Source organism: Heptranchias perlo, chromosome 20 (genome assembly GCF_035084215.1).
Source record: "Heptranchias perlo isolate sHepPer1 chromosome 20, sHepPer1.hap1, whole genome shotgun sequence".
Lineage (NCBI taxonomy): Eukaryota > Metazoa > Chordata > Chondrichthyes > Hexanchiformes > Hexanchidae > Heptranchias > Heptranchias perlo.
Window position 1 is genome coordinate 26,398,270 of NC_090344.1, and position 142,597 is coordinate 26,540,866.

At 44.5% G+C, this 142,597-nt stretch overlaps 1 protein-coding gene and 35 non-coding genes across 36 annotated transcripts; 24 read left to right on the forward strand and 12 right to left on the reverse strand.

Annotated features, from left to right (window-relative positions):
- Positions 1-3,491: 3,491 nt before the first annotated feature.
- trnat-ugu (transfer RNA threonine (anticodon UGU)) lies at positions 3,492-3,565 on the forward strand. Its single transcript has one exon. It is a non-coding gene; the product is annotated as a tRNA-Thr (tRNA).
- A 3,363-nt stretch (positions 3,566-6,928) lies between these two features.
- Positions 6,929-7,010, forward strand: trnas-gcu (transfer RNA serine (anticodon GCU)). The gene has a single exon. It is a non-coding gene; the product is annotated as a tRNA-Ser (tRNA).
- Positions 7,011-12,016: 5,006 nt separating this feature from the next.
- trnap-agg (transfer RNA proline (anticodon AGG)) lies at positions 12,017-12,105 on the reverse strand. Its single transcript is given in 2 exon segments — positions 12,017-12,052; positions 12,070-12,105. It is a non-coding gene; the product is annotated as a tRNA-Pro (tRNA).
- Positions 12,106-17,215: 5,110 nt separating this feature from the next.
- Positions 17,216-17,289, forward strand: trnat-agu (transfer RNA threonine (anticodon AGU)). The gene has a single exon. It is a non-coding gene; the product is annotated as a tRNA-Thr (tRNA).
- Positions 17,290-23,125: 5,836 nt separating this feature from the next.
- Positions 23,126-23,198, forward strand: trnav-aac (transfer RNA valine (anticodon AAC)). Its single transcript has one exon. It is a non-coding gene; the product is annotated as a tRNA-Val (tRNA).
- A 5,540-nt stretch (positions 23,199-28,738) lies between these two features.
- trnat-ugu (transfer RNA threonine (anticodon UGU)) lies at positions 28,739-28,812 on the forward strand. The gene has a single exon. It is a non-coding gene; the product is annotated as a tRNA-Thr (tRNA).
- Positions 28,813-32,305: 3,493 nt separating this feature from the next.
- On the forward strand, positions 32,306-32,387 carry trnas-gcu (transfer RNA serine (anticodon GCU)). Its single transcript has one exon. It is a non-coding gene; the product is annotated as a tRNA-Ser (tRNA).
- Positions 32,388-41,885: 9,498 nt separating this feature from the next.
- trnat-agu (transfer RNA threonine (anticodon AGU)) lies at positions 41,886-41,959 on the forward strand. Its single transcript has one exon. It is a non-coding gene; the product is annotated as a tRNA-Thr (tRNA).
- A 13,809-nt stretch (positions 41,960-55,768) lies between these two features.
- On the reverse strand, positions 55,769-55,841 carry trnak-cuu (transfer RNA lysine (anticodon CUU)). Its single transcript has one exon. It is a non-coding gene; the product is annotated as a tRNA-Lys (tRNA).
- A 756-nt stretch (positions 55,842-56,597) lies between these two features.
- Positions 56,598-56,671, reverse strand: trnam-cau (transfer RNA methionine (anticodon CAU)). Its single transcript has one exon. It is a non-coding gene; the product is annotated as a tRNA-Met (tRNA).
- A 2,508-nt stretch (positions 56,672-59,179) lies between these two features.
- Positions 59,180-59,253, reverse strand: trnai-aau (transfer RNA isoleucine (anticodon AAU)). The gene has a single exon. It is a non-coding gene; the product is annotated as a tRNA-Ile (tRNA).
- Positions 59,254-62,766: 3,513 nt separating this feature from the next.
- Positions 62,767-62,840, forward strand: trnai-aau (transfer RNA isoleucine (anticodon AAU)). The gene has a single exon. It is a non-coding gene; the product is annotated as a tRNA-Ile (tRNA).
- A 2,507-nt stretch (positions 62,841-65,347) lies between these two features.
- Positions 65,348-65,421, forward strand: trnai-aau (transfer RNA isoleucine (anticodon AAU)). Its single transcript has one exon. It is a non-coding gene; the product is annotated as a tRNA-Ile (tRNA).
- A 95-nt stretch (positions 65,422-65,516) lies between these two features.
- On the forward strand, positions 65,517-65,590 carry trnai-aau (transfer RNA isoleucine (anticodon AAU)). Its single transcript has one exon. It is a non-coding gene; the product is annotated as a tRNA-Ile (tRNA).
- A 95-nt stretch (positions 65,591-65,685) lies between these two features.
- Positions 65,686-65,759, forward strand: trnai-aau (transfer RNA isoleucine (anticodon AAU)). Its single transcript has one exon. It is a non-coding gene; the product is annotated as a tRNA-Ile (tRNA).
- Positions 65,760-65,854: 95 nt separating this feature from the next.
- Positions 65,855-65,928, forward strand: trnai-aau (transfer RNA isoleucine (anticodon AAU)). The gene has a single exon. It is a non-coding gene; the product is annotated as a tRNA-Ile (tRNA).
- A 525-nt stretch (positions 65,929-66,453) lies between these two features.
- trnap-ugg (transfer RNA proline (anticodon UGG)) lies at positions 66,454-66,543 on the reverse strand. Its single transcript is given in 2 exon segments — positions 66,454-66,489; positions 66,508-66,543. It is a non-coding gene; the product is annotated as a tRNA-Pro (tRNA).
- Positions 66,544-68,435: 1,892 nt separating this feature from the next.
- Positions 68,436-68,509, forward strand: trnai-aau (transfer RNA isoleucine (anticodon AAU)). Its single transcript has one exon. It is a non-coding gene; the product is annotated as a tRNA-Ile (tRNA).
- A 95-nt stretch (positions 68,510-68,604) lies between these two features.
- On the forward strand, positions 68,605-68,678 carry trnai-aau (transfer RNA isoleucine (anticodon AAU)). Its single transcript has one exon. It is a non-coding gene; the product is annotated as a tRNA-Ile (tRNA).
- A 95-nt stretch (positions 68,679-68,773) lies between these two features.
- trnai-aau (transfer RNA isoleucine (anticodon AAU)) lies at positions 68,774-68,847 on the forward strand. The gene has a single exon. It is a non-coding gene; the product is annotated as a tRNA-Ile (tRNA).
- A 525-nt stretch (positions 68,848-69,372) lies between these two features.
- trnap-ugg (transfer RNA proline (anticodon UGG)) lies at positions 69,373-69,462 on the reverse strand. The gene is given in 2 exon segments: positions 69,373-69,408; positions 69,427-69,462. It is a non-coding gene; the product is annotated as a tRNA-Pro (tRNA).
- A 1,892-nt stretch (positions 69,463-71,354) lies between these two features.
- Positions 71,355-71,428, forward strand: trnai-aau (transfer RNA isoleucine (anticodon AAU)). Its single transcript has one exon. It is a non-coding gene; the product is annotated as a tRNA-Ile (tRNA).
- Positions 71,429-71,523: 95 nt separating this feature from the next.
- On the forward strand, positions 71,524-71,597 carry trnai-aau (transfer RNA isoleucine (anticodon AAU)). The gene has a single exon. It is a non-coding gene; the product is annotated as a tRNA-Ile (tRNA).
- A 95-nt stretch (positions 71,598-71,692) lies between these two features.
- Positions 71,693-71,766, forward strand: trnai-aau (transfer RNA isoleucine (anticodon AAU)). Its single transcript has one exon. It is a non-coding gene; the product is annotated as a tRNA-Ile (tRNA).
- A 525-nt stretch (positions 71,767-72,291) lies between these two features.
- trnap-ugg (transfer RNA proline (anticodon UGG)) lies at positions 72,292-72,381 on the reverse strand. Its single transcript is given in 2 exon segments — positions 72,292-72,327; positions 72,346-72,381. It is a non-coding gene; the product is annotated as a tRNA-Pro (tRNA).
- A 1,892-nt stretch (positions 72,382-74,273) lies between these two features.
- trnai-aau (transfer RNA isoleucine (anticodon AAU)) lies at positions 74,274-74,347 on the forward strand. Its single transcript has one exon. It is a non-coding gene; the product is annotated as a tRNA-Ile (tRNA).
- Positions 74,348-74,862: 515 nt separating this feature from the next.
- On the reverse strand, positions 74,863-74,952 carry trnap-ugg (transfer RNA proline (anticodon UGG)). The gene is given in 2 exon segments: positions 74,863-74,898; positions 74,917-74,952. It is a non-coding gene; the product is annotated as a tRNA-Pro (tRNA).
- A 1,812-nt stretch (positions 74,953-76,764) lies between these two features.
- trnai-aau (transfer RNA isoleucine (anticodon AAU)) lies at positions 76,765-76,838 on the forward strand. Its single transcript has one exon. It is a non-coding gene; the product is annotated as a tRNA-Ile (tRNA).
- Positions 76,839-77,364: 526 nt separating this feature from the next.
- trnap-ugg (transfer RNA proline (anticodon UGG)) lies at positions 77,365-77,454 on the reverse strand. Its single transcript is given in 2 exon segments — positions 77,365-77,400; positions 77,419-77,454. It is a non-coding gene; the product is annotated as a tRNA-Pro (tRNA).
- Positions 77,455-82,673: 5,219 nt separating this feature from the next.
- Positions 82,674-82,747, forward strand: trnai-aau (transfer RNA isoleucine (anticodon AAU)). The gene has a single exon. It is a non-coding gene; the product is annotated as a tRNA-Ile (tRNA).
- Positions 82,748-83,273: 526 nt separating this feature from the next.
- Positions 83,274-83,363, reverse strand: trnap-ugg (transfer RNA proline (anticodon UGG)). The gene is given in 2 exon segments: positions 83,274-83,309; positions 83,328-83,363. It is a non-coding gene; the product is annotated as a tRNA-Pro (tRNA).
- Positions 83,364-85,254: 1,891 nt separating this feature from the next.
- Positions 85,255-85,328, forward strand: trnai-aau (transfer RNA isoleucine (anticodon AAU)). The gene has a single exon. It is a non-coding gene; the product is annotated as a tRNA-Ile (tRNA).
- Positions 85,329-94,072: 8,744 nt separating this feature from the next.
- On the forward strand, positions 94,073-94,166 carry trnay-gua (transfer RNA tyrosine (anticodon GUA)). The gene is made up of 2 exons: positions 94,073-94,109; positions 94,131-94,166. It is a non-coding gene; the product is annotated as a tRNA-Tyr (tRNA).
- An 18,665-nt stretch (positions 94,167-112,831) lies between these two features.
- LOC137336093 (zinc finger protein 436-like) lies at positions 112,832-114,118 on the reverse strand (the record flags this gene model as incomplete). Its single annotated transcript, XM_068001582.1, has 1 exon — positions 112,832-114,118. A coding segment is annotated over one exon (945 nt), but the record flags the coding sequence as incomplete, so codon positions are not given.
- A 10,248-nt stretch (positions 114,119-124,366) lies between these two features.
- On the reverse strand, positions 124,367-124,452 carry trnak-uuu (transfer RNA lysine (anticodon UUU)). Its single transcript is given in 2 exon segments — positions 124,367-124,402; positions 124,416-124,452. It is a non-coding gene; the product is annotated as a tRNA-Lys (tRNA).
- Positions 124,453-130,772: 6,320 nt separating this feature from the next.
- Positions 130,773-130,844, forward strand: trnaw-cca (transfer RNA tryptophan (anticodon CCA)). Its single transcript has one exon. It is a non-coding gene; the product is annotated as a tRNA-Trp (tRNA).
- The last annotated feature ends 11,753 nt before the right edge of the window (positions 130,845-142,597 follow it).

The following is a 142,597-nucleotide window of genomic DNA, read 5'->3' on the forward strand; positions in this document are numbered from 1 at the left end:
GACACAGAGGAATTCATCAGGAGAATGAGGCTCCGGGAATTCTACCACAAACCCCAAGATTTCAGCAGCGAACCCAATGAGACAATCGACGATCCGGAACAGCAGACAGAGGGATCCGCGGTACAGCAACCGAAGAGGAAAGAGTCAAACTGGACTCCTCCGGAGGGTCGCTGCCCTCAGCTGGACATGTATGCTCAAGCTGTCAGGAAATGCGTCAATGCCAGATTCATCAGCCGCACTCAGAAGACAGTCCAGAATGTCACCCGAGCACAACGCAACGCCATCAACGCTCTCAAGACCAACCGCAACATCGTCATCAAACCAGCGGACAAAGGAGGAGCCATAGTCGTACAGAACAGAACGGACTATTGCAAAGAAGCATACCGACAACTGGACAACCAGGAACACTACAGACGGTTACCCGCAGATCCGACCAAAGAACACACCCACCAGCTCAACAAACTGATCAAGACCTTCGATCCAGACCTTCAAAGCATCCTACGCATTCTCATCCCACGTAATCCCCGCGTGGGAGACTTCTACTGCCTCCCAAAGATACACAAAGCCAACACACCCGGACGTCCCATCGTATCAGGCAACGGAACCCTGTGTGAGAACCTCTCTGGATACATCGAGGGCATCCTGAAACCCATCGTACAGGGAACCCCCAGCTTCTGTCGTGACACTACAGACTTCCTACAAAAACTCAGTACCCACGGACCAGTTGAACCAGGAACACTTCTCACCACGATGGACGTCTCGGCACTATACACCAGTATCCCCCACGATGACGGCATCGCTGCGACAGCATCAATACTCAACACCAACAACAGCCAATCTCCGGAAGCCATCCTACAACTCATCCGCTTCATCCTGGATCACAATGTCTTCACCTTCGATAACCAGTTCTTAACCCAAACACACGGAACAGCCATGGGGACCAAATTCGCACCCCAATACGCCAACATTTTCATGCACAAGTTCGAGCAGGACTTCTTCACTGCACAAGACCTCCAACCAACACTATACACCAGATACATCGACGACATTTTCTTTCTATGGACCCACGGCAAGGAATCACTAAAGAGACTACACGATAACATCAACAAGTTCCATCCCACCATCAAGCTCACCATGGACTACTCCTCAGAATCAGTTTCTTTCTTGGACACACGAATCTCCATCAAAGACGGGCACCTCAGCACCTCACTCTACCGCAAGCCCACGGACAACCTCACGATGCTCCACTTTTCCAGCTTCCACCCTAACCACGTCAAAGAGGCCATCCCCTATGGACAGGCCCTGCGAATACACAGGGTCTGCTCAGACGAGGAGGAACGCGATGGACACCTACAGACGCTGAAAGACGCCATAGTAAGAACGGGATATGACGCTCGACTCATCGATCGACAGTTCCGACGGGCCACAGCAAAAAATCGCATAGACCTCCTCAGGAGACTAACACGGGACGCAACCAACAGAGTACCCTTTGTCGTCCAGTACTTCCCCGGAGCGGAGAAACTACGCCATGTTCTCCGCAGCCTTCAACATGTCATCAATGAGGACAAACACCTCGCTATGGCCATCCCCACACCTCCACTACTCGCCTTTAAACAGCCACCCAACCTCAAACAGACCATCGTTCGCAGCAAACTACCTAGCTTTCAAGAGAACAGCGTCCACGACGCCACACAACCCTGCCACGGTAACCTCTGCAAGACATGCCAGATCATCGACACAGATACCACCATCACACGAGATGACACCACCCACCAGGTGCATGGTTCATACTCCTGTGACTCAGCCAACGTTGTCTACCTCATACGTTGCAGGAAAGGATGCCCCAGAGCATGGTACATTGGCGAGACCATGCAGACGCTGCGACAACGGATGAACGGACACCGCGCAACAATCGCCAAACAGGAGGGTTCCCTCCCAGTCGGGGAACACTTCAGCAGTCATGGACATTCATCCACCGACCTTCGGGTAAGCGTACTCCAAGGCGGCCTTCGAGACACACGACAACGCAAAATCGTCGAGCAGAAATTGATAGCCAAGTTCCGCACCCATGAGGACGGCCTCAACCGGGATCTTGGGTTCATGTCACGCTACACGTTACCCCACCAGCGAACAAATGTTATCTGTTTTTAATATAATGGGTCATTTGCTGGCTCTCTCTGCCTTCCGGATGTTTCTGCCTCTCTCTGTGTTTTTTTTTCTCTGTTTTTTTTCCCTGTTTGTTTTTTTGTTGAATGTGTATTCGGGGGTTCTGCAGGTAACACCTCTCTGTCTGAACACGGTGATTGCCTTGGCAACGGGCAGTTGCAGGGGCAGTCTGTAAACACCATGTATTGTTCAATATGTATAAATGCGTAGGCTTCAAGGAGATCTTGAAACATTTGCCTGAGGAAGGAGAAAATCTCCGAAAGCTTGTGAATTTAAAATAAAATTGCTGGACTATAACTTGGTGTTGTAAAATTGTTTACAACTGAATATATGTGTCAGAGTCCCCGCAATCTCCTCCTTTGCCTCACACAGTAGCCTGGGATACATTTCGTCCGGGCCTGGGGATTTATCCATTTTTAGGCCTGCTAAAACCGCCAATACCTCCTCCCGCTCGATGTTAATATGTTCGAGTATATCACAGTCCCCCTGCCGTATTTCTATGTCAACATCGTCCTTCTCCATAGTGAAAACAGATGCAAAACATTCATTTAGAACCCCTCCTACATCTGCCGGCTCCACACACAGATTACCATTTTTGTCCCTAATGGGCCCTATTTTTTCCCTAGTCATCCTCTTACCCTTAATATACTTATAAAACATCTTAGGATTTTCCTTTATTTTGCCTGGAGATTTGTCTATCTTTGATCTAATTATTTTCTCCATTGCCATTATTTTACTTATACTGAAACCCCTTGATTTATTTACAGTTTTCCTCATATCTCTGATATGTTAGGCTCATTTATTTCTGTGAAGAACGAAGCAAAGTAAATATTTAGCAACTCTACATTTCATGATTTTCAATTACAATATCACCTCCATCTGTCTTTAAGCGGCCCACATTACTCTAAGCCTCCCTTCTTTCACTTAATATACTGGTAAAAATCTTGACTGTTGTCCTCATTTTGCCTAAAAGGTTTTTCTCCTTTTCCCTGTTTGGACATCTTACGGTTTTTTATTTTCAGCACCAAAATGAACAATACTTTGCTGTAAAGTTCGTCTCAATAGTTCTTCACTTTCAGAGCGAGAATTGTCTAAACCGGTAATTTATTTAATATAACAAACATAAGTACACATAATCATCGGTGTATCAACGCATTGATGGACACACAAAGATAAACACAACGAGATATGCAGGCAGCATCGGGATGCACAGGTGAACGGACAAGCGAAACAGACAAAGATGAAACGGTCTGAAACCCAAACAGACAGTGACGGATCGCTGATAGACATTAGTGAGAGGAGGTGGGACTGAGTTATCATGAATGGGCGCTGTGGCTTAGTTGGTTAAAGCATCTGTCTTGTAAACAGGAGATCCTGGGTTCAACTCCCAGCAGTGCCTTGCGTAGCTAACTATTTTTACCTAATTTGTGGAATTAAGCGACAAAATGACACTTTGGAATTGGTGTTTGTTCAGGTTTGAGGAGGAAACGGATATCAGACTGACTCTTCTGAAACGCCCTTTCATTGTACAGACAGACTTCTCAGAGAATGTGTCAGCAACGGGTTAACTTAAAGATACGTTCTTGTTTCTGGGCTCGTTGGGGTCAGTGTATAATTCGCGATTTGAGGTTCAAACCCGGAAGTAGTCCTAATTTGGACTTCGGCTTGTGATCTTGACCTGCGGTGAAAATCTTTGCAAAGAGGAAAATGAAGACCCCAGATCACTCCACCTGAATTTCCAGACCCCGATGAAATATATCCCAGGCTGTTAACAGAAGCAAGGAAGGAAATAACGGAGGCTCTGACCATAATTTTCCAATCCTCCCTGGTTACAGGTGATATGCCGAAGGATTGGAGGACGGCTGAAGTTGTACTGTTGTATAAAAAGGGAGAAAAGGATAGATAAAGTAATTACAGGCCAGTCAGCCTAACCTCGGTCAGGCTGATGGTATTCTATTAAATCTACTCTGCACTTCCTCCACTGCCAATACAGGGAGGAGGGGACTCTTGACTGACAAGCCTCAGCTCTATCAGGAGAGGGAGACTGACCCACGCTCTCTCTTGCTTCTGGGATGTGCCACTTTTGAAAAACAAAAAGGTGAATTTCTCTATAACTTTTGAACGCTCTGTCTCACTGCACATGATTTAAAGTGTATTGTGGGACGCTGTGAGTGTCTCTGTACCTGTAAACTCTGTGACTCACTGCACGGATGTTTAATGTGCACTGTAGGATAGTATGTAAGTATCTCCGTATCTTTAAACTCTCTGTCTCTCTGCACAGGTATTGAAAGTGTATTGTAGGATGGTGTGTTTGTCTTTATGCCTTTAAACTCTCTGTTTCACTGCACAACATTGACAGTGTATTGTAGGACGGTGTGAATGGGATGAGGGTCTGTGGGGCGAAGTGTAGCCGATTGGGAGCAGCGCCCGTTTGCGGGGTGAGTATTGCACGCTTGACTTTCTCTCTCCCTTCTATCTTTCTTTCTCTCTTTCTTTCTTTCACCTCCCTCTCTCCCATTCTTTCTTACACTCCCTTTTCATTCCTCTTATTTCGTGCTTTGTCTTTCTGCCCCAGCACCTTTGTCTGTATCCTGTTTTTGTTCTCTCATGTGTCTCTGTTGGATGATCCAAAATTCAGACCCGCCGCTTCTTCCAGCTTTTCCTTCCTTCCACAATCATGGTCCATTTCATTGAGACTTTCCTGCGGCCTTGCCGACTCTAACATTCACTTTCACATTCTTACGCCTTTAAGTTTGCTCTCCATCGACCGCTGTTTCTCGGGGGCACATGTCCCGCTCGCACCAATGATCATTTGTGCCTTGAAACCAGTCGATACATTTCGATCTGCTCCAGAGACAAGCTCAAAGAAAGCAGGGCTGGCATTCGGTAGGACAGCGCATACTTTTCCAGGAAATTTCCATGGGGTATCTTGTGACACGGGGGATGTTAACTGAAGAACTGGGTTTTGTTTCCATGGTCGTTGGCGCTTTTCCCCGAGCAGTTGATGTGCGGGAGAGACGGACGGCGCGACATCGCTGCGAAAGACGACTGAAATGTGCATTTTTGGCAATCTGGGCGGTGCAGGAAAGTCGGAAATGTTCCGCTTGATCTTAATAGGTCTGTGGAAATGTCCGATTGAAAAGGAATGAGGAGAAATGAGAAGAGCGGCAATGGTGAAAAGGTGTCGATTACAGGAGTTTGGCCGTGAGCGAAAGGTCCTTTGAAAGCTCGGCGCGGAGGAGATTTAGTTCGGAAACGGCAGACTTTAAGCGCGTGGGGAAAGTGAAGTGGGAGCTTTGTCCTTGGGTCAAATTTGGTGTTTTCAGGAAAACAGCCATTGTGAAATCACAAAAATGAAAACAGAAAATGCTGAAAACGCTGAGCAGGTCAGGCAGCGCCTGTGGAGAAAGAACCAGAGGGAACGTTTCAGCTCTATGACCTGAATCATCAGAACTGAAGGATTTGCCATGTGCGTGAGTAACTTCGCTGTCTAAGATGCTGGCTTCCATCTCTGAATTATGTGAGCTTGAATCTTACTGCTGCCATAATTTGTAGAGTTTTTCATTTTGGCCGCCTCACCAAAAACACTTCTTTAATAAGAAGTGCTTTTCCGCATTGCTGATTTACACCTGTTTGCACAATTCAGCTAAGTCTGGATTGCCACCCAACTGTTTCTTGGACGGAGGTGTTGGGACTGTAAGATGTGATCTCGGCGAAGTATCAATCAATGTGCACAATGGCGCCCTGGTGAACCGAGTACCTCTTATAGTCAGTATAATATAAAAGATATGCACCATAATTATGAATTTCTTCTTTGCATCACACAAGGATTTATTATCAGGGAATGTACATGAGCAGGTCGATTTACGTCACGCTCCGGTCGCTTCGCATCGCCTCCCACAAATAGAATAGAATCAGAGAAAGGTCACAGCACGAAAAGAGGCCATTCGGCACATCGAGTCCGTGCCGGCTCTCTGCAAGTGCAATCCAGACAGAACCACTCCCCCACCCTTTCCCTGTAGACCTGTATTCTCTTTCGTTTCAAATACTTATCCAGTTCTTTATTGAACACCATGATTGAATCTGCCTCCATCACCCCCTAGGGCGCTGTATTCCAGATCCTAAACACTCGCTGTGTCGAAAAGTTTTTCCTCATGTCACATTTGGTTCTTTTGCCAAACACCTTAAATCTATGTTCTCTGGTCCTTGAACCTTCCGCCAATTGGAACAGTTTCTCTCTATCTCCTCTGTCCAGATCCTTCATGATTTTGAATACCTCTATCAAATCTCCTCGTAACCGTCTCTGTTCCAAGCAGAACAACCCCAGCTTCTCCAATCTATTCATGAAACTTATACCCCTCATCCCTAGAATCATTACAGTAAATCTCTTCTGTGGGGATTCGTTAGTAACATCGCCGAATCCCCCACCATCTACATACTAGTGGTCATCATTAACCAGAAATTTAACTGGACCAGCTACATCAATATTGTGGCGACAAGAGCAGGTCAGAGGCTGGATATTCTGCGCCAAGTGACTCACCTTCTAACTCCCTAAAGCCGTTCAACCATTTACAAGGCGCAAGTTGAGTGAGTTGGAATACTCATGTGATGGTCTTGGACCTGAAACGTTAACTCTGTTTCTGTGTCGAAAGATTCTGCCTGACCTGCTGAGGATATGCACATTTCCAGTTTTTATTTCAGATTGGCAACATAGCCAGAATTTTAATTTTGAATAAAGGGGGTTTCGGATATTTTTGCATGCGACGAGGTGGCCGAGAGGTTAAGGCGATGGACTGCTAATCCATTGTGCTCTGCACGCGTGGGTTCGAATCCCATCCTCGTCGTTATTGTGTTTAAGTTTTGTTTCTCCCATTCACTCCACCCAGAAGGTCTGGTGAAAGTCCCATCCTTCTCGAAACGGCAGACGGAGGGTTTTGCATTGTTTGCTGAAATCAGCAACAGTTCCTTCCAGGAAGGTGTTGAGATTGTGAGATTGTGAGATCGCGAAATATCAGAGTGTACATTGGTGTCATTGTAAAATGAGTAAATCTTATGGTCAACGTAAGAGAAACTTACGTCCCATAATTATGATTTATGTCCGGATCATTTCGTGTCTGTGTCTGTTTCAAAGGGATGTGCTGTCAGTCCCGGATCATTCTGTGTGCGTTTCACGCGATTTTTTTGATACCTTTTTCCTTCTGAACTGAAATGACGATCCTCTCTCGAGAAAAAGGTTCACCGCCTGCTTCGGGCAACTGGTCGGAAAAATAACAAAAACTGATGAGACCAAGTTCATTCTGCTGGGCTTCCATTCCAAGCTCCGCACTCTATCCCCCATTCAGACCCACCCCCGCCTGGACAGTATAATCTGCGATATTCATAAGGGAATGGAGAAGCAGAATGTCACGGTTATAATTTTCTTCGTTGCTCAACACTGAATAGCTTCAATTGTAATGATTCAGAAGGTGATCATAGGATCATAGAATCTTACATCACAGAAGGAGGCCATTCGGCCGTCGTGCCAGTGCCAGCTTTTTCGAAGACCTTTCCAAATTAGGCCCACACCCCAGATTTTTCCCAATAATCATGCAAATTAGTCCTCTTCAATTATGTCCAATTGCCTTTTAAATGATCCCATGGAATCTGCTTCCACCACCCTTTCAGGAAGTGCGTTCCTGATCTTAACAACCCTCTGTGTGAAAAAAATTCTCCTCAATTCCCCTCTAGTTCTTTTCCCAATTATTTTAAATCTATGATCTCTGGTTACCAACCCACATGCCAGAGGAAACAGTTTCTCCCTACTTGCTCTTTCAAAACCCCTCATTATTTTGAGTACCTCTATTAGGTCTCCCGTTAACCATCTCTGCTGCAAGGAGAACAATCCCAGCTTCTCCAATCTCTCCAAATAACTGAAGTCCCTCATTCCTGGTATCATCCAGGTCAACCTGCTCTGAATCCTCTTCAATCCCTTTTCATCCTAAAGTGTGGTGCCCAGATCTGTACAATATACTCCAGATGAGACCAAAACACTGATTTGTAAGGATTAGTATGATTTCCATTTTTTGTATTCAATGCCCCTATTTACAAAGCGAAGTATCCCATATGCTTTCTTAACCGCCTTATCAACTTGCCCTGTTTTCTGAATATGAACCCCCAGGTTCGTCTGCTCTTGGAACCCCCCATAAATTGTTCCATTTCGATTATACTGCCTCTCCATGTTCTTCTTCGAAAAGTGCATCACTTCACACTGATCGGCGTTAAATCTGTCACGTGACCGCCCATTTCACCAGTCTGTCCATGTCCTCCTGAAGTCTGCTATTGTCATGCTCACTATTTACTACGTTGCCAAGTTCTGTATCATCCGCAAACTTCGAAATTGTATTCCCTATTCCCACATCCAAGATATTTATATATAACAAGAAAAGCAATAGTCCTCATACCGACCCCTGGGGGATTCCACTGCATATTTCTCCCCAGTCAGAAAAACATCCGTTCACCATTCCTCTCTGCCTCCTATCCCCCAGCCTATTACTTGCCCACGTTACCACCGGCCCTTTAATCCCACGTGCTTCTAGTTTTCGAATAAGTCTGAATTTCTAAAATGTGTCCTGAAAATAACTGTAACCCCGTAATTTTATTGTTAAACAATGATAATACAGATATTAGGACCGGATGATAGATCGGGTTCATTCCCATTATCCGCAGGTGACGGGACCCGAGGAGGGGAAATCCCATTTCGGTTTATATTTTCCGAAAACGGAGACGGAAAATAGCAAAACTCAACCCGTCGAAATCCAACAATTGGACGAAGAACCGACAGCGTTTTCCCATCCCGGGTTTGCAGACCTGGCTGTTGAAGGAAGCCTGATAAGTCCATTAGGGATCAACAGCGAAAGTGAAGAAACGCAGACAGAGATAGATAGATGCATGCAAAGAAAAATAGTATAAATCTCCAATTCTGTGGTTGAGCAGAATTTAGGTGGCAGCTTAAAGGAAATTCGTCGCATGCCGTGAAATCTTAGACGTGCACAAAGAGCTGGATTCTTACATTATTTCTGAAAAAAGTAAACGCTGCCTGGTAACGCCAGCTCTTATTTATTTGACCATTTTAGAGTGGCGGTTTGAAGTGATTTCGAATCTCAGTGAATTTCAAGACCATGCTTGACCCACTCGTTTGGTCACCCACAGGTAGCACGCGGTTGTAGACTGCGCAGGCTTATCACAGGAACTCTGCCAGACTGCATGTTCCAGACTTGTATCCAACGCTACACGTGCAGCCTGCAGCCGTGTGTGGATTGGTGGTTGAGTGCAGAACCCTCGCCTGGCGACGGGAAACCAGGGGTTTGGTTCCAGGCCAAAGCAGCTTCCTTTACCTTTTGTATCTGTACCCATGAAATCGCCTGAATTGGGATAAATTCATGTGCCGGCTTCAATCTGTACAACTTCTTGAAAGATTATCTTCATTTCGTCTACGTTTCTTTCGTGGACAAACCCTTTGCATTCTGTCCTCTGGTGTTCAAACATGCTCGGCTGGAGATAAGTCAAACCTGCCTTCTGCACTTACTTCAAAGATGTGAGAAGCCAATTGGTGGTTTTTGACGAAAAATGGGGACGCAAGGGGGCTCATACTGGGATTTGAACCAGTGAAACTCCCTGAGCGAGAATCAGATCCAAAGTCCAACTGGTAACAGAGCCGTGCAGCCACTGTAAAATTTCGCTGCCACGCAGCCGATCCGCCATCCTTTCAGAACACCATGGCCATCCAAACTCGCTTTCTTGTACGATATACGATGTCGAGCAATATCAGGTTCTAAACTAATTATTTCATATCAACAATATTAGACTCTCTTTATCAAATTTGTTTTGAATGTACGACTTGTATTATCAAGTAACACTTTACAGAATGAATTACTCTGAAACGACATTGTCGTCTGTCTCGGCATCGTCATAGTTTACACTCCACCATAAGTACACTTTACTCAAATTGCTGCTTTCATTCACTATGAGAGCGAAGATCCATGAATGTGGAAACATTAGCTCCGAATTTATCAGTTGGGTTGCACCTTTCCTTTTCCTACTTCCTCAGTCTTTTTTTTCTTTACCCTTCTCTGCTATTTTTGCAGGTTAGATCAGCCATCGCCGTTCAAGGAAGCCTGAGAAGTCCATTGGGGACAACACAGAGAGACAAGAGACGGAGACGTGGAGAGATGGAGAGATGCAGGCAAAGAAAATAAAGAGTACAAATGTCAGGTTTTGCAATCCAGCAGAATTTAAGTTACAGATTGGGAGAGATACCTTCTTGGGTCTTGAAATCTTGCAAGAGAAGATTGGACACAAGTTAAAAGCACCGGCCTCGCTGGAGAATCTCTCATTCTGGGAGAGAGATAAATGCGGTCAATTAACTCCAATTAATCTATTTCAGCACTGAAGCGATCTTTAAACAGTAGCTCTGCGAGCAGAATTCAAACCTGGGCAGGAAAACCTCAATTGAATTTTGAGTCCAACGCTTTAAACACTCGGCCACCGCAGCTGTAAACGGCATGTTCGTTCAGATCGGATTCCAAATGGACACATGCTGCTGTTACAAACGCGCGCATTGATGGTGCTTGGGGTCGAATTCTTACCTGTTACGCTGGAGACCTTGGTTCGATTCCCAATACAATGCAGGATCATTCTGTAACAATGAGGAGCTGAAGAACAAAAGTATACTATTTCGCCCCTCGAGCCTTATGCGCAATTCAGTGAGATCCTGGTTGACATGTAACATAACTGCATATTATCGCCTTCGCCCATGTCCCTTAACGCCTTTGGTTAACAAAAATCTATCAATTTCAGTTTTAAAATTAACAATTGAGCTCGCATCAACTGCCGTTTGTGGAAGAGAATTCCAAACTTCTACCTCCCTTTGCTTGCAGAGGTGTTTCCCAACTTCACTCCTGAAAGTCCTGACACTAATTTTTAGGCTGTGACCCCGAGTCCTCGACACGCTAACGGGCGGAAATCTTTTTTTTTTCTATTTACCCCATCAGTTCCCTTTAATATTTTGAAATCTTCGATCAAATCAGCACTTAATCGACTGAATTCGAGGCAAACCCGAGTTTATGTAATCTCTCCGCGTAATTTAAAATGTGGAGTCCAGGCAACATTCTAGTAAATAGACGCTGCACTCCCTTCATAGCCAATATATCCTTCCTAAGGTGCGTTGCCCAGAACTGAAGGCAATACTCCAGGTCTGGTCCAACCAGAGCTTTGTATAACTGTATCATAATGCCTATCCCCTTGAATCTAGTCCTCTGGATATAAAGACCAACATTCCATTTACCTTTTTGATTATTTTTTGTACCTGTTCATGATATTTTAATGATGTATCTTCATGGACCCCGAAGTCTTTTTGGACCTCCACTGTTTCGAGCTTTTCACCATTTAGAAAGTACTCTGATTTATCCTTTTAGGTCCAAAGTGGATGACCTCACACTTGACGAAATTCATATCGATTTGCCACAATTTTGCACATTCATTTATCATATTAATGCCTCTCTGTAATTTTATGCTTTCATCTGCACTGCTTACAATGCTGCCCATCTTGGTGTCATCGGCAAACTTGGATATGTGGCTTTCTATCCCGTCATCTAATATCCGCCTGAATTGGGAAAAATCCAAATTCAGTTTCAATCTCCTCATCATCTTGAGACATTTTATTTGCTTCATGTGTATTGCGTCGACGAAACTTCGGCATTCAGTCCACGAGAGCTCAAACATCCTCCGGATATATTTCAGTTCCACCAACGGCAAAACTGAAAAGATGTGAGAAGACAATTGGTGACTTTTCATTAAAAGGAGAAACACATGCGGGCTCGTCCGGGACTTGAACCCGGGACCTCTCGCATATCACTCAATGAAACTCCCTAAGCGAGAATCATACCCCTAGACCAACGAGCCGTTGTTACTTTAGTTGTGCAGCCAGTGTAAAAGTTGGTTGCGTCTCACAGCCGATCGACCATCCTTTCAGACCACTTCGATCCATTCAATCTCGTTTTCTGTTCGGGTGGACAGCAATATCAAGTTGTACACCAACTATTTCCATTCACCAATATTAGTCTCCCTTTACCAAATTGCTTTCAAGTGCACGACTTGAGTTATCAAGTAAGACGTTTCAGAATTAGTTGCTCTTAAAATACATTGCTTGTGAGGATACTCAGAGTCGTATCGATTTCTGGCACGCTCTGTTCCCTTTGCATTGCAACCTACACATAGAATTGAATCATAGAAAGCTTACAGCACGGAATGAGGCCATTTGCGCCATCGAGTCCGTGCGAGATCTCTGCAAGAGCAATCCAGCTAGAACCACTCCCCTGCCTTTCCCCGAAGCCCTGCATTTTGTTTCCTTTCAAGTAATTATCGAGCTCCCCTTTGAAGGCCATGATTGAATCTGCCTCTGACGATCCGGATTCTTTCCCCTCAGTCTGGTTCAGTAATAACTGAAGTCGAATACATTTTAAAGTTCAGCACAACTTTAAAAGCAGGGTTCTTAGTCTGCAGCATTGATTTGGACACCTGATAGAGTCCCTCTATGCTGGCAGAGCAAGAACAAAAACATACAGAAATCCACACGTTTTTATACAATTCAATAGGGTTGGAACATACTTAACGAGGGTCAACACCAATCATAAGCCGGGCATAGGTTGCCATGCGAGGTTACATTATTTCCGGTCAATCATAAATCGTCCATGTGCTGATCATGCTGCTGTTAGACATCAAAGGGGATACTTCCTCACTTTCCAACTTGGAATGTTCTTCCCTGTCCCTTCTGTTCCTTATCTCCCAACCTGAAATGTCTTTCAACTTTGGCTAAGCTCGTGACCTATATTGATCTGCCATAAACATGGAGACATTCAGACCAGTCCTTGACTCACATCAAAGACCTATCATTGACAAGACAATGCAGGCCTGCTGACGACACAAACATATGGCCCAGCAGGAGGCCAGGCCACCTGCACCAATCTCAGTTACTAACTAATTAACCCTTTCTAACCATTTTGCATTCTGCTTCTTTGCCACGTCGGCATCTTAATATTTTACCGAAAACTGACCACGTAGGGATTCTCACCTCCATCACACCCTCGGGCAGTGCATTCGAGATCCGAACCTCTCGCTGTGTAAAAAAGTTTTTCCTCATGTCACCTTTGGTTATTTTTCCAATCACTTTAAATCCATGTCCTCTGGTTCTTGACCCTTCCGCCAATGGGAACAGTTTCTCTCCATCTTCCATGCCTCGATCCTTCATGATTTTGAATACCTCTATCAGATCTCGACAAAACCGTCTCTGTTCCAAGGAGAACAACCTCAGATTCTCCGGTCTATCCACGTAAGTAAAGTCCCTTATCCCTGGAATTATGATAGTATTTTTTTTCTGCACCCCCTCGAAGGCCTTCACATCTTTCCTGAAGTGCGGTGTCCCGAACCCCACACAAAATTTCAGTTGTGTTCGAACCAGTGTGTTATAAAGTTTCATCCTGACTTCTGTACTTTTATACTTTTGTACTCTATGCATCTATTTCTAAAGCCCAAGATGCCGTATGCTTTTTAACCGCTTTCTCAACCTGCCCTGCCACATTCAACGATTTGTACACATAAACCCCTCTTTGTTCCTCTACCGGTTTTACATTTGTGCCCTGGAGTTTATTTTGCCTCTCCTCGTTTTTCCGACCGAAATGTATCACTTCGCATTTTTTTGCGTTAAATTTCATCTGCCCCGTCTCCGCCCATGCCACCAGCCTGTCTATATCCTTTGAAGTCTTTCACTATCCTTATCACTGTTTACTACCCTTCCAAGTTTTGTTTCATCTGCAAATTTTAAATTGTGCTCTGTGCACTCAAGTCCAAGTCATTAATATATATCAAGAAAAGCAGTGGTCCCAGCACTGATCCCTGGGGAACGCCACTGTACAACTCTCGCCAGTTCGAAAAACAACAGTTCACCAGTAATCTGTTTCCTTCTGTTCGTCAATTCTGCATTTATGTTGTTTCTGCCCCGTTTATTCCATGGGCCGCAATCTTGATGAGAAGCCCACCATGCGGCACTTCAGCAAACACCTTTTGAAAGTCCTTATACACCACATCAACTAAATTGCCCTCATCTATCCTCTCTGTTACCTCATCAAAAAACTCTAACAGGTCAGTTAACCGCGATTTGCCTTTAACAAATCCGTGCTGCCTTTCCCTAATCAATCCACCCTCGTCCAAGTGGCTGTTAATTCTGTCCCGGGTTATCGTTTCTGAACGTTTCCCCACCACTGAGGTTAAACTGACTGGCCTATAATTGCTGGGTTTAGCCGTACAACCTTTTTTGGACAAGGGTGTAACCTTTGCAATTTTCCAGTCCTCTGGCACCACCCACATATCTAAGGATGTTGGTAGATTATGACCAGTACCTCCGCAATTTCCACCCTTACTTCCCTCAGCAACTGAGCATGCATCCCATCCGGACCGGGAGGCTTATCTACTTTAAGTACAGCCAGCCGTTCAAGTGCCTCTTCCTTATCAATTTTTAGACCATCCAGTATCTCAACGATAACTTCCTTTGCTGAGACTCTGGCAGCAGCTTCTTGGTAAAGACAGATGCAAAGTACTCATTTGGTACCCAGGCCATCCCCTCTGCCTCCATGAGTGGACCTCCTTTTTCGTGCCGAATCGGCCTCACCCCTCCTCTGACTACCCGTTTACTGTTTGCTTGCCTGTCGAAGTCTTTTGGATTCCCTTTTATGTTGGCCGTCAGTCTATAGTCATATTTCTCTTTGCCTCTCATTTCCTTTTTCACTTCTCCTCTGAACTCCCTAAATTCGGCCTGGTGAATTAACGCATAAAAAAAGTCAGCATTTCTTTCAGCCGGAAACAGAAAGTAACTGGTTGATCAATGGCGATTTGAACAAGTATTCGTCTTTTTTACAGAGTTGAATGAGTTTTGCGAAATTAATACAGTGAACTAATACAGTAAAGTTGAATTCCTGATCGGGAACCGACTCAGACGGCGCATTACTGCCCATCCCTGGGAAACAAGATACTATCGAAACTTTGACAACACATCTCAGGTCCCCCTACAAAGTCACAGCTTGCCAGCTGTTCCGAAATTTGGAGCCTGGACAGGGAGTTAAACGCTGGACCTTGAGCTCACTGCCCACTTTAAAAGTCTGATACTCTACCGACTGAGCTACCCAGGCTCGATACTACATAAGCTCCCATCGTACATATTCATGGGAGATCTCTGAATTATCCCTGCAGTTGTCGAACGAGGGTGAGGTCCGTTTGATAAAATTCTCAGTAACGTGTTGAGGAGAATCCTTGTTTCTGTTGAACAAGATGTAAGAAACATGGACAGTGAACTCGTGAGTTTACAATTCTTCTTGTTTGTGCCAAATGTCGTGTCATTCGTTAGGAGCAATTAAAATAGCACTTTACCCAGCGGCTCAAAAGCTGAACTTGTCCCACACGGGAGTTGGAAAAGGCCTCTCGATCTTTCAGCGTATTAACATCTGTGAGCTGAATAATTTCACCCGTGAAACAGTGAAACCAGGCAGCATATTTCTCTTCCAAATTTTCCCAACACGAAACTTCCAACCGATGAATATCGGTTTAAAGAAAAGAAGAATTGTGTGTTTGGTTCTTTAGATTGAAAGATCTTGTACCGGCCCCTTTGCCATATGAGCTGCCGCTAAAAGCCCCCTCTCCCCCTGTGAACAAGTAAACTGGCACTTGCTATTGAAAGACGGTAGGCCAGAGGAACCCAAATTCCCACATGGGAAAACTAAGAAGTCGATTGTTGACCTCCATACGTTTGTTCCACAAGAGCGTATTGTAAAAACGACTGGTTGTTAACAAGTTGCGTTATGGAAGATACCATTTCTACCTTGAACTCCGATCAAAATGTTCGGAGTAAAAGGTTTGGTTGTTTTAGAAGACGCTCGAACTCACAACCTGGTCATTTCTGGAGCCCATACTGCTATAAATAAGTAACGCACGCTTAACAATTGTGCAACACGAGAGCAGCGAACAACCGACAGCATCAGCGCTCCTGCCAAACAGCTTTATTTTCGGTCTCTCAATTATTATGATGTGGAGATGCCGGTGATGGACTGGGGTTGACAATTGTAAACAATTTTACAACACCAAGTTATAGTCCAACAAATTTATTTTAAATTCCAAATTTAAAATAAATTTGTTGGACTATAACTTGGTGTTGTAAAATTGTTCTCAATTATCACTTCGAGATCTTTCTCAAACACAAGCCTCCAATCAGGATGCGCTTCGTTAAATAACAATTCCTAAATCAAGAGAGTTTTGATCGATCATGACTAAAGTATGTACAATTTCCTCACCTGTTCCATTTCATCCCCTGGGGTGGAAACCATCAGCTCCTGGAGATTTGTCTATCTTTCGCCTCCTCATTTTCTCCATTGCCATCATTTTACTTTTACTGAATCCCCTTGATTTATTAACAGTTTTCCTCGTGTCTCTGGTATGTTAGCGTCATCCATTTCTGTGACGACCGATGCAAAGTAAAAATTTAGCAACTCTGCCATTTCCTGATTTCCAATTACAATATCACCTCTATCTGTCTTTCAGCAGCCCACATTACTCTCAGCCTCCCTTCTTTCTCTTAATATACTCGTAAAAACCTTGAGAGTTGTCCTCATTTCCCCTCATAAGTTTGTCTCCTTTTCCCTTTTTGCTCCTCTTACGATTTTTTTAGTTTCAGCACCACAATAAACAACACTCCGCTGTAAAGTTCGGCTCAATAGTTCTCCAATGTCAGAGCGAGAATTGTCTGAAGCCCTGATTTATTAAATGTCACAAATACAATCACACATAATCATCCATGTATCAACGCACTGAAGGATACACAAAGATAAACTCAGCGAGCAATGCAGTCAGTGTCGGGATGCACAGGTGAACGGACAAGCGAAATGGACAGAGACAAAACGGCCTGAACCCCCAACATTGAAGTGTCGCTGATAGATATTAGTGAGGAGGTGGTGGCACCATGTCATGAATTGGTGCTATGGCTTAGTTGGTTAAAGCATCTGTCTAGTAAACAGGAGATCCTGGGTTCAACTCCCAGCAGTGCCTTGTGCAGCTCGTTATTTTACCTAATTTATGGAATAAAGCGACAAAATAACAATGTGGTGTTCGGATTTGTTCAGGTTTCAGGAGGAAACGGATAACAGAATGACTGTTCAAAAACGCCCTTTCATTCCACAGACAGACCTCTCAGAGAATGTGTCTGTTGCACGTTAATTTCAGGACACGTTCTTGTTTCTAGGCTCGTTGGGATCGGGGTATAATTCACGATTTGAGGTTGAAAGCCGGAAGACATCCTAATTTGGACCAAGACTTGTGATCTTGACCTGCGGGACAAACGTTTGCAAAGAGGAAAAACAAGTCCTCAAATCGCTCGACCTGAATCTGCAGACCCAGATGAAATATATCCCAGGATGTTAACAGAAGCAAGGAATGAAATAGCGGAGGCTCTGACCATCATTTTCCAATCCACCCTGGCAAAAGGTGTCGTGCAGGAGGATTTGATGATTGCTAACGTTGTACCATTGTTGAAAAAGGGAGAAAGTGATAGATCGAGTAAATACAGGCCAGTCAGCCTGAACTCGAGCTGAAGTATGAATCGTCATTTAGAAAGGCACGGATTAATCAAGGACAGTCAGCGTGGATTTGTTGAGGGATGGTCGTTTGAATTGAATTATTTGAGGAGGTATCAAGGAGGATCGATGAGGGTAGCGCGATTGATGTAGTCAACATGGATTTTAACGAGGCTTTTGACAAAATCCGACAGGGCAGATTTGTCAAAAATGTAAAAGCCCATTGGATCCAAAGGACATTGGCAAGTTGAATCCAAAATTGGCTGAGTAGCAGGAAGCAAGCGGTTGTGCAGCAGAGCTACCCGTGGTGCCAGGAAGTTGGCTGCTGCTGCCTTCCCCTGATAAGTCATCCCCCACAACAGCATCCAAAGTGGCATATCTGTTTGAGAGGGGGATGGCCACAGGGGACCCCTGCACTACCTGCCTGCACCTCTTACTCTTCCTGGTGGTCACTCATTCACTTCCTGCCTGTATACCCTTTACCTGCGGTGTGACCAACTCGCTAAACGTGCTATCCACGAGTTTCTCTGCATCGCGGATGCTCCACAGTGAGTCCACCCGCAGCTCCAGCTCCGAGATACGATCGGTCAGTAGCTGCAGGTGGACACACTTCCCGCACACATGGTCGGCAGGGACACTGGTAGTGTCCATGACTTCCCACATCTTGCAGGAGGAGCATATCACGGGTGCGAGGTCTGCTGCCATGACTTGCCTCAGCTGAGTTACCCCTTTTAAATTACGTTGAAATTAGAAAATGTTAACTATACTAGGGACCTAGGTTCACGAAAAAAAAACACTATCTGCTATAAAACCTGCAGATCTTCCCTTTCTTATTACTTTACTTACAGTAAAATGGTAGAAATACTCACCTGAACCTACTCACCAATCAGCTGCCTCCCCTGTGCCGCGTCACTTTCTGACTGGTGACGTCACCCCGAACTGCCGCTGGTCTCAGAGTCTCGCTCTCAGAGTAAGCTCTGGTCTCACTCTCTCCGCACTGTTTATATCCCCGCTCTGGTCTCACTCTCTCCGTGCTGTTTATATCTCCGCTCTGGTCTCACTCTCTCCGCGCTGTTTATATCCCCGCTCTGGTCTCACTCTCTCCGCGCTGTTTATATCTCCGCTCTGGTCTCGCTCTCTCCCGCCGCTCACCGACTGGACTCTCGCTCTCTCCGCGCTGTTTTTATCCCCGCTCTGGTCTCACTCTCTCCGCACTGTGTATATCCCCGCTCTGGTCTCGCTCTCTCCGCGCTGTGTATATCCCCGCTCTGGTCTCGCTCTCTCCACGCTGTTTATATCCCCGCTCTGGTCTCGCTCTCTCCGCGCTGTGTATATCCCCGCTCTGGTCTCGTTCTCTCCGCGCTGTGTATATCCCCGCTCTGGTCTCGCTCTCTCCGCGCTGTTTATATCCCCGCTCTGGTCTCGCTCTCTCCGCGCTGTGTATATCCCCGCTCTGGTCTCACTCTCTCCGCGCTGTTTATATCCCCGCTCTGGTCTCGCTCTCTCCGCGCTGTTTATATCCCCGCTCTGGTCTCGCTCTCTCCGCGCTGTTTATATCTCCGCTCTGGTCTCGCTCTCTCCCGCCGCTCACCGACTGGTCTCTCGCTCTCTCCGCGCTGTTTATATCTCCGCTCTGGTCTCGCTCTCTCCGCGCTGTTTATATCCCCGCTCTGGTCTCGCTCTCTCCCGCCGCTCACCGACTGGACTCTCGCTCTCTCCGCGCTGTTTATATCTCCGCTCTGGTCTCGCTCTCTCCGCGCTGTTTATATCCCCGCTCTGGTCTCACTCTCTCCGCCCTGTTTATATCTCCGCTCTGGTCTCGCTCTCTCCCGCCGCTCACCGACTGGACTCTCGCTCTCTCCGCGCTGTTTTTATCCCCGCTCTGGTCTCGCTCTCTCCCGCCGCTCACCGACTGAACTCTCGCTCTCTCCGCGCTGTTTTTATCCCCGCTCTGGTCTCGCTCTTTGCCGTCGCTCACCGACTGGACTCTCGCTCTCTCCGCGCTGTTTTTATCCCCGCTCTGGTCTCGCACTCTCCCGCCGCTCACCGACTGAACTCTCCCTCTCTCCGCGCTGTTTTTATCCCCGCTCTGGTCTCGCTCTCTCCAGCCGCTCACCGACTGAACTCTCGCTCTCTCCGCGCTGTTTATATCCCCGCTCTGGTCTCGCTCTCTCCCGCCGCTCACCGACTGAACTCCCGCTCTCTCCGCGCTGTTTCTATCCCCGTTCTGCTATCGCTCTCTCCCGCCGCTCACCGACTGAACTCCCGCTCTCTCCGCACTGTTTTTATCCCCGCTCTGGTCTCGCTCTCTCCCGCCATTCACCATCTACAAGGCACAAGTCAGGAGTGTGATGGAATACTCTCCACTTGCCTGGATGAGTGCAGCTCCAACAACACTCAAGAAGCTCGACACCATCCAGGACAAAGCAGCCCGCTTGAATGGCACTCCATTCACTACCTTAAACATTCACTCCCTCCACGACCAGCGCACCGTGGCTGCAGTGTGTACCATCTATAAGATGCAATGTAGCAGTGCTATTCGATAAGGCTTCTTCGACAGCACCACCCAAACCCGCGACCTCTACCACGTAGAAGGACAAGAGCAGCAGGCACATGGGAACAACACAACCTGAACATTCCCCTCCAAGTCACACATCATCCTCACTTGGAAATATATCGCCGTTCCTTCATCATCACTTGGTCGCAATCCTGGAACTCCCTATCAAACAGCACTGTTGGAGAACCTTCAGCACACGGACTTCAGCGGTTCAGGAAGGTGGCTCACCACCACCTTCTCAAGGGCAATTAAGGATGGGCAATAAATGCCGGCATTGTCAGCGACACCTCCATCCGATGAAATCATAGATTTCGGAGAAAGGTTGCAGCACGGAAGGAGACCCTTCGGCTCAATGCAACAGCAATCCAGCTGGTCCCACTTTCCCATCCGATCGCCGTCGCCCGGCAATTCTTTTCCTTTGAAGAAATTATCCAGTTCCCTTTTGAAGGCCAAGATTGAATTTGCCCCCACCACCCCCTCGGGCAGTGCATTCCAGGTTCGAACCATTCGCTGTTTGAAAAAGTTTTTCCTCATGTCACCTTTGGCTCTTTTGCCAATCACCTGAAATCGATATCCTCTGGTTCTTGACACTTCAGCCAATGGGAAAAGTTTCTCCCCATCTATTCTGTCTGGACCCATCATGATCTTGAATACCTCGCAACCGTCTCTGTTCCAAGGAGAACAATCCCAGCTTCTCCAGTCTATCTACGTAACTAAAGTTGGTCATCCCTTCAATAATTTTAGTAAATCTCTTCTACACCCTCTCTAAGGCCTTCACATCTTCACTAAATTGCGGTGCCCAGAACTGGACACAATATTCCGGTTGTGGCCGAACCAGTGTTTTATTAAGTTTCATAATGTCTTCCATACTTTTGTACTCTATGCCTCTATTGAAAAGCCCAGGATCCCGTATGCTTTTTAATGGCTTTCTCAACCTGCTCTGCCACCTTCAACGAGTTGTGCACATAAACCCCCATATCTATCTGTTCCTGTACCTCTTTTAGAGTTGTGCCCTTTAGTTTATATTGCCTCTACTCGTTCTTCCGACCGAAATGGATCAGTACGCAATTTTCTGCGTTAAATTTAATCTGCCACTTGTCCGCTATGCCACCAGCCTGTCTATAACCTCTTGCAGATTATTACTCTCCTCCACACTGTTTACTACTCTTCCAAATTTTGTGTCATCTGCAAATTTTGAAGTTGTGCCCTGTACACGCAAGTCCAAATCATTAAAAAATATCAAGAAAAGCAGTGGTCCCAGCATTGACCCCTGGGGAACACCACTGTACAACTCCCTCCATTCCACAAAACATCCGCTCTCCACTACTGTCTGTTTCCTGTCCCTGAGCTAATTCTGTATCCATGTTTCTACTGCCCCCTTTAATCCATGGGCCACAAACTTACTGATAAGTCTAAAGTGCGGCACTTTATCAAACGCCTTTTGAAAGTCCATATACACTGCATCAACTGCATTGCTTTCATCTACCCTCTATGTTAACTCATCAAAATATTCCATCAGGTCAGTTAAACACGATTGGCCTTTAACAAAGACGTGCTGGCTTTTCCTAATCAATCCACACTCGTCCAAGTGACTGTTAATTCTGTCCCGGATTATAGTTTCTGAACGTTTCCCCACCACTGAGTTTACCTGACTGGCCTCTTGTTGCTGGGTTCACCCTTGCACTCTTTTTTGAAGAAGGGTGTAACATTTTCAATTCTCCAGTCCTCTGCACCACCCCGGTATCTTTGGATGTTTGGAAGATTATGACCAGCACCTCCACAATTTCCCCTCTTACTTCCCTCAGCAACCGAGGATGCATCCCATCCAGATCGGGTGACTGATCGACTTCAAGTGCAGCTGGCCTTTCAAGCACCCGTTCTTTATCAATGTTTAACCCATTCAGTATCTCAACTATATCTTCCTATACTGAGACTCTGGCAGCAACTTCACTCTTGGTAAAGACAGATGCAAAGTATTCTCTTTGCCCCTCTTATTTCCCCTTTCAGTTCTCCTCTCAACTTTCTGTATTCTGCCTGGTGAATGAATAAAAAAAAAAGTTATGATTTCCGTCAGCCTGAAACAGAAAGTTATTAGTTGATTAATGGCGATTTGAACAACTATTCGTCTTTTTGCAGAGTTTAATCAGCATTGCGAAATTAATACAGTAAACTATTTTGTAGAAGTTAATTCCCTGAAAGGGAAAGGGACCCGTCTCCCACACTGAGAGCATTTGCAGACGGCAGCTATCTTCTGAGGGTTTCCAAAAACAACGTATGCGGCAGAGTTTCTGTAGTGTCGTGGTTATCACGTTCACCGAACACGCGAAAAATCTCCGGTTCAAAACCGGGCAGAAACATTTTTGTGCTGCCTCCATGAATCGATCTCCTTTGTGGTCCCGAATCAGAGTCGGGTTCTTACTACCAGTTTAATATTTACATGCCTGTGGAAGACTTTTGGATTGCCTTTTATGTTGGCCGCCAGTCTATTCTCATACCCTCACTTTGCCCCTCTTATTTCCACTTTCAGTTCCCCTCTGAACTTTCTGTATTCTGCCTGGTGAATAAATAAAAAAAGTTAGGATTTCCGTCAGCTTGAAACAGAAAGTTATTAGTTGACTTAATTGCGAAATTAATACAGTAAACTATTTTGTCGAAGTTAATTCCCTGAACGGGAAAGGGACCCATCTCCCACATGAGAGCATTTGCGGTCGGCAGCTATCTTCTGAGGGTTTCGTATAGTAACGTGTACAACAGAGTTTCTGTAGTGTAGTGGTTATCACGTTCGCCTAACACGCGAAAGGTCTCCGGTTCGAAACCGGACAGAAACATTTTGAAAAAGTTACCCACTAAAAATCAATCCGTCTGAAAAAAGCAAGAATTCGGTCTGTGGTTAATTGTGAATAAAATACCACACCTCACAGAACTGATATATTTTCCATTCTCTGTATAGTTCAATACACATTCAAACACTACACATATACAGACAGTGTCTCGCCCTCATTCACGTTTCATGCCCCGACTGTGCAGGAAGCCCCTCTCAAAGCTGCACATTGCGATTGTATTCAGTTGATTTGTGAGAGGTCATTAAAGGATCCTGCAGCGCTGCCTCGGTTTATAAATGCAGTTATAAACAGCATTGCAGCCGCGGCAACAAACAGATCAGTTTTTCGATGTTCGATGTTCCCCAGCTCCCGCATTGAGTGAGGCCACGAGAGCAACAACATTCAGGCCGCCTGTCAGGCCCCGCTCTCTCCAATCACACGTTGCTGGCGGGAAGCTGCAATTGCCGCTTCAGGCAGCGCATTACTGCCCATCCCTGGGAAACAAGATAACACCGAAGCTTTGACAACACATCGCAGGCATCGTCTGTCCCGTAGTTGTTGCTCCGCTGCGAAGACAGAACTTGCCAGCTGTTTCAAAATTTACAACCAGAACACTGGATCCTCAGATCACTACCCGTTTTAAAAGTCTGTTGCTCTACCTGTTGAGCTATGCAGGCTCGCAATTTGTTAAGTTCCTATCGTACTTATTCATTGTAGGACTCTGAATTATCCATCGTAGACGTCGAAATTGGGTGAGGGTCCCTGTTATAAAATTGTCAGCAACGTGTTGAGGAGACTCCTTGTTTCTTTTCAGCATGATGTAAGAAACATGGACAGTGAACTCGTGAGTTTACAATTCTCGTGTTTGTGCCAAATAAGAACATAAGAACATAAGAAATAGGAGCAGGAGTAGGCCAATCGGCCCCTCGAGCCTGCTCCGCCATTCAATAAGATCATGGCTGATCTGATCCGAACCTCAAATCTAAATTCATGTCCAATTTCCTGCCCGCTCCCCGTAACCCCGAATTCCCTTTACTTCTAGGAAACTATCTATTTCTGTTTTACATTTATTTCATGATGTAGCTATTATTTAACAAATGTCTTGTCATTCGTTAGCAGCAATTAAAATAATACTCTACCCAGTGGCTCAAAAGCTAAACTTGTCCCACACGGGAGCTGGAAAAGGCCTCGCGACCTTTCAGCGTATTAACATCTGTGAGCTGAATAATTTCACCCGTTACACAGTGACACCAGGGAGAATATTTCCCTTCCAGATTTTCCCCACACGAAACTTCCAACTGATGAATATCCGCTAAACGAAAAGAAGAATTGTATGTTCAGTTCTTTAGATTGAAAGATCTCGTACCGGCCCCTTTGCCATATCAGCTGTCGCTAATCGCCCCCTCTCCCCCGAAAAACAAGTAAATTCACACCTACTATTGCAAGACGGTAGGCCAGAGGAACCCAAGTGCTCACATGGGAACACTAAGAAGTAGATGCGTTATGGAACATACCATTTGTACCTTGAACTCAAAATGTTCGATTGTTCCAGATGAGGCTCAAACTCACAACCTGGGCATTTCTGGAGTTCATAAAAGTACCGCACGCTGAGCGCTTGCGCCACAAGAGCAGCGCACAATCGGTTTTATCAGTGCTCCCGTCAAACAGCTTCATTTTCCGTCTCTGAATTATCGCTTTGTGATCTTTCTCCGATTTCTCCAAGAAGCCTCCAATCAAGATGCGCTTCGATAAATATCCGCAGTGAAATTTAAAAGCCCTGGAATCTGAAACAAAACCCCAGAAGATCAGAACTTTTATTGATCTTATTTTTAACTAAAGGACAACTTTTGATGGTGCTTTAAAGAGGATTTGGATAAAGTGTGAAATGAAACGAAGAAACTCTCTCTGAGCTGTCGTTGATTGAAGAGATGGGCGTTATTTCATTTGAAAAACGAGGCTCGGAACTTTCTGATGGAGAAGTGTGACAGAAGATTGTGGTTAGTGGCAGTTGCCGGGGAGATCTGGAGCAGAGGGAGAAAAGTCAAAGTCACAGCTGTGACAGCTCAAGTGCACTGCTTATCTATAATATTTTAAAAAGTAATGTACAGTACAGGGCAAACCGATTTGGTATCGGTTATCAAAAATACTAAAGGATACAGGTTCAAAGGCGGATTTGTGAAGAGGGAACGGATTTAACCGCCAGACCGTAATCATTCCACATGAATCTGAAGCGTCTTGAGGAAAATGGCAGCGCGAACTGTTATGTTCGTGTCATGACTTGAAAGACCCTCCAATTACCGACAGTATCTTTGAACGAGTTGTGCAGCAAAACCGTGAGTGAAGCCGCTTTGCATTTGTCAAACGTGTAGGTGACGATATTGGCGTTAATAAGGGTCGATTTCAATTATTTGAAATCTCACCATAACTCTTGACCCGAAAATCGATGATAAAATCGGGCTTTTCCTGTAGGTCGTGAATTGAAGGGAAAGCCGCATCAAATAGATCTGAGAAATGAAGAGCAGAAAATGTGGATGAAATTTGCACGAGTGAAAATCCCTGTTTTTCGGAAGACTCAGTCCCCAATGGTGGAGAGGATTGATATTTCGAGCTGTTATTCACCAGCCTCAACTTCAGTAATTTCCTGTTTGCTGACAACGAGATGAGACGAAATGAACAGGTCTAACGAGCCGGTCTGGAACACAGGACAATGATTCAGTGCAGCTCGTTACCCAGTCACTGGGCTCCGTTATAGCCGCTCCTGTCAGTCACACACGAAGATAAATTGTAAATCGGAAACAGAAAGAGTTAATGTAAAACACTTAATATCAACCACCAGTATTTCCCTCTTTCCGGCTTTTAAAACAATCTGTTTCACAGTTTGTCAAACCCAAAACAGCCTCTGGTATTTGCTGATCGAGAATTTCAGTGGAAATTGGGACCGTCACTTAGTATCGGAACAAATATACCCGCTGAGGTTTCGGGGTTGTTACTGGTTTATTTATATCAGTGAGTGACTGGTTTTAAACTAGGTGAGGATCTAAGCCTGAGGTAAGAGCCTGGGATGGACAAGAGATTCTACAATATATCAAGTTAAATTACATTGATTCCACCAACACTGTACATCACATCCCTTAAATATTGTTACATTTTGCTATGTAAAACTGGTGTGGGTGGAAATGTGAAATAACTGAAAAAACCTTCATTGTATCCAACTTGTTATTATTATACAAACAATGTACAGCCTATCCCTTAAAAAAGACTCAATGTAAAACCAGTCGCCAGTTCCAGAGCTGCTGTGCCGGTTATGTGATTTGCATCCGATTCTGACTGACTTAGTATCAGACGCGCTCCCGTCCACAGTAAACGGATGGGGCCGGATCCATAAGAGCAAAATGAGGACCGACCTCCGCATAACCTGTCCTCATAATTTAACCATTTTAGCCCCGGTATCATTCTGGTGAATCTGCGCTGCAGCCCCTCCAAGGCCAATATTTCCTTCCTGATGTTTGGTGCCCAGAGCTGAATGCAGTACTTTAAATGGGGTCTCAGCAGATATTTCTACCTGTAACATTCTCCCCCTTTGAATACCAGCTTCTTTGAGATAAAGGCCAACATCCCATTAGACATTTAAATACATTTTTCGACCATTCCACTGGCTTTTAGCGATTTCTGTACTTGGACCCCTAAATCTCTCTGCTCCTCCACAGTTCCTAGCTTCTCACCTTTCAGAAAATACTCTGATCTATCTTGCTTCAGTCCAAAGTAGATGAACTCACACTTCTCCATATTGAAAGTTTGAACACACTGGAACTCTTCTGTATAGAAAAGAGAAGGCTGAGGGGTGACCTGATATAGGACTTTAAGATTATCCAATGTTTTGATAGGTTAGACGGAGATAAGGTGTTTGCATTTGTGGAGGTGGGGACTCCAAATCATTGAGGCAATGAATATAAGGTATTCACAATTTAATTCAATATGGCATTCAAGAGGAACACATTCATCCAGAGAGTGGTTAGAATGTTCAATTCGCTCCCACAAGGAGTAGTTTAGGCGAATAGCATGGATTCGTTTACAGCGAAGCTAGAAAAACAAATGGAGGAGAAAGGAATCTAAGGGTTTGCTCATCGGGTTAGATTAAATGGGGTTGGCGGAGGCTTGTTTGCAGCATAAACACCGGCATTGTCTAGTTGGGCCGAATTGCCTGTTTCCGTGATGTACTTTCCATGTAATTCTATGTTGCTCCATCTGCCACAGTTTTGCCAACTCTCTTAATTTATCAATTTCCCTTTGTAACTTTATGCTTCCATCTACACGACTCACTGCGTCACCTATCTTGGTGTCAGCGACACACGTGGATACACGGCTCTCTATTCCTTCGTCTATGTCATTTATATACCGGGTCTCTGTCTCCCACCTTCTAACCAACTCCCTACCCATTTCATTAGGTTGCCTCTAATTCTACGCACTGTCATTGTCGTTAACAGTCTCTTATATGGTACCTTATCGAATACATCTGGAAGTCAATATCATTTAACAACCATGGACACTCCATTATCTCCCACGTTCGTTACATCTTCATAAAGTTCAACTAGTTTTGTTAGACTTGACTTCCCCTTTACAAATCCATGCTTGCTCTCTCTGATCAATTCATGTTTATCCAAGTGCTCAATCTTTCTTTCCCTAATAACGGATACTGGCAACTTCCCCACAACGAATGTCAGACTAATGGGTCTATAATTTCCAACATCATCTCTGCTACCCATCCCAAATAATGGAATGACATTGAAATTGTTTCCATCAAAGGAACAATTCCTGAATCAAGAGATTTTGAACGATCATGACTAAAGCATGTACAATTTCCTCACCTCGTCCTCTCAGTCCCCTGGGATGGTAACCATCAGGTCCTGGAGATTTGTCTATCTTTAATCTAATTATTTTCTCCATTGCCATTATTTTACTTATACTGAAACCCCTTGATTTATTTACAGTTTTCCTCATATCTCTGATATGTTAGCCTCATTTATTTCTGTGACGAACGAAGCAAAGTAAATATTTAGCAACTCTACATTTCATGATTTTCAATTACAATATCACCTCCATCTGTCTTTAAGCGGCCCACATTACTCTAAGCCTCCCTTCTTTCACTTAATATACTGGTAAAAATCTTGACTGTTGTCCTCATTTTCCCTAACAGGTTTATCTCCTTTTCCCTGTTTGGACCTCTTACGGTTTTTTATTTTCAGCACCAAAATAAACAATACTTTGCTGTAAAGTGCGTCTCAATAGTTCTTCACTTTCAGAGCGAGAATTGTCGAAACCGGTAATTTATTTAATGTAACAAACATAAGTATACATACTCATCCGTATATCAACGCATTGATGGAGACACAAAGATAAACAAAACGAGATATGTCGGCAGCATCGGGATGCACAGGTGAACGGACAAACCAAACAGACAAAGATGAAACGGTCTGAACCCCAAACAGACAGTGACGTATCGCTGATAGATATTAGTGAGAGGAGGTGGGGCTGAACGATCCTGAATGGGCGCTGTGGCTTAGTTGGTTAAAGCATCTGTCTTGTAAACAGAAGATCCTGGGTTCAACTCCCAGCAGTGCCTTCCATAAATAATTATTTTTACCGAATTTGTGGAATTAAGCGACAAAATGGCACTTTGGAATTGGTATTTGTTCAGGTTTGAGGAGGAAACTGATATCAGATTGACTCTTCTAAAACGCCCTTTCATTGTACAGTCAGACCTCTCATAGAATGTGTCAGCAACGGGTTAACTTGAAGAAACGTTCTCGTTTTTGGACTCGTTGAGGTCAGAGTATAATTCACGATTTGAGGTTCAAACCCGGAAGTAGTCCTAATTTGGACCGAGACTTGTGATCTTGACCTGCGGTGAAAATCTTTTCAAAGAGGAAAATGAATTCCCAGATCACTCCACCTGAATCTCCCGACCCCGATGAAATATATCCCAGGCTGTTAACAGAAGCAAGGAAGGAAATAACGGAGGCTCTGGTCATCATTTTCCAATCCTCCCTGGTCACAGGTGATATGCCGAAGGATTGGAGGACTGCTAAAGTTGTACTGTTGTATAAACAGGGAGAAAAGGATAGATCAAGTAATTACAGGCCAGTCAGCCTAACCTCGGTCAGGCTGAAGGTATTCTATTAAATCTACTCTGCACTTCCTCCACGGCCAATACACGGAGGAGGGGACTCTTGACTGACAAGCCTCAGCTCTATCAGGAGAGGGAGACTGACCCACGCTCTCTCTTGCTTCTGGGATGTACCACTTTTGAAAAAAGAAGGTGAATTTCTCTATATCTTTAAACGCTCTGTCTCACTGCACATGGTTTAAAGTGTATTGTGGGACGCGGTGAGTGTCTCTGTACCTGTAAACTCTCTGACTCACTGCACGGATGTTTAATGTGTACTGTAGGATAGTATGTAAGTATCTCTGTATCTTTAAACTCTCTGTCTCTCTGCACAGGTATTGAAAGTGTATTTTAGGATGGTGTGTGTGTCTTTATACCTTTAAACTCTCTGTTTCACTGCACAACATTGGCAGTGTATTGTAGGATGGTGTGTGTGTCTTTATGCCTTTAAACTCTCTGTTTGACTGCACAACATTGGCAGTGTATTGTAGGATGGTGTGTGTGTCTTTATGCCTTTAAACTCTCTGTTTCACTGCACAACATTGACAGTGTATTGAAGGATGGTGTGAATGGGATGAGGGTCTGTGGGGCGAAGTGTAGCCGATTGGGAGCAGCGCCCGTTTGCGGGGTGAGTATTGCACGCTTGATTTTCTCTCTCCCTTTATCTTTCTTTCTCTCTTTCTTTCTTTCACCTCCCTCTCTCCCATTCTTTCTTTCACTCTCTTTTCATTCCACTTATTTCGTGCTTTTTCTTTCTGCCCCAGCACCTTTGTCTTTATCCTGTTTTTGTTCTCCATGTGTCTCTGCTGGATGATCCACAATTCAGACCTGCCGCTTCTTCCAGCTTTTCCTTCCTTCTACGATCATGGTCTATTTCATTGAGACTTTCCTGCGGCCTTGCCGAATCTAACATTCACTTTCACATTCTTCCGGCTTTAAGTTTGCTCTCCATCGACCGCTGTTTCTCGAGGGCACATGTCCCGTTCGCATCAATGTTCATTTGTGCCTTGAAACCAGTCGATACATTTCGATCTGCTCCAGAGACAAGCTCTAAGAAAGCAGGGCTGGCATTCGGTAGGACAGCGCATACTTTTCCGTGAAATTTCCATGGGGTATCTTGTGACACGGGGGATGTTAACTGAAGAACTGGGTTTTGTTTCCATGGTCGTTGGCGCTTTTCCCCGAGCAGTTGATGTGCGGGAGAGACGGGCGGCGCGACATAGCTGCGAAAGACGGCTGAAATGTGCATTTTTGGCAATCTGGGCGGTGCAGGAAAGTCGGAAATGTTCCGCTTGATCTTAATAGGTCTGTGGAAATGTCCGATTGAAAAGGAATGAGGAGAAATGAAAAGAGCGGCAATGGTGAAAAAGTGTCGATTACAGAAGGTTGGCCGTGAGCGAAAGGTCCTTTGAAAGCTCGGTCTGGAGGAGATTTAGTTCGGAAACGGCAGACTTTAAGCGCGTGAGGAAAGTAAAGTGCGAGCTTTGTCCTTGGGTCAAATTGGGTGTTTTCAGGAAAACAGCCATTGTGAAATCACAGGAATGAAAACAGAAAATGCTGAAAACGCTGAGCAGGTCAGGCAGCACCTGTGGTGAAAGAACCAGAGGAAACGTTTCAGTTGTATGAGCTTTGGCATCCGATCTGAATGGCTCACCATGTGCGTGAATAACTGCGCTGTCTCAGATGCTGGTTTCCATCTCTGAATTATGAGGGTTCGAATCTCACTGCTGCCAGAATTTGTACACCCTTCCATTTTCGCCGCCTCACCAAAAACCCTTCTTTGATCGGAAGTGCTTTTCCGCATTGCTGATTGACACCTGTTGGCACAATTCAGCTCAGTCTGGATTGCCACCCAACTGTTTCTTGGACGGAGGTGTTGGGACTTTAAGGTGTGATCTCGGCGAAGTATCAATCAATGTGCACAATGGCGCCCTGGTGAACCGAGTACCTCTTATTGTCAGTATAATACAAAAGATATGCACCATAATTATGAATTTCTTCTTTGCATCACACAAGGATTTATTATCAGGGAATGTGCATGAGCAGGTCGATTTACGCCACGCTCCGGTCGTTTCGCATCGCCTCCCACAAATAGAATAGAATCATAGAAAGGTCACAGCACGAAAAGAGGCCATTCGGCACATCGAGTCCGTGCCGGCTCTCTGCAAGTGCAATCCAGACAGACCCACTCCCCCACCCTTTCCCTGTAGACCTGTATTCTCTTTCGTTTCAAATACTTATCCAGTTCTTTATTGAACACCATGATTGAATCTGCCTCCACCACCCCCTCGGGCGGTGTATTCCAGATCCTAAACACTCGCTGTGTCGAAAAGTTTTTCCTCATGTCACCTTTGGTTCTTTTGCCAAACACCTTAAATCTATGTTCTCTGGTCCTTGAACCTTCCGCCAATTGGAACAGTTTCTCTCTATCTCCTCTGTCTAGATCCTTCATAATTTTGAATACCTCTATCAAATCTCCTCGGAACCGTCTCTGTTCCAAGCAGAACAACCCCAGCTTCTCCAATCTATTCATGAAACTTATACCCCTCATCCCTGGAATCATTACAGTAAATCTCTTCTGTGGGGCTTCGTTAGTAACATCGCCGAATCCCCCACCATCAACATACTAGTGGTCATCATTAACCAGAAATTTAACTGGACCAGCAACATAAATATTGTGGCGACAAGAGCAGGTCAGAGGCTGGATATTCTGCGCCAAGTGGCTCACCTTCTAACTCCCTAAAGCCGTTCAACCATTTACAAGGCGCAAGTTGAGTGAGTTGGAATACTCATGTGATGGTCATGGACCTGAAACATTAACTCTGTTTCCATGTCGAAAGATTCTGCCTGACCTGCTGAGGATATTCACATTTACAGTTTTTATTTCAGATTGGCAACATAGCCAGAATTTTAATTTTGAATAAAGGGGGTTTCGCATGTTTCCGCATGCGACGAGGTGGCCGAGTGGTTAAGGCGATGGACTGCTAATCCATTGTGCTCTGTACGCGTGGGTTCGAATCCCATCTTCGTCGTTATTGCGTTTAAGTTTTGTTTCTCCCATTCAGTCCACCCAGAAGGTCTGGTGAAAGTCCCATCCTTCTCGAAACGGCCGACGGAGGGTTTTGCATTGTTTGCTGAAATCAGCAACAGTTCCTTCCAGGAAGGTGTTGAGATTGTGAGATTGTGAGATCGCGAAATATCAGAGTGTACATTGGTGTCATTGTAAAATGAGTAAATCTTATGGTCAACGTAAGAGAAACTTACGTCCCATAATTATGATTTATGTCCGGATCATTTCGTGTCTGTGTCTGTTTAAAAGGGATGTGCTGGAAGTCCCGGATCATTCTGTGTGCGGTTTACGCGATTTTCTTGATACCTTTTTCCTTCTGAACTGAAATGACGATCCTCTCTCGAGAAAAAGGTTCACCGCCTGCTTCGGGCAACTGGTCGGAAAAATAACAAAAACTGATGAGACCAAGTTCATTCTGCTGGGCTTCCATTCCAAGCTCCGCACTCTATCCCCCATTCAGACCCACCCCCGCCTGGACAGTATAATCTGCGATATTCATAAGGGAATGGAGAAGCCGAATATCACGGTTATAATTTTCTTGGTTGCTCAACAATGAATAGCTTCAATTGCAATGATTCAGAAGGTAATCATAGAATCATAGAATCTTACATCACAGAAGGAGGCCATTTGGCCGTCGGACCAGTGTCAGCTTTTTCGAAGACCTGTCCAAATTAGACCCATACCCCAGGTTTTTCCCAATAATCATGCAAATTAGTCCTCTTCAATTATGTCCAATTGCCTTTTGAATGATCCCATGGAATCGGCTTCCACCACCCTTTCAGGAAGTGCGTTCCTGATCTTAACAACCCTCTGTGTGAAAAAAATTCTCCTCAATTCCCCTCTAGTTCTTTTCCCAATTATTTTAAATCTATGATCTCTGGTTACCAACCCACATGCCAGAGGAAACAGTTTCTCCCTACTTGCTCTTCCAAAACCCCTCATTATTTTGAATACCTCTATTAGGTCTCCCGTTAACCATCTCTGCTGTAAGGAGAATAATCCCAGCTTCTCCAATCTCTCCAAATAACTGAAGTCCCTCATCCCTGGTATCATCCAGGTCAACGTGCTCTGAATCCTCTTCAATCCCTTTTCATCCTAAAGTGTGGTGCCCAGATCTGTACAATATACTCCAGATGAGACCTAAACACTGATTTGTAAGGATTAGTATGATTTCCATTTTTTGTATTCAATGCCCCTATTGACAAAGCGAAGTATCCCATATGCTTTCTTAACCGCCTTATCAACTTGCCCTGTTTTCTGAATATGAACTCCCAGGTTCCTCTGCTCTTGGAACCCCCCATAAATTGTTCCATTTAGATTATACTGCCTCTCCATGTTCTTCTTCGAAAAGTGCATCACTTCACACTGATCGGCGTTAAATCTGTCACGTGACCGCCCATTTCACCAGTCTGTCCATGTCCTCCAGAAGTCTGCTATTATCATGCTCACGATTTACGACGTTGCCAAGTTCTGTATCATCCGCAAACTTCGAAATTGTATTCCCTATTCCCACATCCAAGACATTTATATATAACAAGAAAAGCAATAGTCCTAATACCGACCCTTGGGGGATTCCACTGCATATTTCTCCCCAGTCAGAAAAACATCCGTTCACCACTACTCTCTGCCTCCTATCCCCCAGCCTATTACTTGCCCACGTTACCACCGGTGCTTCTAGTTTTCGAATAAGTCTGAATTTCTAAAATGTGTCCTGAAAATAACTGTAACCCCGTAATTTTATTGTTAAACAATGAGAATACAGATATTAGGACCGGATGATAGATCGGGTTCATTCCCATTATCCGCAGGTGACGGGACCCGGGCAGGGGAAATCCCATCTCGGTTTATATTTTCCGAAAACGGAGACGGAAAATAGCAAAACTCAACCCGTCGAAATCCAACAATTGGACGAAGAACCGACAGCCTTTTCCCATCCCGGGTTTGCAGACCTGGCTTTTGAAGGAAGCCTGATAAGTCCATTAGGGATCAACAGCGAAAGTGAAGAAACGCAGACAGAGATAGATAGATACATGCAAAGAAAAATAGTATAAATCTCCAATTCTGTGATTGAGCAGAATTTAGGTGGCAGCTTAAAGGAAATTCGTCGCATATCGTGAAATCTTAGACGTGTACATAGGGCTGGATTCTTACATTATTTCTGAAAAAAGTAAACGCTGCCTGGTAACTACAGCTCTTATTTATTTGACCATTTTACAGTGGCGGTTTGAAGTGATTTCGAATCTCAGTGAATTTCAAGACCATGCATGACCCACTCGTTTGGTCACCCACAGGTAGCACGCGGTTGTAGACTGCGCAGGATAATCACAGGAACTCTGCCAGACTGCATGTTCCAGACTTGTATCCAACGCTACACGTGCAGCCTGCAGCCGTGTGTGGATTGGTGGTTGAGTGTAGAACCGTCGCCTGCCGACGGGAAACCAGGGGTTTGGTTCCAGGCCAATGCAGCTTCCTTGACCTTTTGTATCTGTACCCATGAAATCGCCTGAATTGGGATAAATTCATGTGCCGGCTTCGATCTGTACAACTTCTTGAAAGATTATCTTCATTTCGTCTACGTGTCTTTCGTGGACAAACCCTCTGCATTCTCTCCTCTGGTGTTCAAACATGCTCGGCTGGAGATAAATCAAACCTGCCTTCTGCACTTGCTTCAAAGATGTGAGAAGCCAATTGGTGGTTTTTGACGAAAAATGGGGACGCAAGGGGGCTCTTACCGGGATTTGAACCGGTGAAACTCCCTGAGCGAGAATCAGATCCAAAGTCCAACTGGTAACAGAGCCGTGCAGCCACTGTAAAAGTTCGCTGCCACGCAGCCGATCCGCCATCCTTTCAGAACACCATGACCATTCAAACTCGCTTTCTTGTACGATATACGATGCAGAGCAATATCAGGTTCTAAACTAATTATTTCAGATCAACAATATTCGTCTCTCTTTATAAAATTAGTTTTGAATGTACGACTTGTATTATCAAGTAACACTTTACAGAATGAATTACTCTGAAACGACATTGTCGTCTGTCTCGGCATCGTCATAGTTTACACTCCACCATAAGTACACTTTACTCAAATTGCTGCTTTCATTCACCATGAGAACGAAGAGCCACGGATGTGGAAACATTAGCTACGAATTTATCAGCTGGGTTGCACCTTTCCTTTTCCGACTTCCTCAGTCTTTTTTTTCTTTACCCTTCTCTGCTATTGTTGCAGGTTAGATCAGCCATCGCCGTTCAAGGAAGCCTGAGAAGTCCATTGTGGACAATACAAAGAGACAAGAGACGGAGACATGGAGAGATAGAGAGATGCAGGCAAAGAAAATAAAGAGTATAAATGTCAGGTTTTGCAAACTAGCAGAATTTATGTTACAGATTGGGAGAGATTCCTTCTTGGGTCTTGAAATCTTGCAAGAGAAGATTGGACACAAGTTAAAAGCTGGAGAATCTCTCATTCTGGGAGAGAGATAATTGCGGTCAATTAACTCCAATTAATCTATTTCAGCACTGAAGTGATCTTTAAACAGTAGCTCTGCGAGCAGAATTCAAACCTGGGCAGGAAAACCTCAATTGAATTTTGAGTCCAACGCTTTAAACACTCGGCCACCGCAGCTGTAAACGGCATGTTCATTCAGATCGGATTCCAAATGGACACATGCTGCTGTTACAAACGCGCGCATTGATGGTGCTTGGGGTCGAATTCTTACTTGTTACGCTGGAGACCTTGGTTCGATTCCCGATACAATGCAGGATCATTCTGCAACAATGAGGAACTGAAGAGCAAAAGTATACTATTTCGCCCCTCGAGCCTTATGCGCAATTCAGTGAGATCCTGGTTGATATATAACCTAACTGCATATTATCGCCTTAGCCCCATGTCCCTTAATGCCTTTGGTAAACAAAAATCTGTCAATTTCAGTTTTAAAATTGACAATTGAGCTCGCATCAACTGCCGTTTGCGGAAGAGAGTTCCAAACTTCTACCTCCCTTTGCTTGCAGAGGTGTTTCCCAACTTCACTCCTGAGAGTCCTGACCCTAATATTTCGGCTGCGTCCCCGAGTCCGAGACACGCTAACGGGCGGAAATCTTTTTTTTTCTATTTACCCCATCAGTTCCCCTTCATATTTTGAAATGTTCGATCAAATCAGCACTTAATCTACTGAATTCAAGGCAAACCCTAGTTTGTGTAATCTCTCCGCCTAATTTAAACTGTGGAGTCCAGGTAACATTCTAGTAAATCGACGCTGCACTCCCTTCATAGCCAATATATCCTTCCGAAGGTGCGTTGCCCAGAACTGAATACAATACTCCAGGTGTGGTCCAACCAGAAGTTTGTATAACTGTATCATAATGCCTATCCCCTTGAATCTAGTCCTCGGGATATAAAGACCAACATTCCATTAACCTTTTTGATTATTTTTTGTACCTGTGCATGACATGTTAATGATGTATGTTCATGGACCCCTAAGTCTTTTTGGACCTCCAATGTTTCGAGCTTTTCACCATTTAGAAAGTATTCTGATTTATCCTTTTAGGTCCAAAGTGGATGACCTCACACTTGACGAAATTCATATCGATTTGCCACAATTTTGCACATTCATTTATTAAATTAATGCCTCTCTGTAATTTTATGCTTTCATCTGCACTGCTTACAATGCTGCCCATCTTGGTGTCATCGGCAAACTTGGATATGTGGCTTTCTATCCCGTCATCTGATATCCGCCTGAATTGGGAAAAATCCAAATTCAGTTTCAATCTCCTCATCATCTTGAGACATTTTATTTGCTTCATGTGTATTGCGTCGACGAAACTTCGGCATTCAGTCCACGAGAGCTCAAACATCCTCTGGACAGAATTCAGTTCTCCCAACAGCAAAACTGAAAAGATGTGAGAAACCAATTGGTGACTTTTCACTAAAGGGAGAAAGACATGCGGGCTCGTCCTGGAATTGAACCCGGGACCTCTCGCATATCACTCAATGAAACTCCCTAAGCGAGAATCATACCCCTAGACCAACGAGACACTGTTACTTTAATTGTGCAGCCAGTGTAAAAGTTGGTTGCGTCTCACAGCCGATCGACCATCCTTTCAGACCACTTCGATCCATCCAATCTCGTTTTCTCTTCGGGTGGACAGCAATATCAAGTTGTGCACCAACTATTTCCATTCACCAATATTAGTCTCCCTTTACCAAATTGCTTTCGAGTGCACGAATTGAGTTATCAAGTAAGACGTTTCAGAATTAGTTGCTCTAAAAATACATTGCTTGTGAGGATACTCAGAGTCGTGTCGATTTGTGGCACGCTCTGTTCCCTTTGCATTGCAACCTACACGTCGAATTGAATCATAGAAAGCTTACAGCACGGAAAGAGGCCATTCGCGGCATCGAGTCCGTGCGAGATCTCTGCAAGAGCAATCCAGCTAGAACCACTCCCCTGCCTTTCCCCGAAGCCCTGCATTTTTTTCCCTTTCAAGTACTGATCCAGCTCCCCTTTGAAGGCCATGATTGAATCTGCCTCCATCACACCCACGGGCAGTGCATTGAGATCCGAACCTCTCGCTGTGTAAAAAAGTTTTTCCTCATGTCACCTTTGGTTATTTTGCCAATCACTTTAAATCTCTGTCCTCTGGTTCTTGACCCTTCCGCCAATGGGAACAGTTTCTCTCCATCTTCCATGCCTCGATCCTTCATGATTTTGAATACCTCTATCAAATCTCGACAAAACCGTCTCTGTTCCAAGGAGAACAACCTCAGATTCTCCGGTCTATCCACGTAAGTAAAGTCCCTTATCCCTGGAATTATGATAGTATTTTTTTTCTGCACCCCCTCGAAGGCCTTCACATCTTTCCTGAAGTGCGGTGTCCAGAACCCCACACAAAATTTCAGTTGTGTTCGAACCAGTGTGTTATAAAGTTTCATCCTGATTTCTATACTTTTGCACTCTATACATCTATTTATAAAGCCCAGGATCCCGTATGCTTTTTAACCGCTTTCTCAACCTGTCCTGCCACATTCAACGATTTGTACACATAAACCCCTCTTTGTTCCTCTACCGCTTTTACATTTGTGCCCTGGAGTTTATTTTGCCTCTCCTCGTTTTTCCGACCGAAATGTATCACTTCGCATTTTTTTTGCGTTAAATTTCATCTGCCCCGTCTCCGCCCAACCCACCAGCCTGTCCATATCCTTTGAAGTCCATCACGATCCTTATCATTGTTTACTACTGTTCCAAGTTTTGTTTCATCTGCAAATTTTGAAATTGTGCTCTGTGCACTCAAGTCCAAGTCATTAATATATATCAAGAAAAGCAGTGGTCCCAGCACTGATCCCTGGGGAACGCCACTGTACACCTCTCGCCAGTTCGAAAAACAACAGATCACCAGTAATCTGTTTCCTGCTGTTCGTCAATTCTGCATTTATGTTGTTTCTGCCCCGTTTATTCCATGGGCCGCAATCTTGATGAGAAGCCCACCATGCGGCACTTTAGCAAACACCTTTTGAAAGTCCTTATACACCACATCAACGAAATTGCCGTTATCTATCCTCTCTGTTACCTCATCAAAAAACTCTAACAGGTCAGTTAACCACGATTTGCCTTTAACAAATCCGGGCTGCCATTCCCTAATCAATCCACCCTCGTCCAAGTGGCTGTTAATTCTGTCCTGGGTTATCGTTTCGAAACGTTTCCCCACCACTGAGGTTAAACTGACTGGCCTATAATTGCTGGGTTTATCCGTACACCCTTTTTTGGACAAGCGTGTAACCTTTGCAACTTTCCAGTCCCCTGGCACCACCCACATATCTAAGGATGTTGGTAGATTATGGCCAGTACCTCAGCAATTTCAACCCTTACTTCCCTCAGCAACTGAGCATGCATCCCATCCGGACCGGGTGGCTTATCTACTTTAAGTACAGCCAGCCGTTCAAGTGCCTCTTCCTTATCAATTTTTAGACCATCCAGTATCTCAACGATAACTTCCTTTGCTGAGACTCTGGCAGCAGCTTCTTGGTAAAGACAGATACAAAGTACTCATTTGGTACCCAGGCCATCCCCTCTGCCTCCATGAGTAGACCTCCTTTTTCGTGCCGAATCGGCCTCACCCCTCCTCTGACTACCCGTTTACTGTTTGCTTGCCTGTCGAAGTCTTTTGGATTCCCTTTTATGTTGGCCGTCAGTCTATAGTCATATTTCTCTTTGCCTCTCATTTCCTTTTTCACTTCTCCTCTGAACTCCCTAAATTCGGCCTGGTGAATTAACGCATAAAAAAAGTCAGCATTTCTTTCAGCCGGAAACAGAAAGTAACTGGTTGATCAATGGCGATTTGAACAAGTATTCGTCTTTTTTACAGAGTTGAATGAGTTTTGCGAAATTAATACAGTGAACTAATACAGTAAAGTTGAATTCCTGATCGGGAACCTCCTCAGACGGCGCATTACTGCCCATCCCTGGGAAACAAGATACTATCGAAACTTTGACAACACATCTCAGGTCCCGCTGCAAAGTCACAGCTTGCCAGCTGTTCCGAAATTTGGAGCCTGGACAGGGAGTTAAACGCTGGACCTTCAGCTCACTACTCACTTTAAAAGTCTGATACTCTACCGACTGAGCTACCCAGGCTCGATACTACATAAGCTCCCATCGTACATATTCATGGGAGATCTCTGAATTATCCCTGCAGCCGTCGAACGAGGGTGAGGTCCGTTTGATAAAATTCTCAGCAACGTGTTGAGGAGAATCCTTGTTTCTGTTGAACATGATGTAAGAAACATGAACAGTGAACTCGTGAGTTTACAATTCTTCTTGTTTGTGCCAAATGTCGTGTCATTCGTTAGCAGCAATTAAAATAGCACTTTACCCAGCGGCTCAAAAGCTGAACTTGTCCCACACGGGAGTTGGAAAAGGCCTCTCGACCTTTCAGCCTATTAACATCTGTGAGCTGAATAATTTCACCCGTGACACAGTGAAACCAGGCAGCATATTTCTCTTCCAAATTTTCCCAACACGAAACTTCCAACCGATGAATATCGGTTTAAAGAAAAGAAGAATTGTGTGTTTGGTTCTTTAGATTTAAAGATCTTGTACCGGCCCCTTTGCCATATGAGCTGCCGCTAAAAGCCCCCTCTCCCCCTGTGAACAAGTAAACTGGCACCTGCTATTGAAAGACGGTAGGCCAGAGGAACCCAAATTCCCACATGGGAAAACTAAGAAGTCGATTGTTGACCTCCATACGTTTGTCCCACAAGAGCGTATTGTAAAAACGACTGGTTGTTAACAAGTTGCGTTATGGAAGATACCATTTCTACCTTGAACTCCGATCAAAATGTTAGGAGTAAAAGATTTGATTGTTTTAGAAGACGCTCGAACTCACAACCTGGTCATTTCTGGAGCCCATACTGCTATAAATAAGTAACGCACGCTTCACAATTGTGCAACACGAGAGCAGCGAACAACCGACAGCATCAGCGCTCCTGCCAAACAGCTTTATTTTCGGTCTCTCAATTATTATGATGTGGAGATGCCGGTGATGGACTGGGGTTGACAATTGTAAACAATTTTACAACACCAAGTTATAGTCCAACAAATTTATTTTAAATTCCAAATTTAAAATAAATTTGTTGGACTATAACTTGGTGTTGTAAAATTGTTCTCAATTATCACTTCGAGATCTTTCTCAAACACAAGCCTCCAATCAAGATGCGCTTCGTTAAATAACAATTCCTAAATCAAGAGAGTTTTGATCGATCATGACTAAAGTATGTACAATTTCGTCACCTGTTCCATTTCATCCCCTGGGGTGGAAACCATCAGGTCCTGGAGATTTGTCTATCTTTCGCCTCCTCATTTTCTCCATTGCCATCATTTTACTTGTACTGAAACCCCTTGATTTATTAACAGTTTTCCTCGTGTCTCTGGTATGTTAGCGTCATCCATTTCTGTGACGACCGATGCAAAGTAAAAATTAAGCAACTCTGCCATTTTCTGATTTTCAATTACAATATCACCTCCATCTGTCTTTAAGCGGCCCACATTACTCTCAGCCTCCCTTCTTTCTCTCAATATACTCGTAAAAACCTTGAGAGTTGTCCTAATTTTAAATCATAAGTTTTTCTCCTTTTCCCTTTTTGCTCCTCTTACGATTTTTTTAGTTTCAGCACCACAATAAACAACACTCCGCTGTAAAGTTCGGCTCAATAGTTCTCCAATGTCAGAGCGAGAATTGTCTGAAGCCCTGATTTATTTAAGGTCACAAATACAATCACACATAATCATCCATGTATCAATGCACTGAAGGATACACAAAGATAAACTCAGCGAGAAATGCAGTCAGTGTCGGGATGCACAGGTGAACGGACAAGCGAAATGGACAGAGACAAAACGGCCTGAACCCCCAACATTGAAGTGTCGCTGATAGATATTAGTGAGGAGGTGGGGGCCCCATGTCATCAATTGGCGCTGTGGCTTAGTTGGTTAAAGCATCTGTCGAGTAAACAGGAGATCCTGGGTTCAACTCCCAGCAGTGCCTTGTGCAGCTCGTTATTTTACCGAATTTATGGAATAAAGCGACAAAATAACAATGTGGTGTTCGTAATTGTTCAGGTTTCAGGAGGAAACGGATCACAGAATGACTGTTCAAAAACGCCCTTTCATTCCACAGACAGACCTCTCAGAGAATGTGTCTGTAACACGTTAATTTGAGGACACGTTCTTGTTTCCAGGCTCGTTGGGATCGGGGTATAATTCACGATTTGAGGTTGAAAGCCGGAAGACAACCTAATTTGGACCAAGACTTGTGATCTTGACCTGCGGGACAAACGTTTGCAAAGAGGAAAAAGAAGTCCTCAAATCGCTCGACCTGAATCTGCAGGCCCAGATGAAATATATCCCAGGATGTTAACAGAAGCAAGGAAGGAAATAGCGGAGGCTCTGACCATCATTTTCCAATCCACCCTGGCAAAAGGTGTCGTGCAGGAGGATTTGAGGATTGCTAACGTTGTACCATTGTTGAAAAAGGGAGACAGGGATAGATCGAGTAAATACAGGCCAGTCGGCCTGAACTCGAGCTGAAGTATGAATCGTCATTTAGAAAGGCACGGATTAATCAAGGAGAGTCAGCGTGGATTTGTTAAGGGAAGGTCGTTTGAATTGAATTATTTGAGGAGGTATCAAGGAGGATCGATGAGGGTAGCGCGATTGATGGAGTCAACATGGATTTTAACGAGGCTTTTGACAAAGTCCTACAGGGCAGATTTGTCAAAAATGTAAAAGCCCATTGGATCCAAAGGACATTGGCTAGTTGAATCTAAAATTGGCTGAGTAGCAGGAAGCAAGCGGTTGTGGTCGACGGGTGCTTTTGTGACTGGAAGGCTGTTTCGAGTGGGGTTCCATGCGGCTTCATACTAGGTCCCTGCTTTTCATGGTACAGATCATTGATTTAGACTGAAATGTAGGGGGCATGATGAAGAAATTTGCAGATGATACAAAAATTGTTCCTGTGGTTGAGAGTGAGGAGGAAAGCTGTCGACTGCAGGAAGATATCCATAGAGCAGACAGGTGGAAAGAAAAGTGGCAAATGCAATTCAATCTGAAGAAATGTGAGGTAATGCATTTGGTGGGGGGGGGGGGGGCAAAAAGGCAAGGGAGTACATAACAAATATTGCAATTAATTTGCCATTTACACGCCCATTCTGCGAATTTACTAATGTCTTCCTTTATTATTCGCATTTTTCTTTGTATTAACTACAGCTCGCAATTAGGTGTCGTCCCTAAGTTTTGAAATTGTACTTCCGATTCCCGTGTCCAAATCATGAATGTAAATTTTGAACAAAAGTGGTCCCAGCACCGATAAATTGTGAACAACAGTTGTGCCAGCATCGATAAATTGTGAACAACCTTGGTCCCAGCACCTATAAATTGTGAACAACAGTGGTCCCAGCACCGATAAATTGTGAACAACTGTCGTCCCAGGAATTTTGATCTTGAACTGCAGTTGAAACTTTTGCACAAAAGAAAATAACGTCCCCAAATCGTCTCACGTGAATCTCAAATGCTTTGGGAAGAAGTCCAATAGAAACAATCAGGACTTTAAAGGCACCTCAACGACCTGAACTTTCGTTGAATGAATTGTGTTAGCCATTGCATTCGACCGTGAAATCGCTCTTGACTTTCATCTCACTGAAGCAGAGTGTGTCCGCTTTGCATCTGTGAGCATGTCGGTGGCGTCTTTACATTTGATATTGATCGCTTCCAATTTGTAAAATTTCATCAATCGTCAGGAAAAAGAAACCGAGAATCGAGTTGTCCCTCTAAGTGATGAGCTGAAGGGATTGGTGATCCAAGCAGATCTGGAAAATGCGTGGTGCAATCGGTCAGGAGTTCCAAATCCACCCTCCAGCCACTCGGCAATCATATTGAATGAACTTTACTCTGGCCCAGTGTCGCCGCACTGAAATCGAGTATTTCTCCGGCATGTTTTTCTTCATAGTTGCTGGTTCAAGAGTGAAGACTGGCTGGTTGGATTTTCACTCCTACAAGCTTTAATCATTCATTTTTCACTGACTGTAGACAGTTGTTATATTGGTCGCTGCAATCTCAAAGTTTAGCCCAGTGAATTATTGGTTTAGCAGGTGATCTCTTCACCTGTTCTCGGCGGTGTTATCCGTTAGCGTGAAAGTTTGATTGTTCGAGCCCTTATTTTATTTTTCCTCAGGATTCATCGTCTCAAAGTTCCAGGGTTTCAACGCATGTTTTGGAATCAAGAAAATGTACCGGAATCATTGCCAGCTGTGCAGGGCTGATATTCCACCATTTACCCTGCGGTCGGGAATCAGGCACATGAATCATATAAAGGAATGGAACATTGGCTTCACGGTAATTACAATTCTCCTTGACAGACAAGCCCCCGAAAGGCCCGAAGGGAGGCCGCATTCGCAGCAGGAGAGCTGGTTCGCTGTGACATGGAGATTTCTGTAGTGAGTGAGACCAGACTGTTCCTATGTTCAGAGAATAAATTTCACACCCTTTATTTTGGAAAAGCAAAACGGTGGGGATTTTTGTCATAGCCCGATGCCTCTCCTGTTGTATCAGATGTTCCTCGTTGCGTTCCTTTCACCTTGATCGGAGAACCAGTTCGGGCGTCCCTGTGATAAACAGCGACAATTGCCAGTTAATGTTAAATTTAACAACGACTCCACTGCGTTTTAAATCCCACTCTTAAGATGCAGTCTATAAAATGAAAAAAAATCATCACATTCAAAGCATAAAATCTTATTAAAGTTTTGACTGTCTCTCGGTAACCACGTCAACATCGCCTTCAGTCTGGAATAGAAAGTTATCGATTGATTCATGGTGATCAAAACAGGGATTCAACGACGAACAGGATTTAATTAGCTTCATGTAATCAATTTTATAAGTTCCTAACTCTTTTTAAAGTTAATTCCCTAACTGGGAATCGAACCTCGCGGCGGTGAGAGTACCGAATTCTCACCACGAAGCCATTGGGGAACTCCCGAGATTGCGCACGAGAGAAAGTGGAAATGATGACATTAGTTTTTCTTTCGCTCTTTCATGATTCATTCAGCTCTGTGTTTATTCTCAGGCCTCTTATCTCTCCTTCTTTTCAGCTTCTGACTGCGAATATTCCTGTGGCTAAATATGAATAATATAGAACATCTCACAGCCCCGTTATATTTGCTGTTCCTCTGTGCAGTTCTGTGCAAAATCAAACTGTACGCAAATACCGACAGTGCCTCTCTCTCACTCCCCAAAGAAGCAGCAGGAGATGCCACTTTAAACTGTCAGTTGCTTCAAATGATTCCCGATGGACCTTCGTGCCCTTGCAGCTTTCACAGGAGCTGCATTCGGTGCGTGAATTTTGGAAACGGGAACATGTCCATCAGCAGCTTGTGGTCGTATTTTACCTCACTTTCCATTTCATGTACATGCCGACTTGCACTTGCTGATGTCATTGCCTGAACATCACCTCTGTCGCGATAGTATTAAGGGATATGGGCCAAAGGCAGGTATATGGAGTTAGATCACAGATCAGCCATGATCTTATCAAATGGCGGAGCAGGCACGAGGGGCTGAATGGCCTACTCCAGTTCCTGTGTTCCAATTCCTATATAATCTGCACTGCTTATAACGCTGCCCATTTTGGTGTCATCGGCAAACTTCCATATGTCGCTCTCTATCCCGTCATCTAAAATCAATGAGACCGCCTGAAGAGGGGGAGATTCACATTCAGCATCAATCTCTGCATCATCTTGAGACATTTTATTCACTTCACATGTGTTGCACTTTGGAAACTTCAGCACTCTGTCCTCTGGAGCTCAAACATGCACTTTAATCCTACCAACAGGAACACTGAAAAGATGTCAGAAGCCAATTGGTGAATTTTACACTCAACGTAGCGGAACAGCAAGAGCCCATCGGGGATTTGAGCCCGGGACTTCTCGGATATTAATCAAACAAAGCCCCCGAAACAAGAATCATACATCTAAACCAGCCAGACGCTGTTACTTACATCATGCAGCCAGTGTAAAGTTTCGCTGTCACCCATAGCCGATCGGCTACCCTTTCAGACATCTTCTGTCCATCCAATCTCGTTTTCTATTCCGGTATACAGCAATATCAAGTTGTACACTAACTATTTCCAGTCACCAATATTAGTTTCCCTTCACTGAATTGGTTTCGTCTCTACGACTTATATTATCAAGCAAGACGTTTCAGAATTAGTTGCTCGGAAACTACATTGCTTTGGAGGATACTGAGAGGTGTCGTTAAAAAGAGGGACCTTGGAGTGCATGTCCACAGATCCCTGAAGGGAAGAGGAGAGTTGGTTAAGGTGGTTAAAAAGGTATAAAGGACACTTTGCTTTATTAGCCGAGGCATAGAATGTAAGAGCAGGGAGGTTATTCTGGAACTGAATAAAACACTAGTTCGTCCATAGCTGGAGTATTGCGTACAGTTTTGGTCACCACATTACAGGAAAGATGGGACTACACTAGAAAAGGTACAGAGATTTACGACGATGTTGCGAAGAGTGGAGAATTTTGGCTATGAGGATAGATTGGATCGGCTGAGGTTGTTTTCTCTGGAACCGACGAGGCTGAGGCGAGATTTAATTGAGGTGTATAAAATTATCACGGGCCTCGATAGAGTGGATAGGAAGGACCTGATTCACGTCTCAGAGAGTTCAATAAAAAGGGTCATAGATTTAAGGTAATTGGTAGAAGGATTAGAGTGGAGCAGAGGGGATTTTTTTTCCACCCAGCGGGTGGTGAGGGTCTGGAACTCACTGCCTGAGAGGTTGGGAGAAGCAGAAACACCAATCGGGTTTAAAAAGCACATCAATATGCACTTGAAGAGCCGTAACCTACAAGACTACGGACTAAACGCTGGTAAGTCGGTTGATGCTGGATATCTATTTTCCGGCCGGTACAAACATGATGGGCCGAATGGCCTCCGCTAACGTAAATTTTAATGATTCTATGATTCTTTGATATAATTGCCGTCTGTCTCGGCATGGTGATAATATACACTATACCATAAGAACACTTTAAACAAATTGATGCGTAGTTTCACTGTGAGAGCGAAGAGATCTTAATGTGTAGACATTGACTGCAGCAGCTGGGTTGCACCTTTACTTTTCCTACCGTCTCAACCTTTCTTTAACCTTCTCTGCTGGTGTTGCAGCATCGATCAGGCATCGCCGTTTAAGGAAGCCTGAGAAGTCCATCAGAGGACAACACAAGAGACAGAGACAGGGAGAGATAGAGAAATGCATGCAAAGAAAATAAAGATTATAAACAGAATCATAGAATCATAAAATGGTTACAGCAGAGAAGGAGGCCATTCGTCCCATCGAGCTCGTGCCGGCTCGTTGTTAAAGCAATCAAGATAGTCCCATTCCCCCGCTCCTTCCCGTTAGCCCTGAATTTATTTCCCTTCAAGTATTTATCCAATTCCTTTTTGAAAGCCGCCTTTCAATCAGCGCATTCCAGATTATAACTACTCGCTGGGGAAAGAAATGTTTCCTCATATCGCCTTTGGTTCTTTTGCCAATCACCTTAAATCTGTGTCCTCTGGTTCTCGACCCTTCCGCCAATGGGAACAGTTTCTATTTATTTATTTATTCCAACCCTTCATGATTTTGAGCACTTCGATCAAATCACCTCTTAACGTTCTCTGATCTAAGAACAACCCGAGCACGGGGTAAATGCGGTCAATTAGCTTCAATTCATTTATTGGAGCATTAAACAGCTCTTTAAACATTACTGTGACATTATGGTAGCGCGGCCTCGCGGTCGAAGGTGTTAAATTTAATTTCTATAGAAGCGTGGGTTTGAATCCCACTGCTGTTAGAATTTCTGCCAAAGTTTATTTTGACCTGTTCACAGAAAACCCGATTGTTGTGCGATAGAGCAGAGGATGTGAAAGAAGCTGAAAGTGAAAGTGCAGATATTATTTTCATCAGGGGGGCAGGACACGTTTCCACAGGTGAGGGCCTCTCACCTTAATATTCCTTCCAGCAGAGTAGGAGAGGTGATCAAAGTGACCGGGCTCGAGCAGCGCAATCAGTCAGTGCGCGGTCCTTATATGACCGGACAAGGTCGGGAAATGGCGAGGTTGTTAGTCGAGTCTCACCGAGATCAACGAATCCTTTTCCGTGTGAACATTTCGAACGGAGCTGAACGTATAATTGAGTGTTCCAAAATGCATCAATTATTTGTATCGCCACGTGGTTCCTCTTGTTGCAATATCAGATGAGATATTTCGTGTTATCAGTTTACAGGAGGGAGGCTGCGGTATTGGAGCCACAAACTATGATTTTGATCCATCTACAAATTATGGAATTTAGCCTGAGCTTTAACCCTGCGCGTTCGACCGCTCAGTCACGATACTTTCCATCTTGCGATCTTCAGGAGCTACTTTCACAGGAATAGAATTACTGCAAGCAAGAATTCTACCCCTCAAGCACCAATGCTCGCAGGCAGCAGGGTGCATGTGTCCAGTTGGAAACCTTTCTGAAGGAACATGCAGTCTGACAGAGCCGGAAGTCCAGCAGATTGACTTTTGCGGTGAGCAGATCATCGCCAATCCAGCTCAGAGTGGATTAAGCATTATAAATTCGGGTGGGACTGGAGCCACTTGTATAAGATGAAGTGGAGGGGGTTATTTCCCTTCCTTGACGAGCATTAATGATCCTGTTGCGGTTTTGCTGCAAAATTTCACTTCCCAGCGCCGAAATCACCGAACCCTGAACTAAAATTCAACGATGGTGAGATTCGGACACACAACCTTTGCAGTGATTTGAAGAAGTCCCACGTGCTACCCATGGCACCACAAATCGGCTGTCGATTAGGTTATTTCACGTTACCCATATGCTGTTTTGGAACTTTTGCTGCGGTGCAGTAAGTGGTTCAAAAGCTCAGTGGGGATTCACAGCGCTCCTGAGAAATCGACACAGGGACGGTTTGTGCAATGCATAATACTCTCTCTCTCTCCGATTTGCTCACTCTCGCTTTCTCTCTTGAGCTCTGACTCTCCCCGTTTATCTCAAGAGGGCTGGAAAACAAGGGGTGGATGTTATGTTACAGCTGCACAGAGCTCTGGTGAGACCCCATCTGGAGGATTGCATTCAGTTCCGGGCACCCACCTCAGGAAGGATGCTCGAGGGGCTGAATGGCCTACTCATGTTCCTAAGTTCCAATGAATGGAACAATAATTCAAGTATAGAGACCCTAATGTATCAGGATGAGTGAGTGAAGAATGTTTTCTGTTTGAAGTACTGATATCATTAATTGAATACTCCCAGTATCCTACCTCATTGCAGCCCAGTCCGGACAAACTGCTCGCACAAAGTGGCATTTTCTGTGAGAACACGAAAGACTTGTTCAGGCCATGACAGTACCGAGTGCGGGTAGGTCTGCGCGTGAAATGGAAAAGTGAGGTGAAATACTCCAACAAGCAGCGGATGTCTCTGTTTCCATTTCCAAAATGCACGCACGCACGGGCCCATGATCCCCACTCACACTCTCCTTCCAATCTCACACACCTCGCTTTGGTTTGAAATCGTGTATGTTTTCACAATGGGATTTAATTTGAAGAAAGCAGTGCTGTAACAACCCGGGGATATTGAAGAGATGCAGTACAAGAAGATACATAAAAGGCAAATGATAACAATGACTGTTCTGACACTGTGAGCTACAGTTAAAGGCTGACAACATTTAAAGTCTCATGCAGCAGGTCCGGGTCCAAATCTTTCACGTGGCATCTCCTTCTGCTTCTGTCACTCCTTTTCCTCCACGTAGAGTGGATTTGGAATTCCTGTGCGGCTGCATTGCGCATTTTCCAGATCTGCTTCGAGCGCAATTCACTCCAGTTCATCAATTGCACACATTAGTTTGATCAAGGAGAGAGGACACCTTTTCACAGACAAGGGCTGTTCATCCTATTGTTTTTCTAGCAGAGTAGGGCAGATCATCAAAGTAACCGGATTGGGTGAACTGTCCGTACAGGTGCCTGGTGGGCTCGTGGTTATGATTCGGCGTTCACACCTCTATAATTAATTACATGAAACCAAATAAACTCGACGAAAAGAGGAATATTTCTGTAAACACCATTAACCAACCTATAACATTCTGTTGCAGACTGAAAGAGACGCCAACGTGGTTACCGAGTGACAGTCACAAGTTTAATAATGATTTGTTTTGTATGTGAAACGCTTTTCAGACTGCATTTTAGGAGACTGGTTGTACAGCTTGCTAAAGTAAAACATGCCACAATGTCGTGATCGCGGGTTTGATTGCTGTATGGGTTGATAAGGGGCTTTGTTTTGGGTATTCGTAATTTTAAAATCCAAGCTTTACAATCAGATCCACAGACAAATTCACGGGACAATTTTATTGAATAACATCCATTGTAACTTTACCCCTGGGCCGGAGAAACAAGTCTTTCTTTTTCTTTTTCTTTCTCCGGTTTGCAGAGAAACGTTTAACTCGCGGCCTGTTCCCATTAATGATCATCAGCAACAACAGAAAGACAGAGCGGGTCTGACCGCCCCGAGATGTGGAAAAAGGATCAGTTTAGAACAAATGCATCAAATCAAATGGTCACCCGGCACCGAGAGAGGAAAAACCAAGAGGAAAAGGCAGAAGGTAACAGAGAAATAAAAACCAAATGCAGACGATATAAATATTTCCCATCCTTGATGTCTCTCTGTTCCATCCCCAATCCTTCAGTGGCGGGGATAAAATTTCACTGCAAATAAATGCGAGAATCGACCCAAAGAAGAAGAAACTAAATAACCAACCACAGTCCATAGATAAACACCACACTCATATATACACATCCAATGTTCAAGATATAAACACCGCACTCACAGACACACAACAGTTCATATATAAACATCGAACTTATATATACACACTCACAGTTCATATATAAACATCACACTCATAAAACACACCCACAGTTCATATGTCAATACTGCACTCATATATATATATATACATCCACAGTTCATATATAAACATCACACTCATATATACACTCCCACAGCTCATATATAAACATCGCACTCATATCGACACACCCACAGTTCATATATAAACATCGCACTCATATATACACACCCACAGTTCATATATAAACATCGCACTCATATATACATACCCACAGTTCATATACAAACATCGCACTCATATATACACACCCACAGTTCATATATAAACATCACACTCATATAGACACACCCACAGTTCATATATAAACATCGCACTCATATATACATACCCACAGTTCATATACAAACATCGCACTCATATATACACACCCACAGTTCATATATAAACATCGCACTCATATATACATACCCACAGTTCATATATAAACATCGCACTCATATATGCACACCCACAGTTCATATATCAATACTGCACTCATATATACACATCCACTGTTCGTATATAAACATCTCACTCAAATACACTCACCCACAGTTCATATTTAAACATCGCACACCTATATATACAACGACAGTTCATATATAAACATCGCACCCACATATACAAATCCACAGTCCATAGATCAACATCGCACTCATATATACATACCCACATTTCATATATAAACATCGTACGCATATATAAACACCCACAGTTCATATCTAAACATTGCATTCATATACACTCACCCACAGCTCATATATAAATAGCGCATTCATTGATAGTCACCTACAGCTTATATATTAAAATCGCATTTTTTTTATTCGTGCATGCGATGTGGGCGTCGCTGGCGAGGCCAGCATTTATTGCCCATCCCTAATTGGCCTTCCAGAACTGCTGCAGTCCGTGCGGAGAAGCTTCTCCCACAGTGCTGTTAGGAAGGGAGTTCCAGGATTTTGAACCAGCGACGATGAAGGAACGGCGATATATTTCCAAGTCGGGATGGTGTGTGACTTGGCGGGGAACGTGCAGGTGGTCTTGTTCCCATGTGCCTGCTGCCCTTGTCCTGCTAGGTGGTAGAGGTCGCGGGTTTGGGAGGTGCTGTCGAAGAAGCCTTGGCGAGTTGCTGCACTGCATCCTGTGGATGGTAAACACTGCAGCCACGGTGCGCCGGTGGTGAAGGGAGTGAATGTTTAGGGTGGTGGATGGTGTGCCAATCAAGCGGGCTGCTTTGTCCTGGATGGTGTCGAGCTTCTGATGTGTTGTTGAGCTGCACTCATCCAGGCGAGTGGAGAGTATTCCATCACACTCCTGACTTGTGACTTTCAGATGGTAGAAAGGCTTTGGGGGTCAGGAGGTGAGTCACTCGCCGCAGAATATCTAGCCTCTGACCTGCTCTTGCAGCCACAGTATTTATATGGATGGTCCAGTTAAGTTTCTGTTCAATGGTGAGCCCCATGATGTTGATGGTGGGGGATTCGGCGATGGTAATGCCGTTGAATGTCAAGGGCAGGTGGTTAGACTGTCGCTTGTAGGAGATGGTCATTGCCTGGCCCTTGTCTGGCGCCAATGTTACATGCCACTGATGAGCCCAAGCCTGGGTGTTGTCCAGGTCTTGCTGCATGCCGGCTCGGGCTGCTTCGTTATTTGAGGGGTTACGAATGGAACTGAACACTTTGCAATCATCAGCGAACATCCCCATTTCTGAACTTATGATGGAGGGGAGGTCATTGATGAAGCAGCTGAAGATGGTTGGGCCGAGGACACTGCCCTGAGGAACTCCTGCAGCAATGTCCTGGGGCTGAGATGTTTGGCCTCCAACAACCACTACAATCTTCCTTTTTGCTAAGTATGACACCAGCCACTGGAGAGTTTACCCCCTGATTCCCATTGATTTCAATTTTACTGGAGCTACTTGGTGCCACACTCGGTCAAATGCTGCCTTGAAATGAAGGGCAGTCACTCTCACCTCACCTCTGGAATTCAGCTCTTTTGTCCATGTTTGGACCAAGGCTGTAATGAGGTCTGGAGCCGAGTGGTCCTGGCGGACCCCAAACAGAGCATCGGTGAGCAGGTTATTGGTGAGTAAGTGCCGCTTGATAGCACTGTCGATGACACCTTCCATCACTTTGCTGATGATTGATAGTAGACTGATGGGGCGGTAATTGGCCGGATTTGATTTGTCCTGCTTTTTGTGGACAGGACATACCTGGGCAATTTTCCTCGTTGTCGGGTAGATGCCAGTGTTGTAGCTGTACTGGAACAGTTTGGCTAGAGGCGCAGCTCGTTCTGGAGCACAAGTCTTCAGCACTACAGCTGGGATGTTGTTGGGGCCCATAGCCTTTGCTGTATCCAGTGCACTCAGCCGTTTCTTGATATCACGTGGAGTGATTCGAATTGGCTGAAGACTGGCTTCTGTGATGGTGGAGATATCGGGAGGAAGCTGAGATGGATCATCCACTCGGCACTTCTTCCTGAAGATGGTTGCAAACGCTTCAGCCTTGTCTTTTGCACTTACGTGCTGGATTCTGCCATCATTGAGGATGGGGATGTTTACACAGCCTCCTCCTCCCGTTAGTTGTTTAATTGTCCACCACCATTCACGACTGGATGTGGCAGGACTGCAGAGCTTTAATGTGATCCGTTGGTTGTGGATTCGCTTAGCTCTGTCCATGGCATGTTGCTTCCGCTGTTTAGCATGCATGTAGTCCTGAATTGTAGCTTCACTAGGTTGGAACCTAATTTTTAGGTACGCCTGGTGCTGTTCCTGGCATGCTCTTATGCACTCCACATTGAACCAGGGTTGATCCCCTGGCTTGTTTATTAATGGTAGAGTGAGGAATATGCCGGGCCAAGATATTACAGATTATGCTGGAATACGATTCTGCTGCTGTTGATGGCCCGCAACACCTCATGGATGCCCAGTTTTGAGCTGCTAGACCTGTTCTGAATCTATCCCATTTAGCACGCTGATAGTGCCACACAACACGTTGGATGGTGTCCTCAGTGCGAAGACGGGACTTCGTCTCCACGAGGACGGTGCGGTGGTCACTCCTACCAATACTGTCATGGACAGATGCATTTCCGACAGGTAGATTAGTGACGACGAGGTCAAGTAACTTTTTCCCTGGTGTTGGTTCTCTCACCATCTGCCGCAGTTCCAGTCTGGCAGCTATGTCCTTCGGGCCTCGGCCAGCTCAGTCAGCAGTGATACAACCGAGCCACTCTTGGTGATGGACATTGAAGTCCTCCATCTCGAGCACATCCTGTGCCCTTGCTACCCTCAGTGCTTCCCCCAAGTGGTGTTCAACATGGAGGAGGACTGATACATCAGCTGAGGGAGGGCGGTTGGTGGTAATCTGCAGGAGCTTTACTTGCACTTGTTTGACCTGATGCCATGAGATTTCATGGGGTCCAGAATCAATGTTGAGGACTCCCAGGGCCACTCCCTCCTGACTGGATATCACTGCACCGTCACCTCTGGTCGGTCTGTCCTGCCGGTGGGACAGGACATGCACAGGGATGGTGATGGAAGAATCTTGGACGTTGGCTGAAAGGTATGATTCTGTAAGTATGGCTATGTCAGGCTGTTGCTTGACGAGTCAGTGGGACAGCTCTCCCAATTTTGGCACAAGTCCCCAGATGTTAGTGAGGAGGACTTTGCAGGGTCGACTGGGCTTGGTTTGCCTTTGTCGTGTCCGGTGCCTAGTGGTCCGATGCCGGGTGGTCCGTCCGGTTTTATTCTTATTATGACTTTTATTAGCGAGATTTTACAACTGAGTGGCTTGCTAGGCCTTTTCAGAGGGCAATTAAGAATCAACCACATTGCTGTGGCTCATTTATACTCACTCACAGTTCACATATAAACATCGCATTCATATATACTCACCCACAGTTCATATATAAACATCGCACTCATATTTTCACACCCACAGTTCACATATAAACATCGCTCTCATATATAAACTCATTCGGTTTATAAAGCAACAGCGCGCTCATAAACCCACACCCAGTTTATAGTAGCAGATCGGTACCGATCGCCGATAGAGCTCTCAGATTCCGAGAGTCCGAAGTAGCAGCGACCGAACAAATTCTGGATCTCATCCTGAACACAGACCGGTCGATCCACCTGTAAAATTACATCGCACTTGGATATCAGGGAGGGTAATGGTTTCTGAGAATGTATCAGGGAGCCTAATGGCTTCTTAGTGGCGATCCATCGGGGCAAGGGCATCTCAGAGAGGGGAAGGGACTGTCAGAGGGTATCAGAGAGTGTAAGGGGATCTCAGAGCGGGGAAGGGATAGTCAGATGTCATCAGAAAGTGTCAGGGGGCTCAGAGAAGGGAAGGGACTGTCAGAGGGCATCGGAGAGTACATTAAGAACTGAGAGAGGGGAAGGACTGCCGAGTCTGAGAGAGTGTAAGGGGGCTCAGGGCAGATCTGTGTCAGGGGCACTCAGTGGGTATGAGAGAAGGTAAAGAACGCTGACAAGGTTCAAAGATGATCATGGACTCTCTGAGCTCAGAGACAGAGTGTATCAGAGAAGTTAAGGATCTCAGCGAGAATCAAAGAGGGTAAGGGGGGCTCAGGATGTATCAGAGAGGCGAATGGATCCAGAGATGTCATCTTCCAAATATTACAATTTCGAACATTCAACATTTTTGATAACAGCAATAAATGAAGCCGATTGAACCGATAATCTGCCGTGTCCCATCTGGAGGGAATGAGAAGGTAGAATCTGGAGGGACTGGATATTTGGCAACGCTCAAGGTTTCATTTCACACAGCTCAGTGTTGTGTCTGTTTTTTAACTGGATTTCATGAACTCGAGAAAAGAGGTTGCAATTTGAAAATTTTATGACCCATTGTGAAAAATAGAACACAAATCGCCCAACGTGGGGCTCGAACCCACGACCCTGAGATTAAGAGTCTCATGCTCTACCGACTGAGCTAGCCGGGCAGGTTGCTAAAATTCTTCCCATTCTATTATTGTAGAGAGACAGCTGTTGGCTTTGCTGCAGGGGTTCAGTTCGTTCTGCAATCTCAGGGTTTCTCCTTCTGTGCACCTGATTTTCATTCTGGAGTCAGTCTGATGCCTTTTGCACGTCATTCAGCACCACGCTGAGCTGAAAAGGAACATCGGAACAGGAGAGGGCCATTCAGCCCCTCTTCCTGCTGTGCCATTCAATTCGATCATGACGTGATCTGCAACTCAACTCTCCTTCCCCGCCTTGAACACAAATCCCTTGGAACCCAAACCGAGAAATGATCTATCAATATCAGTCTTGAAAATTTGAATTGAGCCACAATCCACATCCTTTTGGCCGAGAGAGTTCCAGCTTTCGGCCATATTTTGTTTGCTAAAGTAATTCCTGATTTCTTGCCTGATTGGTCTGTCTCCAATTTCAAGATTAAAATGCCTCATTATGGATTCCGCCAACATAGAGAGAGATGACACAAAGATAGACAGAATTATAAGCAGTGCAGATGGAAGAATGAGATCACAGACAGATATTACTAGATTAAGTGAATGGGCAAAACTGCGGCCAATGGATTTTAACGTAAGCAAGTGTGAGGCCGTCCACTTTGGACCTCAAAAAGATAGATAAGAAAACATATTAATGGATGTTACTCCAAAAAATTAACCTCATGACATTTTCTGCGAATTCGCTTGTTTCAAAAGTCTGCCAAACTTTTAAAAGTTACCAAAATCTCATGGCCCGTACGGGGATCGAACCCGCGACCATGTCGTTATGAGTACCATGCTCTAGCCAACTGAGCTAACCGGCCATGTATACAGCTTAGCTTTATGGGCTTACCCACGTGTTGGGTAGTTTGTGTTTATTTTTAAACCGGCTGACAGGGTTTTTGAACGAATGTTGAACAAACCACATCCCTTAAACATTGTTACTTGTTTCTGTATACATTGTCGAGGATGCAGATCGAAATTAACAAACAAAGAGCACTTTAATGTAACAAATTAAATTCCGATCAATATTATTTTACTAACAATGAACAGCCCATCCATAAAACACTGCCCCGCTATAAAACCTGTGGGCAGGACCCTGAGCGACTGTGAAAACGATATCACCGCAACGTGATTCGATCATGCTGCGTTTTGACGTTGAGTCAGATATCTGTCTGTCTATCTGTCTGTCTGTTTATCCGTCTGATTGGGTCTCTGCCTTATTCTCAGGCCAGGCTTTTTGTTTGCTGGCTGCAGGCCTCGCTCCCCGACTGACTGACTGTCAGAATCAATGACTGTGACTGACTGTCTGCCCATTTATGGCCACATTTCTGAGTTCCTGCCTTCGCTCTGTGTCGCAGGCCTGTCTCTGTCCCTTAGGATTACAAGACACCCACAAGCTTCACGACTGAACGCAGGTTTGGTCAGTCTGTCCTCGCAGGTCCTTCGGAAGCTAATGATTTTGAACTGAATTATTTTTCCTGAGTGACTTGTGAAGTTTGGTTCAGTGATATGTTTGCGAAAGAGAACGGAGGAAATAGTTAGTGTGCAACTCGCCATTTCTCTACATCGGAATAGAAAATGTGATTGGATGGATAGAAGAGGTCTGAAAGGATGGCCGATCGGCTGTGGGTGGCACCGAATTCTGCAATGGCTGCAGTGGTTCATTACCGGTAATGAAAATGAGGTAATATACTACCACAAGCTGCCGGTGAAAATCATTCAATTTCCCAAACTTGACCCACCGAATCAAATGAAACTCGTGGGAAAGCGATAAGACAACGCCGGTCTATCGGGCATCGTTTGAAGCAACTGGCAGTTTAAAGTGGCATCTGCAGCCATGCAAGTACTGCCATGTGCCGCTGCGATCGCCGAGTGGTTGAAGCGTTACATTCAAGATCAAATTGAGTTTTCCTTCGCAGGTTTGATTTCGGCTCGCTGAATTATTGTTTAAAGATCCGTTCAATGCTCAAATGAATGAACTGGATCTAACTCACTTCATTTATCTCTCTCAGAGCATGAGAGATACTCGAACGTGGCCGGCGCTTTTAATTGGGTGCCCAATGTAATCTTGCAAAATTCAAATACACAAGAAAGAATCTTGCCCAATCTGCAACTAAAATTCTGCTACTTTGCAGAACCACCCATTTATACTCGACTTTATTTACATGAATCTCTCTATCTCTCCTTGTCTCTATGTTGTCCCCTGATGGAATTCTCAGGCTTCCTGGAACGGTGAAGGCTGATCGAACCTGCAACACCAGCAGGGAAAGGGAAAGAAAATAAAGACTGAGACGGTCGGAAAAGGAAAGGTGCAACCCAGCTGATAAATTCGTAGCTAATGTCTCCACATTTTTGTCTCTTCGCCCTCACAGTGAAAGAAAACAGCAATGTGAGTAAAATATACTCAGGCAGCTTGTATCCTCTGACGATGCCGAGACAGATGCCAATGTAGCTTCAGATTAACTAATTCTGAAAAGTATTGTTTGAAAAAACAAGTCGTACATTGTAAACGAATTTAGTAAAGAGAGGCTAATATTGGTGAATGGAAATAGGAAGTGTACAACTTGATATTGCTGCATATAGGAATAGAAAACGAGATTGGGTGGACAGAAGCGGTTGGAAAGGACAGCCGATCGGCGGAAGACGATGTTGAAATTTTAGACCGGCTGCAGGCCTTTCGAGCAAGCGGCTCGTTGATCTTGGGGTATGATTCTCGCTTTGGGCGTCGGGGTATGATTTTCGCTTTCGGCGTTTTTCCAATGAAATATGCGAGAGGTCCTGGGTTCAAATCCCGGACGAGCCCTGTTATCTCACTGCTTTTTCGTGAAAAGTCACCACTTGGATTCTGACATCTCTGCAGTTGTTCGAATTGAATTATATTTCAGCTCCAGAGGACAAAGTGCAGAAGTTTCCAAGGCCCAACACACATGGAGGAAATAAAATGTCTCAAGATGATGTGGAGATTGAAGCTGAATGTGAATTTACCCCAATTTCGGCGGTCTCATTGATATTAGATGACGGGATCGAGAACCACATATTCAAGTTTGCCGATGACACAAAGATAGACAGAATTATGAGCAGTGTGGATGGAAGAATGAGATTACAGAGAGATATTACTCGATTAAGTGAATGGGCAAAACTGCGGCAAATGGATTTCAACGTAAGCAAGTGTGAGGCCGTCCATTTTGGACCTCAAAAAGATAGATCAGAAAATATATCAATGGATGTCACTCGACAAAATTAACCTTATGACATTTTGTGTCGATTCGCTTGTTTCGAAAGTCTGCCAAACTTTTAAAAGTTAACAAAATATTGCAATAGAAACCATATGGCCCGTACGGGGATCGAACCCGCGACCTTGGCGTTATTAGCGCCACGCTATAACCAACTGAGCTAACCAGCCATGTGTACATCTTAGCTTTATGGGCTTACCCGCGTGTTGGGTAGTTTGTGTTTATTTTTACACCAGCTGACAGGGTTTTACAACGAATATTGAATAAACCATATCACTTAAACATTGTTACTTGTTTCTGTATATACTGTCGAGGATGTAGATCAAAATTAACAAACAAAGAGCACTTTAATGTAACAAATTAAATTCCGATCAATATTATTTTACCAACAATGAACAGCCCATCCATAAAACACTGCCCCGCTCTGAAACCTGTGGGCAGGACCCTGAGAAGCTGTGAAAAATGATATCACCGCAACGTGATTCGATCACGCTGCGATTTGACGTTGAGTCAGATGTCTGTCTGTCTATCTGCCTGTCTGTTTATCCGTCTGATTGGGTCTCTGCCTTATTCTCAGGCCAGGCTTTTTGTTTGCTGGCTGCAGGCCTCGCTCCCCGACTGACTGAACAACTGCCGGGCTGTGTGTCAGAATCAATGACTGTGACTGACTGTCTGCCCATTTATGGCCACATTTCTGAGTTCCTGCCTTCGCTCTGTGTCGCAAGCCTGTCTCTGTCCCTTAGGATCACAACACACCCACAAGCTTCACGACTGAACGCAGGTTTGGTCAGTCTGTCCTCGCAGGTCCTTCGGAAGCTAATGATTTTGAACTGAATTATTTTTCCTGAGTGACTTGTGAAGTTTGGTTCAGTGATATGTTTGCGAAAGAGAACGGAGGAAATAGTTAGTGTTCAATTCGACATTTCTCTACATCGGAATAGAAAACGTGATTGGATGGATAGAAGAGGTCTGAAAGGATGTACGATCGGCTGTGGGTGGCACCGAATTCTGCAGTGGCTGCAGTGGTTCATTACCGGTAATGAAAATGAGGTAATATACTACCACAAGATGCCGGTGAAAATCATTCAATTTCCCAAACTTGACCCACCGAATTAAATGAAGCTCGTGGGAAAGCTGCAAGACAACGCCGGTCTATCGGGCATCGTTTGAAGCAACTGGCAGTTTAAAGTGGCATCTGCAGCCATGCAAGTACTGCCATGTGCCGCTGCGATCGCCGAGTGGTTAATGCGTTAAATTCAAGATGAAATGGAGTTTTCCTTCACAGGTTTGATTTCTGCTCGCTGAATTATTGTTTAAAGATCCGTTCAATGCTCAAATGAATGAACTGGATCTAATTCACTTCATTTATCTCTCTCAGTGCATGAGAGATACTCGAGCGTGGCCGGCGCTTTTAATTGGGTGCCCAATGTACTCTTGCAAAATTCAAATCCACAAGAAAGAATCTTGCCCAATCTGCAACTAAAATTCTGCTACTTTGCAGACCCACCCATTTAAAAGCGACTTTATTCACATGAATCTCTCTATCTCTCCTTGTCTCTTGTCTCTGTGTTGTCCCCTGATGGACTTCTCAGGCTTCCTGGAACGGTAAAGGCTGATCGAACCTGCAACACCAGCAGGGAAAGGTAAAGGAAAAAAAGGATTGAGACGGTCGGAAAAGTAAAGGTGCAACCCAGGTGATAAAGTCGTAGCTAATGTCTCCACATTTTTGTCTCTTCGCCCTCACAGTGAAAGGAAACAGCAATGTGAGTAAAATATACTTATGGTAGCTTGTATACTCTGACGATGCCGAGACAGATGCCAATGTAGCTTCAGATTAACTAATTCTGAAAAGTATTATTTGAAGAAACAAGTCGTACATTGTAAACGAATTTAGTAAAGAGAGGCTAATATTGGTGACTGGAAATAGGTAGTGTACAACTTGATATTGCTGCAAATAGGAATAGAAAACGAGATTGGGTGGACAGAAGCGGTTGGAAAGGATAGCCGATCGGCTGAAGACTGTGGTGAAATTTTAGACCGGCTGCAGGGCTTTCTAGCAAGCGGCTCGTTGGTCGAGGGGTATGATTCTCGTTTTGGCGTTTTTCTAATGGAATATGCGAGAGGTCCCGGGTTCAAATCCCGGACGAGCCCTGTTATCTCACTGCTTTTTCGTGAAAAGTCACCAATTGGATTCTGACATCTTTGCAGTTGTTCGAATTGAATTATATTTGCGCACCAGAGGACAAAGTGCAGAAGTTTCCAAGGCGCAACACATCAGGAGTAAATAAAATGTCTCAAGATGATGTGGAGATTGAAGCTGAATGTGAATTTACCCCAATTTAGGCGGTCTCATTGATATTAGATGACGGGATCGAGAACCACATATCCAAGTTTGCCGATGACACAAAGATAGACAGAATTCATAGCAGTTTGGATGGAAGAATGAGATTACAGAGAGATATTCCTCGATTAAGTGAATGGGCAAAACTGCGGCAAATGGATTTCAACGTAAGCAAGTTTGAGGCCGTCCACTTTGGACCTCAAAAAGATAGATCAGAAAACATATGAATGGATGTTGCTCCAAAAAATTGACCTCATGACATTTTGAGTGGATTCGCTTGTTTCTCAAGTCTGCCAAACTTCCAAAAGTTCCCAAAATATTTCAATAGGAACCTCATGGCCCGTACGCGGATCGAACCCGCGACCTTGGCGTTATTAGCAGCACGCTCTAACCATCTGAGCTAACCGGCCATGTATACGTTTTAGCCGCGTGTTGGGTAGTTTGTGTTTATTTTCACACAAGCTGACAGGGTTTTCCAACGAATATTGAATAAACCACATCCCTCAAACATTGTTACTGCAGAATTCGGTGCCACCCACAGCCGATCGGCCATCCTTTCAGACCTCTTCTATCCATCCAATCACGTTTTCTATTCCGATGTAGAGAAATGTCGAGTTGCACACTAACTATTTCCTCCGTTCTCTTTCGCAAACATATCACTGAACCAAACTTCACAAGTCACTCAGGAAAAATAATTCAGTTCAAAATCCTTCGCTTCCGAAGGACCTGCGAGGACAGACTGACCAAACCTGCGTTCAGTCGTGAAGCTTGTGGGTGTGTTGTGATCCGAAGGGACAGAGACAGGCCTGCGACACGGAGCGAAGGCAGGAACTCAGAAATGTGGCCATAAATGGGCAGACAGTCAGTCACAGTCATTGATTCTGACACACGGCCCGGTAGTTGTTCAGTCAGTCGGGGAGCGAGGCCTGCAGCCAGCAAAGAAAAAGCCTGGCCTGAGAATAAGGCAGAGACCCAATCAGACGGATAGACAGACAGACATCTGACTCAACGTCGAAACGCAGCGTGATCGAATCACGTTGCGGTGATATCATTTTCACAGTAGCTCAGGGTCCTGCCCACAGGTTTTATAGCGGGGCAGTGTTTTATGGTGGTCTGTTCATTGTGAGTAAAATATTATTGATCGGAATTTAATTTGTTACATTAAAGTGCTCTTTGTTTGTTAATTTTGATCTACATCCTCGACAGTATATACAGAAACAAGTAACAATGTTTAAGGGATGTGGTTTATTCAATATTCGTTGCAAAACCCTGTCAGCTGGTGTAAAAATAAACTCAAACTACCCAACACGCGGGTAAGCCCATAAAGCTAAACTACATACATGGCCGGTTAGCTCAGTTGGTTAGAGCGTGGTGCTAATAACGCCAAGGCCGCTGGTTCGATCCCCGTACGGGCCATAAGGTTCCTATTGCAATGCGTTGGTAACTTTTAAAAGTTTGGCAGACTTTGGAAACAAGCGAATCCACACAAAATGTCCTGAGGTCAATTTTTTGGAGTAACATCCATTGATATGTTTTCTGATCTATCTTTTTGAGGTCCAAAGTGGACGGCCTCAAACTTGCTTACGTTGAAATCCATTTGCCGCAGTTTTGCCCATTCACTTAATCGAGTAATATCTCTCTGTAATCTCATTCTTCCATCCACACTGCTCATAATTCTGTCTATCTTTGTGTCATCGGCAAACTTGGATATGTGTTTCTCGATCCCGTCATCTAATATCAATGAGACCGCCTAAATTGGGGTAAATTCACATTCAGCTTCAATCTCCACATCATCTTGAGACATTTTTTTTTGCTCCGTGTGTGTTGCGCCTTGGAAACTTCTGCACTTTGTCCTCTGGAGCTCAAAAAGAATTCAATTCGAACAACTGCAAAGATGTCAGAATCCAATTGGTGACTTTTCACGAAAAAGCAGTGAGATAACAGGGCTCGTCCGGGATTTGAACCAGGGACCTCTCGCATATTCTATTAGAAAAACGCCCTAAGCGAGAATCATACCCCTAGACCAACGAGCCGCTTGCTAAAAAGTCCTGCAGCCGGTCTAAAATTTCACCATAGTCTTCAGCCGATCGGCTATCCTTTGCAACCGCTTCTGTCCACCCAATCTCGTTTTCTATTCCTATATACAGCAATATCAAGTTGTACACTACCTATTTCCAGTCACCAATATTAGCCTCTCTTTACTAAATTCGTTTACAATGTACGACTTGTTTTTTCAAATAATACTTTTCAGAATTAGTTAATCTGAAGCTACATTGGCATCTGTCTCGGCATCGTCAGAGTATAGAAGCTACCATAAGTATATTTTACTCACATTGCTGTTTTCTTTCACTGTGAGGGCGAAGAGACAAAAATGTGGAGACATTAGCTACGAATTTATCAGCTGGGTTGCACCTTTACTTTTCCGACCGTCTCAGTCTTTTTTTCCTTTCCCTTTCCCTGCTGGTGTTGCAGGTTAGATCAGCCTTTACCGTTCCAGGAAGCCTGAGAAGTCCATCAGGGGACAACATGGAGACAAGAGACAAGGAGAGATAGAGAGATTCGTGCAAATAAAGTCGCTTATAAATGGGTGGTTCTGCAAAGTAGCAGAATTTTAGTTGCAGATTGGGCAAGATTCTTTCTTGTGTATTTGAATTTTGCAAGAGTACATTGGGCACCCAATTAAAAGCGCCGGCCACGCTCGAGTATCTCTCATGCTCTGAGAGAGATAAATGAAGTGAGTTAGATCCAGTTCATTTATTTGAGCATTGAACGGATCTTTAAACAATAATTCAGCGAGCAGAAATCAAACCTGCGAAGGAAAACTCCATTTGATCTTGAATTTAACGCTTCAACCACTCGGCGATCGCAGCGGCACATGGCAGTACTTACATGGCTGTAGATGCTACTTTAAACTGCCAGTTGCTTCAAACGATGCCCGATAGACCGGCGTTGTCTTGTAGCTTTCCCAGGAGCTTCATTTGATTCGGTGGGTCAAGTTTGGGAAATTGAATGATTTTCACCGACAGCTTGTGGTAGTATATTACCTCATTTTCATTACCGGTAATGAACCACTGCAGCCACTGCAGAATTCGGTGCCACCCACAGCCGATCGGCCATCCTTTCAGACCTCTTCTATCCATCCAATCACGTTTTCTATTCCGATGTAGAGTAATGTCGAGTTGCACACTAACTATTTCCTCCGTTCTCTTTCGCAAACATATCACTGAACCAAACTTCACAAGTCACTCAGGAAAAATAATTCAGTTCAAAATCATGAGCTTCCGAAGGACCTGCGAGGACAGACTGACCAAACCTGCGTTCAGTCGTGAAGCTTGTGGGTGTGTTGTGATCCTAAGGGACAGAGACAGGCCTGCGACACAGAGCGATGGCAGGAACTCAGAAATGTGGCCATAAATGGGCAGACAGTCAGTCACAGTCATTGATTCTGACACACGGCCCGGTAGTTGTTCAGTCAGTCGGGGAGCGAGGCCTGCAGACAGCAAACAAAAAGCCTGGCCTGAGAATCAGGCAGAGACCCAATCAGACGGACAAACAGACAGACAGATAGACAGACAGACATCTGACTCAACGTCAAAACGCAGCGTGATCGAATCACGTTGCGGTGATATCATTTTCACAGCAGCTCAGGGTCCTGCCCACAGGTTTTATAGCGGGGCAGTGTTTTATGGATGGGCTGTTCATTGTTAGTAAAATAATATTGATCGGAATTTAATTTGTTACATTAAAGTGCTCTTTGTTTGTTAATTTTGATCAACATCCTCGACAGTATATACAGAAACAAGTAACAATGTTTAAGGGATGTGGTTTATTCAATATTCGTTGCAAAACCCTGTCAGCTGGTGTAAAAATAAACACAAACTACCCAACACGCTGGTAAGCCCATAAAGCTAAGATGTCTACATGGCCGGTTAGCTCAGTTGGTTAGAGCGTGGTGCTAATAACGCCAAGGTCGCGGGTTCGATCCCCGTACGGGCCATAAGGTTCCTATTGCAATATTTTGGTAACTTTTAAAAGTTTGGCAGACTTGAGAAACAAGCGAATCCACACAAAATGTCATGAGCTCAATTACATGGCCGGTTAGCTCAGTTGGTTAGAGCGTGGTGCTAATAACGCCAAGGTCGCGGGTTCAATCCCCGTACGGGCCATAAGGTTCCTATTGCAATATTTTGGTAACTTTTAAAAGTTTGGCAGACTTGAGAAACAAGCGAATCCACACAAAATGTCATGAGGTCAATTACATGGCCGGTGAGCTCAGTTGGTTAGAGCGTGGTGCTAATAACGCCAAGGTCGCGGGTTCGATCCCCGTACGGGCCATAAGGTTCCTATTGCAATATTTTGGTAACTTTTAAAAGTTTGGCAGACTTGAGAAACAAGCGAATCCACACAAAATGTCATGAGCTCAATTACATGGCCGGTTAGCTCAGTTGGTTAGAGCGTGGTGCTAATAACGCCAAGGTCGCGGGTTCAATCCCCGTACGGGCCATAAGGTTCCTATTGCAATATTTTGGTAACTTTTAAAAGTTTGGCAGACTTGAGAAACAAGCGAATCCACACAAAATGTCATGAGGTCAATTTTTTGGAGTAACATCCATTAATATGTTTTCTGATCTATCTTTTTGAGGTCCAAAGTGGACGGCCTCAAACTTGCTCACGTTGAAATCCATTTGCCGCAGTTTTGCCCATTCACTGAATCGAGGAATATCTCTCTGTAATCTCATTCTTCCATCCACACTGCTTATAATTCTGTCTTTCTTTGTGTCATCGGCAAACTTGGATATGTGGTTCTCGATCCCGTCATCTAATATCAATGAGACCGCCTCAATTGGGGTAAATTCACATTCAGCTTCAATCTCCACATCATCTTGAGACATTTTATTTACTCCGTGTGTGTTGCGCCTTGGAAACTTCTGCACTTTGTCCTCTGGAGCTCAAATATAATTCAATTCGAACAACTGCAAAGATGTCAGAATCCAATTGGTGACTTTTCAATAAAAGCAGTGAGATAACAGGGCTCGTCCGGGATTTGAACCCGGGACCTCTCGCATATTCCATTAGAAAAACGCCCAAAGCGAGAATCATACCCCTAGACCAACGAGCCGCTTGCTAAAAAACGCCCTGCAGCCGGTCTAAAATTTCACCATAGTCTTCAGCCGATCGGCTATCCTTTCCAACCGCTTCTGTCCACCCAATCTCGTTTTCTATTCCAAAATACAGCAATATCAAGTTGTACACGACCTATTTCCAGTCACCAATATTAGCCTCTCTTTACTAAATTCGTTTACAATGTACGACTTGTTTTTTCAAATAATACTTTTCAGAATTAGTTAATCTGAAGCTACATTGGCATCTGTCTCGGCATCGTCAGAGTATAGAAGCTACCATAAGTATATTTTACTCACATTGCTGTTTTCTTTCACTGTGAGGGCGAAGAGACAAAAATGTGGAGACATTAGCTACGAATTTATCAGCTGGGTTGCACCTTTACTTTTCCGACCGTCTCAGTCTTTTTTTCCTTTACCTTTCCCTGCTGGTGTTGCAGGTTAGATCAGCCTTTACCGTTCCAGGAAGCCTGAGAAGTCCATCAGGGGACAACATGGAGACAAGAGACAAGGAGAGATAGAGAGATTCGTGCAAATAAAGTCGCTTATAAATGGGTGGTTCTGCAAAGTAGCAGAATTTTAGTTGCAGATTGGGCAAGATTCTTTCTTGTGTATTTGAATTTTGCAAGAGTACATTGGGCACCCAATTAAAAGCGCCGGCCACGCTCGAGTATCTCTCATGCTCTGAGAGAGATAAATGAAGTGAGTTAGATCCAGTTCATTTATTTGAGCATTGAACGGATCTTTAAACAATAATTCAGCGAGCAGAAATCAAACCTGCGAAGGAAAACTCCATTTGATCTTGAATTTAACGCTTCAACCACTCGGCGATCGCAGCGGCACATGGCAGTACTTACATGGCTGTAGATGCTACTTTAAACTGCCAGTTGCTTCAAACGATGCCCGATAGACCGGCGTTGTCTTGTAGCTTTCCCAGGAGCTTCATTTGATTCGGTGGGTCAAGTTTGGGAAATTGAATGATTTTCACCGACAGCTTGTGGTAGTATATTACCTCATTTTCATTACCGGTAATGAACCACTGCAGCCACTGCAGAATTCGGTGCCACCCACAGCCGATCGGCCATCCTTTCAGACCTCTTCTATCCATCCAATCACGTTTTCTATTCCGATGTAGAGTAATGTCGAGTTGCACACTAACTATTTCCTCCGTTCTCTTTCGCAAACATATCACTGAACCAAACTTCACAAGTCACTCAGGAAAAATAATTCAGTTCAAAATCATGAGCTTCCGAAGGACCTGCGAGGACAGACTGACCAAACCTGCGTTCAGTCGTGAAGCTTGTGGGTGTGTTGTGATCCTAAGGGACAGAGACAGGCCTGCGACACAGAGCGATGGCAGGAACTCAGAAATGTGGCCATAAATGGGCAGACAGTCAGTCACAGTCATTGATTCTGACACACGGCCCGGTAGTTGTTCAGTCAGTCGGGGAGCGAGGCCTGCAGACAGCAAACAAAAAGCCTGGCCTGAGAATCAGGCAGAGACCCAATCAGACGGATAAACAGACAGACAGATAGACAGACAGACATCTGACTCAACGTCAAAACGCAGCGTGATCGAATCACGTTGCGGTGATATCATTTTCACAGCAGCTCAGGGTCCTGCCCACAGGTTTTATAGCGGGGCAGTGTTTTATGGATGGGCTGTTCATTGTTAGTAAAATAATATTGATCGGAATTTAATTTGTTACATTAAAGTGCTCTTTGTTTGTTAATTTTGATCAACATCCTCGACAGTATATACAGAAACAAGTAACAATGTTTAAGGGATGTGGTTTATTCAATATTCGTTGCAAAACCCTGTCAGCTGGTGTAAAAATAAACACAAACTACCCAACACGCTGGTAAGCCCATAAAGCTAAGATGTCTACATGGCCGGTTAGCTCAGTTGGTTAGAGCGTGGTGCTAATAACGCCAAGGTCGCGGGTTCGATCCCCGTACGGGCCATAAGGTTCCTATTGCAATATTTTGGTAACTTTTAAAAGTTTGGCAGACTTGAGAAACAAGCGAATCCACACAAAATGTCATGAGCTCAATTACATGGCCGGTTAGCTCAGTTGGTTAGAGCGTGGTGCTAATAACGCCAAGGTCGCGGGTTCAATCCCCGTACGGGCCATAAGGTTCCTATTGCAATATTTTGGTAACTTTTAAAAGTTTGGCAGACTTGAGAAACAAGCGAATCCACACAAAATGTCATGAGGTCAATTACATGGCCGGTGAGCTCAGTTGGTTAGAGCGTGGTGCTAATAACGCCAAGGTCGCGGGTTCGATCCCCGTACGGGCCATAAGGTTCCTATTGCAATATTTTGGTAACTTTTAAAAGTTTGGCAGACTTGAGAAACAAGCGAATCCACACAAAATGTCATGAGGTCAATTTTTTGGAGTAACATCCATTAATATGTTTTCTGATCTATCTTTTTGAGGTCCAAAGTGGACGGCCTCAAACTTGCTCACGTTGAAATCCATTTGCCGCAGTTTTGCCCATTCACTGAATCGAGGAATATCTCTCTGTAATCTCATTCTTCCATCCACACTGCTTATAATTCTGTCTTTCTTTGTGTCATCGGCAAACTTGGATATGTGGTTCTCGATCCCGTCATCTAATATCAATGAGACCGCCTCAATTGGGGTAAATTCACATTCAGCTTCAATCTCCACATCATCTTGAGACATTTTATTTACTCCGTGTGTGTTGCGCCTTGGAAACTTCTGCACTTTGTCCTCTGGAGCTCAAATATAATTCAATTCGAACAACTGCAAAGATGTCAGAATCCAATTGGTGACTTTTCAATAAAAGCAGTGAGATAACAGGGCTCGTCCGGGATTTGAACCCGGGACCTCTCGCATATTCCATTAGAAAAACGCCCAAAGCGAGAATCATACCCCTAGACCAACGAGCCGCTTGCTAAAAAACGCCCTGCAGCCGGTCTAAAATTTCACCATAGTCTTCAGCCGATCGGCTATCCTTTCCAACCGCTTCTGTCCACCCAATCTCGTTTTCTATTCCAAAATACAGCAATATCAAGTTGTACACGACCTATTTCCAGTCACCAATATTAGCCTCTCTTTACTAAATTCGTTTACAATGTACGACTTGTTTTTTCAAATAATACTTTTCAGAATTAGTTAATCTGAAGCTACATTGGCATCTGTCTCGGCATCGTCAGAGTATAGAAGCTACCATAAGTATATTTTACTCACATTGCTGTTTTCTTTCACTGTGAGGGCGAAGAGACAAAAATGTGGAGACATTAGCTACGAATTTATCAGCTGGGTTGCACCTTTACTTTTCCGACCGTCTCAGTCTTTTTTTCCTTTACCTTTCCCTGCTGGTGTTGCAGGTTAGATCAGCCTTTACCGTTCCAGGAAGCCTGAGAAGTCCATCAGGGGACAACATGGAGACAAGAGACAAGGAGAGATAGAGAGATTCGTGCAAATAAAGTCGCTTATAAATGGGTGGTTCTGCAAAGTAGCAGAATTTTAGTTGCAGATTGGGCAAGATTCTTTCTTGTGTATTTGAATTTTGCAAGAGTACATTGGGCACCCAATTAAAAGCGCCGGCCACGCTCGAGTATCTCTCATGCTCTGAGAGAGATAAATGAAGTGAGTTAGATCCAGTTCATTTATTTGAGCATTGAACGGATCTTTAAACAATAATTCAGCGAGCAGAAATCAAACCTGCGAAGGAAAACTCCATTTGATCTTGAATTTAACGCTTCAACCACTCGGCGATCGCAGCGGCACATGGCAGTACTTACATGGCTGTAGATGCTACTTTAAACTGCCAGTTGCTTCAAACGATGCCCGATAGACCGGCGTTGTCTTGTAGCTTTCCCAGGAGCTTCATTTGATTCGGTGGGTCAAGTTTGGGAAATTGAATGATTTTCACCGACAGCTTGTGGTAGTATATTACCTCATTTTCATTACCGGTAATGAACCACTGCAGCCACTGCAGAATTCGGTGCCACCCACAGCCGATCGGCCATCCTTTCAGACCTCTTCTATCCATCCAATCACGTTTTCTATTCCGATGTAGAGTAATGTCGAGTTGCACACTAACTATTTCCTCCGTTCTCTTTCGCAAACATATCACTGAACCAAACTTCACAAGTCACTCAGGAAAAATAATTCAGTTCAAAATCATGAGCTTCCGAAGGACCTGCGAGGACAGACTGACCAAACCTGCGTTCAGTCGTGAAGCTTGTGGGTGTGTTGTGATCCTAAGGGACAGAGACAGGCCTGCGACACAGAGCGATGGCAGGAACTCAGAAATGTGGCCATAAATGGGCAGACAGTCAGTCACAGTCATTGATTCTGACACACGGCCCGGTAGTTGTTCAGTCAGTCGGGGAGCGAGGCCTGCAGACAGCAAACAAAAAGCCTGGCCTGAGAATCAGGCAGAGACCCAATCAGACGGATAAACAGACAGACAGATAGACAGACAGACATCTGACTCAACGTCAAAACGCAGCGTGATCGAATCACGTTGCGGTGATATCATTTTCACAGCAGCTCAGGGTCCTGCCCACAGGTTTTATAGCGGGGCAGTGTTTTATGGATGGGCTGTTCATTGTTAGTAAAATAATATTGATCGGAATTTAATTTGTTACATTAAAGTGCTCTTTGTTTGTTAATTTTGATCAACATCCTCGACAGTATATACAGAAACAAGTAACAATGTTTAAGGGATGTGGTTTATTCAATATTCGTTGCAAAACCCTGTCAGCTGGTGTAAAAATAAACACAAACTACCCAACACGCTGGTAAGCCCATAAAGCTAAGATGTCTACATGGCCGGTTAGCTCAGTTGGTTAGAGCGTGGTGCTAATAACGCCAAGGTCGCGGGTTCGATCCCCGTACGGGCCATAAGGTTCCTATTGCAATATTTTGGTAACTTTTAAAAGTTTGGCAGACTTGAGAAACAAGCGAATCCACACAAAATGTCATGAGCTCAATTACATGGCCGGTTAGCTCAGTTGGTTAGAGCGTGGTGCTAATAACGCCAAGGTCGCGGGTTCAATCCCCGTACGGGCCATAAGGTTCCTATTGCAATATTTTGGTAACTTTTAAAAGTTTGGCAGACTTGAGAAACAAGCGAATCCACACAAAATGTCATGAGGTCAATTACATGGCCGGTGAGCTCAGTTGGTTAGAGCGTGGTGCTAATAACGCCAAGGTCGCGGGTTCGATCCCCGTACGGGCCATAAGGTTCCTATTGCAATATTTTGGTAACTTTTAAAAGTTTGGCAGACTTGAGAAACAAGCGAATCCACACAAAATGTCATGAGGTCAATTTTTTGGAGTAACATCCATTAATATGTTTTCTGATCTATCTTTTTGAGGTCCAAAGTGGACGGCCTCAAACTTGCTCACGTTGAAATCCATTTGCCGCAGTTTTGCCCATTCACTGAATCGAGGAATATCTCTCTGTAATCTCATTCTTCCATCCACACTGCTTATAATTCTGTCTTTCTTTGTGTCATCGGCAAACTTGGATATGTGGTTCTCGATCCCGTCATCTAATATCAATGAGACCGCCTCAATTGGGGTAAATTCACATTCAGCTTCAATCTCCACATCATCTTGAGACATTTTATTTACTCCGTGTGTGTTGCGCCTTGGAAACTTCTGCACTTTGTCCTCTGGAGCTCAAATATAATTCAATTCGAACAACTGCAAAGATGTCAGAATCCAATTGGTGACTTTTCAATAAAAGCAGTGAGATAACAGGGCTCGTCCGGGATTTGAACCCGGGACCTCTCGCATATTCCATTAGAAAAACGCCCAAAGCGAGAATCATACCCCTAGACCAACGAGCCGCTTGCTAAAAAACGCCCTGCAGCCGGTCTAAAATTTCACCATAGTCTTCAGCCGATCGGCTATCCTTTCCAACCGCTTCTGTCCACCCAATCTCGTTTTCTATTCCAAAATACAGCAATATCAAGTTGTACACGACCTATTTCCAGTGACCAATATTAGCCTCTCTTTACTAAATTCGTTTACAATGTACGACTTGTTTTTTCAAATAATACTTTTCAGAATTAGTTAATCTGAAGCTACATTGGCATCTGTCTCGGCATCGTCAGAGTATAGAAGCTACCATAAGTATATTTTACTCACATTGCTGTTTTCTTTCACTGTGAGGGCGAAGAGACAAAAATGTGGAGACATTAGCTACGAATTTATCAGCTGGGTTGCACCTTTACTTTTCCGACCGTCTCAGTCTTTTTTTCCTTTACCTTTCCCTGCTGGTGTTGCAGGTTAGATCAGCCTTTACCGTTCCAGGAAGCCTGAGAAGTCCATCAGGGGACAACATGGAGACAAGAGACAAGGAGAGATAGAGAGATTCGTGCAAATAAAGTCGCTTATAAATGGGTGGTTCTGCAAAGTAGCAGAATTTTAGTTGCAGATTGGGCAAGATTCTTTCTTGTGTATTTGAATTTTGCAAGAGTACATTGGGCACCCAATTAAAAGCGCCGGCCACGCTCGAGTATCTCTCATGCTCTGAGAGAGATAAATGAAGTGAGTTAGATCCAGTTCATTTATTTGAGCATTGAACGGATCTTTAAACAATAATTCAGCGAGCAGAAATCAAACCTGCGAAGGAAAACTCCATTTGATCTTGAATTTAACGCTTCAACCACTCGGCGATCGCAGCGGCACATGGCAGTACTTACATGGCTGTAGATGCTACTTTAAACTGCCAGTTGCTTCAAACGATGCCCGATAGACCGGCGTTGTCTTGTAGCTTTCCCAGGAGCTTCATTTGATTCGGTGGGTCAAGTTTGGGAAATTGAATGATTTTCACCGACAGCTTGTGGTAGTATATTACCTCATTTTCATTACCGGTAATGAACCACTGCAGCCACTGCAGAATTCGGTGCCACCCACAGCCGATCGGCCATCCTTTCAGACCTCTTCTATCCATCCAATCACGTTTTCTATTCCGATGTAGAGTAATGTCGAGTTGCACACTAACTATTTCCTCCGTTCTCTTTCGCAAACATATCACTGAACCAAACTTCACAAGTCACTCAGGAAAAATAATTCAGTTCAAAATCATGAGCTTCCGAAGGACCTGCGAGGACAGACTGACCAAACCTGCGTTCAGTCGTGAAGCTTGTGGGTGTGTTGTGATCCTAAGGGACAGAGACAGGCCTGCGACACAGAGCGATGGCAGGAACTCAGAAATGTGGCCATAAATGGGCAGACAGTCAGTCACAGTCATTGATTCTGACACACGGCCCGGTAGTTGTTCAGTCAGTCGGGGAGCGAGGCCTGCAGACAGCAAACAAAAAGCCTGGCCTGAGAATCAGGCAGAGACCCAATCAGACGGATAAACAGACAGACAGATAGACAGACAGACATCTGACTCAACGTCAAAACGCAGCGTGATCGAATCACGTTGCGGTGATATCATTTTCACAGCAGCTCAGGGTCCTGCCCACAGGTTTTATAGCGGGGCAGTGTTTTATGGATGGGCTGTTCATTGTTAGTAAAATAATATTGATCGGAATTTAATTTGTTACATTAAAGTGCTCTTTGTTTGTTAATTTTGATCAACATCCTCGACAGTATATACAGAAACAAGTAACAATGTTTAAGGGATGTGGTTTATTCAATATTCGTTGTAAAACCCTGTCAGCTGGTGTAAAAATAAACACAAACTACCCAACACGCTGGTAAGCCCATAAAGCTAAGATGTCTACATGGCCGGTTAGCTCAGTTGGTTAGAGCGTGGTGCTAATAACGCCAAGGTCGCGGGTTCGATCCCCGTACGGGCTATTGCAATGTTTTGGTAACTTTTAAAAGTTTGGCAGACTTGAGAAACAAGCGAATCCACACAAAATGTCATGAGGTCAATTTTTTGGAGTAACATCCATTAATATGTTTTCTGATCTATCTTTTTGAGGTCCAAAGTGGACGGCCTCAAACTTGCTTACGTTGAAATCCATTTGCCGCAGTTTTGCCCATTCACTGAATCGAGGAATATCTCTCTGTAATCTCATTCTTCCATCCACACTGCTTATAATTCTGTCTATCTTTGTGTCATCGGCAAACTTGGATATGTGGTTCTCGATCCCGTCATCTAATATCAATGAGACCGCCTAAATTGGGGTAAATTCACATTCAGCTTCAATCTCCACATCATCTTGAGACATTTTATTTCCTCCGTGTGTGTTGCGCCTTGGAAACTTCTGCACTTTGTCCTCTGGAGCTCAAATATAATTCAATTCGAACAACTGCAAAGATGTCAGAATCCAATTGGTGACTTTTCACGAAAAAGCAGTGAGATAACAGGGCTCGTCCGGGATTTGAACCCGGGACCTCTCGCATATTCCATTAGAAAAACGCCCAAAGCGAGAATCATACCCCTAGACCAACGAGCCGCTTGCTAAAAAACGCCCTGCAGCCGGTCTAAAATTTCACCATAGTCTTCAGCCGATCGGCTATCCTTTGCAACCGCTTCTGTCCACCCAATCTCGTTTTCTATTCCTATATACAGCAATATCAAGTTGTACACGACCTATTTCCAGTCACCAATATTAGCCTCTCTTTACTAAATTCGTTTACAATGTACGACTTGTATTTTCAAATAATACTTTTCAGAATTAGTTAATCTGAAGCTACATTGGCATCTGTCTCGGCATCGTCAGAGTACACAAGCTATCATAAGTATATTTTACTCACATTGCTGTTTTCTTTCACTGTGAGGGCGAAGAGACAAAAATGTTGAGACATTAGCTACGAATTTATCAGCTGGGTTGCACCTTTACTTTTCCGACCGTCTCAGTCTTTTTTTCCTTTACCTTTCCCTGCTGGTGTTGCAGGTTAGATCAGCCTTTACCGTTCCAGGAAGCCTGAGAAGTCCATCAGGGGACAACATAGAGACAAGGAGAGATAGAGAGATTCATGTAAATAAAGTCGCTTAGTTCTGCAAAGTAGCAGAATTTTAGTTGCAGATTGGGCAAGATTCTTTCTTGTGTATTTGAATTTTGCAAGAGTACATTGGGCACCCAATTAAAAGCGCCGGCCACGCTCGAGTATCTCTCATGCTCTGAGAGAGATAAATGAAGTGAGTTAGATCCAGTTCATTTATTTGAGCATTGAACGGATCTTTAAACAATAATTCAGCGAGCAGAAATCAAACCTGCGAAGGAAAACTCCATTTGATCTTGAATTTAACGCTTCAACCACTCGGCGATCGCAGCGGCACATGGCAGTACTTACATGGCTGTAGATGCTACTTTAAACTGCCAGTTGCTTCAAACGATGCCCGATAGACCGGCGTTGTCTTGTAGCTTTCCCAGCAGCTTCATTTGATTCGGTGGGTCAAGTTTGGGAAATTGAATGATTTTCACCGGCAGCTTGTGGTAGTATATTACCTCATTTTCATTACCGGTAATGAACCACTGCAGCCACTGCAGAATTCGGTGCCACCCACAGCCGATCGGCCATCCTTCCGGACCTCTTCTATCCATCCAATCACGTTTTCTATTCCGATGTAGAGAAATGTCGAGTTGCACACTAACTATTTCCTCCGTTCTCTTTCGCAAACATATCACTGAACCAAACTTCACAAGTCACTCAGGAAAAATAATTCAGTTCAAAATCATTAGCTTCCGAAGGACCTGCGAGGACAGACTGACCAAACCTGCGTTCAGTCGTGAAGCTTGTGGGTGTGTTGTGATCCTAAGGGACAGAGACAGGCCTGCGACACAGAGCGAAGGCAGGAACTCAGAAATGTGGCCATAAATGGACAGACGGTCAGTCACAGTCATTGATTCTGACACACGGCCCGGTAGTTGTTCAGTCAGTCGGGGGGCGAGGCCTGCAGCCAGCAAACAAAAAGCCTGGCCTGACAATAAGGCCGAGACCCAATCAGACGGATAAACAGACAGACAGACAGACAGACAGACAGCTCAGGGTCCTGCCCACAGGTTTTATAGCGGGGCAGTGTTTTATGGATGGGCTGTTGATTGTTAGTAAAATAATATTGATCGGAATTTAATTTGTTACATTAAAGTGCTCTTTGTTTGTTAATTTTGATCTACATCCTCGACAGTATATACAGAAACAAGTAACAATGTTTAAGGGATGTGGTTTATTCAATATTCGTTGTAAAACCCTGTCAGCTGGTGTAAAAATAAACACAAACTACCCAACACGCGGGTAAGCCCATAAAGCTAAAATGTCTACATGGCCGGTTAGCTCAGTTGGTTTGAGCGTGGTGCTAATAACGCCAAGTTCGCGGGTTCGATCCCCGTACGGGCCATAAGGTTCCTATTGCAATATTTTGGTAACTTTTAAAAGTTTGGCAGACTTGAGAAACAAGCGAATCCACACAAAATGTCATGAGGTCAATTTTTTGGAGTAACATCCATTAATATGTTTTCTGATCTATCTTTTTGAGGTCCAAAGTGGACGGCCTCAAACTTGCTTACGTTGAAATCTATTTGCCGCAGTTTTGCCCATTCACTTAATCTGGTAATATCTCTCTGTGATCTCATTCTTCCATCCACACTGCTTATAATTCTGTCTATCTTTGTGTCATCGGCAAACTTGGATATGTGGTTCTCGATCCCGTCATCTAATATCAATGAGACCGCCTAAATTGGGGTAAATTCACATTCAGCTTCAATCTCCACATCATCTTGAGACATTTTATTTGCTCCGTGTGTGTTGCGCCTTGGAAACTTCTGCACTTTGTCCTCTGGAGCTCAAATATAATTCAATTCGAACAACTGCAAAGATGTCAGAATCCAATTGGTGACTTTTCACGAAAAAGCAGTGAGATAACAGGGCTCGTCCGGGATTTGAACCCGGGACCTCTCGCATATTCCATTAGAAAAACGCCCAAAGCGAGAATCATACCCCTCGACCAACGAGCCGCTTGCTAAAAAAACGCCCTGCAGCCGGTCTAAAATTTCACCATAGTCTTCAGCCGATCGGCTATCCTTTCCAACCGCTTCTGTCCACCCAATCTCGTTTTCTATTCCAAAATACAGCAATATCAAGTTGTACACGACCTATTTCCAGTCACCAATATTAGCCTCTCTTTACTAAATTCGTTTACAATGTACGACTTGTATTTTCAAATAATACTTTTCAGAATTAGTTCATCGGAAACTACATTGGCATCTGTCTCGGCATCGTCAGAGAACACAAGCTATCATAAGTATATTTTACTCACATTGCTGTTTTCTTTCACTGTGAGGGCGAAGAGACAAAAATGTGGAGACATTAGCTACGAACTTATCAGCTGGGTTGCAACTTTACTTTTCCGACCGTCTCAGTCTTTTTTTCCTTTACCTTTCCCTGCTGGTGTTGCAGGTTAGATCAGCCTTTACCGTTCCAGGAAGCCTGAGAAGTCCATCAGGGGACAACATGGAGACAAGAGACAAGGAGAGATAGAGAGATTCATGTAAATAAAGTCGCTTAGTTCTGCAAAGTAGCAGAATTTTAGTTGCAGATTGGGCAAGATTCTTTCTTGTGTATTTGAATTTTGCAAGAGTACATTGGGCACCCAATTAAAAGCGCCGGCCACGCTCGAGTATCTCTCATGCTCTGAGAGAGATAAATGAAGTGAGTTAGATCCAGTTCATTTATTTGAGCATTGAACGGATCTTTAAACAATAATTCAGCGAGCAGAAATCAAACCTGCGAAGGAAAACTCCATTTGATCTTGAATTTAACGCTTCAACCACTCGGCGATCGCAGCGGCACATGGCAGTACTTTGATGGCTGAAGATGCTACTTTAAACTGCCAGTTGCTTCAAACGATGCCCGATAGACCGGCGTTATCTTGTAGCTTTCCCAGCAGCTTCATTTGATTCGGTGGGTCAAGTTTGGGAAATTGAATGATTTTCACCGGCAGCTTGTGGTAGTATATTACCTCATTTTCATTAATTCAGAGTAGAAATAGGAGGATATTTCAAATGAATACGTGGCTAGAGGAATGGTGCAAGGGGGAGGGATTCAAATTCCTGGGACACTGGAAACGATTCTGGGGGAGGTGGGACCAGTACAAACCGGACGGTCTGCACCTGGGCAGGGCCGGGACCGCTGTCCTAGGAGGAGTGTTTGCTAGTGCTGTTGGGGAGGGTTTAAACTAAAGTGGCAGGGGGTTGGGAACCTGAGCAGGGAGAGAGAGGAAAGCGTAACAGGAAGGGATAGAAGGTATGGAGTAATAGGTAAAGTGTTAAAAAATGAAAAAGCAGGAACTAAGCGTCACAAAACAGATTTGAAAGTTCTTTATCTGAATGCACGTAGCATTCGTAATAAAATGGACGAGTTAACGGCACAAATAACTACGTATGGGTATGATCTTGTGGCCATTACAGAAACATGGCTGCAGGGTGACAACGACTGGGAATTAAATATGCCAGGGTATTTAACAATCAGGATGGACAGGCAGGAAGGAAGGGGAGGTGGGGTGGCTATGTTAATAAAGGAAGGAATCACTGTAATACAGAGAAATGATATTGGGACAAAGCATCAAGATAATGAAACAGTTTGGGTGGAGATAAGGAATAATAAGGGAAAAAAAACATTAGTGGGCGTAGTATATAGGCCTCCTAATAGTTGCAACTCTGCTGGAAGAAGTATTAATCAGGAGATAGTCGGGGCATGTAATAAGGGAACAGCCATAATTATGGGGGATTTTAATTATCATATTAACTGGACAAATCAAATTGGGCAGAGCAGCCTTGAGGACGAGTTCATTGAGTGCATCAGGGATGGATTTCTTGAGCAGTATGTAACTGATCCTACAAGGGGGCAGGCAACCTTGGACCTGGTCCTGTGTAATGAGTCAGGATTAATTAATAATGTCCTAGTTAAGGATCCCCTTGGAACGAGCCACCACAACATGGTTGAATTCCATATCCAATTAGAGGGTGAGAAGGTTGATTCTCAAACAAGCGTACTGAGCTTGAATAAAGGAGACTATGATGGTATGAGAGCGGAATTGATTAAAGTGGACTGGGAAAATAGATTAAAGGGTAAGACGGTACATGAGCAATGGTGTTCATTAAGGGAGTTATTTTACAACTTTCAAAATAAATATATTCCACTGAGGAAAAAAGGGTGTAAAAGAAATGACAGCCACCCGTGGCTAAGTAAAGAAATCAAGGATAGTATCCGACTAAAAACAAGGACATATAAGGTAGCCAAACTTAGTGGGAGGATAGAAGATTGGGAATTCTTCAAAAGACAGCAAAAAGTAACTAAAGGATTGATTAAGAAAGGGAAGTTAGATTATGAAAAGAAATTAGCAAAAAATATAAAAACAGATGGCAAGAGTTTCTATAGTTATATAAAAAGAAAAAGGGTGGCTAAGGCAAACATAGGTCCCTTAGAGGATGAGACCGGGAAATTAATGGTGGGAAACATGGAGATGGCAAAAATGCTGAACAAATATTTTGTTTCAGTCTTTACAGTAGAGGACACTAAGAATATCCCAACACTGGACAAACAGGGGACTCTCGGGGGGGAGGAGCTAAATACGATTAAAATCACTCAAGAGATGGTACTCAGTAAAATAATGGGACTCAAGGCGGATAAATCCCCTGGACCTGATGGCTTCCATCCTAGGGTCTTGAGGGAAGTGGCAGTAGGGATTGTGGATGCTTTGGTGATAGTTTTCCAAAATTCCCTGGACTCAGGAGAGGTCCCGGCAGATTGGAAAACTGCTAATGTAACACCGTTATTTAAAAAGGGTAGTAGGCAGAAGGCTGGAAGTTGTAGGCCAGTTAGCTTAACATCTGTGGTGGGTAAAATTTTGGAGTCTATTATTAAGGAGACAGTAACGGAACATTTAGATAAGCATAATTTAATAGGACAAAGTCAGCATGGCTTTATGAAGGGGAAGTCATGTCTGACAAATTTGCTTGAGTTCTTCGAGGATATAACGTATAGGGTGGATAAAGGGGAACCAGTGGACGTAGTGTATTTAGACTTCCAGAAGGCATTCGACAAGGTGCCACATAAAAGATTATTACTTAAGATAAAAAATCACAGAATTGGGGGTAATATTCTGGCATGGGTGGAGGATTGGTTATCGAACAGGAAGCAGAGAGTTGGGATAAATGGTTCATTTTCGGACTGGCAACCAGTAACCAGTGGTGTTCCACAGGGGTCGGTGCTGGGTCCCCAACTCTTTACAATCTATATTAACGATTTGGAGGAGGGGACCGAGTGCAACATATCAAAATTTGCAGATGATACAAAGATGGGAGGGAAAGTAGAGAGTGAGGAGGACATAAAAAACCTGCAAGGGGATATAGACAGGCTGGGTGAGTGGGCGGAGATTTGGCAGATGCAATATAATATTGGAAAATGTGAGGTTATGCACTTTGGCAGGAAAAATCAGAGAGCAAGTTATTTTCTTAATGGCGAGAGACTGGAAAGTACTGCAATACAAAGGGATCTGGGGGTCCTAGTGCAAGAAAATCAAAAAGTTGGTATGCAGGTGCAGCAGGTGATCAAGAAAGCCAACGGAATGTTGGCTTTTATTGCTAGGGGGATAGAATATAAAAACAAGGAGGTATTGCTGCAGTTATATAAGGTATTGGTGAGACCGCACCTGGAATACTGCATACAGTTTTGGTCTCCATACTTAAGAGAAGACATACTTGCTCTCGAGGCAGTACAAAGAAGGTTCACTCGGTTAATCCCGGGGATGAGGGGGCGGACATATGAGGAGAGGTTGAGTAGATTGGGACTCTACTCATTGGAGTTCAGAAGAATGAGAGGCGATCTTATTGAAACATATAAGATTGTGAAGGGTCTTGATCGGGTGGATGCAGTAAGGATGTTCCCAAAGATGGGTGAAACTAGAACTAGGGGGCATAATCTTAGAATAAGGGGCTGCTCTTTCAAAACTGAGATGAGGAGAAACTTCTTCACTCAGAGGGTGGTAGGTCTGTGGAATTTGCTGCCCCAGGAAGCTGTGGAAGCTACATCATTAGATAAATTTAAAACAGAAATAGACAGTTTCCTAGAAGTAAAGGGAATTAGGGGTTATGGGGAGCGGGCAGGAAATTGGACATGAAGCTGAGTTCGGATCGGTCAATGACTTGTGGGTGGCGGAGAGGGCCCAGGGGCTATGTGGCCGGGTCCTGCTCCGACTTCTTGTGTTCTTTAGATTTGTGGTTGGGATCAGATCAGCCATGATCTTATTGAATGGCGGAGCAGGCTCGAGGGGCCGATTGGCCTACTCCTGCTCCAATTTCTTATGTTCTTATGTTCTTAACCACTGCAGCCACTGCAGAATTCGGTGCCACCCACAGCCGATCGGCCATCCTTTCAGACCTCTTCTATCCATCCAATCACGTTTTCTATTCCGATGTAGAGAAATGTCGAGTTGCACACTAACTATTTCCTCCGTTCTCTTTCGCAAACATATCACTGAACCAAACTTCACAAGTCACTCAGGAAAAATAATTCAGTTCAAAATCATTAGCTTCCGAAGGACCTGCGAGGACAGACTGACCAAACCTGCGTTCAGTCGTGAAGCTTGTGGGTGTGTTGTGATCCTAAGGGACAGAGACAGGCCTGCGACACAGAGCGTAAACAGGAACTCAGAAATGTGGCCATAAATGGGCAGACAGTCAGTCACAGTCATTGATTCTGACACACGGCCCGGTAGTTGTTCAGTCAGTCGGGGAGCGAGGCCTGCAGCCAGCAAACAAAAAGCCTGGCCTGAGAATAAGGCCGAGACCCAATCAGACGGATAAACAGACAGACAGATAGACAGACAGACATCTGACTCAACGTCAAAACGCAGCGTGATCGAATCACGTTGCGGTGATATCATTTTCACAGCAGCTCAGGGTCCTGCCCACAGGTTTTATAGCGGGGCAGTGTTTTATGGATGGGCTGTTCATTGTCAGTAAAATAATATTGATCGGAATTTAATTTGTTACATTAAAGTGCTCTTTGTTTGTTAATTTTGATCAACATCCTCGACAGTATATACAGAAACAAGTAACAATGTTTAAGGGATGTGGTTTATTCAATATTCGTTGTAAAACCCTGTCAGCTGGTGTAAAAATAAACACAAACTACCCAACACGCGGGTGAGCCCATAAAGCTAAGATGTCTAGATGACCGGTTAGCTCAGTTGGTTAGAGCGTGGTGCTAATAACGCCAAGGTCGCGGGTTCGATCCCCGTACGGGCCATAAGGTTCCTATTGCAATATTTTGGTAACTTTTAAAAGTTTGGCAGACTTGAGAAACAAGCGAATCCACACAAAATGTCATGAGGTCAATTTTTTGGAGTAACATCCATTAATATGTTTTCTGATCTATCTTTTTGAGGTCCAAAGTGGACGGCCTCAAACTTGCTTACGTTGAAATCCATTTGCCGCAGTTTTGCCCATTCACTTAATCGAGTAATATCTCTCTGTAATCTCATTCTTCCATCCACACTGCTTATAATTCTGTCCATCTTTGTGTCATCGGCAAACTTGGATATGTGGTTCTCGATCCCGTCATCTAATATCAATGAGACCGCCTAAATTGGGGTAAATTCACATTCAGCTTCAATCTCCACATCATCTTGAGACATTTTATTTTCTCCGTGTGTGTTGCGCCTTGGAAACTTCTGCACTTTGTCCTCTGGAGCTCAAATATAATTCAATTCGAACAACTGCAAAGATGTCAGAATCCAATTGGTGACTTTTCACTTAAAAGCAGTGAAATAACAGGGCTCGTCCGGGATTTGAACCCGGGACCTCTCGCATATTCCATTAGAAAAACGCCCAAAGCGAGAATCATACCCCTAGACCAACGAGCCGCTTGCTAGAAAGCCCTGCAGCCGTCCTAAAATTTCACCATAGTCTTCAGCCGATCGGCTATCCTTTCCAACCGCTTCTGTCCACCCAATCTCGTTTTCTATTCCAAAATACAGCAATATCAAGTTGTACACGACCTATTTCCAGTCACCAATATTAGCCTCTCTTTACTAAATTCGTTTACAATGTACGACTTGTTTTTTTCAAATAATACTTTTCAGAATTAGTTAATCTGAAGCTACATTGGCATCTGTCTCGGCATCGTCAGAGTATACAAGCTACCATAAGTATATTTTACTCACATTGCTGTTTTCTTTCACTGTGAGGGCGAAGAGACAAAAATGTGGAGACATTAGCTACGAATTTATCAGCTGGGTTGCAACTTTACTTTTCCGACCGTCTCAGTCTTTTTTTCCTTTACCTTTCCCTGCTGGTGTTGCAGGTGAGATCAGCCTTTACCGTTCCAGGAAGCCTGAGAAGTCCATCAGGGGACAACATAGAGACAAGAGACAAGGAGAGATAGAGAGATTCATGTAAATAAAGTCGCTTATAAATGGGTGGTTCTGCAAAGTGGCAGAATTTTAGTTGCAGATTGGGCAAGATTCTTTCTTGTGTATTTGAATTTTGCAAGAGTACATTGGGCACCCAATTAAAAGCGCCGGCCACGTTCGAGTATCTCTCATGCTCTGAGAGAGATAAATGAAGTGAGTTAGATCCAGTTCATTAATTTGAGCATTGAACGGATCTTTAAACAATAATTCAGCGAGCAGAAATCAAACCTGCGAAGGAAAACTCCATTTGATCTTGAATTTAACGCTTCAACCACTCGGCGATCGCAGCGGCACATGGCAGTACTTGCATGGCTGTAGATGCCACTTTAAACTGCCAGTTGCTTCAAACGATGCCCGATAGACCGGCGTTGTCTTGTAGCTTTCCCAGCAGCTTCATTTGATTCGGTGCGTCAAGTTTGGGAAATTGAATGATTTTCACCGGCAGCTTGTGGTAGTATATTACCTCATTTTCATTACCGGTAATGAACCACTGCAGCCACTGCAGAATTCGGTGCCACCCACAGCCGATCGGCCATCCTTTCAGACCTCTTCTATCCATCCAATCACGTTTTCTATTCCGATGGAGAGAAATGTCGAGTTGCACACTAACTATTTCCTCCGTACTCTTTCGCAAACATATCACTGAACCAAACTTCACAAGTCACTCAGGAAAAATAATTCAGTTCAAAATCATTAGCTTCCGAAGGACCTGCGAGGACAGACTGACCAAACCTGCGTTCAGTCGTGAAGCTTGTGGGTGTGTTGTGATCCTAAGGGACAGAGACAGGCCTGCGACACAGAGCGAAGGCAGGAACTCAGAAATGTGGCCCTAAATGGGCAGACAGTCAGTCACAGTCATTGATTCTGACACACGGCCCGGTATTTGTTCAGTCAGTCGGGGAGCGAGGCCTGCAGCCAGCAAACAAAAAGCCTGGCCTGAGAATAATGCCGAGACCCAATCAGACGGATAAACAGACAGACGGATAGACAGACAGACATCTGACTCAACGTCAAAACGCAGCGTGATCGAATCACGTTGCGGTGATATCATTTTCACAGCAGCTCAGGGTCCTGCCCACAGGTTTTAGAGCGGGGCAGTGTTTTATGGATGGGCTGTTCATTGTTGGTAAAATAATATTGATCGGAATTTAATTTGTTACATTAAAGTGCTCTTTGTTTGTTAATTTTGATCTACATCCTCGACAGTATATACAGAAACAAGTAACAATGTTTAAGGGATGTGATTTATTCAATATTCGTTGTAAAACCCTTGCAGCTGGTGTAAAAATAAACACAAACTACCCAACACGCGGGTAAGCCCATAAAGCTAACATGTATACATGACCGGTTAGCTCATTTGGTTTGAGCGTGGTGCTAATAACGCCAAGGTCGCGGGTTCGATCCCCGTACGGGCCATAAGGTTCCTATTGCAATATTTTGTTAACTTTCAAAAGTTTGGCAGACTTGAGAAACAAGCGAATCCACACAAAATGTCATGTGGTCAATTTTTTGGAGTAACATCCATTAATATGTTTTCTGATCTATCTTTTTGAGGTCCAAAGTGGACGGCCTCAAACTTGCTTACGTTGAAATCCATTTGCCGCAGTTTTGCCCATTCACTTAATCTGGTGATATCTCTCTGTAATCTCATTCTTCCATCCAAACTGCTTATAATTCTGTCTATCTTTGTGTCATCGGCAAACTTGGATATGTGGTTCTCGATCCCGTCATCTAATATCAATGAGACCGCCTAAATTGGGGTAAATTCACATTCAGCTTCAATCTCCACATCATCTTGAGACATTTTATTTACTCCGTGTGTGTTGCGCCTTGGAAACTTCTGCACTTTGTCCTCTGGAGCTCAAATATAATTCAATTCGAACAACTGCAAAGATGTCAGAATCCAATTGGTGACTTTTCACTAAAAAGCAGTGAGATAACAGGGCTCGACCGGGATTTGAACCCGGGACCTCTCGCATATTCCATTAGAAAAACGCCCAAAGCGAGAATCATACCCCTAGACCAACGAGCCGCTTGCTAGAAAGCCCTGCAGCCGGTCTAAAATTTCACCATAGTCTTCAGCCGATCGGCTATCCTTTCCAACCGCTTCTGTCCACCCAATCTCGTTTTCTCTTCCTATTTGTGGAAGTGACAATTTCGAATCCTTCGCATTTGAAAATCACAGAACAATGCCCGGTGATTCCTGCCCGTTGCCAAGGCAATCACAGTGAGCAGACAGAAAGGTGTCATCTAAAAGGCCACTGAATGTACAACCCCCCCCAAAAAAAAAGAGAGAGAGACAGAACGAAGACAGTCAATGACCCGTTATATTAAAAACAGATAACATTTGTTCGCTGGTGGGGTTACGTGTAGTGTGACATGAACCCAAGATCCCGGTTGAGGCCGTCCTCATGGGTGCGGAACTTGGCTATTAATTTCTGCTGGACGATTTTGCGTTGTCGTGTGTCTCGAAGGCCGCCTTGGAGTACGCTTACCCGAAGGTCGGTGGATGAATGTCCATGACTGCTGAAGTGTTCCCCGGCTGGGAGGGAACCCTCCTGTTTGGCGATTGTTGCGCGGTGTCCGTTCATCCGTTGTCGCAGCGTCTGCATGGTCTCGCCAATGTACCATGCTCTGGGGCATCCTTTCCTGCAATGTATGAGGTTAGACAACGTTGGCCGAGTCACAGGAGTATGAACCGTGCACCTGGTGAGTGGTGTCCTCTCGTGTGATGGTGGTATCTGTGTCGATGATCTGGCATGTCTTGCAGAGGTTACCGTGGCAGAGTTGTGTGGTGTCGTGGACGCTGTTCTCCTGAAAGCTGGATAATTTTCTGCGAACGATGGTTTGTTTGAGGTTGGGTGGCTGTTTAAAGGTGATTAGTGGAGGTGTGGGGATGGCCATAGCGAGGTATTCGTCATCATTGATGACATGTTGAAGGCTGCGGAGAACATGGCGTAGTTTCTCGGCACCGGGGAAGTACTGGACGACGAAGGGTACTCTGTTGGTTGCTTCCCGTGTTAGTCTTCTGAGGAGGTCCCGTTGCCAAGGCAATCAAAGTGTTCAGACAGAGAGGTGTTACCTACAGGGCCACCAAATGTACAAACAACAAAAAAGAAAAAAAAACAGAGAGAGAGAGGCAGAAACATAGAAACATACGGAAGGAAGAGAAAGACAGCAAATGACCCGTTATATTAAAAACAGATAACATTTGTTCGCTGGTGGGGTTACGTGTAGTGTGACATGAACCCAAGATCCCGGTTGAGGCCGTCCTCATGGGTGCGGAACTTGGCTATTAATTTCTGCTGGACGATTTTGCGTTGTCGTGTGTCTCGAAGGCCGCCTTGGAGTACGCTTACCCGAAGGTTGGTGGCTGAATGTCCTTGACTGCTAAAGTGTTCCCCGGCTGGGAGGGAACCCTCCTGTCTGGCGATTGTTGTGCCGTGTCCGTTCATCCATTGTCGCAGCGTCTGCATGGTCTCGCCAATGTACCATGCTCTGGGGCATACTTTCCTGCAACGTATGAGGTAGACAACGTTCGCCAAGTCACAGGTTGTAAGAACCGTGCACCTGGTGGGTGGTGTACTCTCGTGTGATGGTGGTATCTGTGTCGATGATCTGGCATGTCTTGCAGAGGTTACCGTGGCAGGGTTGTGTGGTGTCGCGGACGCTGTTCTCCTGAAAGCTGGGTAATTTGCTGCGAACGATGGTCTGTTTGAGGTTGGGCGGCTGTTTAAAGCTGAGTAGTGAAGGTGTGGGGATGGCCACAGCGAGGTGTTCGTCGTCATTGATGACATATTGAAGGCTGCGGAGAACATGGCGTAGTTTCTCCGCTCTGGGGAAGTACTGGACGACGAAGGATACTCTGTTGGTTGCGTCCCGTGTTAGTCTTCTGAGGAGGTCTATGCAATTTTTCGCTGTGGCCCGTCGGAATTGTCGATCGATGAGTCGAAAGTCATATCCCGTTCTTACTAGGGCGTCTTTCAGCGTCTGTCGGTGTCCATCGCGTTCCTCCTCGTCTTAGCAGATCCTGTGTATTCACAGGGCCTGTCCATAGGGGATGGCCTCTTTGACGTGGTTAGGGTGGAAGCTGGAAAAGTGGAGCATCGTGAGGTTGTCCGTGGGCTTGCGGTAGAGTGAGGTGCTGAGGTGCCCGTCTCAGATGGAGATTCGTGTGTCCAAGAAAGAAACTGATTCTGAGGAGTAGTCCATGGTGAGCTTGATGGTGGGATGGAATTTGTTGATGTTATCGTGTCGTCTCTTCAGTGATTCCTCAACGTGGGTCCATAGAAAGAAAATGTCGTCGATGTATCTGGTGTATAGTGTTGGTTGGAGGTCCTGTGCAGTGAAGAAGTCCTGCTCGAACTTGTGCATGAAAATGTTGGCGTATTGGGGTGCGGATTTGGTCCCCATGGCTGTTCCGTGTGTTTGGGTAAAGAACTGGTTATCGAAGGTGAAGACATTGTGATCCAGGATGAAGCGGAGGAGTTGTAGGATGGCGTCTGGGGATTGGCTGTTGTTGGTGTTGAGTATTGATGCTGTCGCAGCGATGCCATCATCGTGGGGGATACTGGTGTATAGTGCTGAGACGTCCATCGTGGTGAGAAGTGTTCCTGGTTCAACTGGTCCGTGGGTACTGAGTTTTTGTAGGAAGTCTGTAGTTTCGCGACAGAATCTGGGGGTTCCCTGTACGATGGGTTTCAGGATGCCCTCGATGTATCCAGAGAGGTCCTGACCTTCAAAGCATCCTGCACGCTCTCATCCCACGTACTCCCCGAGTGGGAGACTTCTACTGCCTCCCAAAGATACACAAAGCCAACACACCCGGACGTCCTATCGGATCCCTGTGTGAGAACTTCTCTGGATACATCGAGGGCATCCTGAAACCCATCGTACAGGGAACCCACAGTTCTGTCGCGACACTACAGACTTCCTACAAAAACTCAGTACCCACAGACCAGTTGAACCAGGAACACTTCTCACCACGATGGACGTCTCGGCACTATACACCAGTATCCCCCACGATGACGGCATCGCTGCGACAGCATCAATACTCAACACCAACAACAGCCAATCCCCAGACGCCATCCTACAACTCATCCGCTTCATCCTGGATAACAATGTCTTCACCTTCGATAACCAGTTCTTTACCCAAACACACGGAACAGCCATGGGGACCAAATTCGCACCCCAATACGTCAACATTTTCATGCACAAGTTCGAGCAGGACTTCTTCACTGCACAGGACCTCCAACCAACGCTATACACCAGATACATCGACGACATTTTCTTTCTATGGACCCACGGCGAAGAATCACTGAAGAGACTACACGATAACATCAACAAATTCCATCCCACCATCAAGCTCACCATGGACTACTCCTCAGAATCAGCTTCTTTCTTGGACACACGAATCTCCATTAAAGACGGGCACCTCAGCACCTCACTCTACCGCAAGCCCACGGACAACCTCACGATGCTCCACTTTTCCAGCTTCCACCCTAACCACGTCAAAGAGGCCATCCCCTATGGACAGGCCCTGCGAATACACAGGGTCTGCTCAGACGAGGAGGAACGCGATGGACACCGACAGACGCTGAAAGATGCCCTAGTAAGAACGGGATATGACGCTCGACTCATCGATCGACAGTTCCGACGGGCCACAGCAAAAAATCGCATAGAGCTCCTCAGAAGACTAACACGGGACGCAACCAACAGAGTACCCTTTGTCGTCCAGTACTTCCCCGGAGCGGAGAAACTACGCCATGTTCTCTGCAGCCTTCAACATGTCATCAATGACGACAAACACCTCGCTATGGCCATCCCCACACCTCCACTACTCGCCTTTAAACAGCCACCCAACCTCAAACAGACCATCGTTCGCAGCAAATTACCCAGCTTTCAGGAGAACAGCGTCCGCGACACCACACAACCCTGCCACGGTAACCTCTGCAAGACACGCCAGATCATCGACACAGATACCACCATCACACGAGAGGACACCACCCACCAGGTATATGGTTCATACTCCTGTGACTCGGCCAACGTTGTCTACCTCATACGTTGCAGGAAAGGATGCCCCAGAGCCTGGTACATTGGCGAGACCATGCAGACGCTGCGACAACGGATGAACGGACACCGCACAACAATCGCCAAACAGGAGGGTTCCCTCCCAGTCGGTGAACACTTCAGCAGTCAAGAACATTCAGCCACCGACCTTCGGGTAAGCGTACTCGAAGGCGGCCTTCAAGACACACGACAACGCAAAATCGTCGAGCAGAAATTGATAGCCAAGTTCCGCACCCATGAGGACGGCCTCAACCGGGATCTTGGGTTCATGTCATGCTACACGTAACCCCACCAGCGAACAAAAGTTATCTGTTTTTAATATAACGGGTCATTTGCTGTCTTTCTCTTCCTTCCGGATGTTTCTATGTTTCTGCCTCTCTCTCTCTGTTTTTTTCTTCTTTTTGGTTGTTTGTATATTCGGTGGCCCTGTAGGTCACACCTCTCTGTCTGAACACTTTGATTGCCTTGGCAACGGGCATTTGGAAAGACGATCTGTAATCACCAGGTATTGTTCTCTGATTTATAAATGCGAAATGTCCGAGGATTTCATTTCCACATTCACCTGAGGAAGGAGGACGCCTCCGAAAACTTGTGATTATGAAATAAAATTGTTGGACTATAACTTGGTGTTGTAAAATTGTTTACAAATTGTCAACCCCAGTCCATAACCGGCATCTCCACATCATTTTTAAACCTGATTGATGTCAAACTCGAGGGGAAAACTGGCCCTTTCTGTTGTGGCTTTAAACAGATGGAACCTTGTGGGTGGAGCAAAGATTTCAACATTTGTTCTAAAATGGATTAATTCAGGACAGACAGCAGGGATTATTGGAGGAAATAACACAGTGTAGGGATAAAATGCAATGGATGTTGTGAAGATGGATTGTTAAAAAGTGTTTGAGAAGATGCCGGACAGGAGGCTTGTTGATAAGATTAAAGCTCACGGTATTAAAGGGAGTGGGTCAGTGTGGATGGGAAGTTGGATAAAGGGCAGAGTAGTGGTTAATGGATGTTTTTCAGACTGTGGGGATGTAAACGGTGGTGTCACCCAGGGGCAGTGTTGGGACCATTGCTCTTCTCAATACAGAGCAATGACCTGGGCTTAGGTACAAGGGCATTAGATCAACATTTCCTGACAACACCAAGATAGGGAGCATTAAGAACTGTGAAGAGGAATGTTAGCAACTTAAGTGTGATATAGGAACATTAGGAACAGGAGTAGGCCATTCAGCCCCTCAAGCCTGTTCCACCATTCAGTGAGATGGGTGTCAGTGAGTATGGGGTTGGTTTGTATCAGACAGGTTAAGATTAATGTCAGTGACTGTGGTGTTTTTTTCAGAATGGAGGTGATTGGTGTCAGTGACTGGGTTCAGGAACAGGAATTCGCCATTTAGCCCCTGAAGCCAACTCCACCATTCAATTGGATCAGGACTAATCTGTACCACAACTCCATTTACTCGCCTTTGTTCCATATCCCTTGCAACCCTCAAACAACACAAATCTATCAATCTCAATTTTGAAAGTTTCAATCGAGCCCCAGCATCCACAGCCTTTTGGGGAAATGAGTTTGTAATTTCCACTTTGTTTTGCTCTTAAATGACCTAGCTCTAATTTTAAGATTATCAAGAAGGTGGCAGATGGAGTACAATGTGGGGAAATTTGGAAATTATTCACTTTGGTGGGAAGAATAGAAAAGCAGAATATTTTCTAAAAGCTAATATGCAGTTACAGCAAACAATTAGGAAAGCAAATAGTATGTTGGCCTTTATTGTAAGTGCATTGAGGAATAAGAGTAAGGAAGTCTTGCTGCAATTGTATAGGGCTTTGGTGAGACCAAACCTGGAGTACTGTGTACAGTTTTGGTCTCCGTACCTGAGGAAGGATATATTTGATTCGAGGGGGTGCAACAAAGGTTCACTGGATTGATTCCTGGGATGAGAGGGTTGTTGTATGAGGAGAGATTGAGTAGAATTGCCCTATATTCTCTGGAGTTTGGAAGAATGAGAGGTGATCTGATTGAAACGTCTAAAATTCTTAGAGGGCTTGACAGGGTCGATGCTGAGAGGCTGTTTCCCCTGGCTGGAAATTCTAGAACTAGGGGGCATAGTCTCAGGATAAGGGATCAGCCAATTAGGACTGAGATGAGGAAAGATTTCTTCACTCAGACGGTGATGAAACGTTGGAATTCTCTACCGCAGAGGGCTGTGAATGCTCAGTTGTTGAGTATATTCAAGAATGAGATGGAGAGATTTTTGGACACCGAGGGAATCAAGGAATCGGGCAGGAAAGTGGAGTTAAGGTAGAAGATCAGCCATGCACTGACTGTTTGGCAGAGCAGGCTCGAGGGGCCGTATGGCCCACTCCGACTCGTATTTCTTATGCCCTCTTGTTCTGGATTCCTCCTCCAGAAGAAATCATTTCTCTGTAATCTACCTTATTGAATCCCTCCATTATTTTAAACACCTCGATGTGATCACATCTCAATGTTCTGAATTCAATGGAATAAAAACCAAGTTTCAGCAACCCGTCCTCATAATTTAATCCTTTTAACCCCGGCATCATTCTGGTGAATCTGCACTGTATCTTTCCCAAGGCCGATTTATCTCTCCTTCGGTTCGGTGCCCAGTTCTCCAGGTGGGGTCTGACCAAGGTTCTTTACAACTGAAGCATCACTTCTGTATTCCAACCCCACTCAAGATAAAGGTCAACATTAAATTAGACTTGTTGATTATTGTCAAGATTTGTAAGGTATTTGCAAAGGATTCGAGGGGATCTTCGAGTTGGGATTTTTCTTTATTCTGTCCACTCGAGGAGTTTGATAACAGACTTACTCCTTTGAATTTACTGCTGGATTATTGAGCCGTGATGTGTTTACTTGTTTGTATTTTGTTAAATACATTTGCTGAGTGCATTTAAATTGAAGACGAGATTTCCAGGCCTGATGCTCTATTCACACATCGAAGGTGAGAGAGAAGCTGTGGGACACACGATAAGTCCAGTAGCTGAAAGTGATTCACAGACTGGGTTTTGTGTTTAGTGATCCCGGGTACATTACCGATACCTTCCCTGGATCCCAAGGCTGGGAGAGACACTCGGGAAGGACCGGGGAATTGGGACTTGGCCATGAGAGTAATTGAAGATATGAGAACTGAAATAATCTGAAGTGAGAAAGGAAAAAATGCAGAATTATCGGTAGTTAGGACATCAATTAGTCTCTTATCTTGATTTCAGCAAGTAATTGAACCATTCTGTTTGAAACAAAGTTGATTTATTTGACATAGATCCACAATATTGAATTTCAGCCCAGTTATAGTGGTTATTAACATCAGCAGAACCAAATCCAAACTTCCAGAATGAAGTTCTGCTGCTGAAACCCTCATCCGTGCCTTTGTTTCCCTCTAGATTCGACCATTCCAATGCTTTGCTGTCCCGGCCTTCCACTTTACACCCTCCGTAAATTTGAACCCACAATCTCCAGATCAATAATCAGTCACATTATTCATTGTGTCACTGGCCCAGGCTGTGGAGAACACGGAGCAGCTCACACTCCCACAGCGCTGCGGTATGAGCAGGTATCGAGTCAGCCTCAGTCATGAGCACTGGAATCCACGAGTCCGGGTGTGTCAAAGGTGCACGGTGAACAATCACCAAAGTGAAATATTTTTTGCCGCTTCCCTTCCATACCACAGCTGGTCGAGCGACAAGACTGTCGTGGAAAATAAGACAAAGTCATCCTTATGTCATTTGTTGAATTCCGGCTTGATGGAGTACGTTTGCTTTTGCAATAAGCAGCAATTAGTTCAAGGTCACTCTCTTAATTTTACACACAACTTACAGATTAACATGTTGCCATGAAGGCACAGGACGCCTCTTTTCCTTTCACAAAATTCAGAACTTTCTGTGTCTGCCCAAACAAGGCTGTTTTGCCTCTGCTCACCAGCAGGGAGTGCTTTTGAGCAACAATACTTCAAAACACTCAGCTCTCGCTTTCAGGCAAAAGAAGTCTTCGATCAGCACCGGACTCCACGAGTCTGAACATGTCAACAGGCGCACGGTGAACAATCACCAAAGACAATCCTTTCTATCACTTCCCTTCGATAGCTCAGCTGGTAGAGCGGAGGACTGTAGTGAATTAACCAAAGTAAAGTCATCCTTAGGTCGCTGGTTCAACTCCGGCTCGAAGGAGTGAGTGTACTTTTGGAATAAGCAGCAATTACCTCAAGGTCGTTCTCTGAACTTGACAGGCACCTCCCAGATTAACATGTTGCCACTGAGTCACAGGACACCACTTTTCCTTTCTCAAACCTGAAAGCTTTCTGTGTCTGCCCGAGCATGGCTGTTTCACTCGAGCTTTTCCCTCTGCTCACCAGCAGGGAGTGCCTTTGAGCAGCAACACTTCAAATCGCCCTCAATTTCAGGCAAAAAAGGTCTTCCATCAGTCAGTCAGTCAGGGCTCACGCTGCTCCCTCAAGCTCGGGCGGCTGTTGCTTTTCGGTGACCTCGTCTTCCTTCCGCAGGCTCGGGCTCTTCTCAGCATCATTCATGATTACTGTGGCTTCCCGTTCTGCTGTTCCTCACTTGCTGATGCTCGATACCACCGATTGGAGCAAAGTATTTAATATATTCAAGGAGCGGCAACCCAAGGCAAGATTTCTCTGCTGGTCGTGGAGCAGCTTGGAGGCGAGTGCGAGGCGGGAACTGTGAAGGGCGATTTACAAACAGCAAACGAGGAATTAGCTCAACTGGCAGAGCGCTCACTTGGCATGTGAGAAGTAGTGGGATCGTTGATTATATTCTCCACTCACCGTTTGTCTTGGTGCAATTATACAGAAACAAGAGTGTTGTCATTGAGTCCATAGACCATGTACTTCCGAAACGTCACTGTGTGTTTGAGCACAGAGAGGTCAAGGGGCAGCAAATCTTTTGATGTGCTGCAGTCAGCAAAAGCTCTTGATTTTGCTGTGCAGCAAAGATGGAAAGATGAGGTCAGAGATGAAAAAAAAAGCTTCGTAATCCTTGATGTCTTCTGTGAAGATTGAATTCAGGACTTTCAGATTATGACATTGATGCACTACTTGCTGCACTAAGAAGGCACTTACCAGGTATGCATCAGGCAGTACCAGCAATTACGACAGCTTGCAAGGTATTGAAAGCCATGAGATAATGCAGAGTTTGCAAAAAAAAATTCCAAGCCCGATAGGAGTCGAACTTATAATCTTGTGATTTTTAGTCAAATGCCTCATCCATTGCACCACTGGCCCCAGTTATAGTGAGTCAGTAGCAGTGGGAGACAGTGAGCATGGCAGAGGTACTAAATAAATACTTTGCATCTGTCTTTACCAAGGAAGAAAATGCTGCCAGAGTGTCAGTAAAGGAAGATGTCGTTGAGATACTGGATTGGCTAAAAATTCATAAAGAAGGGGTACTTGAAAGGCTGGCTGTACTTAAAGTAGAAACGTCACCTGGTCCGGATGGGATGCATCCTACGTTGCTGAGAGAAGTAACGGTGGAAATTGCAGAGGTACTGGCCATAATCTTCCAAACATCCCTCGGCATGGGGTTGATGCCAGAGGACTGGAGAATTGCAAATTTTACACCATTGTTCAAGAAAGAGTGAAAGATAAAACCCAGCAACTACAGACCAGTCAGTTTAACCTCGGCAGTGGGGAAAGTTCCAGCAACGATAATCGGGGACAGAATTAGCAGCCACTTGGACAAGGATTAGGGAAAGCCAGCACGGATTTGTTAAAGGCAAATCGTGTTTAACTACCTTGATACAGTTTTTTGATGAGGTAACAGAGAGGGTCAATGAGGGCAATGCAGTTGATGTGGTGTGTATGGACTTCCAAAAGGCGTTAGTTAAAGTGCCGCATAATGGGCTTGTCATCAAGATTGAAGCCCATGGAATAAAAGGGGCAGCAGCAGCATTGATACAGAATTGGCTAAATAACAGGAAACAGAGAGTAGTGGTGAACGGTTGTTTTTCGGAATGGAGGGAGGTGGGCAGTGGTTATCCCCAGGGGTCGGTGCTGGGACCACTGCTTTTCTTGATGTATATTAATGACTTGGACCTGGGTATACAGAGCACAATTTCCAAATTTGCAGATGATGCAAAACTTGAAAGTGTAGTGAACAGTGAGGATAATAAACTGTGAGGAGGATCGTGATTTACTTCAAGAGGTTCCCAATTCGATTCAGAAATGCAGTGGATCCGTGTCTCTGAAGCAGGTGGACACCCTAAATGGGAAGGTATGGAGGAAACGTTAGGATAAATTGGATGGTGGCCCGGTATGAGACGGGATATTAAAGATCTTGTGGCGGGATGTGTGATTTGTGCTCGATTTGACCCTGTAAGGAAACACAAACTGGGGGCTAGGATGTGGCAACCACCCTCGGGTCCATGGGATCGGATACAGATTGATTATACAGGGCCCTGACCGACTACCTCACCCGGTCATCAATATCTCCTGGTTGGGGGAGATCCACTCTTAAGGCTCTTCCCACCCGCAATCAGACAGCTGAAATTACCGCTACTAAACTTGTTTATGATGTCTTTACTCAGTGTGGAATTCCTCGGATAGTGGATTCTGATAATGGATCCTCATTTGTCGGGGCTGTGGTAAAAGGTATCCTGGAAATACTCGAGATTGATCAGAAGTTACATATTACTTACCACCCCAAGCAGCAGGACAAGTGGAAGGTATGAATGGCCCCAACAAAAAGGAACTGGTCAAATCTCTGAATCGGACCTGTTCCAATTGGGACTTGGTCCTTCCCCTTGTCTTGATGCGGATCCGTGCTGGAATGTGCAAATCTACAGGGTTTGCACAAAGCACGGGCCGTCCAATGCAATTCTGGAATAATGTTCTTTCACCATTTGCCCCTGATGATCAGACACAGGTCTTGTATCAGAAGTGGATGCAACGCTTTAAAGAGCATCTCCTCGCTGTGCAAGTGAGTAAGGGAGCTCCTGACGAAACGAACCGTGTCTGTAGGATTGTACGGTGTGATGATAGGTCAGATATTTCTGAAATGGAGCTTGGACAGAAGGTTATGGTCCTGAATGCAAGTCCCATGTTACCCTTTGGTTCCACAAAATGGAAAGGTCGGTTTACAGTCGTTGACAGCCTGGGCCCCTCTTTATATGCTGTCAACATGGGGTAATTGGGCGTCTCATGGAAGCATGTAACGCAAATTAAAATGTTTGGGACACAGAAGGGGAAATGAGGGGGAAAAAAACAGGAGTAAAATTCTTTAGTCTATGGCAGATGTTCTTTTGTTTTCAGTGTTCTGTCTCTGTAGGAAGTCGGTGTGATGCTGTCTTTTTATAAAAGCCGGTGTCAAAGTTTCGATGTTATTGGCTGTCGCTACATTTCCCCCTCATGATTAAAGGATCCACTGCTGTCTCTGTGATAACAAACTGGTGAAATCTTGTAGATTGCGCTGCAGCATTGTTTCACAGAGTGGACAATTTAAAAGAAATCTGGATTTAGTTGCATTAGGACCTTTGTGCATCTTTTGCAGGCACAAAGACTGAAAAAGTGGAAAATAATATTTTTCCTTTTCAGTTGGCAAAGTTTTGAAAGAAACGTTTAATTGAAAGATGCGAGAAGCTGTGTGACACTGGTCAGTGATGTCCGGGTCCGTCTTCTTCCTGATAAGAAATTGACGCCTTCCACAAGAAGCTGTGAGTCTTTTTTTTTGGTTTCTGGTATGTGCTTGACTCGGCTTAAATCTTGGCAACATTCAGGAGAAGGACAAAATGTTGGAGTGAGCGATGCAAACTTTGTTTCTCCGACAGAAGACCGCTGATAAAGAATATCCGAGAGTGAATCCAGCCACGATCCAAGGAGATGGAGAGAAAAGGGACCGTGGCCCAACTCTCTTGTCTGTGGTGCATTGTTGCTCATGGTGGGGACAATATTGTTGGTGTCTGTTGGTCCGCAAAAAGCTTTCATCTTTGAAACTTCTGTCTCTGTCCCATCGAGCCCTATTAAACATGGGGCTGACTGGGTGGAAGGAGTAAATGATCAATGTCGTATCTCTGGGACTGCTTTTACCGATGTGACCCGAAATGAGACTTTGTGTATAATGGCTCGGTGAAATGTTTGGAGAGTCAATGGATGAATTGTGGTCGCAGAGTTAAGATCCTTACAGGAATGGAATGCGGGGACAATAATATGTTTACGCCAGGGTGCTTACTGTGTAAATTAATTAATGATTCAGGCTTGATGCATTATGAAGGAGGAATGTGCGTCGCAGGTACAGTCTATTAAGCGGTGCAGTGACGATCGGAGGGGCCACTATGATCGGTTACAATATCCATTATGAAGTCGTTCACAAAAAGGCCTCCATGTGGAGTGACATCAGTGGTCTGAGGTAACTGTCTGATAAAGGAACCAGCCTCAGTGTCTTGCTCTCTGTGTGGTGGCATGATAATGAATCCTCTTACACGTAAACCTTTTCAATAAACACTGGAATATCGCCGTGAACATCTGTGTACATTCTTCACATACTCGCACAGGCAATATTGGGAGGTGACATGTAACGCTCCCACCGTCCTGACAGGCTTGTGTGGGACAGCAGGTGAAAGGATGTCGGTTTCTATAAGGGTGAACCCTTTGCCCTGCCTCAATGTGGATCCTAAACAACTCCTGTACCGGGAAGTGGCACAACAGTGTCACTGCATGATGTGAGCCCGCCCCAGATCAGGGCAGGTCCTCTTGTTCCGATGCTCCACCTGAATCTTACATTGTATCAGGTTATGAATTGGAAAATAGTGCACGTTTCTCATCCATTTTCTTTGCTTGATGTGTCGCGGAAGTATAATAATTGTTCACAGTCCGTGTCCAGTGTCCAAGTCAGGGTAAAACGTGACCTTCGAGATATCTTAGCGACCGGAGTAGGGCTGGGAGCGGCATCTCCAAATGCCATGATTAATGAAGTCCCAGTGAACAAATTACAAACACTGGGTAAAGATGTAAAAGCAATGGCTCATCCCATTAAAGATGCGCTCGGGGCTGAATTTATTTATTTTCTTTAATTCGTTCATAGGATGTGGGCGTCGCTGGCGAGGCCAGCATTTATTGCCCATTCCTATTTGCCCTTGAGAAGGTGGTGATGAGCTGCCATCTTGAACCGCTGCAGTCCGTGTGGTGACGGTTCTCCCACAGTGCAGTTAGGAAGGGAGTTCCAGGTTTTTGACCCAGCGACGATGAAGGAACTGCGATATATTTCCATGTCGGGAAGGTGTGTGACTTGGAGGGGAACGTGCAGGTGGTGTTGTTCCCATGTGCCTGCTGCCCTTGTCCTTCTAGGTGGTAGAGTTCGTGGGTTTGGGAGGTGCTGTCGAAGAAGCTTTGGCGAGTTGCTACAGTGCATCCTGTAGATGATACACAGTGTGGCTACGGTGCACCGCTGGTGAAGGGAGTGAATGTTTAGGGTGGTGGATGGAGTGCCAATCAAGCGGGCTGCTTTCTCCTGGATGGTGTCGAGCCTCTTGAGCGTTATTGGAGCTGCACTCATCCTGGCAAGTGGAGAGTATTCCATCACATTCCTGACTTGTGCCTTGTAGATGGTGGAAAGGCTTTGGGGAGTCAGGAGGTGAGTTACTCACCGCAAAATACCCAGCCTCTGACCTGCTCTTGTAGCCACAGTATTTATCTGGCTGATCCAGTTAAGTTTCTGGTCAATGGTGACCCCCAGGATGTTGATGGTGGGGGATTCGGCGATGGTAATGCCGTTAATGTCAAGGGGAGATGGTTAGACTGTCTCTTGTTGGAGATGGTCATTGCCTGGCATTTGTCCTGCGCGAATGTTACTTGCAACTTATCTGCCCAAGCCTGGATGTTGTCCAGTTCTTGCTGCATGCGGGCATGGATTGCTTCATTATCTGAGGGGTTGTGAATGGAACTGAACACTGTGGAATCAGCAGCAAACATCCCCATTTCTGACCTTATGATGGAGGCAAGGTCATTGATGAAGCAGCTGGAGATGGTTGGGCCGAGGAGACTGGCCTGAGGAACTCCTGAAGCAATGTCCTGGGGCTGAGATGATTGGCCCCCAACAACCACTGCCATCTTCCTTTGTGCTAGGTATGACTGCAGCCAGTGGAGAGTTTACTCCCTGAATCCCATTGACTTCAATTTTACAAGGGCTTCTTTGTGCCACACTTGGTTAAATGCTGCCTTGATGTCAAGGGCACACCCTCTCACCTCACCTCTGGAATTCAACTCTTTTTTCTGTCTATGTATGAATGAAGGCTGTAATGAGGTCGAGAGCCGAGTAGCCCTGGCGGAACCCAAACTGAGCATCGGTGAGCAGGTCATTGATGAGTAAGTGATGCTTGAAAGCACTGTCGACGACACTTTCCATCACTTTGCTGATGATTGATAGTGGACTGATTGGGCGGCAATTGGCCTGATTGGATTTTTCCTGCTTTTTGTGGACAGGACATAACTAGTTAATTTTCCACATTGTCGGGTAGATGCCAGTGTTGTAGCTGTACTGTAACAGTTTGGCTCGGGGCGCGGCTAGTTCTGGAGCACAAGTCTTCAGCACTACAGCTGGGATGTTGTCGGGGTCCATGGCCTTTTCTGTATCCAGTGCACTCAGCCTTTTCTTGATATCACGTGGAGTGAATCGAATTGGCTGAAGACTAGCTTCTGCATCCACAGGTCTAGGATGATCGTGGTCCGTGGGGGCGGTCGCTCGGCCTGTCTGCCTCTCTTCCGCGGAATGCTCCGCGCCCGGGTGGCCCTGGGGATGGAGCACGCGGTGTCTGCCGGTACGCTCGAGGCTTTCCGCGGCCGGTGGGCACCGCAGGGGCTGGAGTGCATCCTGGACGAGGATAATAAAATTTTAATTTGAACACTTGGTTTTGGTTTATTTGGGTTTTTTTTTAGTATTTAAGCACACCCCACACCCCCCCTTCTTATAAAAGGGGGGCCTAAAAAAAAAAGACTAGCTTCTGTGAAGATGGGGATATCGGGAGGAGGCCGAGATGGATCATCTACTCCGCAATTCTGGCTGTAGATGGTTGCAAACACTTCAACCTTGTCTTTTACACTCACATGCTGATCTCTGCAATCATTGAGGATGGGTATGTTTACCGATCCTCCTCCCCACGGTTAGTTGCTTAATTGTCCACCACCATTCACGACGGGATGTGGCATCACTGCAGAGCTTTGATCCGATCCGTTGGCTGTGGAATCGCTTAGCTCTGTCTATAGCATGTTGCTTCCACTGTTTAGCATGCATGTAGTCCTGAATTGTAGCTTCACCAGGTTGGCACCTCAGTTTTAGGTACGCCTGGTGCTGCTCCTGGCATGCTCTTCTACACTTCTTATTGAACTAGGGTTGATCCCCGGGCTTGTTGGTAATGGTAGAGTGAGGAATATGCCGGGCCATGAGGTTACAGATTGTGCTGGAATACAATTCTGCTGCTGCTGATGGCCCACAGCGCCTCATTGATGCCCAGTTTTTAGCTGCTGGATCTCTTCTGAATCTATCCCATTTAGCACGGTGGTAGTGCCACACAACACGTTGGATGGTGTCCTCAGTGCGAAGACGGGACTTCATCTCCACGAGGACTGTTCGGTGGTCACTCCTACCAATACTGTCATGGACAGATGCATTTGCCACAGGTAGATTGGTGAGGACGAGGTCAAGTAAGTTTTTCCCTCGTGTTGGTTCGCTCACCACCTGCCACAGGCCCAGTCCAGCAGCTATGTCCTTTAGGATTCGACCAGCTCGGTCAGTAGTGGTGCTACCGAGCCATTCTTGGTGATGGACATTGAAGTCCCCCACCCAGAGTATATTCTGTGCCCTTGCTACCCTCAGTGCTTCCTCCAAGTGGTGTTCAACGTGGAGGAGGACTGATTCATCAGCTGAGGGAGGGAGGTAGGTGGCATTCAGCAGGAGGTTTCCTTGAATGAAGGACAAATGGTGATGGGTCAGGGAGTTTCTGTAAATGAAGGAGAAATGGTGATCGGCCAGGGAGAATCTGCAAATGAAGCAGAAGTGGTGATAAGGCAGGGAGAGTCTGTAAATGAAGGTGAAATGGTGACGGGTCAGGGAGCGTCCGTAAATGAAAGAGGTATGATGATCGGTCAGGGATTGTCTGTAATTGAAGGAGAACTGGTGATGGTTCAGGGAGTGACTGTAAATGAAGGAGAATTGGTGATCGGTAAGGAATCGTCTGCAAATGCAGAAGAAATGGTGAATGTCAGGGCGAGTCTGTAAATGAGGAAGAAAATGTGACGGCCCATAAGAAAATAAGGAATAGGAGCAGGAGTAGACCACACGCCCCATTGAGCCTGCACTGCCATTCAATGAGATCAAGGCTGATCTTTGACCTCAACTCCACTTTACTGCCCGATCCCCATATCCCTTGATTCCCTTAGAGTCCAAAAATCTATCAATCTCAGCCTTGCATATACTCAACGACTGTGCATTCACAGCCCTCTGAGGTAGAGAATTCCAAAGATTTACAACCCTCTCAGTGATGAAATTCCTCCTCATCTCAGTCTTAAATGGCCGACCCCTTATCCTGAGACAGTGCTAGTACTTCTACATTCTCCAGCCAGGGGAAACATCCTCTCAGTATCTACCCTCTCAAGCCCTCTCAGAATCTTACAAGTTTCAATGAGATCACCTCTCATTCTTAGAACCTTAGAAAATGTACAGCACAGAAGGGGGCCATTCGGCCCATCGTGTCCGCACTGGCTCGAAGAACAACCAGGTGCCCATTCTAATCCCAGCGTCCAGCACCCGTTCCGTAGCCCTGCAGCTTACAACACTTTAGGTGCAGGTCCAGGTACTTTTTAAAAGAGTTGAGGGTCCCTGCCACTACTACCATTTCAGGCAGTGAATTCCATACACCCACCACCGTCTGGGTGAAAAAGTTTTTTCTCCTGTCCCCTCTAATCCTTCAGCCAATCAGCTTAAATCTATTTCCTCTCGTTCTTGAACTCTCTGCTTGGGGAAACAGTTACTTCCTGTCTACTCTATCTGGGCCCCTCATCATTTTGTACACCTCAATCAAGTCTCCCCTCAGCCTCCTCTGCTCCAAGGAAAACAACCCCAGCCTATCCAATCTCTGCTCGTAGCTGCAATTTTCAAGCCCCTGCAACATTCTTGTAAATCTTCTCTGCACTCTCTTCAGGCCAATTACGTCCTTCCTGTAATGTGATGACCAGAACTGCGCACAATACTCCAGCTGTGGCCTTACCAGCGTTTTACGCAGTTCCATCATTGCATCCCTGCTATTGTTTTCTTTACCTCGGCAAATAACGGAGAGCATTCCGTATGCCTTCTTTACAATCTTATCTACCTGTGCTACCACCTTCAGGGACCTGTGCACATGCACTCCATGGTCTCTCACTTCCTCTCCCCTCTCAATATATTCCCGTTTACTGCGTATTCCCTTTTACTGTTTGCCCTCCCGAAGTGCATTGTCTCAAACTTCTCCGAGTTGAACTCCATTTGCCACTTTTCCGCCCACTCCACCAACCCATTGATATCTTCTTCAAGTCCACAGCTACCCTCTTAACGATCAATTACACAGCCAATTTTTGTGTGATCTGCAAATTTGCCAAACATGCCCCCAACATTCAAGTCCAAATCATTAAGATATACCACAAAGAGCAAGGGACCCAACACTGAGCCCTATGGCACACCACTGGAAACAGATATCCATTCGCAAAGATATCCATCGACTTTTACCCCTTGTTTCCTGTTACTGAGCCAATTTTGGATCTAATTCGCCACATTTCCCTGTATCCACCTTCAGGGACCTGTGCACATGCACTCCATGGTCTTTTACCTTTCTGACCAGTCTGCCATGTGGGACCTTGTCAAATGCCTTACTAAAATCCTTGTAGCCAACACCCACTGCACTACTCTCATCAATCCTCCTTGTCACTTCCTCAAAGAATTTAATCAGATTTGTAAGGCATGACCTTCCCTGAACAAATCCATGCTGACTATCCCTGATTAAACCATGCCTTTCCAAGTGACAGTTTATCCTATCTCTCAGTATTGATTCGAACAGTTTGCCCACCACCGAGGTAAGACTGACCGGCCGAGAATTATTCGCCCTTTCCCTCGTACCCTTTTTTAAAAATGGTCTTAAGTTTGCAGTCTTCCAGTCCTCCGGTACCTCCCCTGTATCTAATGAGGATTGGAAAATTATCCTCAGAGCATCCGTTATTTCCTCCCTGGCTTCCTTCAATAGCCTAGGAAACAATCCATCCGGCCCTGGTGACTTATCAACTTTCAAGGATTCCAGTCCTTCTAGTATTTCCTCTCTTCTTATGTTGACCTTATCCAATATTTCACAACTCTCCTCTTCAACTATGACATCCGGATCATCCTGTTCTTTGGGAAAACGGAGACAATATATTCATTTAAAACCCTACCCACATCCTCTTCATCTAAACACAAGTTACCCTTATAATCCCTGATAGGTCCCACCCTTTCATTAGCTATCCTCTTGTTCTTAATGTACTGATAAAATATCTAACATTCTTCTAAACTCCAGAGAGAATAGGCCCATTCTATTCAATCTCTCCTCATAGATCAACCCTCTCATCCCAGGAATCAATTTAGTGAACCTTCGCTGCATATACCCTTCCTGAGATAAGGAGAGCACAACTGTACACAGTACTCCAGGTGTGGTCTCACCAAAGCCCTGTACAATTGCAACAAGACTTCCTTATTCTTCTACTCCAACCCCCTTGCAATAAATTCCAACATTCCATTTACCTTCCGAATTGCTTGCTGCACCTGCATGTTATCTTTCGGTGTTTCTTGTACGAGGATATCCAAATTTCTCTGAACACCAACAATTAATAGTTTCTCACCATTTAAAAAATTCTGTTTTTCTATTCTTCCCATCAAAGTGAATAACCTCACATTTCCCCACATTATACTCTATCCGCCACCTTCTTGCCCACTCACTTAACCTGTCTATATCCCTTTGCAGACTCTTTGTGTCCTCCTCACAGTTTACTTTCCCACCGAGCTTCATGTCGTCAGCAGACTTGGATACATTACACTCGGTCCCATCATCGAAATCATTGATATATATTGTAAATAGCTGAGGCCCAAGCACTGATCCTTGCGGCACCCCATTCGTAACACGTCTCGGTCATTAATGTATATCAAAAGAGTCATGGTCCTAATACCAATCCCTGCGGAACATCACTGTATACTTCCTTCCAGTCTGTAAAACAATGGTTCACCACTGCTCTCTGCATTCTGTCTCTCCGCCAATTTTGTACCCATGCTGCCATGGGCTACAATTTTACCAACAGGTCCATTCGGTGTTACTTCACCAAACGCTTTTTAAATGTCCGTTTACACAACATGGAGTGCACTACCCTCATCAACACTCTCCGTTATTTCATTGAAGAACTCAATCATATTAGTCAGACATAATTTTACTTTCAACAAATCTATATTGACTGTTCTTCCAAGTGAGAATTAATTTTTCTCCCGGATTCTGGTCTCCTGTAGTTTTCCACCACCGACGTTAGGCTGGCTGGCCTGCAATTGCCGGGTTTATCCCTCTCCCACATTTATGAACAGGGGTGTGACACTTGCAATCCTCCAGTCCTCAGACATCACTCCCATATCCAAGGAGGATTGGAAGATTGTGGTCAGAGCCTCCGCTATCTATTCCCTTACTTCAGTAATCTCGGAGGCATCCCATCTCGACAGAAATACTTTTTTTACTTTGAGCACTGCCAATCTTTTAAGTACCTCCTCTTTATCTATTTTTTTTGTCTCCAATATCACGACGACCTCCTCCTTTACTGCTACAATGGCAGAATCCTCTTTTCTGGTGAAGATGGATTTAAATAACTCATTTAGTGCCTCAGCCCTGCCCTCTGCCTCCACAAGAAGATCTCCTTTTTTGTCCCGAATCAACCCCACCCTTCCTTTGACTACCCTTTTACTATTTGTATGTTTATAAAAGACTTTTGGATTCCCTTTAATGTTAACCACCAATCTATTCTCATACTCTCTCTTTGCACCTCTTATTCCCTTTTTTAGATCTCCTCTGTACTTTCTTTATTCAGCCTGGTTCACGACTGTATTATGAACCCTACATTCGTCATAACCTCCTTTTTCTGTTTCATTTTAATCTCTATCTCTTTAGTCATCCAGGGAGCTCCAGCTTTGGATGCCGTTCGTTCTCTCCCCCGTGGGGACCTGTCTGCTCTGTACCTGAACCCACTCCTCCTTCAAGGCCTCCCATTTTTCAGTTACTGTTTTGTTGCCAATTTTTGATCCCAATCCACCTGGACAAGATCCCTTTTTAACTCACTGGAATTAGCCCTCCTCCAGTTAAGTATTTTCACATTTGTTTGTTCCTTGTCCTTTTCCATAACTATTCTAAACTTAATGAGATTATGATCACTGCTGCCCCACTGAAATATGCTCCATCTGCCCCACTTCATTCTGCACACCGAGCCCACTGCTGTACTCATATTCACTTTCGCACCCTCTCACATTCACTCTCTCACATTCACTCTCTCACATTCACTCTCTCACATTCACTCTCTCACGCTCTGCACATTCACTCTCTCACATTCACTCTCTCATGCTCTCTCACCCTTTCACTCAGGGTTTAGGACGACTGAAAGATGATGCGATGGGTTTGGATTTCAGCACAGGGACGAGGGAGAGTGTATGGGATGGGGATTTACAGCTTCGGGGTACAAGAGAGGAAAGACTGTTGCATAGAAATTAGAATTGTCTGTTCTGAATTTCTATCCTGTATTTACAGTGATGACTTTTGTAAACTCCTTTTCCAGGGTATGAGAAGGGGAGGATTTGCAGAAAGGAAACTCAAACCAAAGATCACATCAAGATCTGACAAGAGTCACTCGATTCATCAGGACCTGAATATCATCGGCCTTTGAATGTGGAAGGAGAAATGTTTGCCTGTTCTGTCTCTGGGAGAAGATTTCAAACATCAGTGTGAGTGGAAAAACATCGAGAGACACACACCCGATTGAGAGTGTTCCAGTGCACTGACTGTGGAAAGAGCTTTAACCAGTTCCACAGCCTGAAAAAACATCACACCATTCACAGCGGGAGAAACCGTACACGTGTTCTGTGTGTGGACGAGGCTTCAACTGATAGTCCAACCTGGAGAGACACAAGGACACCCGGACCACGGAGAAACCGTGGAAATGTGGGGACTGTGGGAAGGGATTCAATTACCCGTCACTGCTGGAAATTCATCGACGCAGTCACACTGGGGAGAGGCCGTTCCCCTGCTCCGTGTGTGGGAAGGAATTCGCTCAGTCATACGACCTCCTGATACACCAGCGAGTTCACTCTGATAAGAAACCATTTAAATGTTCTGACTGTGAGAAGAGATTTAAAAGCAGAAACGAACTGCTGAGACACCAACGCACTCACACTGGGGAGAGGCCGTTCATCTGCCCCGTGTGTAAGAAGAGATTTACTCGGTCATCCCACCTTCTGTCACACCAATGTTTTCACAGTGGTGAGAGACCTTTAAATGCTTTGACTGTGAGAGGGCTTTAAAAGCACAAATGATCTGTTGAGACAGCAACGCACTCACACTGGGGAGAGACTGTTCACCTGCTCCGAGTGTGGGAAGGGATTCACTAATTCATCCCACCTTCTGAGACGGGTTGCACCCAAGCAGAACCGGGACCAATATCCTCGCGGGGCCTTTTGCTAATTCTGTTGGGGAGGCTTTAAACTAGTATGGCAGGGGGATGGGAACCAAAGGGCAGGTACAGATAGGACAAATTCAGACCTGGAAACTGGAAGTCATAAAGCAGTTATTTATGTCGTTAGCCACTCAGAAAGGCAAAAGAAGCAAAGGCTAAATCGTGCTCAGCACAGGACTTTGATGGGGTTAAATGGCATATACTTCAATGGAAGGAGTATTACGAACAAAGCGGATGGGGTGATATAAATAGAGTACAAAATTATGTGGGGCCTAAATAGAGTAGACAGGAAGTACCTGTTTCGCCGAGCGGAGAGTTCAAGGACCAGAGGACAGAGATTTAAGCTGATTGGCAGAAGGATTGGAGGGGACATCAGGAAAATCATTTTTATCCAGAGGGTGGTGGGTGTATGGAATTCGCTACCCGAATTGGTGGTGGAGGCAGGGACCCTCAACTCATTTAAAAAGTACCTGGACCTGCACCTAAAGTGCTGTAAGCTGCAGGGCTATGGACCGGGTACTGGAAGGTGGGATTAGAATGGGCACCTGGTTGTTCTTTGAGCCGGCGTGGAGACAATGTGCCGAATGGCCCCCTTATGTTCTGTATCTTTTCTATGGTTCTATTAGCTAAGGGCACAGACAGACACATGGCAGCATGATATCATTGCTATAACGGAAACCTGGCTTAAAGAGGGGGTTAATTGACAGCTCTGTATTCCTGGATATCGAGTTTTCAGGCAGGATAGAGTGGGTGATAAAATGGAGGGGGTAGCATTATTGGTTAAAGAATCAATTACAGTCGTGAGGAGGGATGATATGCTTAATGGATCATTAATCGAGGCCATATGGGTTGAGCTAAGAAATAAAAAAAGGTGCAGTCACACTACTAGGAGTGTACTATAGACCCCCGAATAGTGAAAGAGAGATAGAAGAACAAATAAGTAGGCAAATTTCTGAGTGCAAAAATAAGAAGGCAATAATAGTAGGGGATTTCAACTACCCTAACATCAACTGGGATTCAAACAGTGTGAGGGGCACAGAGGGCGCAAAATTCTTGATCGGTGTACAGGAGAACTTATTAGCCAGTACGTGACAAGCCCAACAAGAGGGGATGCAATTCTAGATTTAGTCCTGGGAAATGAAGATGGGCAAGTGGGTGAAGTGACAGTGGGTGACTATATCGGGGATAGTGATCAATTCAGTTAGTTTTAGTATTATTATGGAAAAGGACAGAGTTAAATCAGGAGTAACCGTTTTAAATTGGGGGAAGGCAAATTTTACAGCACTAAGAGGTGATTTAGCAGAAGTGGACTGGACACAACTGCTTGAGAAATCAGTGGGAAGCCAGTGGGAGGCACTAAAAAGTGAAATTCTACGGGTACAATGCAGACACGTCCCCTCAAAGAAAAAGGGTGACACTGCCAAATTTAGAGCCCCATAGTTGTCTAGAAGTATATGGGGCAAGATAAAGCAGAAAAGGAAAGCTTATGACTGTCACAGAAAACTAAATACTGCAAAAAGCCTAGGGGAGTATGGAAAGTACAGGGATGATGTAAAAAAGGAAACTGGGAAAGCAAAGGGAGGACATGAAGAAATATTAGCCAGTAAGATTAAAGAAAACCCAAAGATGTTTCATCACTACATTAAGAACAAGAGGATAGCTGAGGAAAAGTTGGGACTTATCAGGGATGATAAGGGTAACTTGTGTGTAGAAGCAGAGGATGTGGGTATGGTTTTAAATGAATATTTTCTCCCCGTATTCACAAAGGAAAGGGATGATCCGGACTTATTAGTTGAAGAGGAGAGTTGTGAAATATTGGATAAGGTAAACATAACGAGAGAGGAAGTATTCGAGGGACTGGAATCCTTGGAAGTTGATAAGTCACCAGGGCCGGATGGATTGTTTCCAATGCTATTGAAGGAAGCGAGGGAGGAAATAACGGATGCTCTGAGGATAATTTTCCAATCCTCATTAGAGACAGGGGAGGTACCGGAGGACTGGAAGACTGCAAGTGTAGTAACATTGTTTAAAAAGGCTACGAGGGAAAGTCTGAACAATTATAGGCCGGTCAGTCTTATCTCGGTGGTGGGCAAACTATTAGAATCAATACTGAGAGATAGGATAAACTGTCACTTGGAAAGGCATGGTTTAATCAGGGATAGTCAGCATGGATTTGTTCAGGGAAGATCATGCCTTACAAATCTGATTGAATTCTTTGCGGAAGTGACAAGGAGGATTGATGAGGGTAGTGCAGTGGATCTTGTCTACGTGGATTTTAGTAAGGCATTTGACAAAATCCCACATGGCAGATTGGTCAGAAAGGTAAAAGCCCATCGGATACAGGGAAATGTGGCGAATTCGATCCAAAATTGGCTCAGTAACAGGAAACAAAGGGTAAAAGTCGATGGATGTTTTTGCGAATGGAAATCCATTTCCAGTGGTGTGCCACAGGGCTCAGTGTTGGCTTCCTTGCTGTTTGTGGTCTATCTTAATCATTTGGACTTGAATATAGGGGGCATGATTGGCAAATTACAGATGACAAAAAAATTGTAAACAATTTTACAACACCAAGTTATAGTCCAGCAATTTTATTTTAAATTCACAAGCTTTCGGAGGCTTCCTCCTTACTCAGGTGAACGTTGTTGGAAAGGAGGAAGGAGGAAGCCTCCGAAAGCTCGTGAATTTAAAATAAATTGCAGGACTATAACTTGGTGTTGTAAAATTGTTTACAATTGTCAACCCCAGTCCATCACCGGCATTTCCACATCATGACAAAAAAATTGGCTTTATAGTTGATAGTGAAGAGGATAGCTGTAGACTCCAAGAAGATGTCAATGGGTTGGTGAAGTGGGCGGAAAAGTAGCAAATGGAGTTCAACCTGGAGAAGTGTGAGGCAATGCACTTCGGGAGGGCAAACGGTAAAAGGGAGTACGCAGTGAACTGGAATATATTGAGAGGGGAGAGGAAGTGAGAGACCATGCAGTGCATGTGCACAGGTCCCTGAAGGTGGCAGTACAGGTAAGATAAGGTTGTGAAGAAGGCATTTGGAATGCTCTCCGTTATCAGCCAAGGTATAGAATACATAAGCAGGGATGTAATGATGGAATTGTATAAAACGCTGGTAAGGCCACAGCTGGAGTATTGTGAGAAGTTCTGGTCACCACATTACAGGAAGGATGTAATTGCTCTGGAGAGAGTGCAGGGAAGATTTACAAGAATGTTGCTAGGGATTGTAAATTGCAGCTATGAGGAGAGATTGGATAGGCTGGGGTTGTTTTTCGTGGAGCAAAGGATGCTGAGAGGAGACTTGATTGAGTTTTACAAAATTATGAGGGGACGAGATTGAGTGGACAGGAAGTATCTGTTTCCCCTAGTGGAGAGGTCAAGAACTAGAGGACATATATTTAAGCTGATTGGCGGAAGGATTAGAGCGGACATGAGGAAAAATCTCTTTACCCAGAAGGTGGTGGGTGTACGGAATTCGCTGCCTGAATTGGTGGTAGAGGCAAGGATCCTGAACTCTTTAAAAAGTACCTGGACCTGCACCTAAAGTGCTGTAAGCTGCAGGGCTACGGACCGGGTGCTGGAAGGTGGGATTAGAATGGGCACCTGGTTGTTCTGCGAGCCGACGTGGACACAATGGGCCAAATGGCCTCCTTCTGTGCTGTATCTTTTCTGTGGTTCTCTGGTTACCTTATATCCAGTAATACCAGGTTTTGGCTGTTGTCAGAAATAGGCCATTCGTGGTCGTCAATTGTAGGATTTAAACCACTATTTTCAGGATTATAATCTAATCCAATCTAAGAACTGGTTCCTGACAACAAGACCACCACGGTACTGGTATTATGGTTGAAGGCAAAACAGATTTATTAAGCACATCATAATTAGTACAAAAAAGGTGATACTTAAAAAAGAGAAAAAGTCACAGTCTGTTCCTTGAAACCTCGGAAGAATCCCTCCAGGTGACTGCGGCGCGGTCTCTCTCTCTCTCTCTCTCTCGCTGTGATCTGTTGACTGAAGAGTTCTCTTTTTTCTTGCCAGAATCTTGTGCGCCTTCCTCAGATTTTGAGGTCTCTTCTTATCTCCTTTTTCAGTCTATGTGGAAGTTCACTATCACATCCACATCTCTCAGCCTCACCATTATTCATGTCTCTCAACCTTCAGAAGTTACATTCCAAGCATAACTCCTGGTACCATCCGTGCCTTGTTGTTACAGACTTAACAGTACCTTATCTTAGAGTTTACATTGTCAGCCTTCACAGAACCGTTTGTATAAACAGACTTCTATTCACTAGCTTGCGGAGGCTCGAGATAGAGAGGCCTAAGCCGGCGTGACTCCTTGATTTAATTAACCTTCAGTCCCAGTTATCGACATGTCTTTTGGACATTATGCTATTCCAGCACATCCTCCCTTAGTGTCTGTGATTTCCCCACAGTCTGTTACTTCCCACTTTAATGTTGTCAGCATCCTTTTAGTTTTAACTGCAAACTTGACTTTAATAACCATCATGCATCCTTCTCGGCCCACCAGCACTTTCTTATTGAATACACGTTACATGGTTCATACTATATTAATACACAGTACAGTTTACATTTAGAGATACATAGATTCATAGTACATTTCATTCTACTTCTACTATTGATTATAATTATACTAAATTATATCTGTTAATGGGTTAATCCTTACACATTGTTCTTGTTCTTCCTGACTCGAAACACCATTGTACAGGATCCTTCTGTTCCATTCCCAGGAGCTCTGAACCATGGAAGAGAGCGGCTGGGACACATTTCTTACACGCCTCAAGATTAACCCGCACGGCGACTTTGCTGTCAGGGAAGAGAGACGGGAAAGACCAAAGTGCCGTTTGCCCCTCTCAGTGTGGTCCTGAAGGACTGTGTCCAGGCTGAAGTTCTGTTCCCACCGGACGATCCTCCCCCCAGATTGTCCTTTCTGAGCTCCAGTCAGGTGATGTTAAACACTCAGGTGGGAAAGACCAAAATCTACAACAAGGTGTTTGAAACTAAGCTGATTTATTCAACATGTATCCAGAAAATTAAACTCCAGTCCAGTTATAGGGGCTATTAACATCTGCAGAACAAACCCCAACTGTCAGAATGAACATGGTTCAGTCCTGGATGGGATTAACAGCAGAATCCGACCCCTGCAGTCATATGTGAACTCGCTGGTGCCTCAGCACGTGTGATGACTGAGTGAATCCCTTCCCACACACGGAGCAGGTGAACAGTCTCTCCCCAGTGTGAGTGTGTTGGTGTTTCAGGAGATCATTTGTGCTTTTAAAGCCATTCTCACAGTCAGAACATTTAAAAAGTCTCTTATCAGTGTGAACTCGCTGGTGTTTCAGCAGGGTGTATGAACGAGTAAATCTCTTCTTGCACACAGAGCAGGAGAACGCCCTCTCCACAGTGTGAGTGCATTGGTGTGTCAGCAGATTAATTTTGCTTTTAAACCTCTTCTCAGACGGAACATTTTAAAGGTGTCTCATCTGAGTGAAGTCGCTGGTGTATCCGCAGGCTGGATGACTGAGTGAATCTCTTCTTACACACGGAGCAGGAGAACGGCCTCTCCCCAGTGTGAACTCGCTGGTGTATCAGCAGGTTGGATGAAAGAGTAAATCTCTTCTTACACACGGAGCAGGAGAACGGCCTCTCCCCAGTGTGAACTCGCTGGTGTATCCGCAGGCTGGATGACTGAGTGAATCTCTTCCCACACACAGAGCAAGAGAACGGCCTCTCCCCAGTGTGAACTCGCTGGTGTACCAGCAGGTTGGATGACTGAATGAATCTCTTCCCACACACAGAGCAAGAGAACGGCCTCTCCCCAGTGTGAACTCGCTGGTGTTTCAGCAGGTGGGATGACAGAGTAAATCTCTTCTCACACACAGAGCAAGAGAACGGCCTCTCCCCAGTTCGAGTGTGTTTGTGCGTCAGCAGATTAATTTTGCTTTTAAACCTCTTCTCACTGTCAGAACAATTAAAAGGTCTCTCATCAGCGTGAACTCGCTGATGTCTCAGCAGGTGTGATGACTGAGTTAATCCCTTCTCACACACGGAGCAGGTGAACGGCCTCTCCCCAGTGTGAACTCGCTGGTGTGCCATCAGGTGGGATGACCTAGTAAATTTCTTCTTACACAAGGAGCAGGAGAACGGCCTCTCCCCAGTGTGAGCGCTTTGATGTCCCAGCAGATGAGTTTTGCTTTTAAACCTCCTCTCACAGTCAGAACATTTAAAAGGTCTCTCATCAGTGTGAACTCGCTGATGTCTCAGCAGGTGTGATGACTGAGTTAATCCCTTCTCACACACGGAGCAGGTGAACGGCCTCTCCCCAGTGTGACTGTGTCGATGAGTTTCCAGCTGTGAAGGGGAATTGAATCCCTTCCCACAGTCCCCACATTTCCACGGTTTCTCCGTGGTCCGGGTGTCCTTGTGTCTCTCCAGGTTGGACGATCAGTTGAAGCCTCGTCCACACACAGAACACGTGTACGGTTTCTCCCCGCTGTGAATGGTGTGATGAATTTTCAGTCTGTGTAACTGGTTAAAGCTCTTTCCACAGTCAGTGCACTGCAACACTCTCTCTCGGGTGTGTGTGTCTCGGTGCTTTTCCACTCACACTGATGTTTGAAATATTCTCCCACAGACAGAACAGAGAAACGATTCTCCTTCCACATTCAAAGGCCGATGATCGTCATCTCCTGATGAATCGAGTGACTCTGTCAGATTTGACGTGATCTTTGGTTTGAGTTTCCCTCTGCAAATCCTCCCGTTCTCATACCCTGTAAAAGGATGTTATAAAAGTTATCACTGTAAGTGGAGGATAGAAATTCAGAACAGACAATTCTAGTTTCTGTGGAACATTATTTCCTCTCTTTTTCCTCCAAAGATGTAAATCCCCGTCCCGCACACACTCCCTCCTCCCTGTGCTGAAATCCAAACCCATCGCACCACCTTTCAGTGTCCCTAAACCATCAGCAAAAGAGTGAGAGAGCGTGAGAGAGCGAATGTGAAAGAGGGTAAATGTGGGAGAGTGAATGTGAAAGAGGGTGAATGTGGGAGAGTGAATGTGAGAGATTGAATGTGGGAGAGTGAGAGTGAATGTGAGAGAGTGAATGTGAGAGAGTGAATGTGAGAGAGTGAATGTGAGTACAGCAGTGGGCTCGGTGTGGAGAATGAAGTGGGGCAGGTGGAGCATGTTTCAGTGGGGCAGCAGTGATCATAATCTCATTAGGTCTAGAATAGTTATGGAAAAGGACAAGGAACAAACAAATGTGGAAATACTTAAATGGAGGAGGGATAATTTCAGTGAATTGAAAAGGGATCTTGTCCAGGTGGATTGGAATCAAAAATTGGCAACAACAGTAATTGAATAATGGGAGGCCTTCAAGGAGGAGTTGCTTTGGGTACAGCATAGACAGATTCCCACGAGGAGGAATCGAACGGCCTCCAAAGCTAGAGCTCCCTGGATGACGAAAGATATAGAGACACTCGCTGACCAATCACCATTTCTCCTTCATTTACAGATTCGCCCTGACCGATCACCATTTCTCCTTCATTTACAGACTCTCCCTGACCGATCACCAGTTCTCCTTCATTTAGACTCTCCCTGACCAATCACCATTTTGCCTTCATTTACAGACGCTCCCTGACCTATCACCATTTCTCCTTCATTTATAGAATCTCCCTGACCGATCTCCATTTCTCCTTCATTTACAGACGTTCCCTGACTGATCTCAATTTCTCTTTCATTTACAGGCACTCCCTGACCGATCACTATTTTTCCTTCATTTATAGATGCTCCCTGACCAATCACCATTTCTCCTTCATTCACAGACCCTCGCTAACCGATCACTATTTTCCTTCATTTATAGACGCTCCCCGACCGATTACCATTTCTTCTTCATTTATAGACGCTCCCTGAGAATTCCCAGTTTACACCGCGCACGCGCGGGGCCGCGGCCTTTTGTTGAGAGTTGGTCCGGAGTGAAACGGGAGAAACCGGAAACCGCCGGGTAGTGAGGGGGGGATAATGTTCACTGTTTTATATTCGGGTCTGGGGCCGCACTCGGGGTTTGTGAAGCCTGAGCCTGGGCCTGAGCCCGGACCCGGGCCCCGGGGTTTATTGATCCTCTTGCTCCGATCCTCTCACCTGCACCGAACGGGCTCCTCCCGCAGCCTCGACTGACCGCGCATGCTCAGGACACACTGAAAGAAAATTAGTCAGACTGCGCCTGCGCAATGAGATCCACTGATTTAGATAGGGCACAATCTGAACTGCGCGGCATGCTGGGTGTTGCAGCCGCCATTGATGATCTTAATATCTTGCCGAAAAGCAAAGACATTGGAAGCAGAGAGAGCGTGTTTGGACCAAGGATTCGAAAATGAACTGAAACCGCAGCCCTTCGTGCCATTTTAACCGGTACAAACACACAGCGTTGACGCGCCCCCCCCCCCCCCCCCCCCACTTTGGTGAACTCCAGAAAAAAAAAATTTCGGTAACTTTTATTAATTTTGTTTTATTAAATGTTGCAACTGACGCGTTCAATTCAGGTTTATTTTCCAACTGCACCTCAGTTTGCCAGTCTCACCATTAACCCCGCCCTGGTGATTAAGGAGAGTTCCGGACCAATCGGAGGAGCGTAAATTTATTGGAATTTCCGAAACTTGTGTGGTGTCGCAGAGGTCAGTGCTGGAGCCTCAACTATTTCCAACATATATCAATGACTTGGATGAAGGAACAGAGTGTCTTGTGGCCAAATTTGATGATGATACAACGATAGGTGGAAAAGCAAGTTGCGATGAGGATAAAAAGTGTCTGTGAAGGGATGCTGACAGGTTAAGCGAATGGGCAAAAATTTGGCAGATGGAATATAATGTGGGAAAATGTGAATTCATCCACTTTGGGAGGAAAACATAAAAAAAGCAAATTATTATTTGAATGGAGAAATACTACAAAATGCTGCGGTACAGAGGGATCTGGCAGTCCTCTTGCATGAAACACAAAAAGTCAACATATAGGTGCAGCGGGTAATCCGGAAGGCAAACAGAATATTGGCGTTTATTTCGAGGGGGTTGGAGTGTTAAAGCAGGGAAGTCATGCTACAACTGTACAGGGTGCTGCTGAGACCACATCTGGAGTACTGCATACAGTTCTGGTGCCCTTATTTAAGGAAGGGCATACTTGCATTGGAGGCTGTTGAGATAAGGTTCACCAGCTTGATTCCGGGTATGGAAGGGTTGTCTTATGAGGAAAGATTGAACAGGCTGGGTCTATTCTCATTGGAGTTTAGAAGATGATGTGGAGATGTCGGTGATGGACTGGGGTTGACAATTGTAAACAATTTTACAACACCAAGTTATAGTCCAACGATTTTTATTTGAAATCTACAAGCTTTCGGAGGCTTCCTCCTTACTCAGGTAAATGGAAGGAGGAAGCCTCCGAAAGCTTGTAGAGTTTAGAAGAATGAGAGGAGATCTTATTGAAACATACAAGATTCTGAGGGGACTCGACAGGATAGATGCTGAGAGAATGTTATCCCTCATGGGGGAATATAAAACTCGGGGGCATAGTCTCAGAATAAGGGGTCGCCCATTTGAGACGGAAATTAGGAGGAATTTCTTCTCCCAGAGGGTCGTGAATCTTTGGAATTCTTTACCCCGAAAAGCTGTGGAGGCGGAGTCATTGAATACATTCAAGGCTGAGTTATACAAATTTTTGATTAGCAAGGGAGTTAAAGGATTTGTGGAAAGGGCGGAAAAGTGGAGTTGAGGTAAACATCAGATCAGCCATGATCTCATTAAATGGCAGAGCAGGCTCGAGGGGCCGAATGGCTTACTCCTGCTCCTATCTCGTGTGGACTTTTGGTCTTATGGTAAATTGACAGGAGTGATGATCGGACAGTTGGTCCTCCAGCCAATCGGAGTGTTTGAGGGTCGGGAGTTGTGGCACCGAATGGGCGGGTCTAAGCCCAGATGTCCGTCATTGTCTGAAGCATCATTTAAAAAAATTAATTAATCTTAAGCTCTCGGAGAAAATCGACCGTTCTGTTGTGTCTTGAAAGAGATGAAACCAGATAAGGTGGAGCAAACATTTAATCATTTGTTAGAAAAACACATTAATTAAAAAACAGCCAACATTGATTATTTGAGATAATTCAATGCTACTGATGAAGGGAATGTCATGGATGTTGTGTGGATGGATTGTGAAAGATGTTTGATAACATGCCAGACAGGAGGCTTGTTGATAAAATTAATATTCGCTGTATTTGAATGAGTGGGGCAGTGTGGATAGGAAGTTGTTCAAAGGGCAGAAAACAGAGAGTAGCGTTTAAAGGATGTTCATCAGACTGGAGGGATGTAAACAGTGGTATCCCCCAGGGTCAGTGTTGGGACCATTGCTCTTCTCAATACAGAGAATGATCTGAGCTTGGGTATGTGGGACACAAGGTGAAAATCTCCAGATGACGCCAAAATTGGCAGTGTGGCGAACTGTGAAGAGGAGTCAGTGACGTCATTGTGACGTCCACATGTTCGGAAACAGGCAGGTGAAGTTTAATGCAGAGAAATGTGACGTGATACATTGTGCGAGGAAGAAAAATGAAAAGAAATGTGCACCAAATGGGCTAAGTTTAAAAGTAGAAGAGCAGAGAGACTTAGGGGTGGAAGGTTCTAACTAAAGCATTGTCTTATTAATTAACAAGTCTGAGAGTCAGCAACTTTAATGCCTGATTAACAAATATATGAGAACATTCTCTTTCCTCTACCGTACCAGAGTAAACATGCAAGTCCCCCGTGTACATTAGATGATCCCGCTGGATGGAACCTCAGGCGCCTTGAGTTTGATTTCCGGTGTTTCCCGTCCCGACTGCCCCTTACATCATGTTCCCCTCACTTTTACACACTGTAGTGATCCAACTCTGTCACTGGAGCTGGAACATCCCTAGCCTGTGGTTTACTAGGACACATTGCTTGGTTCCCAGCAGTTATTTTTCTTCAGTAGCGTTCTCATGACCCCTAAACTACATGTGACTCCAGACTCACAGCAATGTGGTTGATTCTTAATTGCCTTCTGAAATGGCCTAGCAAGCCACGCAATTGTAAAATCTCGCTAAAAAAAAGTAATTATTAGAATAAAACCGGAAGGACGCCCCTGTATCGGACCACTAGACACTGGACACAACAAAGGCAAACCAAGCCCAGTCTACCCTGCAAATTTCTCCTCACTAACATCTGGGGACTTGTCCCACAGACGAGTCAAGCAACAGCCTGACATAGCCATATTCACAGAAACATACCTTTCAGACAAAGTCCCAGTCTCTTCCACCACCATCCGCGGGTATGTCCAGTCCCACCGGCAGGACAGGTAGCGGTGCAGTGATATTGAGTCAAGAGGGAGTGGCCCTGGGAGTCCTCAACATTGACTCCGCACCCCATGAAATCTCATGGCATCAGGTCAAACATGGGCAAGGAAACCTCCTGCTGATTACCACAGACAGACTGGGACTTGCACATTCCCCTCAAAGTCACACACGATCCCGACTTGGAAATATATCGCCGTTCCGTCATCGTCGCTGGGTCAAATCCTGGAACTCCCTACCTAACAGCACTGTGGGAGAACCTTCACCACACTCACTGCAGCGGTTCATGAAGGCGGCTCACCCAACACCTCCTCAAGGGCAATTAGGGGTGGGCAATAAATGCTGGCCTCGTCAGCGACTCCCACATCCCATGAATGAATATAAAAAGCTACGCTGCTTATTGTAAATTAGAATCCTGGAATCAAAGAAATTTACGGCATAGAAAGAGGTCATTCGGCCCATTGTGTCAGTGCCGGCCGACAAACAACGATCCTGCTTAATCCCACTTTCGAGCCCTTGGTCTGTTGCCTTGCAGGTTACGGCACTTCAAGTACATACCCACGTACTCTTTAAATGCGATGAAGGTGTCCGCCTCTACCATCCTTTCAGACAGTGAGATCCAGACCCCCACAACCCTTGGGTGAAGGAATTTCTCCTCAGCTCCCCACTAATCCTTCTACCAATCACTTTAAATCAAAGCCCCTCGTTATTAACCTCTCTGCTAAGGGAAATGGGTCCTTCCAATCCACACTAGGCCCCTCATAATTTTGTACACATCCATTAAATCTGCCCTCAGCCTCCCCTGTTCCAGAGAAAATAACCCCAGCCTTTCCAATCCTTTCCCTTAGCTAAAATTTTACAGTCCAGGCGACATCCTTGTAAATCTTTCTTGCCTTGTATAAAATGTCTGCTATTTGAAAGTCTTGATATTGATCAAAGTCTGCGTTAAGTTTTGTTGCCATTTGTGATCTGTCAGCTAACACTTGTAAATGTTGCCGACCTTTAACTGTAACTCACAGTGTCTGAACAGTCACTGTTATCATTAGCCTTTTATGTATCTTCTTGCGCTCCATCTCCTTAACAACACGAGCTGATCACAGCAATGTTTCCTTCAAATGGAATCTCATTGTGAAAAATGCACAATTTCAAAGCGAAGCATCATATGCAAGATTGGTAGGAGATGCGACTGGAGGGAATGGGTCTGGGGCAGTGGGAACATCTCTTGAGCATTAAGATATTCAGTATCCGAAGAAGCTGGGAGATGAGGTCGTTGTGTCTATTTATCCAGGTATCTGCAAAATCCATCGCCTCTCAATGCCCAGCATCATTCTACCCCTCTCCTGCTTTCCAGTTAAGGTTTTTTTCTCGTTGAGTCGCAGTATTTGCTTTGAACATCTATTTCACCGGCATCTGGAGGAGCAGAGGAAGCTGGAGATAAAGTAGTGACAGAAACAGAAGGAGATGGCTCGTGATGGCAGAATCTTGTGTGTGCCGGTTGCTTCAAGTGAGACATGACAGTCCTGCGTTGCCTTGCATCATTCCAAGGAGCTGCACTGTTTCGGTGCGTGCGTTTTGGAAATGGAAACAGTTCCACCAGCAGCTTGTGGTAATATTTCCCCTCACTGTCCATTTCATGTCCCTGCCTACCCGCACTTGGTGCTGTCGTTGTCTGAACAAGTCTTTCATGTTCTAACAGTAAATTCCATTTTGTGCGAGCAACTTGTCTGGGACGAAAGTGACGTGAGTTTCAAAGGGACAAGTCGGAAAGGCAGCGTTGGTCTGCTTGCTTGAATTAAAATTGCAGCGGATTCGCTGGTGGTCGAGTGCTGATGATTCGGAGCTCTCGCCGCCGCGGCACCATGTTTGATTCCCGATCAGGGAACTTGACTTTCCTGGTGTTGTTCAAAATAGCACCAACCAAATTCACCCGACTGAGCACAAAGCTCGCTCCTGATCATCATGAGCAATTTCACCGCTCCTGCCTGAACAGCCAGCAGCCCATCATTCTTCAATTTTACAACCCATAAGAGCGATACACAATGCACTTTCTTGCCTTCTGTAAAATGCCTCCTGTTCGAAAGTCGTGCCGCTGATCAAAGTCTGCATGAAAGTTTCTTGCCATTTCTGTCATGATTTGGAAAAGATCTGCTGCCTGACACTTTAAATGTGAAGAACCTTTAAAAGTAGATCACAGTGTCCGAACAGTCATTGTTATCATTCGCCTTTTATGTATCTTCTTTTACTCCATTTCCTGAACAACACCAGCTGATCACAGCTTCGTTTTCTTCAAGTTGAATCCCAGTGTGAAAAAATGAACAATTTCAAAGCTAAGCAACGTGTGCAAGATTGGAAGGAGAGTGCGAGTGGAGATAATTGGCTTGGATCAGTGATCTCTTGAGCATTCAGACATTCATTATCTGAAAGAAGCACGGAGATGATATTTTTGTTTCGATTTATCAGTGTAGAAAAGAAGCAGGGAGTTGAGATCCTTTTCTCCATTCATCCTGCTATCTACAAAATCCTTCGCCTCTCAATGCCCAGCATCTTTCTTTCCAACTCCTTGCTCTGCAGGGAAGTCTTGGTTTCATTAATTCTCCGTGTTTGCAGCAAACATTTAATTCACCTGGCAGATCTGGCCGTATCTTCCAGTCATAATCATCCTATCGTGTTGACATCATGTTAGCAACTGAAGATAAGCTGTTTTATGTTCATGGAATGCATTCGAGCCTGTTTTCTAGATCAATATGTCGAGGAACCAACAAGGGAACAGGCTATTTTCGATCTAATATTGTGTAATGAGACTGGATTAATTAGTAATCTGAAAGTAAATGATCCTCTGGGGAAGAATGATCATAATATGATAGAATTTCAGATTGAGTTTGAGAATGATGTCGTTAAGTCCGAAACTAGGGTCTTAAATCTGAACAAAACCAATAGCGGAGTTATGAGGGGTGAGTTGGCTGAGATGGTTTGTGAAATTAGATTAAAAATATGATGGTAGATAATCAATGGCGAACATTTAAAGAAATAATTCATAATTTCTCAACAAAATTACATTCGCTTGAGGATTAAAAACACCACCGGAAAAGTGGAGAAATTAATGATGGAATTCGGGTAAAAGAGGCTTATATTCTTCCCAAAAAGAGTAGTAAGCCTGAGGATAAGGAGGGTTTTGGAAATCAGCAAAGGATGACCAAGAAATTGAAAAAATGGGAGAATATAGAAAGAGGATAAACCAGTAGGAAATGTAAACATGAATTGTAAGAGCTTCTACAAGGGAATTCGGGGTTACGGGGAGCGGGCAGGAAATTGGACATGAATTTAGATTTGAGGTTAGGATCAGATCAGCCATGATCTTATTGAATGGCGGAGCAGGCTCGAGGGGCCGATTGGCCTACTCCTGCTCCTATTTCTTATGTTATTATGTTCTTAAGAATGTTTAAAGGAAGAGATTAGCGTATGTAAACATGGGTCCTTGGAGACAGAGACAGGAGAATTTATATTGGAGAATAAGGAAATGGCAGAGACGTTAAACAAGTATTTTGTATCTGTCGTCATAGTAGAAGACACAAAAATCATACCAGAACTATTGGGGAACCAAGGTTCTAATGAGAGTGAGGAACCTAAAGCAATGAAGATTAGTAATGAAAAAGTACTGGAGGAATTAATGGGACTAAAAGCTGACAAATTCATTGGCCCTGGTGGCCTACATCCAGGGTTTTAAAAGAGGTGGCTGCAGAGATAGTGGATGCATTGGTTTTATCTTCCAGAGTTCCCATGATTCTGGAAAGGTCCCCATGGATTGGAAGGTACCAAAAGTAACCCCGCTATTCAAGAAAGGAGGGAGAGAGGAAACAGGGAACTACAAGCCATTTAGCCTGACAATAGTAGGAGGGAAAATGTTAGAATCTATGACTAGGGACTTGATAACAGGACACTTCGATAATCATAACATGATTAGGCACATGCAACACGGTTTTGTGAAAGGGAAATCGTGTTTGACTACTCTGTTAGAGGTTATGAGGGTGTGGATAGCAGGGTAGATCAGGGAGAACCAGTGGATACAGAATATTTGGATTTTCAAAAGGTAATCGATAAGGTGCCACACAAAAGTTTGTTAGACAAGATTAGGGCTCATGGGATAGTGGGTAATATATCAACATGGATTGAGGATTTGTTGATGTACATAAAATAGAAAGTCGGAATAACAGGTCATTTTCGGGTTGGCAGGTTGTAACTAGTGGGGTGCCGTGAATATCAGTGCTTGGGCCTCAGATATTTACAATCGATATTAATGACTTAGATGAGGGGACCGAGTGTAATGTATCCAAGTTTGCTGACGATACAAAACTAGGTGGGAAAGTAAGCTGTGAGGAGGACGCAAAGAGGATGCAAAGTGATACAGACAGGTTAAGTGAGTGGGCGAGAAGTTGGCAGATGAATTATAACGTGGGGAAATGTGAGGTTATACACTTTGGTAGGAAGAATTGAAAAGCAGAATATCTTTTCAAAGGTGAGAGACTGCGAAATGTTGGTATTCAGAGGGATTTGTGTGCTCTTGCACACGGATCACAGAAAGTTAACATGCAGATGCAGCAAGCAATTCGAAAAGCAAATGGTATGTTGCCCTTTATTGCGAGGTGGTTGGAGTACAAAGATAAGGAAGCCTTGCTGTAATTATATAGGGTTTGGTGAGACCGCATCTGGAGTACTGTGTACAGTTTTGATCTCCTTACCTGCGGAACGATACACTTGCCTTAGAGTGGATGCAACAAAGGTTCACTCGATTTATTCCTGGGATGAGAGGGTTGTCTTGTGAGGAGAGATTGAGTAGAATGGGCCTATATTCTCTGCAGTTTTCAATAATCAGGTGATCTCATTGAAACATATAAAATTCTTAGAGGGCTTGACAGGGTAGATGCTGGGATGCTGTTTCCCCTTGCTGGAGAGTCTAGAGCTAATGATGATAATCTCAAGATAAGGGGCCGGCCATTCAGTACAGAGATGAGGAATAATTTCTTCACTGAGAAGGTTGTGAACTATTGGAATTCTCGACCCCAGAGGGCTGTGGATGCTGAGCCATTGAATAGATTCAAAACTGAGATAGATAGAATGCTGGACACGAAGGAACTCAAAGGATATGGGGACAGGTCAGGAAAGTGGAGTTGAGGTCGAAAATCAGCGATGACCTAATCAAATTGGCGAAGTCGGATCGAGGGACTGTATGGTCAACTCTTGCTCCTTTCGCTGATTTTGCTCCGCTGGAAAAGCAGAACTTGCCAGCTATTTTAAAAGTTTTCGCCTGAACAGGGACTTGAACCCTGGACCCTCAGATCACTACCCGTTCTTAAAAGTCTGATGCTCTACCGACTGAGCTATCCAGGCTCGCTGTTAGATTAGCTTCCATCATACAGATTCATGGTCGGACTCTGAATTATCCCTGTCGATGTCGAATTCGGGGGAGTATCCCTTTTATACAATTTTCAGCAACGTGTTGAGGAGAATCCTTGTTTCTGTTGAACATGATGAAAGAAACATGGACAGCGAACTCGTGATTTTGCAACTCTTCTTGTTTGTACAAAATGTCTTGTCATTCGTTAGCAGCAATTAAAAATAACACTTTACCCAATGGCTCAAAAGCTAAACTTGTCCCACACGGGAGCTGGAAAAGGCCTCTCGACATTTCAGCCGATCAACAATTGAAAGCTGAATAATTTCAACCGTCACACCGTGACACCAGGCAGCAGATTTGCCTCCCGAATTTTCCCGACACGACACTTCAAACCGATGAATACCTGCTTCACGGAAAGAAGAATTGTGTTTTTGTTTCTTTCGATTTAAAGATGTCGTGCCGGCCGCTTTACCATTTCAGTTGTCGCCAATTGCCCACTCTCCCTCCTTTGAACAAATAAACTCTCACCTGCTATTGCAAGACGGTCGGCCAGAGGAGCCTCAGTGCCCACATGGGGACATGAAGAAGTCGATGCGTTATGGAACCGGTTTTACCTTGAACTCCAGTCAAAATGTTGAGAAGTTTCAACTACCTTCGACGGCGCTGGAGCTCACAACCCCAGCATGAATCGAGCGTATAATTATTGTGGAAGTAACGCGCGCTGAACAATTGCGCCACTGCAGCTGTGCACGGTCTGTGTCACCACTGCTCGCATCAAACAGCTTCATCCTGGGGTTGATAAGGGTCGATTTCAATTATTTGAAATCTCACCACGTGACCCGAACATTGACCGCAGAATCGAGTTTTTCCTGTAAGTCCTGAATTGAAGGAAAAGGCGCAACAAGCAGGTCGGAGAAATGAAGAGCAGAAAATGTGGATGAAACTTGCACGAGTGAAAATCCCTGTATGTTGGAAGACTCAGTCCCCAGTGGTGGAGAGGATTGGGATTTCAAGGTGTCTCACAGCTCACACACACACCATTGGTTCATTTAATCACCTTCAACAACTCGATTACATCATCACTTAATCTTCTATACACAATGAAAAACAAACCTTTTCTATGCAACTTGTCCGCATAATGTAAACATTTTAGCCCCGGTATAATTGTGGTGAATCCGCGCTGCACCCCCTCCAAGGCCAATATATCCTTCCTGAGGTGTGGTGGCTAGAACTGAATGCAGTACTCTAAATGTGGTCTCAGCAGAGTTTATATAACTGTAACATAACTTCCACCCCTTTGAATCCCAGCTCCCTTAAGATAAAGGCCAAAGTTCCATTCGCCTTTTAAATTATTTTTTGGAACTGCCCACTGACTTTTCATGATTTCTGCACTTGGACCCGTGAACATCTTTCCTCCCTCCACAGTTCCTAGCTTCTCACCAGTTAGAAAATATTCTCATCTATCTTGCTTAGGTCCAAAGTGGATGACCTCACACTTCCCCATATTGAAAGATTGAACAGTCTTCGGCTCATTTCCATGGAAAATAGAAGGCTGAGGGTGACCTGAAATAGGACTTTAAGATTATGCAAGGGTTTCATAGGTCAGAGGTGTTTGCAATTTTGTGGGGAGGAGAACAAAATTGGGGCCATAAATATAAGATAGTCACATTTAATCCAATATGGCATTCAAGAGAACCATATTTACAATGAGACTCGCTGGAATGTGCAACTCGCTACCACAAGGAGTAGTTCAGGCGAAAAGCATCGATGCATTTACGGGGAAGCGAGATAAACACATGGAGGAGAAAGGAAAATTAGGGTTTGCTCAGTCATTCTTTCCCCAATAACAGATACTGGTAAATTCCCCACAACAGACGTTATACTAATAGGTCTGTAATTTTCTACTTTATCTCTCCTCCCCTTCCTGAATAATGAAGTGACTTTGGAAATTTTTCAATCCACGGAACAATTCCTGAAACAAGAGAGTTTTGAACGATCATGACTTAAGGATGTAAAATTTCCTCACCTATTCCTCTTAGTTCCCTGGGGTGGAGATTTCTCTATCTTTAGTCGAATTATTTTCTCCAATACCGTTATTTTACTTGGACTGATTTATTTCTGGGCTCGATCAGGTAGGGGTATAATTCTCGATTCGAGGTTCATACCCCGGAGAAGCCCTAATTTAGCCCTGGACTTTTGTTCTTGAGCTGCGGTACAAACTTTTGCAAAGTGGGAAAGAAGTCCCCAAATCACTCCACCTGAATCTCAAGCGCTTTCGGAAGAAGTTCAATTCAAACAATCAGGAACTTCAAGGCATCTCAATGACCTGCACTTTCATTGAACGAGCTTTCTTTGCAGTTGCCTTTCACCTTGAAACCGCTCTGGGCTTTCATCTCACTGAAACTGAGTTTGGCCGCTTTGTATCTGTGAGCATGTCAGTGACGAGGTTCGCTCTGATATGGGTCGCTTTCAATTTTGAAGATCTCGCCAATCTCAGGGGAAGAAAAACGAGAATCGAATTGTCTCTGTAAGTGATGAATTGAAGGGATTGATGCTTCAAGCAGATCTGGAAAATGCACAGTGCGGTCGATCAGGAGTTCCAAATCCATCCTCTCGCCACTCGGTCATCATATAACTGAACTTTACTCTGGCCCAATGTCAGCGCGCTGAAATTGAGTATTTCTCCGGCACGTACCTCTTAACTTCACAGTTGCTGGTTTGAGAGTGAAGACCGGCTCGTTGGATTTTCAGTCCTGCAAGCTTCAACCATTCATTTTAGAAAAGTAACCTCTCAGTAGACAGACAGCTGTTATATTGGTCGCTGCAACCTCAAGCTTTAGCTCAGTGAATTGTTGGTTCAGCAGGTGACCTCTTCACTTGTCTCGATGGTGCTATTGGTTAGATTGATTAGAGCACCTATTTTATTTTTCCTCAGGATTCATCGCCTCAAAGTTCCAGGGTTTCAATGTGTGTTTTGTCTGCAAGAAAATGTACCGTGATCATTGGCGGCTGAGCAGGGCTGTTAGTCCAACATTTACCCCGTGGACTAAAAAAAACCTTGTGATCGCATAGCAGGCACATGAAACATATAAAGGAATGGAACATTGGTTTCACGTAAATCACAATTCATCTTGACAGATAAGGTCCCGAAAGGCGAATTCGCTGTGACATGGAGATTTCTGTAGTGAGCGAGACCAGACTGTTTCTATGTTCAGAGAATAAATGTCACACTCTTTATGTTGGAAGAGCAAAACGGGTGGGGCTGTTTGTCATCGCCCGATGCCTTTGTGTTAAATCAGATGCTTCTCGTTGCGTTACTTTCATCTTGATCGCATATTCGGTTAGGGCGTTTCTGTGATAAACGGGGACAATTGCCTGTTATTGATAAATTTAACAACGGCTGCAGCAGATTCCTGGTGTCAGAAGCACTGAACTTTTAATCGCACTCTTAAGATACAGTCGGTAAAATGGTGAAATTTCATCACATGCAAAGCACAAAAATCAACGATTCCAACCACTCGCTGTGTAAAGAAGTTTTGCTCATGTCACCTTTGGTCCTTTTGCCAATCACCTTAAATGTATGCCCTTTGGTTCATGTCCCTTCCACCAATGGGAACAGTTTCTCTCTATCTACTCTGTCTAGGCCTTTCATGATTTTGAATATCTCTATCAAATCTCCTCTGAACCTTCTCAGTTCCAAGGAGAACAATCCCAGCTTCTCCAGTCTATCCATGTAATTTAAGTCCCTCATCACTGGAATCACTCCAGTAAATCTCCTCTGCACCCTCTCAAGGCCTTCACATCCTTCCAAAAATGCGCTGGATACAATATTCGATTTGTTTTATAAAGGTTCATCATGACTTCCTTGTTTTTCTACTCGACGCCCCTCTCAATAAAGCCCAGGTTCCAGTCTGCTTTTTAAGCCGCTTTTTCAAACTGCCCTGCCACTTTCAACGATTTGTGCACATATACCCCCAGATCCCTCTGTTCCTCTAACCCTTTTAGAATTGTGCCCTTTAGTTTATATTGCCTCTCCTCATTTTCCCACCGAAATGCATCACCTCGCATTTTGCCGTCTTAAACTGCATCTGCCACGTGTCCGTCCATGCCACCGACGTGTCCATATCCTCTTGAAGCCTGTCCACCTCACTGTTCACTACCCTTCCAAGTTTTGTGTCATCTGCAAATTTTGATATTGAACCCTTTACTCCCAAGTCCAAGTCATTAATATCGATCAAGAAAAGTAGTGGTCCCAGCACCGACCCGTATGGAACACCATTGCCCACCTCCCTCCAGTCCGAAAAACAACCATTCACCACAACTCTCTGTTTCCTGTCATTTAGCCAGTTCTGTTACCATGTTGCTATTGCTCCCTGTGTTCCACGGGCCGCAATCTTGAGCGCAAGCCTACCACGTGGCACTTTATCAAACGCTTTTTGAAAATCGATATACACCACGTCAACTGCATTGACCTCATCTACCCTCTCTGTTACCTCATCAAACAACTCTATCAAGTTGGGTAAACACGATTTGCCTTTAATAAATCTGTGCTGGCATTCCCTAATCAATCCATACTCGTCCAAGTGACTGTTAATTCACTCTCGGATTATCGTTTCCAAAACTTTTCCCATCACCGAGGTTAAACTGACTGACCTATAGTTGCTGGGTTTATCTTTCCACACTTTTTTGAACAAGGTTGTAACCTTTGCAATTCTCCAGTCCTCTGGCACCATCCCCATATCTAAGGATGTCTGGAAGATTATGGCCAGTACCTCTGCAATTTCCCCCTTTACTTCCCTCAGCATCCTCGGGTGCATCCCATCCAGACTAGTTGACTTATCTATTTTAAGTACAGCAAGCCTTTCTAGTACTTCTTCTTTCTCATTTTTCAGCCTATCCAGTATCTTAACTATATCTTCCTTTATCGAGAATCTGGCAGCATGTTCTTCCTTGTTAAAGAACAATGCGAAGGACTCATTTAGTACCTTTGCCATGCCAATTGCCTCCATTTGTAGATCTCCGTTATGATCCCTAATCGTCCCCGCCCCTCCTCTTATTACCCGTTTACTGTTAACATGTCTGTAGAAGACTTTTGGATTCCCTTGTATGTTGTCTGCTCTTCTTATACTCTCTCTTTGCCCCCCTTATTGTTTTTTCACTTCCTCTCTGAACTTTCTATATTATCTCGGTTTGGTACTTGTGTTATCAGCTTGATACCTGTCATACGCCTCTTTTTTCCACTTCATCTTACTCTCTATCTCTCTTATTACCCACGGAGCTCTGGCTTTAGTTGCCCTACCTTTCTCCCTCGTTGGAATGTACCTTCTCTATACCCGAATCATCTTTTTAAAGACAAACCACTGTCCAATTATAGTTTTGCCTGACAATGTTGGATTCCAATTTACCCAGGCCAGATCTGTTCTCATCCCACTGAAATTGACCCTCCTCCATTTGAGTATTTTTACTAAGAGTGGACAAAGTCCATTTCCATAGCTATTCTAATCCTTATGATACTGATCGCTGCTCACTAAATGCTTCCCCACTGACACTTGCTCCAATTGGCCCGACTGATTCCCTTGAACCAAGTCCAGCAATGCCTCCTTCCTCAGTGGGCCAGAAACGTACTGGTCGAGAAAGTTATCCTGAACACATTTCAAAAATTCCTCCCCTTCTTTGCGCTTTATATTATTGTTATCCCAGTCTATATTAGGATAGTTGAAATCCCCCGTTATCACTACTCTATGGCTTTTGCACTTCTCTGTAATTTCCCTGCACATTTGCACCTCTATATCCGTCCCACCAGCTGGTGGCCTATTGAATACACCCAGTAGTGTAATCGCACCTCTATTGTTCCTTAACTCGAACTCAGTACCCAGGAGAAATTCCCGAGTTCCTGGGCACTTTTTATTGAGCAGAAGTTAGCAGCAAAATGTGTTTGTAGTGGGCAACCTGTAAAACAGAGCTCCAAGTATCGGTTTAAATGAAGTCCTGAACTGACAAAGGGGAGGGCAGATGAGGATTGAATTAAATCCCAATTAATTGAATCTAAGGTTTAAAGAAGTGAATCTGTCAGGAGCGGGATTCCTGATCCTGTGTGTGAGCTGAAACAGGATCGGTACCGTTCTGTAAAGAGAGAGCGGCAGGCGGCTCCCAGACAGGGCTCAGGCCGGGACCGGTAACTCACCACGGGCGGCGGCTGGATTGGAGAGCGGGGCTCTTGCGCTGTTGCTGCTGCTGCTTCCGCCTCTGAGAGTCCCTGTGGCGTTCAATACCGATCTCCCTCCCATGGATCCGGCTCAAAGGGTGCTGTATGGACCTCGTGGCGCAACGGTAGCGCGTCTGACTCCAGATCAGAAGGATGCGTGTTCGAATCACGTCGGGGTCATAAACATTTTCACGGCGTTTCAGTGTCTCGCTGACTCTGTTTCACAGCGGATGGTGTGTTCACTATTTGTAAAATAACAATTATCATGGAATCATACAATGGACCGTCCGACCCATCAATCCCGTACCTGCCTTTTGTAAGAGCAATCCAGTTCTTCCCATTCCCGGGCACTTTCCCCGTTGCTCTGCATTTTCCCCATCAAGTGTTTATCCATTCCTTTTTAAAAGCCACGATTGAATCTGCTTCCACCACCCTCACAGACAGCGCATCCCAGATTATAACTATTCGCTGCTTTAAAAAGTTTTCCCTCATGTTGCCTTTGGTTCTTTTGCCAATCACCTCAATTCTGTGTCCTGTGGTTCCAGACCATTCCGCAAATTAGAAAAGCTCTTCTTTCTTCATTTCATCTGAACCCTTCATGATTTTGAACACTTCGATCAAATCTCCTCTGAATTTTCTCTGCTCGAAGGGGAACAACTCCAGCTCGCGGCAAATGCGGTTAATTCGTTCCAATTCATTTATTTGAGCATTGAACAGACCTTTTAATAGTGACCACTGGACCCTGTTCCGAAGTTACTTATTGGTGCAGAATGCAAAACGTTCCTACATTGGCTGGGAATCGAGCCTGGGTCTCTCATACGGCAAGCGAGAATTCTACCCCTGAACCACCAATGCTCGTACCTAGCGTTCCTGCATGTGTCCATTTGGAATTCTGTCTGCACGAACATGGGGTTGACAGCTGCGATGGCCGAATGGTTGAAACGTTGGGCTCAAAATTCCAATTGGGGTTTTCCAGCGTAGGTTTGAATTCTGTTGGAAGCGCTACTGTTTAAAGATCTCTTCAATGCTCTCCCAGCATGACAGATACAACAGCGTGGCCGATGCTTTCAATTGGATGTTAAAACTTCTCTTGCAAGATCCGGAGACGGAATCTGTAACTTAAATTCTGCTGGTTTGCTAAACCTGACATTTATACACCTTATTTTCTTTGCATTCATCCCTCTATATCTCCCTGTCTCTGGCTCTTCTCTCTCTGCGTTGTCCCCGATGGACTTCTCAGGTTTCCTTGAACGGCGAAGGCTGATGTAACCTGCAACACCAGCAGAGAAGGGTAAAGAAATAAAAGACTGAGACAGTAGGAAAAGTAAAGTTGCAAGCCAGCTGCTGCAGCCAATGCCTACACATCAATGTCTCTTCGCTCTCACAGTGAAACAAAACACTAATTTGATTGAAGTATACTTATGGTAGAGTGTATATTATCACAATGCCGAGAAGTTTACGTGTGAGCATTGGAGTTTGAGGGGTAGAATTCTTGCTTGCAGTAATTCTATTCCTGTAAAACTAGCTCCTGAAGTGTAGGATGGAAAGTATCCTGGCTGAGCGGTCTAAGGCGCTGGTTTAAAGCTCCAGTTAAATCCCACGATTTGTAAATAGATGAAAATCATAGATTGCGTCTCCAAAACCGCAGCCTCCCTCCTGTAAACAAGTAATACTAAACATCTTCATCTGCTATTGCAACAGCGTGGTCCGGAGGAACCACATGGCAATTCAAATAAGTTGATACATTTTCGAACATACCAATTGTACCTTCAACTCCGGTCGAAATGTTCACAAGCAAAAGGATTGTTTGATCCAGCTGAGACTCGAATTAACAACCTCGGCATTTCCCCAGAATCTACGGCATAAAAAGAACGCGCACTGACCGATTGTGCCGCGAGAGCCCGGTCACTCTGATCGCCTGTCCCACTCTGCTGGAAAGAATCTTAAGGTGAGATGTCCTTACCTGTGGAAACGTGTCCTGTCCCCGTGATGAAACTAATATCTGCACTTTCACTTTCAGCTTCTTTCACATCCTCTGCTCCATCGCTCTACAATCGGGTTTTCTGTGAACAGGTCAAAATGAACATTGCCAAAAATTCTGTCAGTGGTGAAATTTGAACGCAGAAACAACACAGACATTGGATCCAAGCGCTTCTGACCACCAGATCAGGCTTCCATAAAACATGGCCACTGTTTAAAGGTCCGTTTAATGCTCACATAAATGAATTGGAACCAATTGACCGCATTTGCCTCGTGCTGGGATTGTTCTCCTGAGAGCAGAGAAGGTTCAGAGGAGATTTGATAGAAGTGTTCAAAGTCATGAAGGGTTCAGATAAAGTAAATAAAGAGAAGCTGTTCCCATTGGCGGAACTGTCGAGAGCCAGAGGACACAGATTTGAGGTGATTGGGAAAAGAACCAAAGGCGACATGAGGAAAATATTTTTTACGCAGCGAGTAGTTATAATCTGGAATGCGCTGCCTGAAAGGGTGGTGGAAGCAGATTCAATCGTGGCTTTTAAAAAGGAATTTGATAAGTACTTGAAGCGGAAAAAATGCAGGGCTACGAGGAAAGGGCCTAACTGAGTTGCTCTTACATAATGCCAGGAATCTTACAACACCAGGTTATAGTCCAACAAATTTATTTTAAAATCACAAGCTTTCGGAGATTATCTCCTTCGTCAGATGATTGAATGAAAAGGTTCTCAAATCGCATATCTTATACGATGTTGGGACAGCATCACACCAATCAAAAGGTGTCGTTGTTATTCAAACAGGCCAGTCACGGAGAACAGCACGTCCCAGTACACTCGATATACATTGTGTCTTTTACACAGGCAGGCAGAAAGAAACTCAAAATGGCAGAGAGAGAGAGAGAGAGAATCGTCGAGCAGAAGTTGATAGCCAAGTTCCGCACCCATGAGGACGGCCTCAACCGGGATCTTGGGTTCATGTCACGCTACACGTAACCCCACCAGCAAAAAGGGGGAAAAATTTATATGTTTTTTAAAATTCTCTCTCTCTCTCTCTCTCTGCCATTTTGAGTTTCTTTCTGCCTGCCTGTGTAAAAGACACAATGTATATCGAGTGTACTGGGACGTGCTGTTCTCCGTGACTGGCCTGTTTGAATAACAACGACACCTTTTGATTGGTGTGATGCTGTCCCAACATCGTATAAGATATGCGATTTGAGAACCTTTTCATTCAATCATCTGACGAAGGAGATAATCTCCGAAAGCTTGTGATTTTAAAATAAATTTGTTGGACTATAACCTGGTGTTGTAAGATTCCTTACATTTGTCCACCCCAGTCCATCACCGGCATCTCCACATCATTACATAATGCCGGCATGGGTTCGATAGGTCGAATGGCCTCCTTCTGTACTGTGTCCATTCTATGATTCTACAATAATTATTATTTTACAAACATTGAACAGCCCATCCCAAAAAGACGGCACCGCTATAAAACAGAGAGACATTTAACCGCCGTGGAAACGTGAATCGAACACGCATCTTTCCGACATTGGAATCGGACGCGCTACCGTTGCGCCACGAGGCCCACATCCAATAGCTGGAGCCGTATCCATAAGAGGGAGATCAGTACCGACCGCCGCACGGACTCACAGAAGCGGAAGCAGCAACAGCAACAGCGCAGGAGCCCCGCTCTCTCATCCAGCCGCTGCCCGGTCCCGGCCTGAGCCCTGTCTGGGAGCCGCCTGCCGGTCTCTCTTCACTGAACGAGATCATTAAAGGCTCCTGCAGCGCTGTCTCGGCGAATAGCAACAGTTCAAAACCGCATTCCAGATGCGACAACAAAACCATCAGTTTTCTGCTGTTCGCCAGCTCCCGGAGTGAGAGAGGCTGCGACATCAGGATTTATGGAGGACCGAAGAGAGTGAAACTTTATTTGGGCTTTAGTGGGAAATCCAGTGAAAGTGAATAAGAGCTCCTGGATTTGAACCAGTGAAATTGCCTGAGCGGGAATCAGATCCAAAGATCAACTGGCAACAGAGCCGTGCAGCCAATGTAAAATTTCGCTGTCACGCAGCCGATTAGCCATCCTTCCAGAACACAGTATCCGTCCATTCTCGCTTTCTTCTACAATATATGATGTACAGCGATATCAGATTCAACACTTATTATTTCAAGTCAACAATATTATCCTCTCTTCACCAAATTCGTTTTGAATGTACGACTTGCATTATCATGAAACACTTTGCTGAATGAATTGCTCTGAAGCTCCATAAATGTGGAGACATTGGCTACGAACTCATCAGCTGCGTTTTAACTTTACTTTTCCTACCGTCTCAGCCAGCTGGTGTTGCTGGTTAGATCAGTTTTCACCATTCAAGGAAGCCTGAGAATTCTATCAATTGAATTATTTGGATAATAAATTAAACGATTGAATTATTTGTATAATAAATTAAATCCTTTAATTTATTATATAATTACATTTTAAAATGTATTTATAACAATTAAACACGTGAATTATTTATATAATAAATTATACACTTGAATTATTTATATAATAAATAAACCAATTGAATTATTTCAATTATAAATTAAATTAATGAATTATTTTTATAATAAATGAAACTATTGAATTATTTATATAACAAACTATTGAGTAATTTTTATAATAAATTGAACATTTTAATTATTTTGATAATTAAACATTTGAAGTGTTTATATAAAAATAAACACTTGAATAAATTGTATAATAAATGAAACAGTTAAATTGTTTATACTGTAAATTAAACAATTGAATTATTTATATAATAAATTAAACAATTGAATTATTGATATGATAAAATAAACAATTGAATTATTGATATGATAAAATAAACAATTGAATTATTTATACATAAAAATAAAGGATTGAACTATTTATACAATAAATTAAACAATTGATTTAGTCATATGATAAATTAATCAATTGAATTATTTAGATAACCAATTAAGCTATTGAATTATTTATATAATAAATGAAACACAAATTATTATAAAAGAAATTAAACAATTGAATTTTGTATGAACAAATTAAAGACTTGTGTTCTTTATATAATAAATTAAACAGTTGATGATATAACAAATTTTAAAAATGAATTATTTATATGATAAATTAAACACGAAGTATTTATGCAATCAATTAAACAATTTCATTATATAATACATTAAACAATTCAATTATTGATATATTAAGTTAAACTATTGAATTATTTATATAAGTTAAACAATTGAATTATTTAGATAATAATTTAAACACATGAATTATTATATAATATATTATACACATGAATAATGTATGTAAAAAATTAAACACTTGTCGACAAGAGACAGAGTCAGTGACGGATACAGAGATGCAAGGAAATAAACAAAGAGTATAAATGCCAGGTTCTGCAATCTAGCAGAATTTAAGTTGCTGATTGGGAGATAATACTTCTCGTGTCTTGAAATCTTGAAAGAAAGCATTGGTCGCCCGCCACGGTGGAATGCCTCTCCTGCTTTGAAATAGGTAAACGCGGTCAATTAGCTCTAGTTTATTCATTTGGACATTGAACAGATCGTTAAACAGTAACTCACCGAGTAGAATTCAAACCGGGGCAAGAAAACCCGAGTGGGGTGAGTCCAACGTTTCAAACACGAGGCCATTGCAGCTGCACAAAGTAATTCTTGCACAGCTGTGGGTCAGAATGAGGAGGGGGATCACAGTACCTCCGTCAGACTGCATGTGCTTTAAAAGAGGATTCCAAACGGACACATGCAGCAAATGGCCATGGGAGGATTGGTGGTATTGGCATTGAATTCTCGCCTGCTTATCATGCGATTCGAGCTTGATACCTGGCCAATGCAGGATCGTTCCAAATTCTGCACCAATGAGGAACACGGGATCAGGATTCGGCCATCTCGCCCATCGAGTCTGTTCCGCAATTCAGTCCACAAAAAGCAGAACAAATCGAATCCGGCCAATTGCCGCACCATAAGTCTGCTCTCAATCATCAGCAAAGTGATGGAAGGTGTCGTCGACAGCGCTATCAAGCGGCACGAACTCACCAATAAGCTATTAATCGATGCTCAGTTTGGGTTCCACCAGGACAAATAGGCTCCAGATCTCATGACAGCCTTGGTCCTACCATGGACAAAAGAGCTGAATTCCAGAGGTGAGGTGAAAGTGACTGCCCTTGACAGCAAGGCAGCATTTGACCGAGTGTGACATCAAGAAGCCCGAGTAAATTTGAAGTCAATGGGAATCAGGGAGAAAACTCTCCAGTGGCTGGAGTCATACCGAGCACAAAGGAAGATGGTAGAGTTTGTTGGAGGCCAATCATCTCAGCCCCAGGACATGGCTGCAGGAGTTCCTCAGGGCAGTGTCCTAGGCCCAACCATCTTCAGCTGCTTCATCAATGACCTTCCCTCCATCATAACGTCAGAAATGGGGATGTTCGCTGATGATTGCACAGTGTTCATTTCCATTCGCAACCCCTCAGATAATGAAGCCGTCCGAGCCCGCATGCAGCAAGACCTGGACAACATCCAGGCTTGGGCTCATAAGTGGCAAGTAACATTCGCGCCAGACAAGTGCCAGTCAAGAGACTTTCTAACCACCTCGCCTTGACTTTCAACGAGATTACCATCGCAGAATCACTCAAATCAACATCCTGGGGGTGAGAACGGATCAGAAACTTAACTGGACCAACCACATAAATACTCTGGCGACAAGAGCAGGTCAGCGGCTGGGTATTCTGTGGCGAGTGAATCACCTCCTCATTCTCCAAAGCCTTTCCACCATCGACAAGGCATAAATCAGGAAGGTGATGGAATAATCTCCACTTGCCTGGATGGGTACAGCTCCAACAACACTCAAGAAGCTCGACACCATCCAGGACAAAGCAGCCCGCTTGATTGGCACCCCATCCTCCACACTAAACATTCATTCCCTTCACCACCGGTGCACAGTGGCTGCAGTGTGTACCTTCCACAGGGTGGACTGCAGCAACTCGCCAAGGCTTCTTCAACAGCACCTCCCAAACCCGCGACCTCTACCACCTAGAAGGAAAAGAGCAGCAGGCACATGGGAACAAAACCGCCTGCACGTTCCTCTGCAATTCACACCCCGTCCCGACTTGGAAATATATCGCCGTTCCCTCGTCGTCACTGGGTAAAAATCCTGGAACTCCCAACCTAACAGCACTGTGGGAGAACCTTCACCACACGGACTTCAGCAGTTGAAGAAGACGGCTCACGACCACCTTCTCAAGGGCAGTAAGGGATGGACAATAAATGCTGGCCTTGCCAGCGACGCCCACATTCTATGAATATTTTAAAAATGTCTGACCTGTGACCTAACTCCCTATAACCGCCTCAGCCCCATATCTCTTCGTAACTTCGGTTAACAAAAACCTGTCAATCTAAGATTTAAAATTTACAATTGAGGTCGCTTCAACTGCCGTTTGCTGAACCGTGTTCCAAACTTCTACCAACCTTTGCGTGCAGAAGTGTTTCCTAACTTTATTCCTGAAAGTCCTGGCTCTAATTTTTACGCTATGTTCCCTCATCATAGACTCCCCAACCAGCGGAAATAGTTTCTCTCTATCTACCCCTTCAGTTCCCCTTAATATCTTGAAACTTCGATCAAATCACCCCTTAATCTTCTGAATTCTAGGGAATGCAACATAGGAACAGGAATAGGCCATTCAGCCCCTCGTTCCTGCTCTGCCATTTGATAAGATCATGGCTGATCTGTGATCTAATTCCATGTACCTGCCTATGGCCCATATCCCTTAATACCTTTGGTTGCCAAAAAGAAACTGTCCATCTCAGATTTAAATTTAGCAATTGAGCTAGTATTAATTGCCGTTCGCGGAAGAGAGTTCCAAACTTCTACAACCCTTTGTGTGTAGAAATGTTTTCTAATCTCACTCCTGAAAGGTCTGGCTCTAATTTTTAGACTGTGCCATCTACTCCTAGAATCCCCAATCAGTGGAAATAGTTTCTCTCTATCCACCCTATCTGTTCCCCTAATAAACTTCGATCAGATCACCCCTTAACCTTCGAAACTGTAGAGAATGCAACCCCAATTTGTGTAATCTCTCCTCGTAACTTAAACCTTGAAGTCCGGGTATCATTCTAGTAAACCTACGCTGCACTGCCTCCAAGGTCAATATGTCCTTCCGAAGGTGCGGTTCCCAAAACTGCACACAGTACTCCAGGTGTGGTCTAACCAGGGTTTTGTACGGCTCTGGCATAACTTCTGCCTCCTTGTACTCTAGTCCTCTAGTTATAAAGGCCAGCATTCCATTAGCCTTCTTGATTATTTTCTGCACCTGATCATGACACTTCAATGATCTATGTACCTGAACCCTTAAGTCCCTTTGGACATTCACTGTTTTTAACTTTTTTACCATTTAGAAAGGACCCTGTTCTATCCTTTTTTGATCCAAAGTGGATGACCTCACATTTGTCTACATTGAATTCCATTTGCCACAGTTTTGCCCATTCACCTAATCTATCAATATCGCTTTGTAATTTTATGTTTTCATCTACATTGCTTACAATGTCACCAATCTTTATGTCATCGGCAAACTTAGATATGAGACTTTCGATGCCTTCATCGAAGTCGTTAATGAATATTGTAAATAATTGAGGCCCTAAGACAGATCCCTGCGGGACTCCACTGGTCACATCCTGCCAATGTGAGTACCTACCCATCCCTACTCTCTGTCGCCTTTCGCTCAGCCAACTTTCTAACCAAGTCCGTACTTTTCCTTCGATTCCATGGGCTTCTATCTTCGCTAACAATCTCTGATGTGGGACCTTATCAAATGCCTTCTGGAAGTCCATATGAATAACATCCATTGACATTCCCTTGTCCACTACTTTAGTCACCTCTTCAAAAAATTCAATCAGGTTTGTCAAGCACGACCTCCTTTCACAAATCCATGCTGGCTCTCTCTGATTAACTGTAAATTCTCGAGGTGTTCAGTCACCCTATACTTAATTATAGACTCCAGCATTTTCCCCACAACAACCCTAGTTTGTGTAATCTCTCCTCATAATTTAGCGCCGGGAATCCAGATACCATTCTGGTAAATCTATGCTTCACTCCCCCCAAGGCCAATATATAACTCCTAAGGTGCGGTGCTCAGAACTGATCAGAGTACTCCAGGTTTGGTCCAACCAGGAACTTTGTATAACTGAAGCATGACTTCTAACCCCTTGTATTCTAACCCTCCAGATATAAAGGCCAACATTCTATTTGACTATTTGATTATTTCCTGTACCTGTCCATGACAGTTTAATGATGTATGTACATAGACCCCGAAGTCCCTTTGGACCTCAAGAGTTTCGAGCAATTTACCATTTATAAAGTATTCTGATGTAACATTTTTAGGTCCAAAGTGGACGGCCTCACACGTGCCTACATTGAAATCAATTTGCCACAGTTTTGCCCATTCACTTAATCTAGTAATATCTCTCTGTAATCTCATTCTTCCACCTACACTGCTTACAATTCTGTCATCGGCAAACTTAGACATGTGATTCTCGATCCCGTCATCTAATATCAATCAGACCGGTCAAACTGGGGTAAATTCACATTCAGCTTCAATCTCCACAGCATCTTGAGACATTTTATTTACTCCGTGTGTGTTGCGCTTTGGAAACTTCCACAGTCTGTCCTCTGGAGCTCAAATATAATTCAATTCTAATAACTGCAAAGATATCAAAATCCAATTGGTGACTTCGAACACAGAAACAGTGACAAAAAGGGCTCGTCCGGGATTTGAACCCGGGACCTCTCGCATATTCACCACCGTCTTCAGCCGATTGGCCATCCTTTCAGACCTTTTCTGTCCATCCAATCTCGTTTTCTATTCCGATGTGCAGCAATATCAAGTTGTACACTAACTATTTCCAGTCACCAATATTAGTCTCTCTTTAAAAAATTCGTTTCCAATGAACGACTTGTTTTATCAAATAAGACTTTTCAGAATTAGTTAATCTGAAGCTACATTGTAATCTGTCTCGGCATCGTCATAGAATATAAGTTACCATCAGTGTACTTCACTTATAACGCTGTTTTCTTTCACTGTGAGGGCGAAGAGACATAAATGTGGAGACATTAGCTCCGAATTTATCAGCTGGGTTGCACCATTACTTTTCCTGCCGTCTCGGCCTTTTTTTTTCATTACCTTTCCCTGCTGGTGTTGCAGGTGAGATCAGCTTTTACCGTTCCAGGATGCCTGAGAAGTCCATCAGGGGACAACATAGAGTCAAGAGACAAGGAGAGATAGAGAGATTCATGTAAATAAAGTCGCTTATAAATGGGTGGTTCTGCAAAGTAGCAGAATTTTAGTTGCAGATTGGGCAAGATTCTTTCTTGTGTATTTGAATGTTGCAAGAGTACATTGGGCACCCAATTAAAAGCGCCGGCCACGGTCGAGTATCTCTCATGCTCTGAGAGAGATAAATGAAGTGAATTAGATCCAGTTCATTCATTTGAGCATTGAACGGATCTTTAAACAATAATTCAGCGAGCAGAAATCAAACCTGCGAGGGAAAACTCCATTTGATCTTGAATTTAACGCTTCAACCACTCGGCGATCGCAGCGGCACATGGCAGTACTTACATGGCTGTGGATCAGACTGAGTTGGGTGATCACAGGAGCTCTGTCCGACTGCATGTTCTTTCAGATAAGATTCCAACAGGACACATGCATTTACTGATCATGGATGTATTGGTGGTTCAGGGGTCGAATTCTCGCTCACCACCTGAAAGGTTTGATTTCTGACCAATGAGGGATCCTTTAGCGTTCCAACAGCATCCACCGAAAATCAGACCACGTGAAACTTTCTTGGCGCCTCATTGGGCAAATCAGGGTCAGTAAATCACAGTTTCGGAGTTTGGATCGCCTCGCGGGTCGAAGGCGCTGCTTTTTGGTCTCCACCTCTCCTCGAGGCGTGGGTTGGATTCTGAATTCCGGCATTTAATCCTTTACAAAGACGGAGATATTTTTTGTTCCTTTGGCTTTGGTAGATTTTTCTGAGCTGTTGATTTGATCCTTCCAGAAAATCAACCCGATATCCGTCCACGGTAGATTTGTTTTCAAGTAAACCAGCAAAAAATATAAGAACGGATTGTCCTTCACAGCAGCTGCTTCGCACTCGGCTCCAAGCAGCTCCACGACCAGCAGCGAAATCTTGCCTTGCTCTCTGAATACATTAATTACTTTGCTACAATCGGCGGTATCGAGCATCAGCAAGTGAACAACAGCAGAACGGAAAACCACATTAATCATGAATGATGCTGAGAAGAGCCCGATCCTGTGGAAGGCAGATCAGGTTACCGGAATGAAACAGCCGCCCAGAGCTTTTGGAAGGAGGGAGAGTTTGTCTGCCTGAGTGGGAGAAGATTTTTTGCCTGAAAGTGAATGCGGTTTGAAGTGTTGCAGCTCGATGGCACTCCCTGCTGGTGAGGAGAGGCAAATGCTCCAGCAAAACAGCCGTGTTCGAGCAGACACAGAAAGCCTTAAGGTTTGAGAAAGGAAAAGAGGCGTCCTGTGCCACAGCGCCAAAATGTTAAGCTGTCAACTTACGAGAGCGGCCTTGAGCTAATTGCTGCTTGATCGCTCCATTGAGACGGAATTGAACCAACGATCATAAAGATCTACTCCTTTGAAGTGTTCTGTTCGACCAGCAAAGCTGTCGTCGGCCGGAAAAAAAACGTACCTCTCTTTGGTAATTTTTTCGTGAGCGCCTTTTGATGCCCTCAGACTCGTGGTGTCCCGTGCTCATGACCGATGCTGACTCGGGACCTGTTCATCTCGCAGCGCTGTGAGAGTGTGAGCTGCTGGTTGCTTTCTGCAATCTGAGCCAGTGGTGCAGTAAATAACGTATCTTCTAATAAATTTAAAACATTATAGGTTCGACTCTTACTCG